At 38.9% G+C, this 144,179-nt stretch overlaps 2 protein-coding genes across 13 annotated transcripts in view; one reads left to right on the forward strand and one right to left on the reverse strand.

Annotated features, from left to right (window-relative positions):
• The first annotated feature begins 6,769 nt into the window (after positions 1–6,769).
• PLCL2 (phospholipase C like 2) lies at positions 6,770–105,465 on the forward strand. Of its 2 annotated transcripts, none has more exons than XM_064704587.1 (6): positions 6,770–7,084; positions 60,174–62,660; positions 66,037–66,240; positions 81,427–81,502; positions 95,440–95,549; positions 104,167–105,465. In XM_064704587.1, exons 1-6 carry the CDS (start codon positions 6,770–6,772, stop codon positions 104,344–104,346), a joined length of 3,372 nt encoding a protein of 1,123 aa, XP_064560657.1. In that variant the 3' UTR covers positions 104,347–105,465. The 2 variants fall into 2 exon arrangements, with proteins under 2 accessions (XP_064560657.1, XP_064560658.1); XM_064704588.1 differs by lacking the exon at positions 6,770–7,084 and adding an exon at positions 25,276–25,413.
• A 38,270-nt stretch (positions 105,466–143,735) lies between these two features.
• The window catches only part of TBC1D5 (TBC1 domain family member 5), a 315,243-nt gene continuing 314,799 nt past the window's right edge, over positions 143,736–144,179 (reverse strand). For all 11 annotated transcript variants that reach the window (XM_064704600.1, XM_064704597.1, XM_064704595.1 and 8 more), the window contains one exon: positions 143,736–144,179. This exon is cut by the window's right edge and continues 3,401 nt beyond it. The gene's annotated coding sequence lies outside the window, so the exon portion shown is untranslated.

Here is a 144,179-nt window from a genome sequence, read left to right on the forward strand (position 1 = left end):
TGGGATTAAGGAACTCCATTACAAGCTTTAGGACAGGATACAATCTCACTGGCTGTTGTCTTGCAGTCTACCAGTATCCATGTCAAATAGCATGAAAACTATGTTCCCCATGTGTTACCACACCTTTTTAAAACCTGCTTCAAATAATTTGTGTTGTGTGATTTTTCTCACATGACTGAAAAGAAATGCATTTATGTCTTGGAGTATAACAAGTTTAATCAACTCCTCTTTCAACTATACTAAGAATAATATGTGATTTCTTGTAATTCAGAAAACTTGCTAGGCTAAGGGAACTTATGTGAATTTTGACTGCCATTCAATAAAAGCACTTAATTCCTCTTTTATACATGTATATTCCACTTTCTGTGGTATTGTGTTGCAATGTTTCTGACAAGACAAGCTGACAACAGCACACAGTTAACTGTTTATCAGCAGAAGTGTGTATGTGTTAACTCTCCCATTAAACCCTCAAAGGTGAAGACATAACACACTGCAACTCCTACTTAGCACATGTAGATCCAGTGTTTACCCTCATGGACATGATAAAATGAAGACAATTATAGAAGGAACTCAGACTGTCAAAAAATCCTACTGATTTTATTTACCCATTCACCTATGATGGGAAAGAGTGAAAGCGTTTAATATTCTGCTATGATGAGAATTCACAAAGCATATAGTGCTGAAATTACAAATTAAAAGTTTTATGTCTTTCTCTTTGTGCAAATTTAATGAAAGCTTTTTATCACTATTAACATTTTTGTGGGCTATTTTATTGGCACGGTCCTGTAAAAATAGAGTCAGATGCTTTAAATGACAAAAACAGATGACATATGAAATTTCTTACATCTCACAAGTCAAATGTCTTACATCTCACTTCTGTATATACCCAGTACTTACAAACATGAGGAGGGAAAAAATGAAATCCAATCCTCTGCAGAATCCTGGCTTTCGTCTGGTTTTTGTAACTGTAACTTCTCCTTAGAGAGCAGAGTACAATGCCAGGAGATGGGAAACTGTGTGTATGTTCTTTTGAATGATGCACCAGAAACACTTCAAGAACAGGTTTGTTGTCCTGGTCGCTCTGATAAAATGCATGTGCCTCTGCTGAAATAGGCACTACACAAGTCTTTTACAGGGTGCCTGCCTTTCCTAGTAGAAGAAAATGCAAATTTTGCTCCACTGAAACTTTATCCAAAAATACCTCAAATAGTATTGCTGCAAAATAAGTTTTCCAAATGGTGATATTAAAGACAAACAAAGATTTGATTTTCAGCCTTTTCAGGAATGGCAAACTAACAGCATGATATTAGAATAAGATAAGCTGTAATTTCCTGTTACGATAACTCCAGGATTCCCAAAAGAATTACTCAGATTTAGTGCCTAGGTCAAGACTTTTTAAAAATACTTAATTTCTAGTATGCAAGCTGAGGCCTTAAGGGAGGCCTCTGATATTCAGAAAGTCCTTCCTGTCTGTTCTTTAACTTTCCCTCTAAGACATCTCTTTTAATGGTCAGGAAGGGAATACTCTCTTTCAGTTTTTAAAAACCTTGACCTTTTTTAAAACATATATACAAAGAGTCTCATTTTCATGGCAATGTGATTTAAAGCTATGCTGCAACCAACTAACCACTGCAGCGTGATAGTCTTAAAAACAGACAGTTTAAAGAAGAACTGTTGAATTATGTTGATTTCGAAAAGCATTCCTCCTGGATTCAAGAGTCTGTAGGGGAATAGTAGATTTACTGTTAAGCTCTTGTTAATTCTGAACCATCACATTGAGTAGGCTGGTAGCCAAACTAAAAGGCATTATAGGTAGGATAGAGAGCAAACATTCCTTAAGCTGTATTTAATAGGCTAAAGTGGTTGAGCTGCTTGATTAAAAAAAAAATCCACATACTTAGAGTTATAGAATCACAGCCTATCCTATGTTGGAAAGGGCCAACAAAGATCATCAAAGCCCAACTCCCAGCTGACTCCTATAGTCACTGTTAGTATAATGAACTTTCTAAAATTGCAAAAAAAATATTTTCATGTACACAATGTTAATAAATGCTCTGCAGTAGACAAATCTGTCAATTTATGTTTTTCTACCTCTTTTTGCTGCCTTTAGTACACATTGTACTGTTGGCACATTTTATGTGCATATTACACACCTGCACTTTACAGATGTTTTATACAATAATGCATTATTTATGGATAAACTTTGCTTTGGATTAATTATGAATCAGATTCTGACTGTAATGGGACTGCTTAAACATGTATACTTAATTATACAAGTACAACAAACAAGTATGTGCTAGACTGTGACCTGAACAATCAAGTCAAGCAATTTAAATTATCACCGGAATTGCAGAGATACTTACAATAATGAAAAAACGTATTTTAAGCAGAGGTGTCAGAAAAGCAACATTTAAACAAGATAATTCCTAATTAAAATTTTTCCTGTTTGGAATAAAAAGTATTTAGTGTATTAGCAATAATCTAGTATTTGGTTTCTTTAAACACTAGTGATTTAGTCACTGGTTAGGGGTTTAAACATATCCTGTTTCTTGGCATGTTTCTGATGCCACACTATTTGAGTTAGAAAAGTTCAATGGGTAATGTTAGCTTAGCTGTGGAACTCTGATATTTAATAGGATTTTATGAAAATACTAATATGTGCACATGGCAGCAAGTTCTCAGAGTTAAATATTGTCATAGAAGGGTCTTTTGATTCCATTATAATCCTTATTTCATTTAACAATTAAACAAATAGAGCCTGCTGAGGCCACTATTGAATAATGATAATGAAAAAGTTTCTTCACCTCTTGATCTTCAAAAAGTTCTGGCAAAAAAAGTATATAGTTCACATTAGTATCACATGAACTACTTTGGAAACCTGAGCTCACAGGGATAAACAAGGTCTCTATGAGTAGCTCAGTATTGGTGACCATTTCTGGGATTTGGTTTATCAGAAATGCCTCCTTTTGCATATGGAAGTATTTTTCAACTTTAAGCATTCAAAATGCATCTGAATAAACACTGGACTAATTTAGAGAAGTCCTGTAAAACAGAATAGTACAATAAGAGAAATCAGTGAATGGTCGTCAGAAGAAATCTCAGATTTGGAGAATTTTCTACCTCCATCTTGCTAGAACAACCTTTCTAGTTTAGTGTCTGATACAATGCTTTTATCAGTAATTAAATTTCAATATTTAGAATAATGAGTAATACTATTCTATTGATTATATATCAATATAATCAATATTGTATTGATACTATTGTATTGATTTGTGTGCATGTATCCTTAAGACTAGATTCAGAAGTTTTACTCTTTCCTTTGTATTGAATCATCACCTTCACAGTCAAAAGTCTGGCAATGTCTGCAGGTCTTGATATCCTTCATTACAGAACTGCCAAGGCTAAAGTTAAATGATTTCTTTTTCAGTGTTGTTATCTTGTTTCTATGCAGGTTGGACAGATAAGCAGAGTTGAAAAGGGTTTTTTAAATCCTTTTTTCTCTGAGATAGGACTGATCAAATTCTGCTAAAGGCCTTAAAACTGGTATTCTGCTATGTGCATCTTAAGCAGCAAGATGACAGAAAGCACTCATCTTCCTCACCAGTTTACTGGCAAGGCTCTGTGACAAATGGTTCTAATAACATTTTGTACCTGTTTTGTATAAATTTCATTCTTCAGAAGAAACAGTGGCGCTCCTAATGACAAAGTGTCTCCTGTAGGGATGGTTTGTGATGTCCACATGTGTAGATACAATACTGGATAATATTTAATATTCAAGGCTGACTTTTCCTAGTTAAATGGTGAGGCAAGATGTTCAGCCAGGAGATGTCCATATAAGGGCAAATGGTAAAATCACTGTATTACCAGCTAATGAAAACCACAAACTTTGGCTATTTCAGATCTTAAGTTTAATATTAATGTCCCTAGTGTTTACAGTCTAAATCCTGCAAATGTGCATGTTTTCATTTAACCTTAAGCTTTGTTAATAGTTAGATTAAATTGGGACCATATATGAGTCACGCAGCAGTGTCAGGTTCTGAACTTTCTTGACCCACTAGAAATGATACTGAATAAGTAATATTCTCCAAAGAGCTTCATACTTTCCTCCAATCTGCATCACACCTTATGGTTCCTTTTCTGCTGCAGTGACAAGCAGCATTGTCCAGATTGCAGACAGAATATCGAAGAAAACGCTCTCACCACCACCGGCCTGTAAGTTGGTGGCTGCTTAATGACCGTGGGGACACAGACATCAATCTCTTCAGGAAGAGGAGATTGAAATGAGGGCTCTCATGCTCCAAGTGATCTAAACAGTAAAAACAGACAGAAGATATCATCCCTGTAGCTCTATGTTTTGGAGGAGTGAGATGTCCCTTGGTGTTCTGAAGAAAAAGGTGGAGGTGCCTTCTTTTGGAGACTGCTCAGAGCATTGGGCCGCCACAAAGGTACAATGGCACTGCTCTGCAGTCCGTGGTAAAGCCCTGGAGCTGGGGAACAGGACTGAAAATACACCCTTCAATCCAGTGTTTTCAGCACCAGTATGCTGAAGGGGGATATTTGCGCTGCCTTATTCAAGCTATTTAGGATAGGTATCTGATCTCTGTGCCAGCGGTTCCAGGCACAGCCAGTGATCTCCCGAGGGCAACTGAGGGAACCTAAATTAAAAGTGTAGTGCTTTCATTCGACTATAATCTGAGTCAAGCTCCTGCATTAAGCACTTCAGCCAAATGCTGAAGGTCAGATGGTGTGGGCCGTCTTAGGTGTCTGTTTGCTCAGTGTGACTCTTTGCACTCTTATTTCTGCGATTTCCAATTTTGCTCATGTTCTCAATGTATTGTCTCCTGAACTGACTCAATTTTTGAATTTCAAGCAAAGGGCCAAGTGCCTCAACTATGGCATTTCATTTCCCTTTATTCAACTTAATCGTGAAATATCAAGCTCTTGCAACATGCAGCTGTGTTAAGATGTAAAAATAAATATGCGGCTCTCTGAATTACTGCTCTTCCACCAAGTGCGTCCTGTTTGTCTCATAGCAAACCTAAACCAGCGTGTATGGGGTATGTGAGGGCATGCCGGCCGAGCATGCTGTATTGTGGACACGCTTGAAGGCAACCATCAAGTTGCAGTTTCCGTTAAGCTTTTAATATTCCAGCACTCCATCACATTCGTTCCTTTAATAATTAACGGCTCTAATTGGACTAATTGGGCTGTCAGCGCCCAGTCGGGCCGTTCCAGCCATTCCACCGCGGCCCCCCGCCCTTCCTGCGCGCTCGGGCGGCCGCAGCCCCTCGGGTGGGCAGGGCGGGTGAAGGGCCCGGGGCGCCCACGGGAGGGGCGGGAGGAGCCGCCGTCCGGGCGGAGGGGAGCAGAGGATGCGGCCGGGAGCGGGGGGCCGGGCACGGGCTCTTTTGTGTGGGCCCGGAGCCCGGCCGAGAAGCGCGGGGCGGGAGGTGCGGAGGAATGCTCCGGTGAGCGCGGGGCGCGGGAAGGGGCGGGCGGCTCTGCCCTCGGGCGGAGCGCCCCCGAGCTGCCGGAGGGGGTGCTGGCGGCGGGGCCGCCAATCCGCGCGGGGCCGGCCCTGTGACTGGCGGCGGCGGCGCCAGGGGGGCGAGCCCGATCGCTCGCTCAGCCTTCCCCCGAGAGTTTCCTCGCGGGGGCGGTCGGGGCTGCCTCTCCCTTCGGCGCTGCCGGCGTTTCCCCCCACGGGGCTGCAGCCGAGCATTGGGCCGGGGAAGGCGGCGGCGGCAGCGGAGAGCGAGGGAAGCAGCCACATGAATCAGTTTCTCTCTGTATCCGGCTCCGGGCAGAGGCGGCGACCATAGCGGGGAGGAGGGGAGAGGGGAAAAGCGGCTCCTGCAGCAGCGACAGCCGGGGTTCCGCTCGCCGCCGAGGTGGGTAGCGGGGCCGCAGCGTGAGGGCGGGGGGCGGCTGCGGGCGAGGCTGCCCCAGCCGGGCTGTCTCCGCTCTAGAGCGGCTGGATGTCGGCAGGCAGCGGGAAGGGAGAAAAGTTGCCGAGGGCGCCCGGGGCTGCCCCGCGGGGCGGCGGCGGCGAGCCTGCTCGTGTTCCGCCGCTTCTGGCCGCCGGTCGTGGCCGGAGAGGGGTTGCGGCGGATGGTCCCCGCCGTGCTTGGGACGGGCTTTCCCCCGGGCCGGGGCCGGAGGCTTTGGGGCGTGTTGTTCTGCAAGTTCTCTTTTCGCTCCCGCTTCGTTGCTTCAGCGATTGTGGGTGTCGCCGTATCAGGGTGAGAAAATACCGCCATCAACGCCTCTCATTTTTCCCGGCTGAGCAGCCCCAAAAGCTCCGTTCCTTCGGTCCCCTCCAGCATCCCGCGCCCCGTGGCGGGCCGGTCCCCGTCCCCGCGGCGGGGCTGCGCTCATTGCCCCGCTCGGTGTCCCCGGCGGGTCGCGGGTGTGCGGGCGGGCACCCCGGGCAGCCCCTCTCCTCCCACGCGTGTCCGTGTGTGCGCGCAGGGCAGCGCGCCGCGGTGCGACGCACCCCCGCCTCGTGTGAGGAGCGGTTGTCACGTTTCGTCTCCTTTTCCCTCCCCAGGTGCTGCGGGACTGGTGCTCGCCGAGCCGCCACCGACACGTTTTCGTCCGTCCCCCCTCCCCTCTTGGAGCTACGCGGCCTCGGCTGCCAAATGCGCGGGGGGGAGAGACTTAGACTCAAAATCCCCCGATCGTAAATAGAGAGAAAGCGGAAGGAGAGGCACCGCGGGAGGAGGGGAGGGGGGCAGCGGCGGTGCTTCTGCCGTAGCCAGGGAGGCTGATGGCGGAGTTTGGCAGCGGTGGCGGCACCGGCGGCGGGGGGCTGCCCTCCTCCCCGGGGCCGGTCCAAGGCAAGGTGGCGTTCAAGGCAGGAGATGGGGAAGGAGGAGGAGGAGGAGGCGGCGGCGGGAGATCCCGCTTTGACAGTGCCGGCAGCCGGGTCTCCAACGGGGACTGTGCCCAGCCGGGAGCCGGTGAGGAGCCGGGATCAGCTCCTCCTGCAAGCCCGGAGAGCAGCAGCAAAGAAAGAGGATTTTCCGCCAGTCAACAACGAGAAGGCAAACCCGGCATCCCCCGGAGGAGCAGCATAATTAAGGTAAGAGCTCCTGCTCCTCCCCATCGGGGTCTTTTTCTCTGTGACAGAGGCAGGGAGATGCGGGCGATACACTGGGCTCACAGAGCCTTGGCTCTGGATGTAAGGACAGGCAGCTTTTTTCTTTCTCTTTTTTTCCTCCCCCCTGTGGTGAGGGGACTTGATTTTTCCTTTGTCAGAAGTGGACAACAGTGAGAGGATGGCTTTGTATACATCCACGCTTGGGGGTAGCAGGGCGTCGTGTTTTGAGGTTTATTAAAGTAGAAGGGTCTAACTCCTGTTAGGGAAGGTGAGGGAAACTAGCTGGCTTGTGACAAGACAACATGGGCCTGGCAGGGGAAGACGTGAATTGCACAGTATGCTTGTTATTTGGGATGCACCTGTGCAGAGCAATTTAGTGTCTCCATTGGCTTGTGTGTGTGACAGGCACACAGCAGGCGGTGAGAGATTCAGGCTCTCATTGGGCTGGGGGTGGGAGAAGGTACATAATAGGGAACATTCTTCTTGTTAAAAATGACAGCTCGTTTAGCAGTAGGCTGAGTTATACTTCACCTATAGAAACATCTTTATATGTAGCTCTGCATATTCTGAACGCTGATGTTTCAGCTTGAAAAGCAGGGGGAGCCTCAGTGGTAGAATGTAGCTTGGGCAAAAAGGAATGGGATTTTTAAAATAATACAAAGACGATTATTTTGGTTTCTTAAATCCACGGTTCCTGAGATATATGTTGGGTTAGCTTTCCCAACTCCAATGAAAATGTTGAGAGAACACAGAGTAATTGCTCCAATGGTATAACAGCTGTGAAATGAGGCACAACTTCAAGTACTTAAGATCTGAGTTTAATCAAGATCAGCTAGATCTAAATTAAGCTAGATGTGTTGTCTTCTTAGATATTTATATGCTTCCAAAATCAGCTGTGGTAGGCTGACCTTGGCTGGATTCCAGACACCCACCAAAGCCACTCTATCACTCCCCTCCTCAGCTGGACAGGGAGGAGGAGGTAGAATGAAAGGCTCATGGGTTGAGGTAAGGACAGGGAGAGATCTCTCAGAAATTACTGTCAAGGAAAAAACATGACAGTAATTTGTTAATTACAGTTAATATGGGGAAACTAATTTATTACTAGTCAAATCAGTATAGGATAATAAGAAATAAAACCAAATTAAGGTGCCTAAAAGCACCTTCCCTTCATTCTACCCCTCTCCTGTGGTGCAGGGGGTTGTGGAATGAGGGTTGTGGTCAGCTCATCACATATTTCTGCAGTTCCTTCCTCCTCAAGGGAGGACTCCTCACACTTTTACCCTACTCCAGCATTGTCTCCTCCCATGGGAGGGACCATGAACTTCTGTAGCCTGAGTCTTACCCACAGAGTGTAGTTCTTCATGAGCTGCTCCAGTGTGGGTCCCACATGGGGTCACAAATCCTTCCAGGAGCCCTCTCCAGGTTGGGTTTCCCACAGGGCTGCAGCCCTCTTCAGGCATCCAGCTCCAGTGCCATGGGCTGCTAGGGGACAGCCTGTCTCACCCTGCTCTTCTCTGGGGGCTGCAGGGAAATCTCAGCTCTGGCACCTGGAGCACCTCCTCCCCCGCCTTCACTGACCTTGGTGTGTGCAGTGTTGTTTCACTTGTCTGTTGTCCCCCCTTTCTCTGGCTGCAGTCACTTCTGAGCAGTGTTTTTTCCCTCCCCTGTTAACCCTGTTATCCCAGGGGCGCTGCCACAGCCGCTGGTGGGGCTGGCTTGGCCATCTGGGAGCTGGCTGGTGTTGCTTGTGTCGGTCATAGGTGAAGCCACTGGCAGCCTCTCACAGAAGCCACCCTTGGAGACCCCCTGCTACCTAAATCTTGTCATGCAAACCCAAGAGATATGCCAGCCCTTATCACTAGAATCCACATCCATCATGGGATCTTCACAAATGTCAGTCGCATCAACAGAAAAGAATTCCCCACGCCAAAGTCAAAACCAACACCATCACAACACCAAACAGAACACAGACAATTCACCACCGTTAGAACATAAATTTCATTCAATCAGTCCGTGTTTTACCCATTATCTCTGTTGTTCTGTTGCTTGGAGAGAAAAATGTGCAGAATATCAAGAAAACCAATGCACAATAGTGTATTGAAAGTTGTGTTACTGTCTCCTGGGCCTTGCTGTACAAACCAAGGGGAGAGCAAGGGCAGTGAGCAGTGAACACATTTGACAGGCTGTACCCACCCTTCCTGTTTGAGCAGTGATGCTGGGCGTGTGTATGTGTGTGCTAAAGAAATCATAACAATGGATAGGGGGCAGCTGAGCTCAATATTGGAATAATTTCATATTTGCTGGATTTATTAGTGATTTTTTTACAGGTCTTTTACTTCTTAACAGTTTCTTTTTTCTTCTGTGGTAGCCCAAGAAAGACAGTAGTGTTGTTTGCAGTGTGTACCATGCTGTTCTACTACTTTGTAGTGTATGATTTAATTATGCTGCAACCTTCTGCCTCTCTGGGGACCAAGCAAGGTCACAGTACCTAGGGATTTGTGATATATTAAGATCAAGAAGCATGAGATAAGGAAATAGGTTTTGAATTACATTTCAGGGATACCCAAGTCAAGGTTCTTAGTTTCTACAGCAATGATAGCACTTTGGAATACGAAATTATTCAACTTTCTGCTATTATTGCTGCTGAATACCATTTTGCAGATGTGAGCAGTAATCTGTGTAGCAGCCAAGAACTGATTACTAAAACTTTCTGTTATTATTTGAATAATTATTTCAGGTAGAGAAATGTGGCAACACTACATTTAAAGTTATGTGGTCCATATTTATTTTAGATATGACTGTTTTAATACTTCTGGGAAAAATCACTTGTCTAAATATATTCTGATTATGATTTTGCCTGCTTAATTCAGCAGTTCAGGTTGTTTGAGTCCAGGTGTATTGGTGCCTGGTTTTCACTATGAAACCTTATGGAATATCTGGCATGGGTAGTAAACCTGAGGATGCTTCTTGCCTGCTCTTGTAGAGCAGAAGTCTGTAAAGAATGGGAAAAGTAAGATGTAATATGCTTTTGGAAAGTGTTCCTGGAATTTTAATAGCTTATATCTGCTCTTAAAGAAGATACAAAGTAACCTTAAGGAACAGGTCTGTTCCTTGCAGATGTAGTTTTCATACATTCATGCAAAACATGAAAAAATTGATTGCCTTTGTTGAACCAAATCTGAGGTCCAGGGACTACATTCATGCAAAACATGACTTTGTAGTTGATCTGTAAAATACACCTTTATGGAATATCTAATACTTAAATGTTGTGTCTGTCAATTGCTGTGTAGGTGCTTGGGTCACAAACTGAGAATTGACATTTGAATAATAGTTCTAGTTCAGATTAAATTCTTTAGAACCACATGTTTGTGCATGAAAATCAGGAGCGCAGATCCGTGTTTTATTTTGGTTTCAGTCTGTGCTTCCATTGGCTGTCTATTTTCATAACTCTGAGAAGAGCAGTTGCTGCCTTTTTCCCTTTCCTTTCTTACTTGCAGTATCTGTTCCCTTTTTCCAGTAGCTCCATATTTTTTCCGTCTTATTTCTTTTGTGCACCTGCTAATTTTGACTTTTTCTTTCTCGTTTGGTATAAGATGATTTACCCTTTGAGGCTGAGGTGTCACCTAGGGTGATGATAGGTGCTGCAGCTGCTATTACTGGAAAAAGTAACGCAGTCTTTATACATAGTAGTTTACTTGGCCTTTCATTCTCATGTATCAGCTCTGTTTAGGCTGAAAGGATTAAATTGAATTTGTAGCAATTTTTATGATATCACCTATTTTATTGATTGCCTTTGTTGAACCAAATTTGAGAGCCAGGGACTATATGCATGTGTTTATAGAGACTGTTTCACTCTCTTATTCTCTGCATTTATGGGATTCTGATTTTTCAAGAGGCTATAGTGATGATACATTGTGTGTCCATGGGATTAAGGCTCTTGGATACCTGACTTGTGAACTAATTTATATACCACTTGTTTGTATGTAGCGGGTTTTGGAGTGACTGTTTTGTTTTTCCATAATATTTTCCTTGGTGCAGCTAGCTGTGGTTTCCTATTATGTAATTTCCTATAATGTTCTGTGAAATTAATTTACATCCCTTAGTTCAAAGTGGGTTTAAGCATCCTGTGAACTTTTCTTAGCTTCTCTGACAGTTGGCAGTGAGCTTGCTTTATTTTAGTGTGAGGTTCCTCCACGCCTCTCTTAAAGAGGCTTTGAGGTGGTAGGCGTTTGAGAATCTTTCAGGCAGCAAGTGACTTGTGGTGGATGGATATGTTTCCTCAGAGCTGCCTGCTTCCAGGGGTGTCCAATAAATGCTTACAGAACCTCATGGTTTCCCAAAGCCATAGACCTAGACAGGAAGAGATCCATGGGGATAAATATGTCTTTATTAGGAGACAGGTTGCAGTAATAAAATGAGAAGAGATGCACTTAGGAGAGACTGCAGTTATTTAGGAAGGCAGCAGTGCAAAAAATTTGGAGAAAGGTGGCTTTAGCATTCTGTGAGCAGGAGTGTTTTTATCAACATGTGTGTAGAAGCAAAGTTCAGGGTGGTTGTTTTGCATATACCAATACTGATCTCAGTATTGGTGTATGCAATAAATTTCTTGGCTGATAACTTAAACAAATTTGCATCTTTCCTTTTTGCTTATGTGTCTAAACTCAAGCTTTCATTCTGAAAAGTCGTGTACTTGCTGAGCATTGTAAACTTCTATCTTTCAAAGCCTGTAAGAAGAGAGGAACCAAATTTAGCAGGTAGATACTCTGGGGTATAATTTTCAGCAGAGCTTTGCTTTGAAACTAAACATATCCATGTCTTTCTATGACAGGGGATTTAGACAGCATGTACATCAAGATCTTCTTTCTTGTTAGAGTGCCAAAATATGTTGCTAACTTGTTCAGTCTTCTGTGATCTCTAGTTCATACTGTAAACCCATTTGTATCAGGTGTAAAAAATATGAAATATGGAAAATGTTGTACAGTGTTTTCTACAACTATGATTGTTTTAAAGGCTTTAATATAAACTGTTTTGCATTCATGGTAAGCTCCAGTGTAGCATTTTCAGTGGACCAGGTTCTTTGCAGTCCTAAATTATCATAGCCACAATGTTTGCAAGGCTTCATGGAGGCCCAGGAATAGGTCATACATATTTGGCTTCCATCTGAAAGAATATCAAGGAATTAGGTTGCTGGACATTTTAAAGTATATGAAATTATCTGATTTTCAATAATTTTTCATATTGCAAAGAAACCAGTGTAATGATGCAAGTAAATTTGATTAGGCCCAAAGATGCTAAGATTCCTTAATTTCAAAGAAAACTGCCCTGGAGAGGAAAGAAGGAAACAACATATTTGGTTTACTGGTGCCCTTCCCCTTGGAAACAAAATGTGACAGTATCAGCTGAATTCCTTCTGGTTACAGAAGATCTTTGAAAGAAGGACATGGATGTCCCAGCAGTAAAAGATATTTTGCCTAGAGCACATGTACTAATTGACACCAAAACTGACAGCACAATGAAAAAAGGCATATATTTAGGAAAGAAGGCTGTGATAGTTGAGCTCCCCCTTCATCTTACCCTGGACAGCCATTCAACTATGCAGCCAAAGTGTCAGCTTCTCTGAGAGGCGATTTCTGGATTTGTTTTTGTTTGCTTCTCAGCTTTTTCTTTTTGTTTTAATGCAGATCTGTCCTGTCTCTCTGGTTTGTCAGTATGAGAGACCTGGATAGCTGCTTGCAGCTCCATGAGTCCTGCAGCTGTCCTTTAGAAGGTGCTGTCTCTGTGATTTGTTGGACTCACAGCTAGATTACAGAACATTACCAGCACCTATCCATATTTGTATTCTTTCTCCGTCCTCTACTACTGATTTTGTACTGGCTTCCTATTTTTTAAAAAAATTGAATATTTTTGAAAGAATATTTAACACCATAAAGAGCATATCCTCTGTGATGCTAAAGATGTATACCTTAAGTATTTGCATAGAGTATCATATATACATTAGACCTATGTATCAGGCAGTTTCCTACTTGTTAACTGTGACACTTTGTGTCACAGCCACTGAGTGAGTATGTTGTGCAATGTATTTTACTTACATTAGTAGTTTCTGTAGACCACAGTAATCAAAATTTTATTTGGAGATATGTAATGCATAAAAATAAGTTGTTTGTAGAAATGTATACATGAGGATACTGCCTTTATGTGGTTTAATTAGTTTATATACTATAGTGTATGAAGAGAAGTACTTTTTCCAAAAGCTGACTTGAAGCAGGCTCTTAATTTGGATGAATTTAGCTTCTCTGACTTTTCTTCTGGAAGAGCTTATCTGTCTGTTTCTCTTGACTGAGTAAAGAGCTTGGCTAGTGTGAATAATAACAACTCCTCTCTGCCCACAGAACCTTAGACTATCCACAAAACATGTTCAGCCTGTTCAGTGGTGAAAAATTAATTAATGGAATTAAAAATCATTATGAATACCTGATGAGATTTTTACTTATGCCTATTATCAGGCTTGATCAGTGACACGACTAGTTTAGCCTATTTTCAAACTAGGAATTAGAGCAGTGCTGTCCTGCCCGTGGCTCACAAATGATACACTCTGCTCCCATGATTTGACTACATTCATGGAAGATTAAAAGAATTTAAACAGAGACTGACAGGACAAATTAATAGTGTAGTTTCCCAGCCTTTGCTGGTCCATGGATGACATTACCATCAATCCTTGTATTATTTGCACTTACTCTGTTAGGAAAAAACCCTTATATAAAATTCACCAATTATCAGTCTCTAAGGGCCAAATTAATTTGGAAGACATATTATAATATTAGTACATGGATTCTAAATTATTTATGTTTTCACTCAAGCATGGGATTATGTTCAAAATTTATATGTGTAAATGTAAACAGATCAGCAGGTTAGTTTTGAGGGAGGAAAGGTATATACTTATTTATGTGTAATATACATGGAGAAGAGGAAATTATAAAAATGTGATAAAAATCAGCAATACATGTAATACAAAAACATGTATATGTATTGAAGAAGGTTTAAAAATCGGGCTGGAAGAGACCTCAAGAGGTCAGTCTACTCTGCTCCACTACTCTGTTGCAGGATCAACTGTTAATAAATTTCAGTATGATGCCTTTGTCTTTTAATCACCTTTTCATTATGATCCTTCTATGCAGGCTGCTGCCTGATTGTTCCTCTTTGTAATGGGCAAAAGCAATCATCTGCAGAAAGCTTGTACTTGTCCTACTAACTGCATTCTAATTATTTCAGATTATACCTTCAATTTGCCAGGCTCTTTCTAGTTTTAACTTACCTTCTAACATACATGCAGCTTTTCCACCTTCAGGTAAACATCCTATTTTAATGATGCTCTCATTTTATCATACGTGGTATGTGATTTTTTTTTTTTGCTGTTGTTGTTAAGTGATTATAAACTTTGGTACAAGATCAAATTATATATTCCATGGTTAACATAAAAATAGGTTATGTGTATTCTTTACCACCTTTATATAGAGCAATATGATGTTGCAGAATCTAGTTCAAAAATACAATTTATGAGAAAATATTTTTCCCGTCTAAATATATTAAAATAATTGTTGGTAAGTACAAATTGATGATATTATTATTATTACTGGATTGCAGCACTGGCACAAGAAGGGCTCTTTGGAAGGGGCTGGTTTGTTTGTCTTTAAGGAGAGTAAGTAGCAAGTGGCCTCTTTCCCTGTTTAGCAGCTGTGTTTATGAAGAGTATTGTTACTGTTTTACAGTGGATCTTCACATGTGGTGTGCCTTTGAAACAGGGGGCAGTGCCATGCTGCACTTGCTTTTCCCTGTTGTAGAGGACTGTGCATGAAGCTGTCCTTTGAAAGGATTGTTTCCCGTCCTCTTGACTGTAATACATCTCTTAATATCTGCTTGAATTGCTTCTTTTCCAGAACTGGGTGTACAGACTCACCTGTCCCTTGTTTCTGAAGAGGAACATCCCTGATTCACTCACCTGTTCTTCCCTCCTAGACCACAAAACATGAAGGGTCAAAACTCTGAAGGGTGCACACACATTATAGTGAGTGACTGGAAATTGACAGTACTGAGGCTCACAGTGTTACCTGGTGCAGCCCTGGAAAAGTGTGATTCATTTCTGCCTCTCTTGGGATTCCTTTTAATGTAATTTGGCCTTTTGGAGTAAGTAATAAAATATCCCTGAGTACTTCAGATTGTATACCATGCTCAGGGATCTTTTCAGATACTAAATATTCTCATTCTGGAAATAAGTGCAGGCAGACAGGAAGTATCTTTAAACAAACAAACCAACTCCTTTTCAGAATAGCAGCTGACAGTTTTATCAAATGAACAATAAAAAATAGCAAGATATTAAGCGGGATTTCAAAATTAACTCTCAAAATCTTTAACGAAAGAAACTTATATAGGTGTTTCACTTTGGTATAAGAAATGGGTACCTTACAAGTATATAGCAGATAATTGATATTATGCCTATTAGTGTAATGACTGTCCTAATGCCTTTGCTAGAATTGATTAAAATGGTTTGATATTTCCTTTAAATTATGAGATAATCAGTATTGCAGAATACTGCTGCTTTTTTTTTGGTAAAAAACACATCCACAGAATTTTCAAGATACTTTTATGGCTGAGTTTCTGGGATTTTAACTTTTCCCCTTTATTTTCTTATACTAGTTTTTTTCTTTTTACCAGCATTATTATTTTGCTTATGCTAAAAAAACCCAGAGCATTTTACAGTTCTGTGTGTACTTTGATGTTTTAGCATCTGTGAATGTATCCCCATCCTTTACTGCCCTTTTTACTGTAGGATGGGAGAGGAAGAATGATTGTGAAATTCTGCAGCAGCAGAATGGTCTGCATGGGTTTTGTTTTGTGAAGTACCTCTCATGATGGAAAACCCAGGATGCTTGATATATTTAATTACCTGGTTCCTTGTGCTGCAAGAGTTTCATGTGTCCAAATGTTTGCTCTAGCTATGTTCCATAAAATTAAGTGTAAATGGCTGCTTATTTAGAAAAATATAATTTCATTGCTTTGTATTACCAAAGTGTAGTTTGGACTAAAAGGACAGGAATCCAGCTTGTGTTGAAGGTTTTGTTAAGAATGTTTTATTTCCTGTTGTTGGGGGTTTTAGGATAGGCTATTTATTGATTTTAAGTAACTCCTGTGAACAGTACAGGAACACAAAAAAAGAAGGCAAGACAGTGACTTTGTATATTCTACTGTGATTCTTTGTTTAGTAAATTTAAAGCAGAATGAAGTCTTTCATGTGCCTATTGTAGCAAATGTTAGTTTCTGGGTTGCTGAAATAATACTTACATTATTGCAATATTCACACTTACAACATAAATACTTACATTTTTGCTACATAGGGCAGGAAAAACTCAATAATAGTTGGAAATAAATCACTTCAGGAAATGGTTTGAATCAATTGAAATGTATTATGTTGTTTACAGAGAATGGCCCCTAAATAATGATTTTTTTGAGATATGTTGGTGGCAGTTTGTTGCAAAAAGCCAGGGTTATTCTAGAGTTCAAGGCTAATATTTATGTGAAATGAGAATGTATTTACGCATGGCACATTACTACCACATAGTGGAGAAAGCTGGATCAGACATGAGTAGTTTGAGTCCCTGTAGTAATAGGATTCCTTGGTTTTGAAGACCACCCCCCAAGAACTTTACATGGCTTTTTGGATGTACTACATTTGTTAAACCCAAGTGTCCTTTAACTTCTCGTTGCTCTTCCCAGTTGCAGTAGTAGCAGAGATGTTTCACAAGCATTGTTTGAGGTTAGCACTTTTCAGCTTAAATAATGTGTTCCATGTGCCTCATGCTTGGTCCTTCTTCAGGGAGCAGCCAGCCTGGTGTGGAAACTGCTCTGAGAGTGGTGGTGTAGTGGGAAAGTGCTGAATGCTTTCAGTTGTTATGAGAATTACCTTGTGATATTTTGTAGGTTTAGAAGGATACTGTGGAATTGATAGCATTGGTCTTTGGCACCAAATGCTTTCAGTTGTTATAAGAATTATCTTGTGGTGTTTTGTAGATTTAGAAAGATGCTGTGGAATTGATAGCACTGGTCTTTCAGTAGCCTGCTTGGCCTGGATGTGGTTTGTGTCTGTCACCTCATCTGTTGTGTCACCCTGCCTGCTTGTCCCTCCTCTTCTTGGCTCTCTGCATCCTTCATACAGCTTGGCCTTCCTGCTTCAGCAGTAACAGCCTGGCCACACTCTGCTTTTTGTCTGAAACAGCTGCTGGAGAACCTTTTATTGCCAGCAAAGGGCTGGAGCAGAGCAGAACTCGGTGTGCTCTGTGCAGTGCTCGGTGTCTGCCTGTGAGTCCCAGCAAAGGAGTGATGAAAGGGGAGGGCAGAGCCCAGGGCAGGCTGCTCAGCCTTCACACTGGCTTGGAGCCCCACAGGCTTTGGGGCTTGAACCTGTGTGTGATGAAAGCTGGCTGCACAGCTTGGGCTAAATGCATCTCTTCCCCCCAGCCTTCAAAAGCTCTCCCAGCCCTTGTGAGTTTTAAGGATGGCTGCCTGGGTCAGGCTGAAAAGTCCATTTGGCTCGTGATGTTGCCTCCAACAGGAAGAATGGAAAAAGCCTCCTTTCCTGACATCTGCTTCCAGCCTTGAGTGATCTGGAGCTAAGGCACATTTAATCCTTACAGGTGGCTTTTTCCCCCCCATTAATTGTCAAAGGCCAGTTTGACTTTTGGCAGCTTTTAACATCCTATGGCAGTTTCTTAACTAAATGTTGTGTGGAGAAGTCCTCTTTTCCCCCTCTCTTTGTTTTTTCTTTGCATGGTTTTACTAGGCAGCTTTTTACTTGTTTACCTGGTATCCCCTGGTTCTTATGTTAGAACAACACTTTCTATTTTCCATAAATGAGCTGAGAGGTGTTCCTCACATTTGCCTCATGTAATTTCTTTTTCTGGACTAAAAAATCTTGATGTTCCACCTATTGAAGCTTTTTTATGCTTTTTTTATTCTGGTGCTCTTTTATATATATGTTTTCCTTCTATTTTATTCATTTTTTGCAGTGCAGGACTAAAATGATACTCCAAATGTGTGCCAGTCAAATGTGTAGATCCACTGTAACATAATGAAAGTTTAGCAATATTGTGATACTAAATTGGACTTTAATTTATTTATTTTTAGTGTTGTCATCATCAAATATTTAAATGGTATCACTGCTGCTAATTGGCAGTGGGAGAGTGCTGTTAAAACCTTTTGCTAAATATTTAAAACCTTCTTTTTAAAGAACTGTGTAAGAAGGGCAATGCTGCTGCTGCTACTTCTGTTGGAAGTGGCTGCCGTTCACATCTTTGCAGGAGACAGCTGTTCTGTTAGAAGTCTTTTAAAGTGTTACAAAGTCTTTTCGTGGTGCTGGTGACAGCATTGCTGATTAGCACATTGAGCTTCTGGCTGTGGTTGACTTTCAAGGTTCATGTCCAGCACTCACGTTAATGGATTTTTTTTATTCAAGCTTTTTTTTCTTTTGCTTTATGATGTCTGAGGCTCTTCAGAATGCCTGTGTCGGAGTCCAGAAGAGTCAAGAAGGCATTTTTATTCCTTAGAAAACTCACACAAAGTACAACAATGAGATCTGATAGCTTGCTGATAATAGAGCATATAAAGTTTCACTTCAGAGAATTATTCAACTGAGGATTAAAAAGTTTATTAAATACAGTAAGCAACGAAGGACAAAGATAGCTAGAAGTTTGTGTCCCACAAGATTGATACAACAACATTATCTTGGAAGGAAATCCCAACACTGTTGCTTGTCTTTTTCCTTTGAGGAGGGAAACTGGTTTTTCTTTTAGTTCTTTACTTTCTCATTACTGACAAGGAAAGTAATCCCTATTAGCCTGCTCCTTCTCAGCTGGGCTGCTCTGTTGACACATGCCTTGGTTACTCCTGAATTCCTGCAGATTTTTGAATCCTCATGCTTTTGTGTGACCATTTTGTGACAGGAGTCCAGTGTTTGACTCATAATTTCTGAGCATCCCTGTCAGCAGCATTATCTTGATGCAATTAAGTCTCACAGCTTCAGGTAATTCTCCTGCTTGTTCTAAAATGTCTCATTGTGTGCGATTTTTCTTCTGTGTGTAAGTGACATGCACTCAGTTGGAGTAGAAATGGATTTTCATTTTTTTACATGTGGAAATTAATATTTCTTTCCATAAATATTGAACTTAACCTCCAAAAAATAGTAATTTAGGAGTTCTTGCCCTGTTGGGAGAAATTTCACCATTTTTTGTCCTGAGAATTGCCGATGAATTTTTATATTAGTTGGAAATCATAGCTCAAGTATATACTTTCAGTGGGTTCAGCTGCAGAAAATATTTTTTTCTTCTACATCTAATACCAAAATTCAACTCAGTCCTTAGTGGCTATATGAAGTTCACTATAATAATTTGAGTGCCTTGTAATTAAAACTTTGGCCAATAAAAATGATTTACAAGATTAACCACCTGACATATACCTAAGAATCTTGAATTAATTTTATTTAAAAAAAAGATTCTAATGTTTAGATTTATAATATGGTCTGCAAACTGTTTCTTCATGTATTGGAAGTATTCTGAAGTGAATTTATTGAATTACTGAATTCATTTCAGGTCTTTCTCAGTTTTTCTGGTGAATTTAATAAAATTACATTAAGGGATGCCATCAACTAAATGCATCTTTTGCTGGGAAAAACCTGTCACCTGGTGATTTAACCTAGTGCCTGATTATCCACCATCACAGAGGCTTTATTTAAATCTGTTCAGTGTACTTCATCAAATGGTGCCTTTGGCTGAGGTGATGGAGAAAGATTTTTCTGATGCATTCTTTTAAAATGCAGCATAGCTGATAAATGTTTAAGAAGTTTTTATGTGAAATAAATACAAATGAAACTTTTTTTAGTATAAAAGACAAATGAAGAGCACTATTATAGTTTCCCTGTTTGGTTCAGAGCCTTACTCCTAGCTGCCATGTCGCTGCATTTTGGAAGAATCAAAATTAATCGTGGTAAAAGCTACTCCCTGCCTTTTTTTTCTCTTACTATTTAAAATATTTAGAATACAGTTCTGTATTCTAGAAATGTGCACCTTACATCCCTTTCTGATTGTAACTGTCTCATCTGCTCTACTTACAATAGTTAGTGGGAATAAGTCATGGGCTCCTGCTGAAAACTTCTGGCGGCTGCTTTTATCATAAGCCAGGTGGGCTTTTGTGTTTGCTTCTCTATTCCAGGATTTTTCAAAAATATAATACAGACTGAACTCTAGGTCCAAGAAATCTTATGTAATTGTTAACAATGTAGTTCCATAAACCTTCCTCTTTTTACTTGCTTAGGAGACTTTGGTAACAAACTTCTGGGAGTCCTTGCAGGACAGTGTAAACTGTATTGGTCTTGCACTGATCAGGGGCTTCTACAGTTAAAGATTCTTAAAATGCTGTTGTTGACAGACAAAACTTCAGAAAAAAGAGCAAGGCCTCAATTCAAAGCTCTCAATTTGTTATACTAGAAAGGATGAAAAAAGCTCTGTGTTATTTCAGGCCAACAACTTGGCAGGAATTTAAATCTGAGTCCAAGGTTCCTGAAACCAAAGGCATGAGAATGCAAGCAGGTTGCAGGGGAAGGAAATACAATGATTTCAGAGACAGCTGAGGTATCAATCATAGTCACAATGTTTAAAGGAGTTACTTGGAAAATGTAATATTCCATATGATAACAAACAGAAAGAGGTACATTAGGTGTGGAATATGTTCCTTGTTGCTAAGTAGGGCAGTTTTTGAAAGCTGGTGAAAAAAAGAATGGATTTTTGGTTGTAGGTCAGGATGGGTTTTTATGCAAAGAATAACATGACTGAAGAAGGAAAAATATTTTCGAGTCCTTTTCCTACAACTTTGGTAGCTCATAGTTTTCACAGATTTCAGCATTGTACTGCTTACATTTACTAGAAAGTATTTTGCAGCGGTGGGGTTTTTTTTAAATTTTTCTTTGTGGAATATCAGTTAATTTCTTGCTGGAAAATGTCTTGGGAGATCTTATTGTGAAAGGTATACTGTTGAGCAGCAGCAAAATCCCTCTGTGGCTTGTCAAATCATCTTGCAGCACTACAGTGTATGAAATGAATGTGGCATTTCTTAACCCTCTTTCTGGAAATATGGTTCTTTTAATGACAGTTCTTAGTTTATAAGATTTCTTTTTTAATATTGACAGAATAAAATTTGTGTCTAATATTGTTGTTTTGTTACTACCCTGTTTTTAATAAATGTTATGGTCATCTCAGGGAGCAGACTTCTTCCAGTGAGAAAACAAAACAAGACTGCCATTCTTGCACCTGCTGTTTTGAGGGAAGGGAGAGAGGCAGCACTTTAGAGAAAATAAAAAATGTTTGAACTTGTCTTGCATTATACTACTGCTAAGAAATGTTCTCACCCAGCTGTGTTGAGATCATAGAGGAGAACTCTCTTCACTATGTCTGTGGTCATTCTGTGCCTTACATTAGCTGCAGTTCTGTGAGGCACAAATTGTGCTGCTTAAAACTTCATTTCCATCTCTGTTGTCTTTGTAGCTTGCCAAACTCATTACTTGTTTTAAATAAGCAATGAAAAGCCATTTCTTCTTGCCTTCAGGAAATCTTTGTTTTAATGTAATTTGTTACTGTAAAACACAATAAGAAATGTACTAAAACTCTAGGAGACTTTGAACCAAACTGTTACTGAAAATTGTACTTATTTCACATTATGCCTTTTCTTTCAGTATTCACAATAGATGACTGGGAGAAGGTGACACCTGCTAGAATTTTATAACACTGTTTTGCTTATGTGCAGAAATTTAGAACCACTCCCTCCCTCCTCCCCAAAACAGAACCCCCACATTTTAAACTGTAACTTGAAAAATTTTAGAGTTTATGGCCACCTTTTCTTTTCTCCTTTCCTTGCCCAAATTATTTTGGAATTCCTTACTGAGGATACTTGTTATACTTAGCTGCCATAACCTGTTTTACTTCAGTTATTGCAAAGCTTCTCAGGTCTGAGACATTTGTTTTCCACTTGCATATCATAGAGAAACAAGATGTCAGAAATCTATGTAAGGGGCAAAAGTGTCATTAAGAAAAATCTTTCCTAACAAATGCTTCAGGAAGAAATGTGGCAGTTTTCCAAACAGAGGAAATAAGCAAATGATGCAGAAAGCTGACTTTTAAGGTGGCATAATGTAAATCCTTCACTTCTATTTCTGTCCATGTTTCCCTTTTGGGTTTTTATTTTTGTGATTTTTGGGGTTTTATGTTTTTGGGGTTTTTTGGGTGTGTGACACTGGAAGGTCTCTTGTTTGTGAGTGTTATGTGAGTTCTCGCAGTTGACCTATGTTGGTAGTGAAGAACAACAAAAAAAAGAATAGAGTAATTTTATTTATCTCTACTACAGCATTATTTTATTATATGTGGTTCTTGATTTTGTAGCATGTATATTCACTGTGTATCAATGTTTTTGAAACATTTTCTTTTTTCTTTAAAGGTAGTTGCATAAGGTGGTGTTATTTTCTTGGGTCAAACTTGTAAGCTTATTCTATTTAGTGTGATGTGCAGGATTAGTTAAATAGATTAGTTTTAGTTTGGTGGATATATATTTATAGGTATGTAAAGGGGAAGATGAATTTACCAGTAAGACAAAATACTCAGTTTAGTATGAATTAATCAGAATTGTAGTTTTCATTATATTTTTTCCTGATTCATAGGAATGTTCTTGCTTCATAGAGTTCATTGGAAGAGCCAGATGTGGGAATAGAACAGAATTCTCTTGCATTTAAAATTGCTTACAAGCAGAGATATTTAAACTATTCCTTATTTTATTTGAGACTTATTAAAATAGTTACTTTTGGGGTTTATTTCATGGCTTGGGGCATATTAAGTACACAGGAAGAGAATATTGTATTGCTGTGGTGTTCCTAATGGGCCAAGCAGCATTGGGTCCATTGTGATACCAGTTTGCTGTTCCAATAAGTTTGTATTGTTAAGAAACCATGCAACAAAGCAGGTCACAGCCTTAAGGGAGAGTGCTTATTTAAAGGAAAGAGAGAAAGTTACAGAATACTGAAATTTCACATCTTTTGTGCTCAAGCTCTTTAACATTTCATTTTCCTTTATGCTTTCAAACAGCCAAGGATAAAGGAAATGGAAAGTATCTCAAAACTACCATTGAGCTACAAGGGGGAGTGGTTTTAAGCTAAAAAGAAAAGAGATGTAGATAAGATGCTAGAAAAAAATTCTTTATTCTGAAGGTGGTGAGGCATTGGAATGGGTTTCCCAGAGAAGTTGTGGATGCCCCATCTCCAGAAGTGTTCAGGGCCAGTCTGGAGGGGTCTTTGAGCAACCTGGTCTAGTGAGTGGCATCCCTGCCCATAATGGGGAAAGGGAGGATTGGAACTAGGTGGTCTTTAGGGTCCCTTCCATTGTCAGCCATTCTGTGGTTATATTCCTCCTGGGGTCATCCACAAAGGTGGTATTAGGATTGTTGACATGATTTGCTGCAAAGGCTGTCTATGCAAATTCCTCAGTAAAACACTTCCATCCAGCTTGTGTTACTCTTGGAAAACAAAAGGTGGGTGTTGGAAGTTCCTAAACTGGTAGTCATGAGCTGCTCTGTTCATTGGTGTGCTGCAAAGCAGGCATGCGGGTGCAACAATCTCCATAGCCTGAAATGGATCAGAGAATAAACTAAAAACTGGAATATAAATTAAAGTCAAACACATAAATAAACAAATTCCTAAATACACATATTTTCATAAGCTGTGTGAAGTCTTCTGTTAAGAATGGCCTTTTCACATCTAGCCCACCATCCTCTCTCCAGTGGGCCTGCAGAGGAGTGCTTGAATGCGGGCTCTGAAGCATGCAAGGAGGGCAAAGCTGAGGGCTGTCTAGGCAAAGGATAAGCAAGAAGACAGAATCAACAGATGTGTGTGCCCACTAAATAGATACTAGATGGGGAAACTCTGCTCAGAAGAGTATAGGGAATGCAGATTCATGGTTTGGTAAAGGCCAAATTCTCAATAACTGAGAAAGATAACTCAGTGCTGAATGTCCAGGCTTCAGTGTCCCTGATCCACAAGCACTGGCTGGATTCTAGCACTGGGAAGGACAAGGTAACAAAATACCACGTTGGGGTCCCTCTGGCAACCCAGGTGCTTCCCAGTGGGGTCCCCTGGAGGATGTGGTGACGCTGGGGCCGGTGCAGCGGTCCCTCAGTGCTGCCTTTGCCTCCTGGAGCTGTTGGCAGCACAGGGGTGCTGGCTGAGAGCTGCTCCAGGCAGCCAAGCATCCCCCTGTGCAGCCCCAGCACCTTTGTGGGGTGAGAGGCCTCAGGGAGGTGCCCAGGGCTGGAACAGCCCATCAAGCTCAGCCGTGTGTGGAACAAGGACAGCAGCCCCCGTTGTCTCAGAAGCCTCAGAGTGCACAAAGCAGGAGACAGGCAGTGAAGTGCTTTGACTTTTCATTATTGAAGTTCATTGCTTCCCCCTGCCCTGCTTTTTGCAGAAGTGAAAGGATGAACTAACCTGTATTTTTGTCCCTCAATACTGACCTAGTAGTTTTCAGTGACCTATTGCTCAAGGGTTCTTGGAGTGAGCAATGGTATTCTCATATTTAGTATCTAATTTAAAGGATAGATTTTGCTCCCATTTTTTTCACCAGTTTCTTTTTCGGCCCTGTACACTTTGGCATCTGTAGCACAACCTGTGGCTCAGTTTTGTATCTTGGATGTCCTGGTGAGGAATAGGTACCCACCCTTCTTTATTTTGAATCTGCCACCTGCTAATTTCATTTGATGTGTCTTTATTCTCTTTATAGGGTGAGATGGTGAGAAAGTATCCCTTACTCTTATTTGTTTTGCTTTGTATTCTGATGTTATGTTTGCTCTCCTATAAAGTACTCAGGTGTAATATATAGATTAAAAGATTTCTTAGGACTTTGGCATCTTATTTGAAGTGTAACAGCTGTCCCATCTACTTGGAAAGAATCGAAGTATTTTATTAATAATGTGCTGTGTCCCTCAGCCTCTTTTTCCTCAGTATGTGAAAGTAGATTGGTCGCACCTGAAGTCTCAATGCATATGGATCTTGTGATGTTTTGATAGAGTTAGTTTATCTGATTTAACTGTAAGGCAGCTCTCATGGATAGCAGAACCCTCTATGCTAACAATTTATTTTGACTTGATGAACTTTTGTGCTGGCAGTAATTTCCCAGTGATGGTCTTCATTAGCTGGAGTTTCTGAAACATCTGTCACATCAGCGTCCTCGTTTAAGGTTTGGCATTCCCGTTTCTCCATCTTGTTTTTCTGCATTATTTAAATGTCTCTGTTCTGTTATATCCTCTGTCTCTATTGAAGTCTAGTCACTTTCTATCCTCTCTCTTATTTGAGTATATAGTGTTAGTGTGGTTATTCCACAAAGGATTCATAAACTGTGAGCTGTTGAATCCTTCACAGCTTTTCTCAGGTATTAAAATTTTAAAGGTCACAAGAAAGTATTGAATTAAATCACTGACACTGTTCTTTTTTGGTTTAGAGGAAGCCTTTTTCTAGCATGTTCTCACTCTCTTTTTTCCAATTTCTGCAAATCTACTTGGAATTATTCTTCCCAGAACTGGCCTCTCTCAGGAGATAGTATATTATTCTCCTCCCCTTCCATTCACCTCTTTCACCCATATAGGAAAAAAGCCCTTAGCTCTGAAAATGATTGGAACGATTTGATGACTTGTGTGTGTGGGAGAGAGGAAAGTTATTTTCTTCATTCTTGATGCTTTTTTCTCTTTCTGAGGAGTTCAGACTGGCCTTTTGTTAACAGAAATTGCTTGCTGCTTGAATCCATTAGCAAAATTCTTGCATTGAACTTGAGATACCTGTGGCAATCTCATGGTGGTACTGAAATTATTCCTTCACACTCAGCAGAAGTGGGAATTGTGGTGGGTACAAGAGAGGAAAATGAGCAGAAAATCTTTGCTTGTTGTCCATAGTGTTTAGTAATAACTGATGGGAATTGATTAAATCCAGTTGATCTGGAGAGTCCTTAGTAGGTCAATATGAATTATTTGGAACTGAAGAATATTCTGCAGAGGTGACAGTCCTCAGTGTTTATCCCTAAAAACTGAGGCTGCAAGAGAAGTTTTCTTCCACAACTCCTGATTAGGATTCAGGCTGTATTGCTGCCATTTATTTGTTATTGATTGAACAAAAGAGATAAGAGCTATTTATGGTATTTTTGTGCTTTTTTAAAACCAGTATTTTTTATTTTTAATTGTGAATTTAAGTTAAAACACAGAATTAAACACAAACCCCAGAATTGTAAGTAAGATGACCTTGTCAGTCTGGTTGCTTATAATGACAGTTTCTGCCGGGAGGATTCTTAGGAGTTACAGTTTTGTTTTCAAGTGAGAATTTTTGTGTTACTTTTGATACCAGTTGGATGCTTTGAGTCCCAGTCTATGTCAAGAACTTTGGGAAAGCCCTCCTTATCTCCCAGAGATACAGAGAAATGTAATGGAGAAATTTCTCCAGAAATACAGAGAATGAATAGTTCATCAGAAGATTGTTGGACATGTTTTCTGCCTAGAGTACTAGAAACCAGAGATAAATTGGAAGTAAGATCTAGAAAAAACAATCTGTACTGTGACTGGTTAGATTAAACAAATGGTAGTTTCTGTGGTACTGAGAAAAAAAAATGGAAATGCTTTGGCAACACAGCTGTTGAGCGACGTGGTAAAATGACTCCTAACTTAAGGATCTAAAATGATTTCCCTGACTTATAGAAATATATAAAGGTTTAGTATCAAAGTAATGAGAAGAAATTGAAAGAATCTGAGTTGGGGAGTTTTCTTAGTCAGATACCCATGTTGTTATTTCTCTGCAGCATTTTTCTTGGCTGTTTTTTCTCCATGTTTTTTTCCCCCTCTATATGTTGGTATTTTAAATACAAGAGGAGAGTGTTATTAATCCCAAGAAGATGCCAGTGATGATCTTTTTAGCAGAAGACAAGGTTGGAAAGGATCTTAAACTTGCCACGTGTAGTGGGTTGGTTGACCTTGGAGGGCAGCCAAGCACCCACACAGTTGCTCACTTGCCTGCCTGTCCCATGGCTACAAAAGCAAAAAAACCTGCTGGTTTAAGATAAAGACAGTGTAACAAATGAAAAAAAGAGGAAGGAAAAACAAGTGATGCAAAGGAAATTACTTTTTACCTTCCACAGGCATCTTGGTGGCTCTCAGCAGTCAGACCTTTCTTTTCTGCTGCTTGAATTTGGTGCCTGAGCATGGGAAGTGTGTGTAATACTCCTTTGACCAGCTCAGGTCATTTCTTCTGACTCTTTTCCCTCCCAGTTTCTTGTCCACCCCAGCCCATTTGCTGGAATGGGGCCAGAGTGAGGGGGTGAAAAAGGAGCCCTAACTCTGTGTAGGCACTGTCCAGCAGCAGCCAAGGCATTGCCCTTACCCACACCCTGTGAAACACAGGGCCAAAACACAGCTCCATACAGGCTCTGCAGAAAATCAACACTGTCAGCCAGACCGTGGGCTTCCCATGTGCCAGGGTGGAATCATCAGAGTAAAACAAGTCACTAAAATAAATAAATGATTGCATGGTCTGGAGTTTTTCTCTGTATATTTCAATTTGGTACACTGATGTCTTTTAAATAAATCTCTTCTGGTGGTTTGATGTTGATGAGTGCAAGGAGTATGATAGATTTGTGATCAGAAACCTTTGTATGGCTACTATGGCTTGGAAAAGTGGTTGCATGGAAATGCTCAACAGCTCCTCAGAGTACTTAATTTTTTAAGTATTACATACATTAATTAAAATTTTTAACTCAATCTGTCATAGAGATTGAATCATTGCAAAGCTGGCACAGTGTTCAGGCCATCAAGCCTGGCTTTATAATGCTCTGTCCTCAAACTTCCCTGGCTGCTGCTAATGCCATTTGCTGTCTCTTCTACAGTCCTAGATGCATCTCCCTGTCATTTTGCCAGTTCAGGATAGAGGTATATTCATAAAAAAATATTGAGTCTGTCATGTATTTTCAGCCTTAACAAGAAATAAAATCCAGATGTTGGTCATTGGGAAAGGGGTAATTTCACTACTCTCCATGCCAGAGAGCTAAAATCTTCATGCATTTTCAAAGCATTAATTTTAATAATAGTAACAAGAGAAGACTTTGATCAGTTCTACGTTTCATTTCACAATCTATCCAGTTCATCAAACTTCCTTATAACTTCAGAAATCATACATCAGTTTTTAAGAATGTAGGTCAAAAAGTCTGATAAGATAATATTTTAATAACATTGTAAAACAATTACTTCTGAACTATAAAAAATTGTCTTGGATTCTTAAGAGGAAGTGCTATGCCTTGTAATCAAAAGTACTTATATTTGGGAAAAATAAGCTTATCTTCTACCTAAAGACTGTTACACAGAAACTGTAGAGAAATGATCATAGTTATTGTTTCATTGTTCAGGCTAATTTATATCCTGTGTTATTGTTATACAGCTTAGCAGGAGTTGGAGAAATAGGTCCTGGATTTTGTATCTCCTATTCTTCTTTTTCTGTGTGTAGATATTTACAGCAGAACCTTAACCTGACAAAGGTACTGAATGCCTTTGTGTATTTTAGTTTGCATAAAAGTTTGGTTTAGATGGTTGACTTGATATAACCTATAGTTAAAACTGAAAGTTATCTTTGTGTAAAAACAGCTAATGATTTCTGATTCTCTTAGTTATTCTTCAGCCTATATAGGTTTTTAGAAAAGTATGATATGCTTAGAGAAAATGCAAAGCTTGACTTGAAGTCTTTTCCTGTAACCTAACTACATTGGCACAAATAGGTGCGATTGTATACGTGAATTGTTTTGAATTAAATGAGAGATACACCAAGTGCTAAATTAGCATTCATTGAATTGGCATACATCTATTACTACTTTCTGTAGCCATCAGAATATTGCCAGCTAAAGTGCTCTTTGGTTGACATGTGAGTGCTTATTGTACGCTCTCTGCTTAATGTTTCTTTGACTATTTTGCAAAACAAGGCAGTGCTAATTTCACCTCTGTTTTGTTACAGAGCTCAGTGTGTGAGTGCCCTTAGCATCTCAGGCTCTTCTTGTGGTTTTGTGCAACACAAATGGAGGAATGGGAATGCCCTTTTGCCTGACCTTGCACTTTGGTTTGCTGTGCAGAGCCCTGGCTGTGCTGGATGGGTGAGGATGCTGAAACAGCTCACTGGGAGGCTGGAGAAGGCAGCTGGACACTGAGCTGTTACTGACGGAAAAGTGCATTCCTGAGCCTGGCACAGCCCAAGATATCTCTGAATGCTCTGTCTGAAACATTAGGGAGGAAAGGTTAGAAAGAAGCACAGTAATAATACTGGAAGGAGGAGAAAGCAGTGCCGAGACAGTGCTGGATTTATCCCCTGTCCAGTTTTCTACAGTCGTGGTAGGAGGACAGGGTGTGAGGTGCACACTGGGTTTCATTCACACCACACAGAAGCTGCAGAGAGAGGAGTGCTGAGCTATCACACAAATTTTGATCAGCTGTCTCTAAAATGAGAGATAGTTGGGTTTTTTGTATGTTCATTGTTAGGAAAAGTTCTTTTCTCCTACTAAGGCATGCTGGTTCTGTTAAATTTGGTATCTTCAAACTGGAAAACAGATACTGCTCTTGTTTAAAGATTTGGAAACAGAGCAATATTGTGAATGCTGGAACCAAGGACATTACACTGTTAAAAACAATACTTTGAAGTTGCTATTTTTATCATGTATTTCCTTGGCATTTTTACACTCACTCCTTAGTTGTTGTAATTTAACATATAAAACTTGCCAAAGTTAAAGGCTGTGGGAAAAGCATGGTTTCTTAATTAGCATCCATTTAGAAGTTAGGGAACAGTGGGACGGGGGGGAAATTCACTTTGCAGAATCTAATATTTCTTCTGGGTTCTTATACTGTGTGTTACTATGTTCTTAGTCTTTGAAGTATAAAATCGTGTTCAGTTTCTTTAAAATGCTTGGAAGCTTAAAAATAGAAAAAGATTACATTTAATAGATGAAGTTAGAAAGAATTTGTGAGATGTTGTTGCATATTACACAGCCAGCTGTGGGTTTTTTTGGTGGAGTGCTGTAATGAAGACAAGCCTTACTTATATTGCACTTTGCACTCACTAAAGCAAAAGTAAGCAGCTGTTATATGGCTCAGTGTTAAACATATTAGTGCAAGGGTCATACCAGTAAAAGCAAAAAATTAACTTCTGGTGTGGTGTACGAGAATTTTTGTTCGTGCTGTTCTGAAAATAAGATCTGACCTGAAAGGTAGTGTTTGCTAATTTTAAACAGTGAGATAATCATCACGCTTTTCTGCATTGTCCCCAAAGGTGTGACTGTGAGTAGCTGGCTCCCTCCTACTTCATTAAGCCTACCCGCGGAAGGAACCTTTTCTCTAGATTCTGAGGTCAGCTCAACAGCACTGCTTTTTTGACTTGTAGTCAGAAACAATAAAAAAATTGCAGATAAGCTTCAGTACTTTGTTTAAAAAAAATGCATGAAAACCATTTCTCTGAGTTGTAGGAGTATATAGTTTGAAGACACCTGAAATTAAAAATATAACTTTTCCATTTCTTTTCAACTTTTATCAGACTTGTAGTATTTAGACAAGGAGCAGTATGCTATAACACAGTAAAATGATAGCAAAATCATACAAGCTTGAAAATAGATAGTTGATTCTTAGGTTGCTTGGATATAATTAATAAAGACAAGATTGGAGAAATACACAAATGGAATGACCATTTTCAGAATCTTTTGGTATAAAGATTTGTACTCCTGCAGAGATAGTAGCAGGCCACAGCAGCCTAATTTGGTCTGCCTATTATTTTCTGGTCTTGGTCACAGTATAACTACACCTTTTGAAAGGAGTAAGAAAGGAGGCTTTAGTTGGAGATGTACTCAGTTAAGATGCAGATGTTTAAAACTACTGATTATTAATGATAATGTTTTTTTAATGCTATCAATAATAGTTTATATCCTTATTCCAAGGAGTAAGAATGAAAATAGTTCTGTATTGTCATGTCTAAATGTGCCTGCACACCATTCTGAGGCTGGTGCATTTACCTTGCAAGGGACTTGTGTGCTGGGGAAGGAGTATTATCTCTGTCCTGAGAACATAGTTTCTTGGGTTTGAGTTTTCTTTCCACTGCTGCTGTGTTTTTCAGTGGAAAGTGGCCCAAAGGTGATAGGTTAGTCACCATGTGAAACATTGCTCACAAGTCACCACTTCCTTTTCTCCTTACCCTCTTTTCCTTGTGAGGCTTCTTCAGACTGCCTTTGCCTTTTCCTTGAGTTCCATGATCGTGTGGATCAAGCAGAACTTTCCAGTCTTTATCAACTGGCACAAAATCCAGTCTTAATTTCTTAAAATCAGTCAAACAAAGACCATACAGAAGTTATGTGGATTTTGCCTTCTTCACCAGTGCTGATTGTTTTCCTCTGGTTGCCCTCATTCTGCTACTTTCTATAGTGATACAATACCTTGTTGCTTCCCTTGCTCCTCTGTGCATCATTTTCCTTTTATTTGTGCTTTCTTTAGGTTCTGCCTGGTGTTATCCTAGTTCCCTAGTTTTATCCCAGTGGGACACCCTCAAGGACTCTTACCTTGCTAATTGCAAATGCTGACTTACTCCCTCTGTGCTGTTCATTCTGCATGCCGTGTCAGCAGTGAAAGGCAGTGTACCTGTACATGATTTAATACTGAAGGAGCTGGTAGCTCAGTGTATGAAAAAATTCCTGATCTTTTAATGACGCATTCAGCCTTGTTGTTTAGCAGTTTATAGACTGCAGAGCAAAACCTCTGGACTCTTGATTTATTTCTGTAAAAAATAAAGCTGGCAGTGTCAAATAACTATATTCAGGTGCCTTTCCTAACTGTGCCTCCGGGCATTATCACAACATACTGTAGTAATTGTTTAACTGACACAGTTTTGCATCTACTTCTGTTCAAACTTTGGAGGTCAGTGTAGAGGTTATGTCTCTTCCTACTGCTGGCCTTCAGGAATTAGTGAAATGTGTGCAAACATTTGTAATCTCTCACCCAAGAGCAGAATAAATTTCCTGGGATAAGTCTGTAGTTAGTATGCTTGCAGTAGCTGTGAGTGTTTGCTTAGATTTTATGGCATGGCAGCTGAAAATGTGAGTATGCAACCAACAGAAATTAGTTAATTACAAAGCAGCAGCTTCTACCAGTTGTAAATAATGATATGTGTAGAGTGCAGCACTGACATTAGCAGCCTGTTTTTGTGACATGTATACATAACTACACTGTCCAGGTTTTTAAAATTTAGTAAAGCTTAAAAATATTTGTTTGCCCTACTGACATCACAGTTTCCTGGTATTTATTTCAGTGTGGTTTAAACAGAAGTTCAAGTGAGATAATGGGTAAGACAGTGTTTTGAAAGCTTCTCCTGCTGTTCATATAGAATGTCCCTTTTCACTGAGGACTTTGTAGGTAGAGAATGCCAGCGTTATAGATCACAAGGTAATAGTAATAAGGGCTTGAGTTTGGCAAGGTTATATACAGTGTGATGACAGAAAAAGGGATAAGATACTGACTTTCAAGTTTCCAGGTATAATGAACAAAGGTAAATCAATGTTGTCCATTGTTATTAAGGTCTGTGGTAGCAAACTTCCAAATCAATACAGGTATTTAAATAGCTTAATTAGAAATAGAACTTGAAAATTATTTGTGACTAGTGTTGACATTTTAAGGTAATCTGGGGTACACCTAACCATTTATATCATGTTGTGACATATACTTAGTAAATGCAGAGTTCAGGCACATTCCTCACTGCTTTATTGAGAAGCAGGAAGATTTTTTTTTGGTGTGTTTGATTGTCAGTGGTCACAGGAAGTAACCCTCCCAGCCTAAGCAATTCCACACTTGGTGTTGAAAGTTGCCTGAATTGCCCCAATATCTGAAAGACTTGTTTCATGCAGAATAATTTTTTGTTTATCAGATCATTATGATCTATATCATTAGAAAAAGCATAATTGTTTTCATACATTGATTGTGCCTACAATCCTTGTGTCACTGTGAATAGGAGATGTAATACTGAAAGTGAAGTGTGTGAAGTGCTGATTGCTTAATAAACATTATTACTTCAATTACTTGTATTTATTTGGGTACTTGACTGTGCTGCTGATGCAATCAGAACTTTCATAATAGCTAAATCTGTTGACATTCTGTGTAGACAAATATGTGTTTTGAGAAGAGATCTTTGAGAAACGTTATATAAATTAATTGCTAATGCAGATGTTATTAAAATTGCTATAAAATCTGTGGAAGTTAAGGGTGTCATATTAGGGTTCACTGGGTTCTAAAGTCTTTCAGAGATATTCTGAAGTATTTCACATGATTGCCCTGGTAGGGATTACATTCTGCTGCAACATTCAAATCTTGATGGACTGGGTTGCCTGAGGAATATTTTTTTGCAAATGTAAACATACGCCAGAAGATGAGTCTGCATTTTCTTTACGTTCAAGTAATAGGGTTCCTGCTAACCAGAAATCTTGATGCTGATGTGGTTCTGAATTGGTGAACTTTTATAGCCTCAGGTAAAGACGAAAATAAAGTTTCATTTTGACCATGCAGCCAAGGAAAACCCAAACCTTGCAACTTGTTGCAAGAAGAGGTAACAACACCTGTTGACTTTGCCACATTCAGGAAGTAATTGAAAATAACTCTTTTGCTACATTTTTAGAACATTATATTCTCATTGGCAAATAATAGTTAAAGGAAAGAAATAAATATTACTTTTTGATTTTTGGAAAGTAAGGTTGAAAGAATTTCAAAGTGGTGTGATGTGTGGTTTAGGTTCCATTTTTTAGAAGCACTGGATATGTATGAAATTTCTATACATTTATATGTGCATGGGAAGACACAGAAATTAGTAGAAAACATGTAAAAGCTATAGTCAGTATAATGACTATTTTTATATTTGGACTCAGCGTATACCCACTCCTTATTTCCCTGACTGAGATTAAAGTCAGGATTCTTTAAGGGACTCATGCTGAATTGTTCTTGAAGATGTCTTGTTTTTAATATATCTCATTACCTACCAACAGTGATCAAACCTCAGGTATACCATTTTCTGCTTTGAATAAGTAGCACTAGCTTTTAAAAGTATAGAGCTAATTTATTCTGAAAACCAAATTAGGTCATCAGTTTTCATTATTTTTATTCTTAGCTGACTGCAATTCTGTAAAACTCAAAATATGCCCATAATAGCTGTAGTAAGACAAAAGATGCTTTAAAAACTGCATTAGTAAATTGAGAAATTCTAGTTTAAAATTGCAACTGCATAAGCTACAAATGAATCAGACATTTTTCTAAACTGCATTAACTTTGTAATAAGAATACTTCACTCCAAAAATATGAGATATAAGCTTTGGCAGCATCGTATCTTTCTGAGCATTCTGTAATCCAAAGAAACTTCTGATGTTCCATAAGCAGTTGTACAGCCCAGGGGAAAGGGGTTTGCCTTATTTGTAGGATGATATACCATGAGGATATTCTGGGGCTGATGAGAGATTTCTGATTACCATCTGCTGCAACTACTCAAGTTTCAGCATGGATTAACTGTGTGTACCAAGACCTTAAGATCTCAAATCCAGCTGTAGGCTGTTCATCAGTAGTGGTAGACTATGTAAAATCTCCTTGAGTAGAGTGTCTGAGCCCTTGTCTACAGCACAAGAAGCTTGAATTTTGGAAATCAGTGTTAGTGAAGCAGTTTTTCAGTCAAAACTCATTATTTCTTGAATGCCACTTTTCCATTTTGGAGAAGATGAAACGTAATGGAAATGTAATCACTTGGGTCTAAAGGTGAGACACTGGCCAAAATGACATTGTAGGAGTTTGCCCAATCAGCAGCTACAGTTTTGCTGTCTAAAGAAGCTGAAAATAAGTGCAGGATATGCCTTTGTTTGAAATTCTAAGACATCTGATTCAGTGCAGTGCTTGAGATTCTTGAATGCTTGTGCATCTTGCTGTTTGGGAACACAGGTGTTTTACAGTTAGTTGAAAAAATGAGGCTTTGCAAAAATAATTGTAAAGTTTGGTATATATCTTCAGGAAACTGAGAACTTTATGAACATGATGGTGAAGTTCTCGTGTTAAGCCCCATTTTTGAAGAGGCAGCTGTATAGGTAGATATAGATTGGCCAGTTGGGTGATGGCTTTTCATGGGCATCTTAATTTTGCCCACTTTTTCTCCCTCTTTCTTGCACCAACTTTTAGGAAAACCACTGCAATAAAATAATGTTGGGATATCTGTTTCCATTTTCAGATTTCTTTAACATAGGCTAATGCATTTAAAAGCTCTAGTAGGGGGGTACAAAAGGAGGAGACAGCTAGGTGAACATTTAAAGTATTTACTGATGATCTGTGTGTTCTTAGAGAAAGTTAGTTTAAAATATAGACTTAATGTGTCTGAAGCAAGACAGTTAATTGCATCAATAAGGATAAAAACCCCTTTGTTTGGAAGAATGCCAAGACCTTATGTGACTTCTCTTGCACTTCAGTTGTCAGTCTGTCATAAACGTCCTGCCTGACGTTCTTCTGTAGGAATTGGCTTTCTTTTTAGGAGAGCTTTTCGCTATTGATATGTGATTGTAATATGAGTCTGTTACTTCTCATGCTGTAGAATTTTTTAATGTACTGTAGTTTGTAACTGTAGCCTGGCTGAAGAAGCTTCCTAGTTGAATACATTTTGCATTCCTTCAATCTGCTGCATCCTCTCTAACTCCCGATGCCAGGTTACTCTGTTATTTGAACCCTACAGCATGAAAGGGGGGCAGGGGAGGTTTTTAATTATTCCTATAACAGCTGCAGCAGGAAAGAGAATAAACTGTACCTAAACTCTTTTTGGCCCAGTGCTTGACCAAGCTAATTTTAGTAAACATGTTTTGTAGAACCTATAAAATTAGAATATGTGTTTCAAGCGCTTTTTTTTAATTTTTATTTTTCTTTTTTGTGTGTGGGTTGATTTTTCTTTTATTTTTTTTATTGCAGTGGTTGATTAATTAATGTTTGTGGTACAGTCAGTGGCCTTATGAGCGGTAGTTAGAGGATCTTGTGGTTGGGGACTTGGCAAATAATTCTAAATGAAAAACACTTGCTAGTTTTTGCAAAATGGGTGGTAATCTTTCTGGCAATCTAAAGTAGCATTATCAGATGAAAAAGCACATTTTTTTGCTGTTAACTAAAGAATTTGCTTTCTAACTTTATGTTATCACTGGATTAATACAAAATTGGTTTCACCCTTACTTGTCTTTTTAGCTGCCTAGGAACCATTGGTTTACAATACTGAAAAGTACAAAATTGTGGCATTTCACAAAACACACAGTACCATGTTTAGGAAATGATGAGTAATTTTGACTTTCTCTATCATGATTATTGTTGTTGGAATGCATGCTGTGAACATTTTTGTAGCGTCTGCAAGGGAAAAAACCCACACATGAACTAAAACTTGTGTATGCTAGAATAAATTTCTTACTAAGTTATATAAAGAAGTCATTGGAGTCTGTGAACAATAGGATCACCAGTTATGTTCTAAAAATGTCCAGAACAAGCTAGTTCTAATGTAATTTTAAGGCTGTTGAGTCAAGTTCTGCTTAGTTGCACTGAACTGCAAAACCAGAATACTTGATTTTAACATTTGGTCTAAAAGCAGATCAATAAGGGGAAATCTGTTTGCTATTCTGCAAGTAGTAGTTAGAGAGTGCCTGAGCTGAGAAGGTTTCTCTTGGGGAAATTAGAGACAGGGTCATCAATTTTGGAACAGAAAATTCTTATTTAAAATAGCATTACATTTTTCTTCTCTTGTTTTCTAATTTCTCTTGAATTTTTTCAGTTTTTGACTGAAATTTTTTATAACATTGTTCCCTGTGCTTTTCAGCAACTCCTGGAAGGCCTCCATCATGTTTTCATTTTGCAAATTGCTAGGATTGACTGAAGAAATTCAGTTGAAGGCAAATAATTCATGTAGTAAGAAGGGAAGAGACCATTGCTTGAGTCATATAAAAATGTGATAGTATATTTCAAGTGAAACCTTTATTTTTTGCCTTATAAGTGGTAATTTTTGTCTTATAAGAATGAAAGTTTCTTACTCCCCTGTATTTTCTGATAATTTGTGGATGTTGACTTTACAGGTTTAGAATCAATTGCAAGGATGGGTTGCAGAGCAGACATGATCTTCATTCACTGGTACTGTCTGCTTTGTCTGAACTGGATAAACTTAGTTTTAGTCATCTCTAAGTTTTCAGTTTTGCCTGTTTTTACACACAGAGTTCATTCAGGTTAAATCTATGGAGTCATGTGTTACCCAAGCAGGCATAAACAATTCAAAAATTATGTGTATCACAGAAGTTCCAGATCAGTCCCTTATGTATGTGTTTGTGTATATGGTCTGGCTTTCTAAATGCAGATGTTTCTAGAGGAGATTAGAAAACAATTGTGATTCAGAAGTACATGGATCAAAAGATTCTTCCCTCTTTCCAGTCAGAATATGTAGCTAATACCCTTCAAAAGGTTTGTTCTGAAAGCACAGGACATTCCTTTGGGAGTAACTCGCTACTCGCTTGATAATAATTGAAAATGTCTTAAAACATTTGCATTTAAATATTTGCATTGAAATTGAGTGAAGGGCTAGCACTCTCTGGGGGGAATTTCAAGACTTAGAAAATGTTGAGAATGTCACTTTTTTTGCAACAGCAAAGGAACTTCTGCTTCCTTCTGCTATAGGTATGATCACTTGATTGGTTATTTAGAAGTAAGGAAATGCCTGGAAAAGTTTTCTGACTCTTATTCCTGAGAACAATATTGCATATTTTCTTTGTTATAAAATGTACTTTACAGATGTGAAGACGTAGAGAGTATGTTTGGGCAATAGTTGGAGACCAATCTAAATAAACATTTATAATTCTGTTTTCATTTTCATTCCTTTTTGGTACATTTCACTGAGCTTTCAGAATGAATACCAGCTATTGTTTTCTCTTTCCCACTTACATAGTGTGTGCAATATTTTATGCATCATTTGGGCCTCAGATGTTGTGGGTGACCCTTCTAATTCAAATAGGATTTTTCATTGGAAGGAAAGCATATTGTTTCTAGAAACTCTTGTAAACAGTTTTTTCCAGTGCTTATCTATATAATTTATTGAATGCACTCCCCCATAATTTATGGATCTGGATAATTCTTACTAATTTTAAAGCATTGAAAAATCAGGTTGAACTGTGTTGTTTAATTATGTTTTGAAAGCTTGTTGCTCTGAAATTGGGGCACTTCTGCCTATGACAAATGGTATAGAAACATTCTGATTCAATCAAAGCACATAGGACAGAATATGTGTAGGTAGCAAAATTCCATGGAATGTGGGGCCTTGTGCTTCTTTTCAAAGCAGTAACTATATGGGACTGGAAGATGGCTGTTCCCCCATTCTATTTGACTTTTTTTGTTTACATGTATTTATATGTACACACCCAGTATCCCCTAAATTTCTCTCCCCTTCCAGGTAGAATCACTGCTGTTTCATTACACTTGTACATTCATTTATTAGAGCATGTAATGTGCAATGCTTGGGAATCATGCCTTGGTTCCACTGAAAAAACAAATCTTTTTTCAGAAATTTGAACTTTACTGTGAAGTGTTTTTAACTCCAGAAAATAAGATGTATATAAGACATTATTTTAATATTGAAAATAAAATGTATAAGAAAGCCAAAATAGTTTGTCGTCTTATTTTTTGACTTCTGAAAAGCACATTGCTTTTTCTTTTTGGAACAAATGAAAAAATTCTGAGAATCTTCAAAATTTTTGTATTGGTTTTTAATTCTTAATATATTGTGGAGTTTGGTTGTTATGGGGTTTTTTTGTTTGTTTCTTTGTTTTTTTATTTTAGTATCAGGTTTGGAGTGTGTGCTGATCAGTTTTTCCTCTGTTACCAGTGTGCTGAAGAGGAATAGGGACAGCTGTTTTGAAAGTGGTTCAGAGCTGTGCTTCATTTTGTCTGGAGTCCTGAGCTTGGAGAATGATGCCAAAACTCTTACTGATCATGTGAATGTGTTTTGTTGAAAGAATCTGTAGATAATGAAAGTCCACTGGCTTTTTTACTGACTGATGGCCTCTTCTACAAATGAGCTTTTTTTTTTATGCTACAGGCTGGCTTGTCTACTCTCCTTCCAAAACCAGAACATAATAAAGAGCAGATACTCTTCTATATTGCTGATTAAAAATTGTAGCAAAATTTTTATAAATTTAATGAAAAGCTGTGATTTTTCAGACAATAGTGCAAAGTAGTTTAAAATGTGAGAGTGGCTATAGTAAAGTAAACAGATTAGAAAGTTCTGTGTGACAGCATGACTTACTGTGTGTGAAAGGAAACATTTTTGATAAATGAGAAAACACCCAGGTTTTACTGTGTTTTCTCCAAGTCTTCAGTCTTTTCTCTTCTATAAAAGATATCTGGTTTTTGTAAAGCCAGCAGGAGACAGATCTTTTGCATGTGCTTCCTGTCTGAAGTGCTCAGACAATATGTTTGCCATATAATGTGTTTTCCCTTTAATGATCCAGAGATTCAGACAGATCTCTGTACTTAGCTGGGAAAAAAAACAAAAGCCAAAAGAAGCAGTATTTCTTTTTCATGGCAGTAACTTGGGGAAAGTGCAGTGACTGTTCTGTTGGCATTGAGTTTCTGAGCAGGTGCCAGCTCGGCATTGCCAGGCCCTCCAGCCCAGGTGTTGTTCCAGTTGAGCTGCACCACGTGCTGTCTCTAGGCTGTCCTGCAAGCCATGCCGGCAAAGGACAGCATCAGGATTTGCATGAGCTTGGTTAGGAGCACTGCTGGAGTTGGGAGGGGACCATACAAGATGGGAAGGGGTTGGAGGAGAGGAGTGAGAATGCTTGGGAAAATGAGGAATGCGATCGAACGCGAGGCTTAGTGTGACATGAGAGCATTGTGGAACCTGGTGATGTGAGAGGATGTGGCTCAGGCAGTGCTCAGGTGTGTTGAGGCTGAGAATTACTGTTTTCCTCCCCATGTTCCCCTCTGTCACTTTGCTGACAGGAATTCTCCCTGAAGCACCCTTTTGGCTGTCCTGTAGGGCTGCAGCAGCTGCATGGGTTCGATGCGGTGCAGTGGGTTGCAGTCATGCATGGTACATATCAATTTTAACATAAATTGGAGTCTCTTGAAACTTCTGTAATTTACAGTAGCTCGTGTGACCTCAGAGGTTGCCCTGGTAACTGGTGTCCCTGGAGCCTCTGGAAATACACTTGAAAAATGTCTCAAAGTCTACATGCCAATGTAATGTCTAAAAATATTGAGTAATTATGTTTATATTTAAAACTGGTTATCAAGGTGTCTTTGGTAGCAGACTTCCCCAAAAATAAAGTAAGAAAGATTGCATGCACTTCAAAATTATGTGGCTTTAAAATTCCAAAAAAGGCATCATGAGCACTCTCCCAAATGATGAACCATTATTTGATGATGCCTTCTACTTTAGTAACACAACTAAAAAATTGAATTCATGTAGTATTCATTAGAAGAATGAATTCTGCCTTCATCTGACATAAAAGGGAGATGTGTGGATTAAAGTACTTTAATACTGTTTGTCTCTAAAAGGAGGAAGCCAAGAGGATACAAATTTTTAACTGGGAGACAAAAATAATGCTGCCCTAAGCGCTGCTTTTATAAAAGCTTCAGTAGAAAACAGTTATGCAATGGTGGAATGTTCAAACTCTCTTCCTCTTAAAGAATAAATCTCATAATTTTCAGCATTTCTTCCCTTTCTTTACCTCCCACTCTCTTAGTTGAAGACCTGGAGCATAAACTGACTTAGCAGTGTTGGCACCTTGCATTTGTTTATGCAGTTCAGAGGAAGATTGAGCTGTGTTAGTATCAGCTTTTAGTCGGAAGGTGCACAGTATTGGCTAAGTCATAGAATGCCTGCTCTCTCAGAGTCACCTTGGCTCTAAAATGCTTTTTCTTTTTTTTTTCTTTTTTTTTTTCTTTTTTTTTTTTTTTTTTTTTTTTTTTTTTCTTTTTTTTTTCTTTTTTTTTTTTTTTTTTGGTGGTTTTTCATGATGAGCTATAAATAAAAATGGTAGAAAGAAGTCTAGTTTGTTCCATGTAAGAAAATGTGGGACTTCTGGATCCTTACTTAAATCTTGACATGTGGTGAGGTTTTAAATTTAGTCACTGTACAGCTTGGTTTCAAAACATACCTCAATGGAATTTCCTAAGTAAAACAAGAATTTAGACTAGTTCTACTGTAATCTCAATAAAATAAGAAAACCAGAAAAGTATGCATTGCTGACAATTATTGGATGGTGAATAAAAGAATTGAAAAACAGTGTTAAAATATCAAAGGGTGTGAAAGTGTATGCAACTGACATGTGTTTGCATTTTGTAGTAACGTGACTGTGGTCCACTCCTGAAGGAAGTGCTGATTTATTTTTCAAAGGGAATCAATGTGATATTCTTTAAACCAGTTTGTGGTTACAGAAGCAATTTATACTAAATACTGTCTTTAAATAAATAAAAAAGCTTACCAGGTGAATGTTATGACTATATCAAACAAGTTTCACAAAGTTACTGATTCTATAAATACCTGCCTGCTGGGACAACATGGAAATAAACCAAAGAAAAACATATACAAAAGTACTATTCATCTCTGTTGCTATATATTAGGGAGATGACTGTGAGGTAAAAAAATATTTGATCAAACCCCTTGTCTTTCATGTTCCTGGATCTTTGTCTTATCTCTATATTTTTCATCTTATTTGTCATTCTTTGTCTGATACAAGTGACCCTGTCCATTTGCCTTAGACTTTGGCTATATTTGTTACATATAAAGTTAGTCAAAACAAGTGAATCTTACACAGTGAGGCAGAGATGCATTGAATTTGGAACATTTTCCTGAAACTGGTTAAAATCTTAGGATGAGAATCATCCAAAAGGTTTGGTGTTGTTTAGCCTTCGTGTTCAGCTGTTGGGTTTGTTTCTGGAATCAGCCAGCGGATGTGTGTGCAGTCTCACCAGCAGCACTTGCTGCCTTCCAGTCACACATTTTTATGAGTTTTCCACACACTGCTGGATCCAGAGCTGTGACAAGTCTGCCAGTTTTTCTTGAGGAGTCTTGCATTGCTAATGTGTGTGTTGTTTAGTTATGTCCACGGCAAAATGATACGTATGGCAGACTTGCTATTCAAAAAGTAATGTTTATACCTGGAGTGTGGTTTTGGATACAGTAATTTACTTCTAATCTCAGGCAGAATTGCAGTCCTATTACCATACAACATAGAATTTTAGGAAGGTTGCCTGTGTAAACATTTCTTGTTAGCCACCAGTGTCTTATAAATCAGTGAATAATATACTTGCATGCATCCATAAAATGTATCTATTTTCTCTGCATAACATTTGTTCAATCTGGCATATGGGAACAAAACTAGAGTGATAATTCTGTAGCTGTGATGCATTCACACAAAGTGCAGTGAACAGCTAAATGGAGGAGAAAATTTTTGGATATGTTTTCATGCATCTTGAAACATAATACTGTTGGTGTAATGTTACTTCACCAACTATTAGTCAATTAGGAACTGAAAAAGGATTACAGCTCTGTAAGATTTGCTTGAAGTTGAACATGCATAAACTGTTGATGATGTTGGACTGTTCACTTTGGGGTTCCTTAAAAGAGCGGGTGATTATTGCTAGGGGTCAGGAAAATGGATGACTTAAAAAGATTTGCTGGAAGAGCTGAAAGTTGAACTCCAAAAATAAATAGCTGTTCCAGAAAGTTTGGATCTATGTAATAACAATAACATTTCTGAACATTCTCATGGGTTTTTAAGTGTATTTTAGTCTTGTCTAGTTTATAGACATCCAGAGTTACCTAGTAGTGTTATACTAGGGAAAGTTTCTAATGTCCTGCTTGCTTTTTATTTTCTGTATTGCTTAGAAATTAACCAGAAACTCTGGGAAAAGCATAAACTGTAAGTCATAAGTCTTGAAGAACGTAGAAGATATTATCTTGAAATTTTCAGAATGTTTATAATCATCATTAACAAGCTAATCAGTAAACTGTGTTATGTATAATATGGCTTTTAAAGATTTTTTAACACTGTGGCTTTTGGTGTTTTCTAATTAACCAGCTGGTAGGCTGTGTGCTCAAATGGTATCTTTTCTCTCCAATATACAGAATATAGACAAAAATGTGAGTTAATTGGTCATTGGACAGGTCTGAAGGGTGGTGATGAGTGGAATTATATCCATCTGGTGGTTGGTCTCAAGTGCCGTTGCCCAGGGCAGAGTGTTGGGCCAGCGCTGTTTAATAATTTTATCAATGATCTGGATGGGGGATGGAGTGCACCCTCAATAAGTTTGCAGGTGATGCCAAGTTAGGCAGGAGTGTTGACCTTCTGGAAGGTGGGAAGGCTCTGCAGGGGGATCTGGACAGGCTGGATCAATGGGCTGAGGACAATCATGAGAGGTTCTACAAGGCCAAGTGCCAGGTCCTGCACTATGGGTCCCATCATCCCCAGGCAGTGCTACAGGCTGGGGCAGAGTGCCTGGAAAGCTGCCCAACAGAAAAGGACCTGGGGATGCTGGTTTACAGCAGCTGAACATGAGCCAGGAGCAATCCCAGGTAACCAAATAGGCCAAAGGTGTCCTAGCCTGTATCAGCAGTAGTGTGGCCAGCAGGAGCAGGGCAGTGATTTTCCTCCTGCACTCAGTGCTGGTGAGGCTGATCATGGTTAGGGAAACAAGTGATTAAATAATAAGCAAAGGGGTTCCTAACAATAGATAAAGAAACTGTGGCCAGCATTGGCACTTTGTTGAGAACACAAGCAACTGCTAAATTATACTGAAATTATAATAGGTTGCAGCCAATATGAACCCTCTTCACAATGGATTTTCATTCAGTTTATGTCACTGAGCACACTATCTTTAGGACCAAACCTCCTAAAATGGACTGTGTTTAAAACAAACAAATTACACATAAATGGTTCTAAGTTGTGGTAAAAATAACCAATGGTACATGTATCACTAGCATATTAACTTTTTCTTATTGACAGTCCTTTAGCCATTTTTAAGACCTATCTATGAAAATTGTTCATATTTTACTGAGCAGGACCTTAGCTAAGGCCCTGCTAGATGAGAATCTGACACTTGGTCAATAATTCATCCTTGCAGCAAAGAGGGCCAGCAGTATCCTGTATGTGTTGGGTAGAGTGCTGTCAGCAGGTCAAGGGGAGATGTCAGCTTAATTTATCAATTACTAAGTGTTCTTTGTATATTTGAGGCAAAAATTGCACAGGATTATCTATCCACGTGCAAAGAGCTCTCCAGTTACTGTTATCCTGTGAACAGATGTGTACTGAATTGTCTTAACAGTTATCAGTAAAAGTGATTCTGAGTATCCTGAGGTCCCTGACCTGTGTGTGGGAGGCTCAAAGCCCCCTGCCCCTGAGGAGCAATGTCTGCAGAAGGCTGCTCCTGTCACCCTTGTACAAAGCTCTGATCTCCCTGAAGAAAAGAAATCATTTGAGATTAGGGTAATCTGAGGAGGAGTAATTTCTGAAATTTTACAGTGTAATTTAGGTGTTCCAACACAGATGAAAATGTGTTCATACAAGGAAGTTTTGTTACTTTCTTGTGTGTATCTGTCACCTGTCAATATCTGCTAAGGGCACTGGGATGGCTGGTTTTGGTCAGATGCAGTTTGCAACTCTCTCTTGGTAGAAAAAGAAGGTGAAGAGTACAGTGCTGGTTTTAAGCACTTCAGGCAATACATGAATTTCCTACATTGAAAAAACCACTGTTTACTACAGTGGGGATTTTGACACAGGTTAAGAGCTCTTCTGAAACCTTTCCTGTTTTCTTTCAAAATTGCTGGGAACTTCTGTGGGAAGACAGCAGGTCATGCTCTGATGAGATAAGCCTCTCTGGTGTCTTGCCTAGGAGAGATAAGGAATCTGAGTCTGTGTAGTAGCAGAGATTGTTGTCTTTAAAGAGGCAGGTACTGTACACCTTGCCCTCCTTGGAGCAGGGTTTGATTGATAACATTAAACAACAAGCTTTTGTTTTTCTTATCCAGCCCTCTGGAGTTCTCGGCTGTGCTGTAATGTCTGCTGAGGAAATCTCAGGGAGAGGCAGTAAGGAATTCAGATGTTTAGATCTCAGCATTGTAGATCTGTTCCATTTAAGTGAAGCCAGAATGAAAAAAAAACAAATGAAGGGAAAAGATTTTCTTTGGGCTAAAATTTTATATCATGGAAAGCATCAGGTGACACACCAGCTCCAGTGGGATTGTGTCTTGGGGGTTGACTTGGGGATTGAAGGAGGTGTGAACTTTTAATCTGTGCTTCTTTAAATAATCTGAATTTTGCTGATTCTTTTTTTATTCCCAACTGCCTGGTTTTGGCAAGCCTATGGACTTTCGATCATCTTTAGATCTCCTCTTTTATCAGATTTATTTAAAATAAAGAAATAAATTTTTAAAGTTAGGAGAATGTGTGTCTCTTATGCATTCTTAGATGATGTGATCCCTAGGATTATTTTCCTAGGAAACCATCTAAAACATAATATATGGTTCATTGGTAGCCCTGGAAACAGTCTGCTTCTGTCTCAATGGCTTTTATCATCACGAAGCTTACTCTGCCATGATTTCCTTCCTTCTCATAAATCTTCTAAGAAATAGTTTTATTATAGCTAAATGCCATTGTGAGAAGTATGCAAATACTGTGGTAGGGAAAAGATTCTGTATAAACTGGGACATTTCTGCTGTATTTGAGAACAGATCATTTAACAGAGGAATCTGAAGGTTCAGTTCCTTAACCTTCTGGAATGCTGGATGAGCACTGGCAGAAGATGATGGGTATTTAAAAGAAGGGTATTTATAATAAATTACTGAGGCCAAAAATTATTCTTTATTATGTAATGTGTGCAACTAGAACTGTTCTTAAAAAATGTTAAAGTAAATAATCCAGTGTAACAGGCTGGGACCAAATTGTTGTTGATTTTCTAAATTTGTAAAATTTGTTTCCCATTTCTACGGGTTTAAATAGCTAATTTACACTTGGTTGGAAGATTGAGATAGAGTTGCAGTATAAGAGAAGGTGCTGAAATAAGCATTCAACATATATTGAATGAGAAGTTATCAAATGTCAGTGTGAAATAGTTATACCACTTATTGTTTGTTCTTTTCTACTGCACTAGATTGACAGTTAAAATCCAGTGATAAAGAGAAATTGGCCAGCAACAAGTTGCTACAAACATGAATAGACAGTACTGTTAATATTGCCAGAATATTTTTGCTGGGTTCAGTTAACTATGTGTCTCAGAGAATTGGTTGATTTATAGGATTTTCAATGGTAATGTGACTATTTGACTATTTTTAGTTCAGGATTCAAAGTGGGAAATAGACACTGAATTATATATATATATATATATATATATGTCTATGTATACAAAATGCAGTATTGAAATAATTAATATTTTGGTTAACTTTTCAATTAGCCATTGCATCAAGTTAGTCCAGCAAATGATTTTCCTTTGGATGCATTCTTTCTGTTCTTAGTACAAAAATCTAAGTCTTCCAAAGCAGCTTTCCTTTAATGGCACATCTGCTTCTTCTCACTTCTCATGCTTCCCTTTAGCCCCTCTGTCATTTTAAACTTCAGTTCTGCCGAGTCCAACGGGGCATGTCATGTTGCAGTATGAATTTACAGAAACATGTGGAAATTTGTTGAAGACACACTTTTAAAATGTTTTGTATACAGTCTATTTCTAAAGAAAGAAATTAAACCCCATAAGTTTTGAATGTTAGTGACAGTGCTTTTCATTGCTTTTTTGTTTTTGTTTGGTTTTTTCTTTTTTTTTTTTTAATCTAATAATCTCTCTGGTTTTGTAAGAAGTTAAGGATTTATTATTTTAGTTTTTGTATCCATTAAACTATTCTGAGAGTTCTTAGATGTATAAAATGTTGCTCCTTCGGATTTCATTATGGCATTTGAATGCTTACTTTCATTTTCAGGGTTCAAGTGTAAGTACTAATACTGAAGGCTTGTCTGCATCTGAGTAGATTTATTGGTGCAGGTGACACGAGGGCCAGCTCCATTTTTAGGGACCACACAAATTCTAACAGCAGGCTTTTTTCCTGCCATAATTCAACTACTGGGAGGAGTGAGGCAGGTAACCAAAAGACACATTTGCAGATATAACTGTGTCCATTCTAGTACTTTTCCTGCTACACTGGTGTCCACTGTACAGGCAAACTTTCAAGTACAATCTAAATATACTCTCCACCACATCTTGATTAAACTATCAGCATACTTTTAGGTACACAAGTGGCTCCTGTGATACATTTTCAGTTCTGACTAACAGTTTTAGGAGAAGAAAACAGTTTTTTCACAAGGGTTTCTCTGTTGAAGATGAGTGTTCAAATAATTTTAAAACAAGAAAATATGAACTATTAAAATAATATGTTTGGAAGTGTTGTTTAACCAGTAGTTATAACAAAAGAGAAGTTGGAAGTAGGAAGCTGGGAGAGTGAAGGTGTTGACTGTAAGGGACCAGTTCTAGTTTCTCTCTTTCTCTTGCTTTGAACAAGAATAAAATTTTCCCCATGAAATCATTTAATAACTGTGAGTTTTCATGGTGGGTGGCTATAATGTTGAGATAAGGAAAATTAGTTTCTAAGGATTATCTAAACTTTCCTTCTTCAGCCTTTTCTTGCCCATCCCAGGCATGCACATTTTTTCCTGTTGGTTTAGGCAGAGGAGCCTTCATGGTGGGACCCTGAGCTGATTTCAGAGGACAGGGATAGCTGTCAGCAGAATCAGTGGAGGCCTTCGGTTTCAGAGTGAGCAGAAAGTAAGTTTGAAGAAAATAGATGAGAACATTGTTTTGCTTCTGTGATTTGGTTTTAGTTTTGGATATCATGGGAGTTAATTTTTTGTGCTCTACACCGTGACTTCTTGAGTATTTGTCGTGCGTAAGAAATTTAGAAAGCTGCAAACAGGGTACTGAGATATGGTATGTGAACATAGTAATGAAAGATTAATGATATTTCCCTTGTATGACTTAGTGGTTTAAAAAAGGAGTCTTGTATTCCTAGTAATTTTTTTCCTCCACAGAAGACAGTTATAGTATTAACATATTTTCATTATTGCTTGTACCAAGTATTGAGTACAGTGAGTTCTGAAAATTAAAAGTTGGAACTTTTTTGCCTGCTGTATTATACTGAAGTTTGAGTGCACACTGTTTCCTTAGCCTTCCTCCACAACTAGAAGGGTTATAAACTGTATTTGACAATATTTTAAAGTTCTTTCATACTTCTTTACCACCCCAACTGCTATAATTCTAATTTATATTGGGAATTTCTCAGCAGCTACTTGCTAAGATGCCACTGTTGTAGATGAGTATTTAAAAATTGTCTTCAGTGTATTTGCTCTTGACTCTTGCATCCTTTAATATCTTGGAACTGTAATGTCCTGTGGTGATACTTCTTCAGCATTCCTCACAAGAAACTTGTAGCATGCAATCAAAATAGACCTCTATAAAATACTAAAAGTCTGAAGAAACTGGTATACCTGCCAGTTTTTATTTGTTTAGTTGTAATTATTTGGTAAAGCATGCTGATGTCTTATTAGGTTTGGTTTGTCAAAGCTATGAACATTTATATAAAGATCGCCTGCCTTGCTTTTTATTTTTCTTAGGATAAACAAATACTTTATTTGATTTTTGTAGTCTCTCTCATGTCTTTCTGTTACAGGCATCTCGTATTAAATATTTATAGTTCACTGTTCTTTCCTAAGTGCCTGTAACTGCTATGAATAATTAAAGAAGTGAGTTAAGGGGGGAGAGGGGCATTGATGTAGCATTCAGCATGAGAATTTCCTGTAATTTTTGGATAACTCTAAATTACATACATCTGAAAATCAACAAGGAAAATAAGTTAGAAACAGCTTTATGTGGTTAGCAAAGGTACTTGGGTATTCATATCTTGTCTGCCCATGTGATAACCTAGTAAGTATTTTGGATCTATATCATAAGAATTGTCCTTAAAAATTAACAGCTAGTTATCACTGTTTAATTATACCACTGCCACCGAAGTAATAAGGCAGAAATAGCAACTCAAGAATTTGCAAGATAATATTTGTTTAGCAAGCTGTAAGTTTCTGAAAGTTCTAATTTTGTATTTAATTTAATACTGAATTGTTTACATGAACTCTTTGTAGCAGTGAAGAGTTAATATTGGTAATAGTCACTCTCTTAACTGACAAAAAGGAACTTCTCTCAAACCACACACGGAGAACAACTCAGTCTGTGAAGTTCTGTTTCTTTCTTTAAAGTTATCTTGTGAAATTTGCTAGACCAATTAAAATTAGTCCAGAAGCAAATCTTTAGACACCATTCATCAATCACTAGAGTGAAGAAAATCAGTTGATGAATTGAAAGCTGCAGGGCAGTGGTAATGATAGTTTTTAGAATGAAAAAAATATTACACTTTAATACTCTGTAGCCTGAATGTCTGACTTGGAATAAATAGCATATATGTGATAGTTTTAATTCTGTGTTCCCTGGAAAACACTCAGTGACAGGAAAGGACACAAAAACACCAGAGCTTTCCAAGAGAACAGATGACATTTGGATTGAAATTTGGACAAAATACACAAATTGACAGCACAGGTGGAACTGAACCTTTTTCCACATCAGGGAAAGTAAAAGTGCATGATTTAGTTATAACATTGACCTGTAAGGATGTGTGAAAAAGCCGTTCCTGTAAATCAGATAACAGATTTGTGGTCAATCTGTTGTATATTTTTTGTGAGCAGCAGATGCTGACAGTTAAGGGAATGTCACGTAGACTTCCTCTTGCAGTAAAGGAGAGAGATGAGGTACTTTTCTGCTATCTGACTGAATTTGTCAATCATAACAAACCCAATTATTTTCATTTGTTGGCTGCATATGCAGCATTGAAAATAAGAACCTTTTCTGCACGGAGTAGGGCATTGTTTTCCATATTAGTAGTTAAATGTATGTAATTTCATGGAGTACATTCCTGTAGTGGCATCCTAAGATGCACACTCTACAAGCTTGTTTTTCTCAGGTGGTTTGTCCTGGTTTGTTTTGAGTCAGGTAGGAGAGATTCTCAGCCTGCTATGCAGGAAAGTTGGTTAACAAACAAGTAAACCAAAGCCAACATTTTTGTCTGTGGGAAGATCTGGAAAAGCTGCTGAAAGGCTTTCCCAAGAGTAGAAAAGGGTTGGGAGTTTTGAGCCAGTGCTCAGTCTCACCTCTTGTTGGTGATGCTGTTGGCTTCTCTTCCCCGATAACACTGAAGGGCAGCAGCAGAGAGAGAGGTGAAGCTGCTTTCTGCAGAGCCTGCATCTGAAATGACAGAAATCTTAAACATAGTTACTCTGTTATATTTCAGAGTCACCCACATGCTGTACTTTTGCTTTAAAGGCTGACAGCTGTGCTATGTATTTTGCCAGTTCTATTAAATTGCTGTTTATGACTGAAACAAAAAAGGGAAAAAAGCCATGCTTTCCACCAGTGGAACTAACATGCAGCTACGAATTCTTGAAGGCAATCTGATACTCAACTTCAGACTCCTGCATATTAAATCTTGTAGATATGTCTTGATTAGAATGCCCCTTGATTAGAATGTGTATCTTAGCTATAATGCTTGGGTACTTAAAATGTTATTGAAGACCTGAAAATGAAAATACTCAGGGTTTGAATAGGTGTGCATGTGTGCAGAAAGAGCATCTTGGTGGTCTTAGGGATAACTGTGAAAACTCAGAGCCTTCTTCCTTCCTGAGCTGTGCTGAGACCTGTTGAACCGTTTTGTTGAGCCAATTTCAAATCCTTCAGTACCTTTACGTGCAGCATCAGCTTTGACATCTTCAGTTGTTATTCAAGCTAAAAGCATCTGTACCTTCTATCACTTTTTCTGATAATTGATGGCAGAAAAAATAAGCGGTTATAATAAACCTAAGTTTCTCTGCAGTAATTAAAATTATCTGGTTTTACCATAGTTTAGGTATGATTTCTTAGTATGTGAGGAATTAGAAATCTAAAAAACTCTCCACTCACTTACCTAGGGTTAAAATTCTTCATGCCATCACACATTTTTTAACAGCTTTTTGTCAGTGCAGTTTCCTCAGTGTAAGACTCAGGACTTAGTAACTGCTGTTTTTCATAAGTAATTATTGCAGTTTATGTGGATTTGGTTAAGATGTTGGTTTTTTGGATCTGAAGTATGCATGTTTTGCTTTTATCAAGTTTGTGAAAATGGGATACCTCTTTTGCTCTGTTGGAAATGCTCCCCAGAAGGCTGAACTGTAACCAGTTACCGACTCAGTAACACTGAGAGCTGAGACACTCATGCCAAGCATAACTCAGCCTTTGGCTCTCTCAGAGCTCACAGCAGTCTGGAGAGTTTCCTTAAATGCTTCTTATTTATTTTCTCTTCAGATCAGACTTTTTTTCCCCTTTCCCCTACTAATCTGTATTGGAAATTAACCCCTGAATCCAAATGACCCTTCATTTTAATTTCATAAATATGCAGATGAACTCATACAACAAAAGAATGCCTCAATGGTGTTTGAAGTTTGGTTTTGCTACTGTGTTTTAATGTTCAAATATAATATTATTTGCGTAATATAACAATGTATTATAGAATTATAATATCATACATAGTACAATATAATTAAATTATAAAATTATGTTATAAAATGACAGAATCCTAGAATGGTGTATCCTAGTAATTGCTGCGAGAATGCAAACATAATGGCATCATGGAACTGCAGAATGGGGAAGTCTTAACTGCCACAGACTTTTTAAAGTTTAGGTCAAAGTCAAACATAGTAAAAGTAGCTCCAACTCCTTTATTTTCAGCAGAGTAGGCAATATCAGATTGTTTTGTTTCTCTTCAAAAGAATATGGAGTGGATTTATGTTAGAGCTGAGTGAAAAGGGAGCAACAGCATCATGTCTGTGGATCTCTTTGGAATATTTGTGGAAAAAGTGTCTGCCTTGGACTTGATGATCTTTGTGTGTCCCTTCCAACACAGAATATTCTGTGAATCTGTATCTGTGCCAGGGAGCACAGGGAAAGCTCCCCTGTGACATCCTGTGAGAGCACTTGAATAATGAAAAACCTGAGGATACTTGAGACAGCAACATAAAAAACGTATTAAAAGATGGTTTCTTTATTCTTGGTAAGCTGATCAAATGACTAAATAAGCTCTTCTGTAGGAAGTTTTGCAGAGAAAGCCTTTGGTCTAGACTCTATTTGCAAAACCATATCCTGTTATTTCCTGGCTTGTCACAGTCTTTTGAGTTAAATTGCTGCTATAACAGCAACAAGGCCAGCACAGGCTACTGTTTTTCTCTGCTCTTTCTAACAGATAGTGTGAAAATGATCTCTCTCATGTCATTGAATCATAAATTTTCTGGAGTCCTGTTTTCTTGAAATGAGGCAGAACAAAATGAGTCCAAGTGCCTGAGAACCTCAATTCTGTTATTTTATGATGTTGGGAGTTCTTTCTTATAGCTTGCCTTTATATTTTATGTATTTGTGAAATTGTGGCTGTACTCTGTGAGGTGGACCAAGATGAGAGATTTTGTTTTCCCTAATAGAATTATGTTGGAAAAGGCCTTTAAGGTTATTGAGTTCCCCGCAGAACCTAATGACATAAAGCTCTACTGTCAGTTCATGTAGGATCAGATTTCAATGGAAGAGATTCAACTACATTGATTTTAATTGAATTAATTTCTTGATAAAAGTGAGTGATTCTGTTCTTTCCTCCCATTTTTAATCAGTTCCTTGCTTCTAGTGGTTAATTTGAACCAGCTCTGATACTTAGTTGGTCACATGGACAATCGTTTCAGCTCACTAAAATTGCAGAAAACTAATTTGGAAGAAAATAGATTTTTTGTTTCCTGAGGTAGTGAGGTAAATTAACTTACTGTGTGTTAGACAGCTGCTAATGAGTGCCTGAGGAGCTGAACTGGGGAGAAGGGAGAATGCAACTGGGCAGGAGGAGGAAGAGACAGGACAGAAAATTAATGTTTGGAAGAGGGGCTGAAGAGAGAATTTTTACTCTATCATGAACCATGCATTTTGCTCATCTGAAATAATATAGGTCATTTTTGTTTGAATATTGAGCACCTGTGTCCATATTCCTTTAATCACGGAATTTGTTTACTAAAAAAACCACAAACCCAAAATAAACCAAACAAAAAAATTCCCAAAAAAAGCCAACCAAACAAAAAACCTCTCAACCAAACAAAAAAAAACAACAACAAAATCAGCCCAGAATTGTTACTTATTCAACTAATCATAATTTTGTTCCTCATTGTTATTTATAGCGTGGTGTAACTGGGTCTGGCCGGGGTCAATCCAGCACACATAAGATAAATATATTCCTCTTCAAAGATTTCTGCAAACAGCAGATATGCCATGAGTACTGGCTTTTGGGGAAATATTTAAATGCTGAGCACAAACACAGTGATTCACAACAAGTGGGAGGACTTGTGTTTTCCCAATAGCTGATGTTTTGTCTCTCCTCAGCTAGCTGTTGTTTCATTTGAGGACTGTGCTTTGTTTTACATACAACTGCTGGGCGCTGTGTGCAGTCAGGCAGTGGCTGCTGAGTCTGTTGGACACAGGCTGCTTTAACAGGTGCCATTTCTGAAGTGTTTGGGATCCTGTCAGCTGAGCTGCTGATTGCTTGGAGAGTTCTTTCTTGTTCTGGTTTCCACATGCTCTGGAAGCTTTGGGCAGCTGTGGAACAGCATTGAAAGGGACGTGCCTTCTGCTGCATCCGGGTCACTGGGTTAGTGAGAATCTCCTGGTAATGGCAAATGGAAAGGAAGAGAGGATGCTTGGCTGGAATAGAGGGGCTGAGTGGTGGCTGTCAGCAGATTCTTTTGCTGAGTTGTTGATTTTAGGAGAATTAGGCTGAGAGAGGGGGCATCGAGGACAAGGATGGTGAAGTGCCTTTTCTGCACCACCACCTCCTCCCAGCTCTTTTCTCCCTTTTTCCCCACACTCTTCCAAAGAAGATTCCCACTCTGCCTTTTAACTGCATGTAACTTTTGAAATCAGTGCTAAATTTGGTTACCTGATATTTTCCTTCCTTTTTTTCCTACTAGCTCTTTTACACAAAAACTTGCTTGGCTTCTTTTATAATGCGGATTCTATGTTGTAGAATGAGTTGGCAGCTGTGCATAGTTAAACTGTACATAATATGATTTATTTCTTTGTATGTGTTGCCAAAAACAAATGGTCCTCTTCATCACTGCTGTTTCAGTTACAGGTGTTTTTTTCCAAAGAAAACCTTAAAAATTTTTGTGCTAATAATATTTATAAAGATGATATGATATTGACATTGCTTTTGTAGCTCATTTGCTCATGTACACTAGCATTTATATTTCTAAAACCACAGGTGGAACCTTGGAAAAGAACAAGTTAAAGAACAAGTTACTGATATTATAATACTTTTAACAAAATGCATTATTTTTAAAGTACTAACTTAAAGATGTGGGGTTTTTTTCTTTGAGTAGACTTAATTATGTATAGACCTGCTTCATTAAGTATGAAGAAAACCTATAAATTTCAAGGTTTTGAAGAAAAATGTTTAAGAATCTTAATTAAATAAACAAAGCATCAATTGTGGTTTTTTTAACTTACCACTTCCTGAAATGGGCTTGTTATACATTATGTCTTCAAGCAAGGTGATTTCGTAATTACTGCTGAATTGCACCTGATGAAAACAGGCAGGTCTTGTACTCAAATTGGCTACAGAAGTATCACATCTACTACAAAAAAAAGTCATCAATGAGTTGCATAGTGTCAGAAGAGTAGTGCACTCTGTGTTCATTATGTAGATCATCAGGCTGCCTGTTCTCATCATAAAGAATTGAGTTTTACTGAAACTGTTGGCTACAGATGTAGATTCAATTGCATCTAAAATAGCTTTCACGCTGTATGATATGAAATAATGGTGTAATTTGATAAGAATTGAAATTACCAAACTTAGGTCTGGCCTTTCTTCTCACCTACTCACCTGTAATTGCTCAGAGTATTGGCACACCATTAGTCTTCAGGTTCACAAGCATGCCACTCAATTCAGAACTTGTATGCAAAAAAAAAAAAAAAGAAAGCTCTTGAGATGCTGTACATGATTGCAGCCTTATTACCACACTTCTGTGCAGACCTTTCTAGGCTGAATGGTTCACATTGATCTTGTTTCTAAGCCTGCTTGGGATGAACTAAGTAGGCATTCTTGGGGCTGTGGCTTCTACAGACTGTGTACCGTCATTGCCTCAAGGTGTGTGAGTTTTCTCAGAGGCTGTCAAAACTCAGCCCTTGGCAATCCAAAGCCCTGCAGTGAGGTGCTGCACTTCACGGGATGTGTTTTGTGCTCTTGTTTTGTGTTCTTGTTTCTTACCTAATCTCTTGGCTGGCAGAGCACTCAGCTGCTGGTGGAGGGGCTGGGCTCTGTTCCCTCTGCCTGGGCATCTTGGAGTGCTCAGCCACGTGCTCTCAAAATGAGCATGGAGCTGCCTTCCATGCTTTGGTGAACCTCTGGTATACAAAAAGGAATGGAAATTCTTTATGGTTAGAGCATAAACAAGTAGCAGCAGGACCTGTCACGTGGGGAGGTGTATACTGAGAGGAGAAAATCCAGTGTTCAGGTCCTTGCTATGTGGACTAAATTTTGCACTCAGGGTTACCAAGTGAAATGTATGTTTTGTGACATCAGGGACTTTCACTTCCCAGAGGAGTGCTCTGAAAATCTGTCATTGTGTCACTTCCTCTTGTTATTGTTGTCTCGTCTGTTTGAAGTGCTCTGTTCTGAAAAGAGCAGTGTCTTTAGTTGTGGAGAGAGGCAGGATCACAGGCACCCATCTCCAAAGTTTGCATGGGCCAGTGTGAGGAGTGTTCTGCATTGGCAGGTGGAAGGAGTGTTCTGCATTGTGCTGCAGCCCCACACTTGCCACTTTGAGGGGGCTGGCAAGCCCCTGCCTTGGGTGGTGTTCTTAATTCCACTGGACCAAGTGGTACCTAAATATCTTGGCAACTTGGTGTTTAAGTATTTTTTAAGTACTGCTTCTGGGGCAAGATTCATTTGGGCATTTACAGGTCATAAAGTTCTCTTTCTGTTTCCTTTCCTCTGGGAGATATTTACAAACCATACACTACTCATCATTTCCTCTATCATCCCGATCTGTTACATTATCAAATCTCTGTTTGAACTCTGCCCCTATCAGTACCAGTGGTTATTGGAGCAGCCTTTTAAGTAATTTTATCATAAAGTTGCATAAATTAAAAGCACTGCAGTTCAGGAATGATGTGAATGATGTGAATGTCTCAATCTCTCTCAATGTCTGATTCAAGATCCTCTTTTGTCTCCAGAATTCTATTTTGTAGCAAGTGCTGTCTTAGTCACACAGCTAATTCTTTGTTGGTACCTTGAGAGGAATAAAAGAAAGTTATCATGGATATGTTCTTCCCTCCTTGTGCTTTTAATCCATTTTCTCCAGCTGTCTCTGTCTCTTGAGTGCCACAGGTGACAGCTGGGATTATTTCTGTTTTTTAAATTGCTAGATGCCTTGCTTTCTGTTGCTAGGAACTTCTGGATAAACTAAATTCTTTGTGTAGTTGCTTGTAGTGGTTATGAGCAATGTTTCAAAACAGTTCTATCTGTGGTCTCTGTTCCTCAAAACATCTTGCAGGTGACCTTGGCTGGGGCATGAATAGTATTAGGAGATGTGTTGGTGAGGTGGTTGTTCTGGTTTCAGTGATGAAGTCATATGAAGCACAGGCAGTCTTTAGGGGAAATCCTGTAATGATGACAGAACATGCTATTAACTGTAGATAGGCACGGTTCTTCATTGTGTGAGAGATCCTAGAAAGACAAAGTTGTTTCAGCACAAAAAATGTAGCTGCTGCCTTGGACTGAATTATGCATCTGCACTGTAGACTCAGTGTCACTTCCAGCATGTTGAACAGCAAGAACCCTGTAAGTCTTATGAATGCCAAGAAATCACTCCTGTGTTTGTTCAGATGCAGTTTTCTGATGTGCCATTCTTTTTGATTCAAGGCAGACCTAAGGCTGTGAGAGTCCTGACCCAGTTCATGAATGCCACCTCACTTTTGGGGTGAAATCCTCCACATCTTAGGGCAGAATAAATGTGTTTCCTCCATGCCAGACTATATTGCCGAGGCTCACAAATGAGTTTCACACAGTTTGAGCATGCTCTATGCAATTGCATGCTCAGCTTGTGGAGTGAGTTTCTTTTCTGTGTCTTTTCAGACAGGTGGGTAATTCAGACAGGTGAATTCTTTTCAACAGTGTCTTTGATAAAATATCCTTGAAGTTTTTCTGATCATGCCAAGATTGATCATGACTTCCATGCCTGTCAGGATGGGGACTTGCACAGGCAGTCTGGTAGTTCAGAATTATTGATTTCTGGAGAAGCAAAAACTTATGAAAGGTGTTCTGGAGCTCAGAATGTTTTCACAGCAATTCACACTGTGGTGCTGGCTTTATATAAATAATCTGAGTGGCTAGACTCCTTTACCTTACAAAAATGAGGAGTACTGCTGAACTGGCTGCGAATTCATCTGGCAGGGAGGCAAAATAATTTTGCAGGTGATATATTACATTGCTCCTCTGATCCACATGCATGAACTCCAATTCAAGCTTTCAGTAACCAGAGCTGGCAATTGAACTGCCTGGAGATGGGCTCCTTTACATGAGATGGCATCAAGAAATAGGAAATATTTTTTTTCCTTTGTGGTTCAGTGACTTGGATCAGATACAGTCTGATCATAGAGAAAGGTGTAGACGTTTCCTCTGATCATGGTCAGGTAAGGTAATACTTGCCAACAGTATTCCTCTCCCAGGTCTGTGACTGAGGAATCTGGAGCATTAAGGAGTTTCAAAATGCTTAATTCCAAGCCCTGAAGTATCAGGCAGGAATGTCATTGCTCACTTATGTGGGACTGTCCTTTGTCACTTTTTCAGTTTAGGAGAAATAAATAGGTAGACAAACAAGCTAGGCTTAAAATAGAACAAAAATCTCTGTAAACAAAAATCACATTTGATTTCTTTTATTTCTCTTATTTTTTAAGTTAAGGAAATTGGCATTTGTTTGGAAACAGTCCTTATGCCTAAACTACATGTAATGAGATTCTGAGAGTCAACCCTGTGCAGTATCCATTGCAGGTGTCTGATCTGCAGTTGGAAATAAAGCAGTCCTCTGCACTTTTGCTGGTCTCTTGAGAGCTTGAACAAAGCAAATTCTGCTGTCATTAAAGGTGCAAGAATAGTATGGTTGATTAATTTTCTCAAACACAGAACATCAAATATTAAGGCTGCTCACTTTACTAATCATTGTTTTCAGTGAAAGACTTTTCAGATGCTTATAAATTAAATTACAAAATCAGGACTCTGTATTTTTAATTGAATGAAATTCAACATACAGCACATGTGTATTGAGCTGGAAATGTATTTTGTAATGGATGGTTTTTATTTGAACATCTGTTCAGCATAGCAATCGTTAAAAGTTTTCTTTCACTTTCCTTTCTGCCATTTAAGCAATGCTGATTTGCACTGGAACATACTTCAAATGGAAAACTGTTTCACAGAATATAATTTTTTTTTTTTGTAAAGTTGGAAAAGTAATTTTTTGCACTGTGCTAGTTTATAAGAAGAACACTTCTAATTAAGGTATCTAATATAAAAATATTTTAGTGCAAGTGTTATTTCAGACTAAAAGTTAGCTCCTCAAGACACACTGCTTTCAAAAGAAAAATCCTAGCATTTTTCAGTCTCAGAAAATGCAGATAATGAAAGCACACAAGTTTCTAAAATTCAGTTCTTATGAATTGATTGTACTTAAGTCATGTGTTGCTGACTTATTTCCACTTGCTTTAATACAAATAGGTACAATAAAGGTAGCTAAATTACTTTCCCCCCTTTTTTTATGCTTGTATATCCTTATATGCCCAAGCTTTCGCTAGTAAAGTAAGATCTCTCGTTTATCTAATTGCTTTAAGAGCAATGGTGAATCACTTTTGCTTTCCTTCCTGACCAGGTCATCTATTTAAGTTCTTTCTAATGACATGAAGGTTCTTTGGAAGCAGTTAAATTAAACCGTCTCAGAAGTTCCCTTCTGAGTCACTGCTGTATTTTCTGAAGCTCAGAAACTGCAGAGCTGCATCTGCATCTGCTCCAGTCTGGTTCCTTGTGTTTCAGTGCAGCTTCTTTAGACTGTTGTGGGTATTTTCCTGCTAAGGGGAGGGATGTGTAAATGCTGTGGGCAGTCTGGGGGAAGAACATGGGTGGGTGCTCTAGGGAAGGGAGCTTTGCATGAAGAAGTGCTTCCTAAGTATGCTTAGATTAGGGCCATGTCCTATGGATTTTATGTAAATAGGACTGTGTCCTATGGATTTTATGTAGTTGATTGTGTATTAATGTTTCTGTGGTCCAAGGACCCTGTCAGCATGGTATTAAAGCATTAGATTCTGTACTGACAAGTTTGGCAAGTATCTATAGGACTGCATAAGGACTCAGAGAAAAGCTTGCTTCCTACTGCCTTGACTTTAGAATCTATTCTCTCTCTAAGTAGGGTACAACTCATAAAATAAAATGCACATACATGTATGCAATGATACAGCATTATTATTTTGTTAGCATTCAAAACTCATTTTTTAAAATTTTGTGTCCATCAAAAGTACTAAAAATTAACCCTGGAAGATTACTTATAGAAGCAAGAGCAACCATTAAGGCATTATTAGTATTCTGCGATGGTGCCAGTAAGAATTTCCATCTTACTGGTCATTGCACAGACTTTATTGAACTGCTTGATGAACTTTCAGCTTTAAGTTGAAAGCTCTTTCAATGTTGAGCAAAATCACACTGACACATGATTTTTTTTCTCCCCCCCACCCCCTTGTTCACCAGGATGGTACGAAGCAGAAGCGAGAAAGGAAGAAGACTGTGTCGTTCAGCAGCATGCCCACGGAGAAGAAGATCAGCAGCGCCAGCGACTGCATCAACGCCATGGTGGAAGGCTCCGAGCTCAAGAAGGTCCGGTCCAACTCCAGGGTGTACCACCGCTACTTCCTCCTGGATGCTGACATGCAGTCTCTGCGCTGGGAGCCTTCCAAAAAGGATTCTGAGAAAGCAAAGATTGATATCAAGTCAATCAAAGAAGTGAGAACAGGAAAAAATACGGATATCTTTCGCAGCAATGGAATATATGACCAGATATCGGAAGATTGTGCATTTTCAATTATATATGGAGAGAATTATGAGTCACTAGATCTGGTTGCTAACTCGGCAGACGTTGCAAATATTTGGGTTACTGGCTTAAGATACCTGATTTCTTATGGAAAACATACTCTAGATATGTTAGGAACTAGTCAAGATAATATGCGGACTTCGTGGCTTTCACAAATGTTCAGTGAATCAGATGTAGATAATTTGGGACATATACCCCTATGTAATGCTGTGCAATTTATAAAAGACTTAAACCCTGGTTTAAAAACTAATAAAATTGAATTAAAATTCAAAGAGTTACACAGATCCAGGGAGAAAGCTGGTACTGAAGTAACAAAAGAAGAATTTATTGAAGTTTTTCATGAGCTTTGTACCAGACCTGAAATCTATTTCCTGTTAGTTCAGTTTTCAAGCAATAAAGAATTTCTAGATACCAAGGACCTCATGATGTTTTTGGAAGCAGAGCAGGGTATGGCACAGGTCACAGAAGAAATAAGCCTTGAAATTATTCAGAAATACGAGCCAGCCAAAGAGGGCCAGGAAAAGGGTTGTCTTTCTATAGATGGGTTTACGAATTACCTTACTTCACCAGACTGCCACATATTTGATCCAGAGCATAAAAAAGTGTGTCAAGATATGAAACAACCTTTATCTCATTACTTTATAAATTCATCTCATAATACATACTTGATAGAGGATCAGTTTCGAGGGCCTTCTGACATCACGGGTTACATTCGTGCTCTAAAAATGGGTTGTCGAAGTGTTGAGCTGGACGTATGGGATGGTCCAGATAATGAGCCCGTGATTTACACAGGGCATACAATGACATCACAAATTGTCTTCCGTAGTGTCATTGACATTATTAACAAGTATGCCTTTTTTGCTTCAGAATACCCTCTTATTTTGTGTTTAGAAAATCATTGTTCTATTAAGCAGCAGAAAGTGATGGTACAGCACATGAAGAAAATTTTGGGGGACAAGCTGCATACGCAGTCTCCAAACATTGAAGAGTCTTATCTACCATCACCAGAATCACTTAAAGGGAAAATACTAATTAAAGCAAAGAAGCTTTCTGCTAATTGTTCTGGACTAGAGGGAGATGTTACAGATGAAGATGAAGGAGCAGAAATGTCACAGAGAGTGGCGAAAGAGGGGGTAGAACATCAAAACTCAATGACAGGGAAACGATTCCAGCTCTGCAAAGATCTCTCTGAGCTGGTAAGCATATGTAAATCAGTTCAGTTCAAAGAGTTTCAAGTTTCATTTCAGCTCCAGAAGTACTGGGAAGTGTGCTCTTTTAATGAAGTGCTTGCTAGCAAGTATGCCAACGAAAACCCAGGAGACTTTGTAAATTATAACAAACGTTTTCTCGCAAGGGTTTTCCCCAGTCCTATGAGGATTGACTCTAGTAATATGAATCCCCAGGACTTTTGGAAATGTGGTTGTCAGATAGTAGCAATGAACTTTCAAACCCCTGGCCTAATGATGGACCTGAACATTGGTTGGTTTCGACAGAATGGAAACTGTGGCTATGTCCTTCGTCCTGCTATCATGAGAGAAGAAGTTTCCTTCTTTAGCGCGAATACAAAAGACACCGTGCCTGGAGTTTCACCTCAGCTGCTTCATATTAAAATCATTAGTGGGCAAAACTTCCCTAAACCCAAAGGATCAGGTGCCAAAGGTGATGTTGTGGATCCTTATGTCTATGTTGAAATACATGGAATCCCTGCTGACTGTGCTGAGCAAAGGACGAAAACTATGCATCAGAACGGGGATAATCCAATTTTTGATGAAAGCTTTGAATTTCAAATAAATTTACCAGAGCTAGCTATGGTGCGTTTTGTAGTGCTGGATGATGATTACATTGGGGACGAGTTTATTGGGCAGTACACTATTCCCTTTGAGTGTCTCCAGACTGGTTATCGGCACGTTCCTCTGCAGTCGTTGACTGGTGAAAGTTTAGCTCATGCTTCCTTGTTTGTGCATGTGGCCATTACTAATCGAAGGGGTGGTGGGAAACCTCATAAGAGGGGCCTCTCTGTGAGGAAGGGCAAGAAATCAAGGGAATATGCTTCTATGAGGACATTATGGATTAAAACAATAGATGAAGTATTCAAGAATGCCCTCCAACCTATTCGGGATGCTACGGATTTGAGAGAAAATATGCAGGTACAGTTTTATAATAATTTATTGGTTCATGTGTGTACCTTTGTATTTTGATGCATATGGAATACCTGCTTTTTAAAGTGTCTTGTGTGTTGAACTATTTCAGTCTAATTCTGAAAAGTTCTAAGAATGGATCATGTCAGAGGAGCATTTAAGGTGAACTCTCCACTGATGCAACTTTGAATGCACATGTGTATTTTTGTGAATGTGAAGTGGAAATATGACTCCAGAACTCAACCCTCATCCTATATGGTTGAAGGAATATTAGAAATACATTAAAAGAAAGTATGGCAATAGTTTTGTTTTAAAAAAATTAAGTAGAAATGTGGGAAGAATATACAACAGGTAGAAAAGGGAAACTTTAATGCTTATGAGAGATGTTATTTCTATGTCCAAGAATGTTTAGTATAGTTTCACCTATGTTATGTTTTTCCTTTAGTCCCAAATAGAATGCAGTACTTTCAAGGAAGATCCGTTTGCTTTCCATAATTCTTCCTACTTATGTTAGCAATACGTGACATTAGCACTGAGGTGTTAGAAGGCATCTTCTAGAAGAAGTTGTCCTACTTTAGATGTCATATTAGTAAACAAATTGAGTTTAGAGAAAAAGTGGAGTCTGAAGTGCTTTGTTTTGTGGAAGCCAAGAGATGTCACTTAAAAACATGTGTCACTTGGAGATTCCAGGTACATAACCCATTTTAGAAATGTATTAAAATTGAGTTTTAAAGTTCCATTTAATTTAATAAAACTTTATTTTTTAACTTCTGATGGAATACTAGTATTGATCAACAAAATTAAGAGTCATCGTTTCAAATGGACTGACTTATCAAATCCTCTTGGTCTTATACAGTGTTAAAGGAAAAGAGATTAAAGGAAATGTCTGAATTTTAAAGGCACATCAGTGTATATAAATTTCCTTCATTAATAATCTTATATTAAAAATATTCTAATAGTAATATAATTTTAAAGCTATTTTATATGAAAGAAGAAATTAGTTCATCATTATGCAGCTCTCCCATTCCACTTGGTATATAAATTTGCTCTTTTAAAAGATAATTTAAAAAATACAGGGATGATACTTTGACTCATAAATGTTTCAAATTACAGGCTGCATGTAAAATTAACTTTACCTGTAGTTAACCTACTGAAGGTTAGAATTCTGTAGAATGAAGAGAAGTATTTTAGATACTTTTCAAGGAAGACCTGAGTTGAGGAAGCAGTGAAAACATAGAATTTTGTGTAGCTACATTAAACTCTTGAATGTGCATGCTGCAGTATGCACAGTATAATGATATAATTGAAAACAGACTCTACAGTGGGATTTCTTTGAACATGAGATATTAAAAGGTATTTTATGTATTTTATTCTGTCAGTTTGAAAGATGTGCTATCAACTAAATTTATCATTATCTCAAAATGCTATCAAGAAGCTATTTTAAGCATGAGGGAAGATTAATTTTCCTTAACTTTGCTAACAGATTATATAATGTGCACCATTTAAACTCTGTGTAACTAAGTTTTTACAGCTAATAAAAGCAAATAAACCACTCAATTAAAATAAGTATCAATTTATGCCAGGGAATGTGAGATTTATTTAGTTTTTGTATTACTGAAATTTTGTGTTATAAATTGTAATGGTTTTTATGACCAATATATCCTCAGAAGCCAGATTATAAAGGGCAAAGTTGGTTTGAATTTTTAAATATAAGATGCAATAAGAGGAGAAAAAGAAAATGTGCAGCAGCGAGTTTAATAGTTTCTCTAAATTTGTATAAGAATAGATTTTCTTGTTTCTTTTTGTTCCTATATTACCATGACAAAAACTGATGTCATAACTTCTTACATATTAATCACTGATAAAAGTATAACATGGATGATTGAACTGGATGTGATGTTACATGTTTAAGTTACTAAACAGTATAAGAAACAGTCTCTGGATATAGAATTGGAAGTCCAAAGGCAGGAGTTACTGTAGTAGTACATATTAGTCCTGTCCTCCTGTCATTAATGAATATATACAATCCCTGGGTCCTCGTTAACCTCTCTGTAAAATGGTTGTTCTTAATGGCTTATCTCAAGCCAAAAAGCCATGTACTTATCTTGAGCAAAATCTGTTTGAATGGATTTCCCAGTGTCTGTCTCTTGAGCTGTGTAATTATTGTGTCATTGAAGTGTACATCAGTTGATAAAAGACATTTCTGTTTCCTGGACATTTACTAAAAGTACACTCTAAGTGACTGGGTAGGTGCAATTTCGTGTTCACAGAATTTTGCATGAATATGCTATGCATACATACTTGCAAGTCTGCTTTGGTATTTTGTCTGATAAAGGGAGAGCAAAATATTTTACATTTGATTCCTGTTTGAGTTAAGGTTGGCATTATGTCTTTCATAATGTCTTTCATGGAGACATGTCCACAAGAGTCTTACCATGCCAGCAAGATGGAAAGATAGTTTGGATTAAAGTGAAAATTTGTACCAGATACTCTGCCTGGGTGCAACATGAGAGAAAGGAGCACTGAGCACATTTGTAACTTAAATATACCATATTTCCATTTTTATTTCCTACAGGAACACAAACTCCAGACCTGCCATAGATCACCAGTTCCCAATTGGTACAAAAATCCTGAATTCTGTACAGTGCTGACAATATTCCCATCATAGAATGTCAGTGGCTACTTGGAGTCACACTGTATTTCCAATGCTGTAAACTTTCTTCAAGTTTAAACTTATGACATTATATTCTACCATACTGGATATAAAATATGACTTAAAAAGTCTTAGGGAAAGGTACAGAATCAGTATTTAAGTTAAGGTACCTTAAAAAATTCACTTAAGTGTGGCTCTGTGATAGGAATACTTCAATAGTGGAGTGCTGGGTTTGTGAATTGCACCAAATGGGAGCCTGCAGATCCACAGCATGTCTGGGCTGTAGTTCAGGTATGTTTAAAGTTACAAATGTGCTGAATTCCTCCTTCTGCTTCACTTTGCTTAATTGGGACATTCAGCATCTAATATTTTTTTCACTTGGTAGCATTTAAAAAATGTCTTGAAAATTTTCAAAATATATAACCACTATGTTTTAGAATCTGTTTATTTCCACAGTTAATGTTAGCCATGATAGAAAGGAGATATGCTTGTTCTAAATAGATGTTTTTTTTCTGTAGCATGTACTGCATTCCTTGAAATTTTAACATTTTTGTAAAATGTATGTGTAATATTGGTTGGTTTCAAAAATGCCAGTTCTTCAGGCAAAAGCTGTGGTAATTGTAGCACAACCATTGTAGCTCAAGTATAACAGTGAAATATTTTATCCTGAAATAACAAGACTTTAAATTTCATATTTAACTGTAAAGGAAACTCTTTCTTTCCTTTTTGCAGAATGCAGTAGTTTCATTCAAAGAATTATGTGGCCTCTCTCCTGTAGCAAATCTTATGCAGTGCATTTTGGCAGTGTCTATGCACTTGGTTGGGCCTGATAATACACCCTTGGTAGTAGTGAATCTCAATGATCAGTATCCAACTATGGAGCTCCAAGGGATCGTTCCAGAGGTCTTGAAAAAGATTGTAACAGCATATGAAATGGTGAGTAGTTTTTTGTGGTTGTCTTATATTGTCTGTTTGAAAGACTTTAAATGCATATTTAATATACTGTACCATGCTTGTTTTAAAACCTGTGACTTCCTATTTTAACTTGTAACTTCCTATTTTGTGCTTCGTTACTTGTGCTTGAGTTATTCCCATGAATGTACAGCAATTGGAAGTGTTTTTATACAGAGTAAAACATAGATATTATTGATATACTGCGTGCAAACCTGTGCTTGTACTCCTCAGAAGGTAAAGTGGTTATTGTCAAGAGGATTTAACATGAAGAAGAGGATCTATTGATTTACCTGTTTTTCAGTAGTTTGAAACTTACTTTGTATCTATAAACCTCTTACTACTTTACATCTTCCACTTGGGGGACCTTGGTTTATTTTGGCTTTGGATCAACATCGAATACAAAAACGTCAGGCACTGCTTTTAGGCATTGTAGTTTTATAAGCACCTTGGCATATAAAATTCTACACATGCTCTTTTATTTTTCTTTTCTCTATCTTTCTTACATATGTCATTTGATTAGCCATTTTTACACATGTAAGCAGCTGTAACATTAACTTCAGACATTATGTTTCAGTAAATACATAAATTGTGTCTTTAGAGACTGGAAATTAAACATGTTGCAGTTAAAAAAGAAGGAATAACTAACACACCAATAAATACTGATTTACATCTGCTTTGCATTAATTTGAAATGTGGAAAAAAGATCAAGAAAAGTTTGATTTGAAATGTCCTCCTTACTGCCACTGAAGTAATGTGGCAGAGTATAATTGATTATTTATTAATTTATTTAATGTTTTCTTTCATGTGATGATGATTTTGCAATAATTTTGTGTGCTAAAATGAGAAACCTTACCTGGCAGCATTGGGTCACTTGCCTGAAAAAAAATGGAGAAAAATTAACCAGTATCCTGTTTCATATACAGCTTGTAAACTGCTTTCAAAGGAAAAGGTAGCTTTAGAATTATGCTATACCAAAGTGAAAAAACCATTCATTGATAATTAGCAACGTAGGCAGAGTTTGTGTAGTTCAGTGGTGTCGTAGATATGACAAAATCTGGTTGCAGTGATAGCAGAGCTACAAGAAGATGGTGCATATCCTCTTAGTGGTGGCTTACAGGATATCGCTGTCACTAGGATGTAAACAAGCTTGGCTGTTGGGATTACAGCTGCAACAAGTAAAGTTCTGTTTCCTTGCTGGAGATGTCTACCTGCAGCTTGTTCTGATGTGGTGGTGCTGATTGTTAGTGACTCAGCTATTCTAGGTCCTTAAAGTCTTAGTTCTAAATCTGGAATACATTTTTTCTTTGAATATCACTTAGACAAAGGTGACTTGTGACTCCAGAAATCTTTACAATCTAAGTTTGCTTTGCTCTTTGCCTCTCACATATGTTTTTTCCCACACACATATTATACTCTATACATGATTTGAATATTTCTGTACTTGAGAAATCTATACTTCACTTATACATGTAAAAGTAGTAGAACATTTATTTACTGGCAAAAAAAGCATTTTTCCATCTTCTTGTCCCTAAAATATAAATACTCAATTTCAAAGAAAGAGTATGATAGTGCTTCTAGCTCTAAATGGTATTGAAGATAAGTAAACTTAAGGTTATTTTAATAAAATATAAGTTATAAGTTAAAATAATGAGATGCATTTAAATTTGTGGCATTTGGCTTTTGCCAATACTCTATTCAGTTTGACATAAGATTTTAGGGAATTAAAATCTGTAGGGTATGCTGGAAAAGGAAGTCAGCCATGGGAGACATATTCCTGTGCTCTTATTTCTGAAAGCACATTGTGAAATACTGGGAGACATCTGTATCGTCCTTTTCTCAAAGAGAGAAGAAGAAATGTGATGGTGTTTAGTTCATAGATGGGTATTTGCTGTAGTGGCAGATGATCAGAATCTGACAGTTTTATGGTTTGGAGGGGGTGGGTTGTATGATTTTGGTTTGTGTTTATATAATGAGCCCTCAAAAGGACAATCTTACCTCATTAGTTTAGACTTGGGATATTTTTGTCACGATTCATTAATACGTGGGTGTAAAATTCCACTTAATAATGAGAGTTCATGCCGAATTGAGAAAGGGCAGATGTACTGACAAAGTAATGATTACCTACTTGTCTTACTTTCTGCTGGCTTAGGCCTCAGTACAGGTCAGAATGATGTAACTCTGTGCTTCCAGGGTGTCAGGTACTCTATGAAATCATGAGGATAAACAAAATAGATTTCAATGTTTATGAAACAAACCTGGATTGGTATATCATAAATGCATGCGTAGGCTGTCACTACCTTGTGTGCCCTCTCAATGTGGCACGTGTAATGGCATTCTCAAGTGTGATTGTTTCAGGTTTATGAATTTTTTTAGTTAATGAAGGGATTCTTATGTGTCAGAAATACTCCTTTTCTATAAAATGATAATAAACATTGAAGATAATATTTAAGATTTTAATTATTCAGAATTTGTTTACACTGGGAGTGCATGAAGAGCTCATTGTTGCTCTGTCAAGTGGGAAAGAATGCAAGACCTTAACAGCAGGACAGTCAGTCCACCTTGATAATTGCAAATAAGTGCAATACGGCAGGGGCAATGGAAAGGAAAAAGTATCTTCGGTGTAACACAGGTTTTTTGAAAGAAACAGTGAGGTAAATGATAATAAAATAATGTGTCAGTAGATATTTGGGGATTTTATCTTTAAACAAATAGCACATAGTGCTTTCTTAAATTATCTGCATTCACTTAATGGAGGAGCTGTTAAGTGATCAAGGCTAGTACTAGTCATGGGTTGAAAAACCCATGTTATAGGAACTGAAGTATCATTTCTGGATAATAAAAACCAAATATATCTAGAAATTTTTGAGAAAGGGAAAAACTGCAGGTGTATTTTTCTTTAACTTCTCCATGCTCCTGAGTATTTTTCGCCCTACCATCTTTTCACTGTTTAACAATGTTTTATTTTTCCCTCTTGTTCATGAACTTCAGCTTCCTTTATGTGATACTTCAGCATGCACTCTGTTGGTGTCATCACACCCATCACTGATCAGTGCTGCAGACTGAAGCTTGGAGTTAAGGCAAGTGCCTCTTCCACACCATTGCATGTTTTTAAAAATGTCTTATAACCTTTAAGATAAAAAGTAAGTAAACCTTAAAAGTTATACTATGGCAAGAGAAAAAAAAATTATCTCACCCTCAGTCTGCAGCATTATTCAGTGATGATATAAGAGCACTTCAGAGGTATCCTAGAGTAGCATACAAATAAAGCCAGATACTGTTGAGAACTTGGCTCTCCGTTTGCCCTTAGTGGTGGATGAAGTGTCCCATTTGCTGAGGATAGGGTTTTCTGGACTTTGCAAGCAGGCATTTACTTCTAGGAGAAAAACTAACAAGGAACAGGCAGATAACTGTACCTGTGTGAAAAATCAGTAGTGCTGCTACAGTAATTAGCATTTGATGTTATTAAATCCTAATTAGATAATGCTGCTAGTTCCATAGTTTTCAGTTTATGGAGTGATTTTCAATTTTTTTTTTTAGATTTTGAGGTGATTTTGTAATTCAGAATGTCTACAGAATTGGGGTATAAGTCTGTACTTGATTTAAAAGAAATCAAACAAGATGAATAGATTTTGTATATACACCCTAGGGAAGGACATGAAAGCAGGTTGTGTTTATTGGTGGTGAGGGTTGTGAGATAATGAAAATGAGAGGTGTTAGAAGAGAGTGACACTGTTAAATTGGAAAACACCATATCATTGGGGATAAGCAGTGCTGTAGTAAGCTTAAATCCGGTTACCTTATTTTTGGCTCTTTCCAGCTACTGACTCAATAGAGCAGATTGCAGGTGCAGTCATGCAGAAGTTAACTTCATCTTACAGAGCTGGAAATTTCAGCAATGACATCAACTAAATAAGATAGGCTATATTTTGAACTTGAACTGGAAAGCAGATAATTTGACACTATACCTGGTAGAGTTACAGACTGGACTGATACTAATAGGGCTATTAAAAGCCTATCTGAAAAGCACTGATTGTCAAGATTTGGTGAAATATTAGTAATCCTCTCAAACTTCAGCTACTGCTCAAAATTTTAAATATTCTTCACTTTTAAAACTCATCTTGATATTAATATAGATTAATTGAGCAGAGTTTTATTGGGCATGTTGGATTGAACTCCATAATTCTGAAGGAAGCAAAGGGTATATCCATTGCCTCTTTCACAGGGCCTAAGGAAGAGTGATTAGCAGATCTGTTTTGATATACATTTAGTTCATAAAATCTGTATTAGTTTCCTGTTGTTGATGTGGGTCCTTGGTTATGGTTACTGTGCAAATACAGTAAGGAGGATTACAGTTATGCTGTGATTATATATTTGTATCTTGAGAAACAAATAGAGCAAGACTTCTATTTCAACTCAGCCTGCTAATGTGTCAGGGCCATTCAGCTGAGAAGCCTTTGTTCCCCGAATTACCCTTTGAGGTTGCAAACTTCTGGGCAACCAAAAATGCTGGATGCAGTGCTGGTAATTCTCTCCTAAAACTGAGTGAATATGTTGCTTCAACTTGTGCAAAGGCCTAATACTCAGTTTCTGGTTGTGTCAGAGGAGGCTGAGTTCAGTAGCACCAATCTCCTGTAGCAGAACCCAGTCTTTGGATATCACATGGTTTTAAATCACATGCTTAATCACCTGCTTACCACTTGCATTGTGCACTTGAAGAAAATTCAGATTTATCCATATAGTGCCTTTCCTGAGGAGTGTGTGACTGGCATAGACCATGATAGCTGTGGTCTAAGCCCAGCTGGTTCAGAATGTTGTCCTTGAGCCCATGACTTTGAAGTCAAGCTCCATGAGTTTTCCATGTTACAATTTACCTCTTAGCATTTTCTGGATTATGAAGAAGAGAATTTAATGCTTTGTGCAAAAGGTTGAAAAGCTATTATTCCTTGCTTTTATACTTGAGAGCATAACTACATAAAACAAAACAAAAAGATAAAAGAAGTAGTCAAAAGAACAGACATCACAGACACTAAAGATACCGCCTGGGGAGTTTGAAGTAAATATGTACCACATATCAAAAAACACTTGAGGAGACCAACATGGAGGAGGTTCTCATGAAAATAAGGCATCTTCCAAATAGCTGAAGTCATGTGCAAATGGGGAAGATAGGATTCATATTTAACCCTGCCATGGTTAAGTAAGAAATAAAAGAGAACTGACAGTGAAGAATTAAAAAAATGATCTGCATAGATTTAAAAATAACAGTAACCTCTTTTCTGAAAAAGCAGAAACAGAAGTCAGTCAAAGATTATGCAAGTTCACTAGCTGATCAATGTTTAAAAGAAAGCCCCAGCTAAAGAGGCAAAGCCACAACACTTAATTAGTTTTTGCATCCATATACCTGTGGAGATCAAGGTTTCACATGAAACGCTTCTTTATGAAAGACTAATTGCAGAATTCATCTGTAAGTGAAATGCTAACAGAAGATATTACATAGGAGAGGCAAAAGACTGGTAAAATAATACACCAGAAAGAGGAGATACTAATTTACGAGTTCTGAAAGACCTCAAGAGTTGATGTATCAAAACTGCTAATTGTGTGTATTCTCTCACTTGAAACTGACTATCAAAGTTGTTAGTGTGATACCAGTGTTTTAAGATATTTCCAGGGAAGATGATGAAATTACAGATCAGACAGGCTGACATCTGTACTGTGAAAATGGGTAGAAACTGTTTTGAAGAGGAAAATTAGAGGAAACATGGAGAAATGTGTCATGTTGAGGAAGAGTCAGTACAGCTTTTATAAAATGAAGGGCTCATTAATCCCTTGGAGTTCTTTGATGTCAAAAAGCATGTAGACACAGCAGATCAGTCTGGTTAGATTTTCAAAAGCATTTGACAAAGTTTCCTTTCAAATGCTCATATTAAAATAAAGTTACCATTAAATTTTTAGACTTTTAAAGTTATTAGATCTTTTCTGATAGCTAAAGTGAATGTTGGACTCAACCTGGTGCTCCAGCAGTAAAAGAGCTGTTAAAGACAGTTGCTTGTGTTGATTTTTGCATTAAGGGTGTGTTTTTCCAGTAAGTGGATTAGAGATAGTAGGTATATCTCCTGCTTCTTTGATCCAGCTCAAGTAGCTAAGCACTCTGGAAGCTGTATGAATTAATGCTGCCCCCAGATTTGCAAAGATCATCGAGGTGTGAGGTATGTAGCTTAGACTTCCAACAACTTTCTCAATCTTAGTGGTAGATTATTATAATGTGTGTTAAAACAGTGAGTTTCAGAGTTGGCAACACAAATGCAGTATTTAAATTGTGATAACACACAGTGTCTCGCTGTTTCCATTATTGCCTCTGACTTTCTACAGTATTGCTTACTTTCATTATCAGTCTCTGCAGAATAGAACTGTCTTTATTTAAGTAATAAATGGATATAGTTTGATGGTGAAGAGATCTAAGGAAAAACATCCATCATTCATTGCAATTTAATATTGCAAATAGCCCAGGTAATGGTTTTTACCATGTTTAATAAATTATAGTAATTGTAGATCCTGGTTTTTGAGATTAATTGAAATAGTTACTGATTGTGTGGCTGTTAGCCTGTCATAAAAACTGAAAACAAAGCATTCATGGAAAATATAGTGAATTGCTTGGACACTTTCTTCAGAAAGAGTTGTGCTGCTTATTATCAGTTTTTATTTTCCTGTTTTATAACAACATGAAGGTTGTAATTATGCTTCCAAAAACAGAGCTGCAGATGATAACCTTAGCTTATGCTGGGCTTTTTCAGTCCACAAAGCAAATGTCTAATTTTGGGTACTCAAGGCTCCAGTGCCAAATGTTGTAAAGTATGAGCTGCTTTGCATTGATTGAAAAGCTCTGATAATGACAATGTAATGCTTCTGTGAAGTCAAGATTTCTGCATTTCTTTTTGAGAGCATGGATGGTGAAGCTTTTTGTATCCTCTCACTAATCCCATTATGTCTAATGGCTGACTCACAGAATTCATAAGAGCATAAAATAATACGGCTACTCAGGAAGAGGAGAGCGTGTTGCTTTCTGGCCTGCTTTAATGTAGTCCAATGAAATGTTTATGGAAGAGCATAAAAATAGGTCAGATGCAGAGCAACTTCTCATATGTATTACATATTTCCAATAGGAGTTCTCTTTCTCAATAAATTTTAAATTTGATGTTTGTCTTTTTGATTCCATCTCTGTGAAAAAGAAATTGTGGCTATGAGAGCTGCTACTGATAGTTCTCATTTCAGAAATAACCTGTGAACTACCTATGAATTTTTTTACACAGATGCTAGATTTTGCTTCTTATACAGATAGAGGATATTTGAATTTCATATACATGTCCTTATTTATTGTCCACTTTTCACATGGTTTTTCATTCTATCAGCTTTAGTTTTAAAATTATGAAAATAATTTTGCTACAAAACCCAGATTGTCAGGAAAGTGAAAAGCAGTGACTATTGTATTTAAAAAGGGCTTATTGTCCTTGGGTACATAGTTCAGAAGAGAGCTGCTGATTATTATATTTACTCTTATCTTCAACCTAGTCTTTCTCATAGACTTGACTCATGAGGAATTAAGAGCAAATAGTTCTCTTTAATGGAGGACTTGTGGACTGTTTGTTCCTTTGGTAGATTTTCTTAAACTGGGGGAAATGAATTAATTTTGGAATGCCGCAGAGTTAAGAACAGATTATGTCCTATTTTTTCTCAGGCCTACAAGAATTAGTTTTGGTAAGTGGATTTCATATCTTATATCTTTTGATCCTGCAAAGTATTATGGCATAATCTTGTCTTGCTTCTTTCTGAAGAAAGAAATAATTTTCCATGTATGTGTTTTCTAGAATATAAAACATTTCAAAAAGAGATGAGAGAGGAAAGGTAGGCTGAAAAGTTAGACTATGAAACTATGAGTCTGTTCCTATGTTTTTTCCACTTAAATGGATAAACTGCCACTGTCAGGTACAGCATTACATTTTTATCATAATATGCCAATGAATTCAGTAAGCATAAGGGAAATTTCATCTGCTTTTTTGTTTTTGGCTTTTTTTTTTTTTTTTGGAAGAAGGCAGTGGTTTTAAAGTCTAAATAGAAACATAATACCTGATTATATCATAACATGAGTTATTCTTGAGGGGAGATGACCCTTCCCCTCTGTTCAGTGCTGCTGAGGGCACACCTGCAGTGCTGTGTCCTGTCCTGGGTTCCCCAGCACGAGGGAGGCATGGATGTGCTGAAGAGTCCAACAGAGGGCCACTAAGCTGATGGAGCATCTCCTACACAGAAAGGCTGGGAGAGCTGGGACTATTTAGTCTGGGGAAAAGAAGGCTGAGGGGGATCTTATCAATGTGTATGAATGCCTGAGGAGAGGGTGCAGAGGCCAGAGAGAGGCCACTTCCATTGGTGCCCAGTGACAGGAGAAAAGGCATGAAATGAAAACCAGGGGGCTCTGTCAGAACATCAGGTTACACTTTTTGACTGTAAGGGTGACTGAACACTGGAACAGGTTGCCCAGAGAGATTGTGGAGTCTCCAGCTTTGGAGATACTCAAAAGCCATCTGGACATGGCCCTGGGCAGCCAGCCATGGTAAGTGGCCCTGCATGAGCAGGGGGATTTGGACCAGATGACCTTCTGAGGTCCCTTCTAACTTTAAATCTCTCTGCTTCTCTGCTGAATTTATTTTCTTGTACAGCTGAAGAAATATTTTCTAACTTAGACAATAAATTTGCTAAAAACCTTACTGCTTTGAAGGAAATTTGATTTGATATGATGAATCCTCTGTGTGTAGAGAAGTATCAGTTAGCAGCTTGATTTTCTTACCTTGGTACTTTGGACTGTATTTGGATAGGAGAAAGATTACCTTTGGTTTGTAGAGCTGTGAACTTTCTGTGCAAAACCACACCTGATTTTTATCTATAAAGATGTTATTATTGATTGCTGTTTTGAGCCAGAAAGTTCAGTTCTTTTGACTGGAGATGTCAACTTTACTATAATTCTTTTTTACATAGGGTCGTTTAGGTTGGAAGGCACCTCTGGAGATCATCTAACCCCACCCCCTGCTCCAAGCAGGATCAGACAGAGCAGGACTGTGTCAGGTTGGCTGTTGAATATCACCAAGGGTGGAGACTCCACAGTCAATCTGGGAAACCTCTTGCAGTGTTTGACCACCTAAGATTCCCCCTGAGCCTTCTCTGCTCCAGGATGACCAGTCCCAGCCCTCTTAGCCTCTCCTCATATAAAAGATACTCCCAGGTCCTTAAATCTCTGTGAGTTTGTGCTGGGCAGTACTCCATATATTTCTTGTACTGAAAAACCCCAAACTGGGATGAATGCTGCAGCCGTGGCCTCACAAGAAAGAGATGGGATAAACTCAGCATGGGTTTACAAAAGGGAAATAAGGCTTAGCCAATGTGTGGCCTTCTACAATGTGGTGACAGGCTTGGCAGAGCAGAGGAAAGCTGTGAATGGTTTTTCTTCGTAAAGTCGACTTCTCTTGTTTATGGTGGTCCTGTCAGAAGTTGGATGTTTCAGAATTCTTTCAGTGTGATGTCCACACTTAGGAACAGCTAGAACACAATTAATTTGAGTTGTGAGGTTTGCAATGGGATTTTATAGCGATTTCCTTTCTTACTTGCTATAACACCATTCTTCTCCAGCAGCACATACAGTTTAAAACAACTCCTAATGCAGCTGCAAGGCAAGCTGACCATGGCAGTTGTCTAAGAACACTTCTTCTGCTTGTTCCAGTGCCCCAACAAAGATACCTTTTGGTGCACTGACATTGAATGCTGGACTGCTTGGGTACAATTTTTACAGGCATTCAAGTAGAGCTGACCATGAGGTCCTGGTACCTATGATGGTTCTTGGGGGCAAAGAGTTTATAAGGAGTCCCTACCAGAGTTCCTTTCCTTGATGTTACTGCTTGGGGCAATGGTAGCAGCTTCTGATCCTCACTGTGTAACACTTCTTTTGAAGTGGTGCAGATGCTGTTAGCAGTTTGGAATGCCTTGTGTTTGGTTTCCTATTTTTGTGAAGTGCTGTTTGATAATGGTGCTATTTGTACAATCTTGGGCTTAATAAAATGTCTGGAAAATGCAAATTACATGTTTATTACTGCTGTTAAGAGCTCCAGTTTGGCTTCTGAATACTAAAGATACATACATTTATTAGAAATGGTGTAGTTTGTGATTTCAGAAATATATCTAATATGTAGAGGTTTGGATGAAAATAGAATGTGAGTGCCATTTTAATGAAGATTTGATTTATACCTACTGTAAGTATGGTTTCAGGTTTGCTGTTGGAATATAGGTTTAGCAGTATTGGCAACACATTTACAGATGTTGAAATTTAAATGTGTGGTGTGCTTTTCTTGCTAAAAATAACATTCATCCTTGGTATTGCAATTGTGTCAGTGAAGGTGTTTTCTCTCACTGTTTCATCAGCCAGACACAGTTTATAATTGGTTGATTTTTCCATTTTAAAATACAGCTGATGTCTTGTGTGCTACCAACCAGTTCCACACTGGAAGATTGGGTAAATCCTGGGGGTTTTGAAAGATTTCTTTCCCAAGGCCTATGTTAAATGTGATATTTAAAATATTTACAGTTGAGTTCATTTACATATTTTCCACAAGTTGGGGGTATAAACAGAATGTTTTATCTTCTACCAGAAGACCTGTCTGTGTGAGCCTGGTAGAAGTAGATCTTCTTCAAATTAGCTGAAATTAAAGAAATGGTTTCAAATACATGCATATGTACATACATGTGAGCACTTGCATTGACCTACGTAGTGTTAGTTCATAGCACTTAACTCTTTCATAAAGCAATAAATAAGACAACAAACTTTGAAACATACCTAAAGGATAGTCTAGACATTTATATATATAATTTTAAGTAACCATCTTAATGGGAGAGTTCTGTTTTGCTGAGAAGGAGGATAGATTTTTTTCAGTAAATGAGTTTTTCATTTGGTTTGTGAGGACAGCATCACATAAGGTATGAACTGTTAACAATGCAGTTCCATCTGTTTGAAGCAACAATTGTGATTTCTAACCATCATCATTGGCTTTTTAAGGTAGCAGCAATGTATATAATTATACAGGTCTCCAATCCTCATTGAGAATTCTGGACTAATCATATAGTGCTTACTTCTGAACAACAACAATAATAATAACTACTTAATTTTTAAAACATCTTTCTTGACATTCATCCATTTGTTAGAATAACTAGGTAAAATGCTTGCATGATTTAACCAATAGAGTTTGAAGAATATAACAAATAGATCAAACTATTAACTTGGCCTCTGCAAAAGTGTGATGACTTCAAGGCTATAAAGCATACAATTCTGCATTTCCTGTTTTCCACTGACCAACAAAAAGAGTAGGATAGTCCAGTCTGAAATGAGCACCTGAGAAGTTCTCTGGTCATGCTGAGGTTGGACTGTGGTGGTGGGGTGGGAGTTGAAAGGGGAGTTGAAGCAATTTCAGCATTATATAAGTTCTATATTTAAAATAAATTTTTGGATATTTTGAATCTTTGCTTCCAGAAAAAAGGCAACATAGGTTAGAATTGAATCAGTATTGTAAGAGGCTTGCTAGAAAATACAGCTTACTAAACTTCATGTAGCATGTGTTCTTTTCTTGAATATGCATGGGGAATTTGCAATACATTTTTAATGATCAGGTGGCAACTGGTTCTTCCCTATTTGTTTCCATTTCTCTTTCCAGATTTGTCACTGGTAATATTCTAGAAGTTAGATGTGGTTAGAAAATAGCTGCTTATTGATTGCCTTGTTCAATATTGACTAGTTCAGTGTAGAGCAGATTTTACCTGGTCTTTCTACTCAATTTCCATGACTAATTTGCGTTGAGATTTCCATGTCTTACTCTGCTGCAGACATCGTGGTTTTCACACTGAAGCTCCTCCTCACTCATCATTTTCTATTTCATTTTTATATCGATCACACATATACATACCAGTATATTTAGATTAATTTTCTGTTTAAATATAGGCATTTATACATAGTTGTTCCATATGCTGTGTCTGCCAGAAGTCTTTCAGTCTCTGTGAATGTCTACATAAGTGCTTTCATGAGGTTAAAACTTTGGCTTGAACACTAGAAAGAATTCATATGTTCAAACACTCCATAGGAGTAATTTAACAAATAGCTGAATCCATACTAAAATATGACTGTGTGGTGTAGAGCAATGTAAGAATAAAATTATAATGAACTAATAGTATTAGTTTATTAATCAAGCACAGCTAGAAGGTGACACCTACTCATGCACACAGCATACTGCTCCATTATTTTCTTAGGGAGGGACATTTGAAAATTGGGGTGTTCCATAACAGTGATTGAATGGTAGTGGCAGTCAACCCCTGAATTATTGCTAGCTCAGCCAGTTTTGCTCTGCAGTGCTGTTAATCTTAAATACAGCTTTGTATGTATTTTAGAGACCAAAGATAATGAAAGTAACTGTTACTAGTCTTGATAATCTAAAAGTGGATATTAGAATAATTTCTGCCACATGAAATGCATTGCCATTCTTCTTCAGAAGTTGCAAAGAGGGTATTCCTTTTGATCATAGGGTATTTACTAGCTTTCCATACTGGAACTGTGAAATATGAAATTGGCATGTTATTATAAATTCTCCAGTGTTAGCCTGACCATGATGAAAGAGCACTAATACAGTGATTAGTTTTTTTCCTTTCATCTGCAGAATCAGTAAAACTTTCTTCTTTTGTCAATACAGAAAGTAAACAAAAAAGCAGTAATGTAAGCATTTTTATTCATCTTAGAATTCTCTTATTTCTGAAAATCAGTGCAGCATCTCAAAGTAAGTTTTCTAATCAGCTGAGACTTGTTCTCCACTGCTTTTAAATTATCTGATATTCATGTAGGCCATACAAAGGAAGCAGAGCAGGTAGATATGCTCTGTGTCTGGAATAGGACCTAACTGAGATAACTTAGAAATTATGTTATTAAACACATGGGGTCAGGAAAACAGTGTAGGACAGTTGTAATATTTCTTACAATTCCTTCAAAACAAACACCTTGAACAGGCAGCATAGTTGTTCTCTTTGTTTATGAACTCCAATCAAAAGAGTGCTCAGGTGAAAGGACTCATATTGATAGGGAGTCCCTCTCTAGTCCTTAGTATTGTGTATTAGCACCCCAGAAAAGCCCAAGAGTCATATGTGCTCAGCGTTTCATTTTTCAAGGTGATTGTCAATTCAGAAAAACCTGCTTTACGGTTTTCTTTCAGCCAGTTAGCAAAATAACATCAGCTATTGGAAGTATACAGCTGACATCAGCTGTGTTTTGGTTCTCCCCATTTAAGTTCATTGCAGAAACAAATGTGTTATGTGACATATGTATTGAAACAGGTAAATCCTTGCCTGTCAAGCAAATTTACTGTGATCTTATTTCAATTTGTGAGTTCTGTTTTAGAGACTGAATAGTAATGAAACAAAGTGAAATGGGGCTTTCTCCTTGACTGATTAAGAATAGTCAGTTTGCAGTGCTCCCTATGTGGGTGAAATATAGTATTCTCTTACTTAAATTGTCTTCAATTTGTTACACTTAAATAGTAATCAGCATAATTCTATTTATAGGTAGTTTTTGCTTGAGTGAAAATTGATATTTATATTCAAAGAACAATCCAGTTTAAACTGTGGTAAGCTAAAGTTTTTCATTTGCAGCTTAGCAACCTGATCACATTATTTTTGCTTCATATATTCTAATTTACATCTATTTAAAGCAACCCCGACAACAGACATAATAAGTAGATACTTTAAAAAGAGATAAATTGGGATGTGAGGATTAAATTAAATTATCCAGTATGATGACCTCCATGTACTCTAAAGTTGCTTTTTCACATGCTGTTGGTGTGTAGCAAGTAAAAATTCATGGTTTGCATCATTTTCTTTATTGGCTCAAACCGAAATAATAGAAATAGAACTAGAATTATTTTTAAATGCTTTGTCATTTGTTTAAACCAGATTTTTGTGCAGCTGACAGTTACAGAAGCCTGTAGAGTAGTTTGTCTGTGCAGGTGTTTTTCCTCCTCACTTGCTTGCACACTTGTCACGATCAAAAATCTGAGACTTGCTTGCCTGCTTCTCAAAATTGATTTCTGCCTTACTTGGAGAAATGTTCAGAAAAACAGCCCCAATGTCATTCAGCTGGAGAAGGCTCCTTCTAATATGTGTGAGGGAGTCATGCCTCTTACAGTAATTTTTCTCTGAGGAGCAGTGTTAGAGAGGTTTGGGCTTTTTTCCCCTGTAACATTCCTTTTTTCCTGTAGCATGCTTTTATGAGGAGGATTGTTCCTTCTCATAAAAGCAAATGGTGGTCTCCTAAGGAAAAGCAAGTTCCACATGAACACCCACATAAGTAACATGTCAAAAATGTAGTCATTGTTTTAGTGGAGAGAAAATTGTCTGCTTGAGTGGAAAGCAGAGACGTCAGTGGGGAAGGTGAGAAGCAAAGTTGTTACTTCTCAGTACATACCCTAGGCTGAAAATTCTGCATGGTTCCATCTTAGTGCATTCAGCTGGGATTCCCTGAAAGGCTTTTTGTTTAGAAAGATCAGCTCAAAGAATAATTTATTTTTCCTATCCTCCACTACCAGCCTCAAGTGATTTGTTTTCTTCCATAAAGCATTGTCTCATACATGAGTGCAGGTCTAGCCACAAAAGGGAAAATGTAGAGGAAAAAAATCTGGAAAAGCAGTGGAATGATGCCTAGGAAAAAGGATGCACTGGGTAATGAGTGATCATCATCCTGAATGTTGGAGGGAATGAGGAAGAGGAAAATTGCATCCATGTTATCTCAACCAAGCCACCAAAAGTGAATTGCTGGTTGCATCATTTCCAGTTGCTTTGATAGGCAGTGAACTGTGGAGTAGATGTTTTGCTTCAGTATTCACAGATCCCAGCCCAAAATCATTGTAATTTTTATGCCTTTATTCTATGTCTAGGGCACTGTGCTACCTCATTATAACCAGAAAAAGAAGTGCATTCATTATATTAACAATAAGTATTAGTTAATCAATTTGAGTTCAATTTTAGGCACCATTTACAGATAAAAAAATTTAAGTAAAATTTCAATTTTACTGATATTCTGTATATTTCCATTTATTTTCTCTATAGATGATTCACACCATCAGGACTCTGGTTGAAAATACAGATAGCTTATATGAGAAGATCGTGCAGTGTCAGAAAGCAGGTAAGTACAAGCTGCTTTTAAAAATATTATACAGAACTTGCTGCAATTTTTGTATTTTCCAAAACTTAAAATCAATATTTAACTATAGCAAAAAACCTCCCCCAACAAGCAAAACCGAACAAACAAACAACAAAAAAGCAAAAATACAAAACAAAGATTAGTGTAATACAGGCACATCCATTAAGAGTGGAAAGACATTTCAAATCATAGAAAGCAAAGATTCATAGAATTGCATCTTGAATTTAGAAATTACAAGTGTTTTATACATGGACAGTAGCTTGTCATTATAGTCATTTCCACAAATGAAAACACAAGGTTACAGGAAGCAAAGAGAATGATCTTTCTTCACACTGAAATTTTTTAACCATTTGTTCCTCTTTCTCTATGTGAGAACTTTTCTTCTTTTGATGTGGTAGCTCAGTGTCTTCAAGAGCCTTGGTGAAACTTGAATTGTCAGGAGAACATTGCCTTCTGATAGTTGTGTAACAGTAATTCAGATGTTTGGTTCCTGTATTTCTTTAGATCTGTTGGGTGGATGCCCTTTGGTTCTGTGTTGCTCCCACAAGTTCTCTGAAAAGTTTCCCGTGTCTGATATATATTTGAAATAGATGGTATAAGTACTTCTTGACCCCTTCACAAACTGACCCCTTTTTAATGTGATATTTTGTAACAGTTTTGTCATTGGGGCACAACTGAGTTTTGAAGGTTTCCTGCTTGTTTTGATAGCATGCCTGACCTTGTTGTTTAAACATGCTTGTTTTCTTTTGAACTTTCAACTGTTTTATAAATAATGTTACAAATTTGCTCAAAGTGATGCATCACATTTTGCATCAGAAACAGGAATTCTGCCAAAGACTCTGCCAAAGCATTTACAGAAATATTTTGCGTGACTCAATTGGAACAAAAGCTTTTTATATAAAATACATTTTTATCTGCCTGATATTTAGCATCTTGTAGCTCCCATTATCTTCCATAATTTTGTTCCATTCTTTGATTTGCTTCTCTGCTCTCCTACAAATTCCAGTCCCTTTGTTTTGTTCCTTTTTTCCAAAAAGAAAGAAAGAATGCTCTTGCACCCTCAGCCTTCCTTTACAAACTCCCTCCTGTTAACAGTGCAGCAAGAAAGGCTTACCCACTTGGAATTTGTAGATCTCCTCTTGATTCACAGCATATACTCCTCAGACACTGTGAACTTCAGTCAAACCAAAGGACTGTCAAAATACCTGAAAGTTTTAAGTTGCCCTATTTACTTGAAATTGTCAAACATAAATACCAAACATAAATACCATGAGTGAAAAATATTACTTCACATATCTTATTGATAGATGCAAAGATTTATCAAAAATACTGTGGTGGTTTTGGCTGGGACAGTTTTTTCTTCCTAGTAGCAGGTGTGGGACTGTGTTACAGAGTGCTTTAAAATGGGGCTGATGATGCAGAGATGTTTTTTGTTGCTGCTGAGCAGTGCTCACACAGGATGATGTTTTGCTTTGCTTACGTGCACGGCCTTTGCTTTACCCATTAAAGTGTCTTTATCTCAACCCACAAGTTTTCTCACTTTTACTCTTCTGATTCTCTCCCATCCACCCAGCAGGAGTGAGCAAATGTGCAGCACTTGGTTGCTGGCTGGGGTGAAACCACAGCAGTACCAAACACAGAATGTATTGTGCTGTTGTAAGGATGTTGTTGTATGGTAGACATGTGTGCTTGCTTCTTAAATCATCTCCCAGTTATGTGGTGATAATGTGCTTAAATTTTTTAGTGTCACCAGTGTCTTAAGCAGTTTAGATCCTTGGTTGGAGACAAGGCAAAAGCCAGTTGCCTAAATTTTTTTATTTTATAATTGGTGCTCTTCAGAAAAGGTTGCTTTCTACTACCTTATATGGATTCCTGTAAACTTCCATATATCTTTCTTGAGTCTTACTGCCTTATTTTACATGAAGGACAGTTGGGCCCAGGAATCCTTTGCTTAAGATGCTAAAGACTTAAAGCCTGTGCTAAATAGTGGAGATTTTGATCTCCTTCAAATGAGAACCCTCCAGTGTGATGACATAAGCCTAAGTATGGATTATGTAATAGATCCTGCTATTTAGGGCAGCTTTAGCCCTGCAGGGTCAAGGCATTTTTTTAAGATGAATTAACTTTTAGTATCAATGGGTTTGGAAGATTATCTTATTGATCTCATGATCTCAGCAGATGCTGTTTGAATTACGAGTAAAAGATTATACATTTTCTCATGTAGTTTCTGGATAAGGAGAAAACAAAATCATGCCTTTGTCTGGCCTTTTTTCGTTCTAGGGCTCAAACAGTGTAAAGGCTGCTAAAATAAGAAGTAGACAAGCTGCCAATAAGCAGTAAATTTTTGTTGTCATAACGAGGCTTATAAGAGAATTTTGTTAAAAAGGCAAAGTAGATTCACTCTGTTGAACTGTTTTCTATCTTAAGTTTAATAATAGGACTTTTGGCCTCCTATAGAATTCAGACCTAGTTTGGAAATAAATGCAGTATTATTTCCTTGGTTGATAGCCTTTTGGATAAGTAAAGATACAATTATTGAGATGGCTATTTTCAGAATTCAGGGTTTTTTCTATTAATATTCTCTGAGCACATTTAACTATAAACATCTCTCCTCACTTTGGTTCTTTAAAATGAAATAATATTAAAAACCTCTCTGTTTTATCCATATCAGCATATTAATTTCAGCTCAATACATTGTTATTAGTTAAGTAGTTATTGAAAGTATTTTAGGTACATGAATAATGAAAATATATGGGAACATGATACTGCTTTGCTTCCCTGTGTACTTTTATTCTTTTCAGAGTTACAAAAAATCCACATAACTTCAAGATGATTGTATTGCCATTTATTTTGTTGCTATTAAGCCAGTTAAAGATGCTACAAGAAAATAGAAGCTATGTGCTAAAGGGAATTTCAAGATAATCTGATTCATTCACTGAATCTCTTACAGTGCTAAAATGCTCCTGTATTTCTGCTAGAGTAAAAGTTTGAATGTCCAGGTCACCCTACCCCATTTATAGCCTCCTTTGTACTCAAATCACATAATTCCTGAACTCCTCATTTGAATCTTCCGTTGCATTTTTTGCTTTATAATTCAAATACTGTCTGAGCTCATCCCTGGTTAAATGAGAGAACCATGACTTAGGAATTCATTTTGGTGTTCAGCATTGGAAGCTCAGAAGAATATTCCAAATATTCATTAAATTATGGGGAGCAATAATTACTAAGCACAGCTTGCTGGTGACAAAGAACTACTGAACTTAATTAAAGGTAGATATGACTGGAGTGTTTTTGAGTAACCTGGTGTGATGGAAGGTGTTCCTTCACTTGGCAGAGGGTTTGGATGTAGATGATCTTTAAGGTCCCTTTGAACCTCAAACCATTCTATGATTCTATAATCTTGGGAAATATAAAATCAGTAAGGGTAAATTTATGTGTGTCAGGGAAAATATTGCCTTGACAAAACCTGCAAGGAATGGTCTCTGAGGTTTCTGTTCTAATTCAGAAAATGAAGTTTTTGTATGGAGTTCTAGCTGTGTCAGTTTAGTGTTAATATGATGCATAAATGTGTATTTCAGCACTGTTTACTCAAACTGAGGATGAATTCATTTTTAAGAATTCAGATTCATAAAAAACATACATATTTCTTTCCATATGTTTTTTTTTTTATAGGCATAGCCTTCCCTAGGCATCTGTGCAGCCAGAATTCTTTTTCAGATTCTTATTTTCTGGGCCCTCAGCTACACTATTCTGTCTCTCCATTTGACCATCCTAGTTTTGCCTTATGCACGTCATTTTCCTGGCTGTCGTTTTGATGATGTCTGTCCCTGGATGGATTTTTAGTTTTTTTTCCTCATTGTGCGTCAGGATTGAGCCGCTTTCACTTCTCTTGTGTTTGCTCATTTAGTAGCAAGAGTTTCCAGTGCCTGCTGGATTTTCAGTCCTTGTCATGTTGTCCCACAGGCTCTCTGTAAACATCTACCAGGCTACTTCCTTTGAATTTGTTTTTAAAATTATCCCACAAATACAGCTAGATTGACACATGTCCTCCTACCACCTTAACCAAAATAGCTTTTCATTGTACTCCCCACTCTTCCTGTATCCATCTGTTCTCTTTCTTCCTCACACTTGGATTCGGAGTTGTTGGAGCAGAGTCTGTCTTATTTATCCCATCTGTACAGTGACTGACTTTATTTAATAATGCAAGTAATGAATGACAGAGAAGGAGTATATTTTCTAACATGTACTTCAAAGCAAGGTATGGTTTCAGGAAAGGAAGTATCCAGCCATTCTGGATGCCTTAAAGATAAACACAGTACACAGTATCTAGTGGAAAATGGTTAATCTGAGCTGCATGCAGAAGAATACTAGGATGATAGCCATACAAACACTTCAAATGCTTCTGGTAGTTGAAAACTAAAGGAATAAAATCAATTTTGTTCGAATAGTTGGAACTCTTACTTCCCCACTATTACTACTTAAGCTTTCCAGCAAAATGACACTTCCACTGAGCTAGTGAGCTTTTTTTCCCTTACTGTTTGTAATAATTTTTGACTCAGGTTCACCAAAATAAAACATATAAGGAAATGTAATATTCTGGCAGATTAGATAATCCACTAACAGAGCAAAAGAAATTTACATACTTAACTACTGAGGAGCACTTTTGACTTGGTATATAGGTGGGCAATTGAGTTTTTATTTACAGTGTGAGAGGCAATGACTAGGTTCCCAATATTTCTGCAGTTATCCCTGACTTGAAAGAGAATTTATGTTTTTTATGGTTTGGGTACTGTGGAGTTCAGCAGAACATGTTATTCCATGCCTTCTGAAATACTGCCTCTCATCAGCAGGTCTTGGCTCTTGGTTAGAAACCATTGCATTTGAACTACTGTTTTGTAACTAGGGAGTGAAGGAATGCTGCTCTATTATCATTGGACTTTGCATCTGAAAATATTTCATTTTTTTGACTGCCATCAGTAGGACATGCTGATCTTCAAGTTACATCTTAGAATTGGATCCATTGCTGTATTTTTCATGAGCTTCACTGTCAAAAGAAAGCCATCTATAATATTTCTCACCACCACGTAAGCTCCAACGTCACCTGCTATAGCTTAAACAGTGCTTGGAGGCCCCTCTCAGCCAGTCTGCATGCTTTTGAAATACCTGCTCTTCCTTGTTTTCTCTATGTTCCCATTTTAATAAGCCAGGTATCAAATTGTTTTAACTCCTTTCTCTACACTTGTCACAACATAATTTTCACTGTTTATTAGCACAATAGATTTTTGCTGATAGTTAAGGGGAAAAAAAGGGTGTATTCAAGTTATTCCCTTTATTTATGTTTCTAATTTTTCTGTATTCTGTCTATCATTTTTACCTATTTTTTTTGTCTTGTTTGCTCTTTGTCCTGTCTACTCCTTTTTTTTTCTGCATCTTTTTCTTCCTGTTTGTCCTTCCTCCTCAAGTAACTCCACTAAGCCTCTCTCCAGGTACAGCTCACAGCAGCCCAGATTGTACTGTCATTGCCTGTACTCCCTGTAAACCTGTTCTTCTCCTGTGCCTTGAATATTCTGGAAACCACATTCTACTGGGGAGGAGGGGAAGTGAAGAATTGCACTTAGATCAACTTAAATAGTATTAGTGAATAGGTGATGAGTCATTTTTCTTTATGCTCACATGTTTGTCACCATACCTTCATACACCACATTTTTCCTGTATTACTTCTCATACATAGTTCCCTGTAATACCTTGGATGGTATTGGGGTTTTTTTGTGAATCTGATATATTTTGCTAATGGGTGGATGATTCCTAGGAGACATCTCATATACTTCTTCATGACCTCACTCATTGGTACTAGGGCAAATACTTGACCAGCACAGACTTTTGCATTACTCTCTTGAGTTTGCCCCTTCACATGAAGCCTTGTTTTCCCCTCCCGTTAAAGTAATGCCAGAAAAGAAAGAAGTTAGATTTCTGTGGAAGTGTAAGAGATTGATTGACTATTGCCCGTGAACCAATGTGGGCTCAGCCAGATCTGAACACTGGGAAAAATTACAGTGTGCCATAAATCAGTATCTTTATTAAGTCTTCATTCTAACATTCAATAAAATCAGAAACTTTTCAATAAAATCTCATTGGTCTCTCTTGAGTATCAAGACTGATAAACAAGAGATGGAAACAGCAGTCTGTGGAAAAAAAAAAATCCTCTCCTTTGTACCTCTCTTGTGTTTATGCCCTTTATTGACAGTCTTAATTCATTCTCATACATGTAGTGGCTGAACTTGACCCCCATTCAGAAATGTGGTCTGTCTTCACAGAGGAGTGTATTTGTGGAATAAAGTTTTCTGTACATTGGGGGTGGAATACCATGAGTCAGTTTTCCAGAACAACTGTTTTATTATGGCAGGATCTGTTTCTCTGTGAATTTTGTAAAAGCGTTGTTTTGGAGGAACAGAAAGTGTTGTTGTGGGTTTTATGAGTTTTGTCAGTTGATATTCTTTTTGTTGACTTTGGTATCTAGAAGGGTAATTTTACATAGGATTGTTCCTGAAAGTGTTTGGACGGGTGGAGCTGGTTACTTAACCCTTGGAAATAACAATGTCGTGGCATAATGTGACACATTTCCTCTTTTCAGCTTCATAATAGTGTAAGCTTAGTACTGCAACTACTATAGATCTCTTCTGATGGTGTTTCTTAAGGAATTTAGTGAGCATTTGAATTCCCCAGTGGCTCCCCAGCATTAAAGAAAGTCTCTTGTATGGAGAACTGGATTACTGTGATTGCACATGGGGCTGTGTGAGTCTGGACTAGAAGACTGAATACTGATTTAGAGGAAAGGATGGTTCTCAGCAGGCTGTGATGCCATTGTTGTTTGGGATGCTGGAATAAGAAAGTTCTCTTAAGTATTCAATTTGTCTTTACTGTTTTTCAAGAATAATAGGGCACTGGGCACCAAAACAGTTTTTAGCCACCTAAGTAGAGCAGCACCTACGTGTCTGTCTGTGTCTGAGGAACATTTCCACTTACTACAGAGATAGTGCCAAAAAGGTCAAAGTAATTAAAAAATGCTGAACAACTAATTAAGGTATTGTATTCTTTTGTCAAATAATTATCTGAATATATTGAATGCAAATAATTAATTCCTTGAGCATCTTAAATCTCAGCAAAATATTCTTTGAACCTGCCAAGAAATTCTGATTCTCTAGTTGTGGCGTAACATTTTTTCAGTGTCTTCAGTGAAAAAAAAGTGTTTGGAAGTACTTCAGCATCTAATCTTTGTTCCTGCTAAGACTCCATTTTTGCAGTTAGTAATGACTTTTTAAAAATACAGAGATATACTAAGCATTAGTTTATGAAGGTTCATTTTAAATCTTTGTGTGAAGAGTGTTTTGTAAGCAAGATATATGAGAATTTACAAGTATGGTGACTTCTACTGCTTCTCTAACATGATGGATTTGATTTATTGTTGATATGGTCTGGTAGCCAGACTCTTTCCCAATCTCTTTTTCTGATAAAATTAATTTTGAGAGGAAATTGTTTGTGAGGCTGAAATAGCTGACTGTTTAAGGAATGTAATCTAAAATGAAAATATTAAGAAACATATTTAATGCTGTAAAAAATTGAAGCTGTCACTTTCAAAGATGTGGCCAAGAGTAGCAGCTGTATAAGCAAATTAAATATTTATATGTGGAAATGAATACTTACAGCCTAAATACTTTCCTAGAATTTTCCATTTCCTTTATTACCCTTTAACCTACACAGTGGAGGAAGAAATATTTGAATATATAAACTGATTTCTTGGATTTTTATTCTTGTAAAGAAAAAATTTGTGTATGCAAATTATTCACAGCATCTTTGTAATTATTTGAGTTGAATCTGCGTCGTGGTAGACCTGCAAGGTGTGGTAACCTAAAACCTGTGAGGTAATCCAAAGCTGTGAGGTATTTTCTTTACATTTAAAAATTATTAATGTTTATTTAATTTTATTTTGTATTTATAACTATTTTCAAAAGTATTTAATTTGATTTTAAATCAAAGAGCTCTACCAGAAATTAAATAAACTATATTTGGCTTGACTGAATTTAAGTGCTTCATACCTGCAGTATTACCAGTGTTTACTTCATATCGACATAGTCAAATTTTGTTTGTTACTCATTTCACGTTAGGCATACTCAGTATATGCATTTATTGCCAGAGTTTCATCACTGTGCTGTTTCACTGATCAAGTTCTTTGTTAAGAGAAAAAACATAGCAGGAGGAGCCCACCTGCTGTGTAGTCATGTCTCAGCTAGGTTGTAAATCATCTCTTGGCAAGAAAGCTTTCATCAAAGAAAACAAATGAGCATGTCAGGGGAAGATTTGGCTTTAGAAATACAGCTGAGCAAGTGTTGTGCCGGCTGTTTTGCTAAAAATTCCTTGAAAAATTAGTATCTTGGTTCTCAGTTAAGGAAAAGGTGTGAATTTTTTTGCTGTAAACTGAGATTGTATGCCAGGGCTTTGTGATAGGAGCACTTACAAAAGCAAACAAATCTCAGAGTTCCAAATGTTCCTGTACTTGTACCACACAGGTATGTTCTCCAGTTTTCCATTTTTCAGTTTCTTTTCACTTCTTCATTTTAATACATGTGTAATTATCATCACACTGTTCAAACAAATATGCATATATTGTATGTAAAACCATAATTACATGCAGCTCAGTGACCTAAGGCCACTTTCCTTTTTAATATATGCTTTTTAACTAGTTTAAAACTAGCAGAATTACTTATGCTGCTTTATATAGCACATTTTAATTAATATCTTAAATATGGTGCTTTGGAACTATAGTGAGAGCCCAGTAGTGGGAGGAATTGCTAACCAGCTTCCAACAGGTGTCATTTCTAGTTAGTAATTAAAGACAATAAATTTTATATGAAGTAGCTTCATTTTAAAGAAAAGAAGAAACTATTTTTTCCATCTAAATACAGTTGAAGATGAGTGGCTTTTATTAGTACCAAAAATGTTGCTTTTGAGGTATATCACCAAATAATATTTTTTTATGAAAATAAAGTGTTGGGATTACAACAATATACAGGGCATCTTTGTTCTAGCATTTCAAGCATCAGTAGAACAATAACCATATTTTTAGCTTATATGAATGTTCTTAGTTCTGAATGGTTTTGTATCTACTGAACATATTTGTGAAAAATTAAACACTAAGAATCCAGGACATAAAGCAAAGCTGAAGTCCAATCTGGAAGCTATTCTGACAGGGGATGACTCAAAATTATCATCCTGTCAAGACAACTATATTGCCTTGTATGCTTTATTTAGGAAAACTTCTTGTAATTAAAGTATGTCATAGCAGTAAGACACATTGCTCTCTCTACTGTCATTTAGTCCTTGTTGAGATTATAAACATGAATGTTCCACCAGAATATGGCAAGCATAAGTTAATGCAGGTGTGACATCCTATGCATGTAACACTGTAGGTCATCCTGCAGCTGGCTGAGGAAACACAGGACTGTAGGTGCTTCACTCTGCTTCCCAGTGCACCTCTTGAAAATGGATCGTGTTGAACTGTATTTTACAATGAATATGAGTTTTTGATCTGTGTAATTTTCTCATTTTAAAACTGATCACAGACACACATCTACAATGGTAATAAATTTTACTTAAGTTCTGATTTTGCTAGTGGACATCCATCCTAATATTGTCCTTTAGCTGCAGTGATCCTTTGAGGTCCAAGGTCTTACCTGACTGGTGTAGAGTATCTAGAGAGCAATTGCTCCTCTTTTGGTTTTCTTTTTGCTAGACTAGCCAAGCAAATTTTTGTTAATCTCCTCAATGATACATAGTTCCTACTGCATCAAGTGGCCTTATAGTGTTTCTCTTTTCTTCATGCCATTTAAGTTATTAAAAATTGGAGAGGATTGTGGGTAAAATTTCAGAGTAGCATCTTGGATGTAAGGTATTCCTGGTGAATGAAGAAGGGTTAAAGCCATCTAATGCATTCCAGGGCTGTGGGAACGGGTCTGAGGGAGAGGGAAAAGCTGAGACAATCATGAAATTCAAACTAACCAGCATTCACTGAGGAACCAGAAAGAGATTCAGCACGGATGGGGAAAATATTATTTGGAAATACTGAAGGATTCCTTATGAGAATGCTTTAGAATAAGCAAGTGTACTGCAGAGGAGAAGAATATGCTGTGAAATCTCTGGTTATGGTTAGGAAAATTTGTCAGCAGTATTTTGTTCACTGTACAAACCTGCTGTTGACTCATGCTATTGCTGTTTTGCTACATATATTACAGTGTACTTACATGCCTTGCAATAGCTGGGGTGAATGTTTTACAGAAAAGCTGCTCTTTTTAATGTGAAATACTTGAATCCATTTTCAATTTGCAAATGCTTAGGAAATTGTATGGCTTCTGTCAGCTCACCCTTACTTATGCAGTGATGACCTTCTTAATGCAGGTTATGCAAACTAAGAGCCCTTAGTACCCTCATGCAGAAACTCAGAAGGGGACCAAATAATGATGTTTGAAACCTCATCACACTGTTACAAGCAGAAGGCAAACAAGTCAAAGAAAGCTAGAAAGTAGGACTAAGCCAGTCAGCCTCACCTCAGTCCCACAAAAGAGGGAATATCCTTGGTGATATTGAACAGCCACCTCACACAGTCCTGCGCCACCTGTTCTCTCTGATCCTGGTTTTGAGCAATGGGGTTGGTCCAGAGCTGTCTTTCAACCTCAGTGATTCTGTGCAAATAAGGATTTTAGTAAAGAGTTTCCAGTCAAAAGAGCTTTTTAGGTTTGAGCTTTCTGGTTCAAGGCAACAATCAGTAATAATTTTGTTGTAGATAAATACATTTGTGCAGTGGGCAAAAATTAAAACACAGAAAATACCATCCAAACAGAAGAGCATACATCCTATATATTCTTCGTGGACACTCAGAAAGTTGTGAATTATATCTTCCTTAACATCTGCCACAATAAATGAAAAATATAACTAACTTGTGCTTTCTTTGATTGAGGTGGTATATGCAAAAATATAATGGGTGATACATCAGGTTAATGGTATGCCTGTTACCATTCAAGAGCTCTCAGGCAGTTCAAAATTACTAATTGACTAATAAATCTAGAAGTAATTAAGCCTCATAAAAAGTGACTTGTTTATTATATGTTAATGAGAGTGAGAGCTGAATTTTTATTTGCAAAGAGACAGAAAATTGTTTATATTAAAAAGTAATTTAACCTTGAGTTTTCTTTGTAAACATATCCTAAAGGCACGTTTACATGGGTTTATATGAACATGTAAATTATTTTATTAATTTAGCTGTAAATGAGAATGTCTTTCCTTTTTTTTTCCTTTTTCTGTTATCTTCTAATATGTTTAATTTTGGAATTTAACACTTGTGTTATTCCTTTGCCATAGTTAAAGCATGAAATAATTCCAAGGCAAAGTGCAACAAAACCAAGTGAGAACATACGAGATGAATGCCAAGAGAGGCATAGTCAACAGTTAAATGTTGTACTGCATTCATGCTCTAAAATTTAATTGTCCATATATTGTGTACCAAATACAAGTCATTCCTTTCAGCAGATGGAAATACTGAGACAAAGAGATGAAATAATTCGTTTCAATTAATCAGGCAAGAGCTAGTAATGGAAGTGGAAATAAAATTCAAATCTGCTTGTTCCTGCTTGTGTGTTTAGGTTTAGTGTAGCATGATGATGAGGAGTTGGCCAGTCTGTGAGAGATGTTGAGGATGCTCCTGATATCAGTATCAGTATCAATATTAGTGGTGTTTAAGCAGGAGGCACCTGTCAGCTGGGGGTTTACGTGTGTGCGCCCTGTTGGGATGATCTGACTGCTTCGTTTTCCCAAGAAGGGTGATGAGATGTTCCTGCCAACTTCCAAGTGTACTTAGCTGCGGTGGAATGGCTTTGGCAGGACAGAAATGTGTCATAGCATGAGTGTAGACTGGAAGGAGCATCACCACAGAAGGTTGTTGGTGAGCATAAAGGAGTTTTTCTGGCTGGCAGAATACACAGTCACCATTGTGTTCATGTCTGTGATATCAGGAATTTTGTATACATCAAAATAATCTGAAATCTACAAAGCACTAATCCCACTTTTAACATGCAGGTGGTCAGCATTATTCTTAATGTCTTTCTTCTTTAGTTCAAGTTATTATCGATTGCTGCTGTCCACTGACTTAAAAAGCAATAATTGTTAAGATGGAAATGAGGTGCAGAACTTCAGAAGTTTGCCAGTATGTTTCAGAATTCATTGTACAGATCAGAAAATCTGTACTGTTGTGATGGCTCTAGAAGTGTAATATTGTAAATAGGGATCTGTGTATAATCTTTCCTTTCCATAATCATATTGGGAATTTATTATTTTGGTTGATATGAATGAGAAATGGATACCTAGAACAATGATGGGTTTATAAACTTTATTTTCTCACCTGCTTAGAAATTTGTTTTGGGGAAATATAAGATGAACATTATATTTGAGACGGCAGAGGGAGAGCTGTAGAGGAGTGATTGAAATAAAAATTATACACTATGTTAATTCAGGGAAAATATTTGCCATTTATTTTTCTTGTAGCAAAATTTAAAATAGTAAGAAAGGGTAGAAAGAACAATTTTGCCTTTCAAATGAATCTATGAATACTTTTTAAAATATATGTGTGTGTGTATGTGGGAGTAAGGTAAGGGAGTGTACGATGGAAACATTCAGTCATCTCTCTTTCTTTTAATGAGACATGAGTGTAGGTTAAAGAGATTACGAAGAAGAGATAATGTCCTTAAAAGTCAGTCTTCTGTCAGATTGACAGCCAACCCAAGTTTATGTGCTTATTCGTGGTAATAAAGTACATGTAAATTTTGAAGTACGTGTACTCACTGAGCAAATAACATAGTTAAAAGTATAATTTGTGCTTTAACTATTATGTTCATAGGTGTATGTCAGAGCCACTTGCCAACTTTTGACCTCAAAATACCCTGTACATTATTAGAAGGGGATCTTGAGAGCACAACTGAGCTATGACCTTTATGGGAGAGTAGCTGTAATCCATGTTAGTTGCTCTGTGTACCCATGGAAGGACATTTGACTTCTCGTGTGTGAAAGAAACAGTTTAAAATTTATTTTTACATGGCTTGTAACAGCAGCATGGAAAGGAAATTATGTCTCTGCTATCTGTGCAGTGTTAAAACAACTTCATTTGGTCTGCTCAGTGCTTAGATCAAACTAATCTAAATGTTACCAAAAATTTTTGATTTGGAGTTTGTCAGATACATTTTGTGGACACAGTAGTTTACATGGTGCAGTAAAATATTGTTGGCATTCCTTGACAAGTTCACTTGGCATTCCTCCTTCACAGTTACTCATTTATCCTCTGGGATAAGGTAAAGTGTTTATTTTCTGAGCAGACTCCATGATATAAATTGTAAGCTGGACAACTGTGATGTAAATGCATAAAAGAGTAAGGCACAAAAGAAATTTATTGGGCCAGAGTAGTTAATGAAATTACTGTTTCCATCCTATAGCAACTACAAAAAGGTTTTTACATGTGGTACAGCACATTCAGTTGTACTTAGAGATTATATTTCTATGGGAAATAATTGCTGGGCTCCATCTTTGTATACCAATGACCTAACAGGTGCTTCCATGGATTTTGGCTTAGAGAGATTTGTATATATTGGCATGTTGTATAACATTGAATCTTACTACATCAGATAGATTTGTGCTTGAAGAATAAAATTTCTGAGGCTTTTTCACTGTCATTTTGCCTTATTAGTTTCAAGTTGCTATCTCTATGATGACAAAAATGCTAAAATAGATACTAAAATAGATACTATATTTCTCTATATTATGTTGCTAAAATAGATATTCTACTATATTCTATACTATATTTCTCCCTCTTTTATTCTCTACAGCAATGGAGTTTCATGAAAACCTGCACAATATAGGAGCAAGAGAGGGCCTAAAAGAAAGAAAACTGCAAAAATCGGTCGAAAGTTTTACGTGGAACATTACAATTTTAAAGGTAATGTGTCTTCCTTTGGTTAGTTACTGTGTTTTTCTGTTCAAAACTGTCATTCTGATATTGTTACTGGTCATTGCTCTGTGTCACAGTTCAACTGGCTTTATTCACTTCCATAATCATAGTCAGTTTGGTTTATATAACCTGAAACACAGCAGAGTCTCAATGTGACTTTTTATTCTCATGTAGTGTTATGGAAGCTTATTTCATTTAGTTTGTCTGACATTTTCTTCGTGCAATCTTTTAACACTGGCAGGATCCTTTAATGCCTGGCTGAAACAATGGCTCTTGGCTTCTGCAAAGTGGCTCAGGCTGGAAGGCAGCTATGCCGTTGTTTAAACCCTGCTTTGTGATTTGAAGGGGAATAAGTGTTAAGGTTAATGCAGTTACTGAAAAACAAAAGGGAAGCTGTTACTGCTGCCTGCAGTCGATGATGAATGGTGGTTAATGGTAGAAGCAAACTGTGTTCATAATCCAGGCTGGGATAAATTGAGTGTATGAGCTGGAGACTGTCTTTACATTTTATCGAGCACATTTGCTTACATTTTGACAGAAGACTAAATGGTGAAGTATAAGAAAAGCTTTCAGCCAGAGACCCTCAGGAAACTAGAATGTGGAACAGTTCAGGTTTCCTATCGGTGATCTTTGATCTCAGCAGAGTATATAAAAATTTGTAGAGATAGCAAAACTGCCTCCCTTAATTTATTCCCTTGACTCTAGCTCATATTATTCAAGTTTGGTGTTTACGTCCACTAATGAGTTCTTCTCTCCCACTCAATCAAATACTTCTTCACTACATTAAACTATAAAGTCTGTTTTAATTATAAAGAAAATTATTTTCTCCCACCTAGTTTTTATTTTTAGTTCTTCTTGAAAATACGGTTTCATACCGCCTCTTCTTACAGTGAACTATGACAGAAAAGCAGTAATGCATATGTATTTCTCCATGCTGGTTTGAACTGTTAAGCTTTTCATGGGGTCACTTGGTGCTCCAATCCCTCTTGTGTTACACTGCACAAATCTAACGCGGAGGAGAATCAAAAACTGGTGAAATTTGCTACAGCATGTACAGTTAATGCATTCTAAAAATATTCATGCAGGTTCTGCTTATAGGTAAAGGACCAGAATATCACTTTTCCAGTATCAGAACAGAGTTTCCTGAAGACAGTGTATGGGATGTGTAATGTATCAGTCCTGTGCTTCCGAGAGCATAGAGAAGAGTTAGTTCAGTGGCGTTGGGTGAATGTCAAAGAAATAAATTCCTATCCCTTTTTTTCTGTCAAAGGTGTCAGATACCAGCTTGGATAGGCAAATCTATTTTAATGCTTCCTGAAACAGCAGTACCTTTGCTTCATCTCTGCTTTACATTCTGAACATAACGGTTGGTGGGGGGGAGGTTTGCAGTTGGTGAGTGACTGAAATGTGAAGTCGTGATTCCTGCGTTCGCCAGGAATTGGAGGCGCCACATGGCAGCTCTGGCTCCGAGGAGCACTGAAGGGCTTATGTACATGTCCTTAGGATTATAACATAGTTATGAAGTTAGAAGGCCTTCCCTTTGAAGAGATTATTGAGAAAATATCTTCAACATTGATTGGGTGCTATTTTTCTAGTCAGAGATTAAGATCCTTTCTTTTGGAAGGTGCAATTTGTCACGTAATTAATACTTCAGTTAAAAAGAAAAGGTGAGATTTTAATCAGCTTCTTGTTGAAACTTTAACAGGAGACATTACAGAACATCTTTAAAGTTATTTTACAGATACTGCAGTTCAGGCATCTGCTAAGTGCTGTTGCTCACATTTAGATATACAGAAAGTTAAAAGTGAGATTTGTTTGAAGTGACACACTGAGGTTTTCCACTCCAAACACTTTAACTGTGGGCTTTAACCATACTTTCGTATCATATAATTAAACAGAATTTAAACAGTTTCTAAGACACATTTCCTGTCTGGAGAAAAAGATCTGCAATCATAATTTCGATCTCACTGTCTTTCCATTGCCGTGTTCCCAGTTCTCAAAAAACTCTGAGAGAACAGGGATGAAAAGTGGACATCCACATTTGAGTAGAAATTGAGCAGAAGAACAACAATCTGAACCACTTTAAGGATTTCTTTTATGTGTTGAATTCTCTTCCTTCTTCAAATGAACTTCCTTCTCAAATAGTACAAAAATGAATGTGGAAATACACAATAAAGATGTGGATTCTTAGCTATGATATATATAGGAGTTATTGTGGGGCTCTGAACAGCCTTACTAAATAATCCTACGTGAGTGCCATCCTCAGCTCCTGCACAGAGGACTCATGGCATGCTCACATGGTGTGTTTAATGTATTTTCCAAACTGATCAAGCTGCATTTTACCCTCGAGGTACATATTGATTGTTCTCTTTCAGTTGGGACATTTTGACTGCAGTTGATGCAATGGAAAGTTTGATAAAATAGCAAAATTGACAGCTTAATTCTAGGGAAACTTTGTTTAGAACATCTGATGCAGTTATTAAGTATATCTATGTGTTTTGCATGCACATGCATTACAGTTACTGCTTTAAATGATTTAATTTTTCTTAATTTGAAGCCATGTGGCCAAATTTATTAGTAGCATAGTATGTTTGAATTCAGCTGAAATTCCATCTAATTTGTGTATGTGTATATGCACACATGCCCATTCTTATTCACCCCATATATGTACACAGAGATATTTAACTTCACAATATCATTTGGAGTAAATTTGGTCTGTTGCCTGATTCAGGGATTGTAAACTGCTAGAATATTAATCTCTTACAAATAGACAGTTATTTGCTAGTAATTTATTTATTGTTACTACTCAGGCTGATAGAATTCATATTTTCTAAACATAGATAATCACATTTTCTGCCAACAGTACACTGTTGAAGAAGGAAAAACACTCTTAAGTGCTGTTGCAGCAGACCCCTACAACCTATTGTAAAAATTTATGGACTTGTCTGACATAGAAAAACTTGGAGAAAAACCCTCTATAAGGCTCAGAATTTGAGATGCCCATAGGAAGAACATAGCAGCAACTGTAAATTAGTCTTGGCAATGAAGAGCTAAAGAGCTTTGTTCTAAAGACAAAGGGAGGAGTCAATGGAAATATTTGGAATGAAGGTGGGACTCCTAACTCTTCAGCATTTGTTAGATGTTTCTTGTTGGCTATGAGCTTTTAGGCATGTCACATTATATGATATTAATTACTTTCTCTTGCAAGGCATGCAGTCCATGGCATCTGTTATCTCTTTAATAGCATTAGTTCTGCATCTACACTATTTTAAAAAAATGTGTTTATAAATGGAACATTCAAGGCACTTCCAGGACTGCAGCTTCTTACTTCTTTTTAAATAATCTGAACTTTTTCAACCAAACCTCCAAGTGAATTCTGGCAGCCATGGAGCATTCATAAAGCCTCTGATAATTGCTGCCTGGTAGGTCCTCAGAAGATATCCCGGTTCAATTTAAATATCTGGAGCTACTAGTCTCTTATGATGCTGGACTGATGGGATTTTGTCTCCTAATTAATCCCTTATTTAGAAGTTGGGAAGTTAAGGCCTTTTGTTCTGATTCCAAAACTTCCCTCAGAGCGTGTCAGCTGGTCGTGGAACACTGTAATGTGTCACAGAATAATAGAGTGGCTGGGGTTGGAAAGAACCTTAGAGATCACCAGTTTCAACCCCACTGCCATTGGCAGGGACACCTCCCACTCCACCAGGTTGCTCAAAGCAATGTTCTCTTGTACTCTGAGGAACTCAAAGCAATGTTCTGTTGTACTCTGAGGAGCTCAAAGCAATGCTCTGTTGTACTCTGAGGAGCTCAAAGCAATGTTCTGTTGTGCTCTAAGGAGCACTTTGAGAAAGGGATAGTGGCTTCTTGCATTTCCCGATAGGAGCTTTGGGTTCCAGATCCTGAGCTAAAGACCAGTCATTAACGATAGAGTTTCTTGGGATTTTTTGGGGAAAGAATGCTCATGCAGTTATTTTTAATGTCCTCTGTACAATTTTACTTTCAGTTTCAAGAACTAGTTAATTGAATATCATGAGTGAATACATAACAGCTTATGAAGGTAGCTGTGCTGATGCATTCTAGTTGATTCCATATCTGACTGACTCTGAAATGGTACCTCATTTTGGATGTACAAGAGCTGAAAGGAACCATTTTGGGTTTGTTTTCAGTTGCTGTTATGGAGTTCAGTTACTGCTTATGATATAAGACACTGCCTCTTAGTCAAAAGTTTCAAAACAAACAGAATTTTAACATTGATTTAAGAAAAAATAAACCAGACTAGATGACATGGGCATATTGGGCCAGAGAGGTTTAAAGGGTACTGAATTTGGCTTCCAAATTAATCCATATTCTTTATTGCTGCTGTTTACTAAAAGCTTTTGAATGAATATCAGTTTTGTTCTTTGACTTCTTTAAGGTCTTTTTTCACGTCTGCCTAGAAAACAACTTTTTCTGAAGCCTGTAAACATGAATTATTCAAGTTACAGAGTGCTCAGTTCAGTAAGTGAATTTTAACCATGGTGAAGGAAAGGGAGCAGTGGTTGCTGTGTGCTGCTGTTGTGAGAGCGCTCTCCCAGTGCTCTGCAAGACCCAGATCCATCCTGCTCCCAGTTGGGAATTACCACAAGCTGCCTGTTAACCACAGTGCTGGAAGTCAATTCAAGTTTTTTGGTGTGCTTGCCAGACAACACTGAGGACTAAATTAATTTACATTTTGACTTAATCTGAGATGAAAGCCTGGTGAAGACAGCCCTTCCACACAGCAAGAAACACTCTGGTTTGCTTCTACAACTGCTTCAGATCCCAGCATTGAGTTCTCTGTGCAAACCAGCTTATTTCTTGGAATGTGGTTTTTTTGGGACTCCCTTAAGATAAATCTGCTTGCCTAAAGTTTCAGCTATTTGTAAGTCTCTTGTATTGACTTCACAATATGCATTTTGTCAGAGCAAGTTGCCATGGTCATTTGGGTCTGCTAAGAATGTGAAAGACCCCTGAGTAGTCCATAGGTCTGAGAGATTCCCATTGCTCCAGCTTGCAGTCAGCTGACTCTGCTATTAAGTCAACAGCACCTACTGTGAAAATCAGGATGCATAAAATAAAAAGATTTGAAACTGAACCTTGAGAGCCCTTGGAGAAGAGACATTTGATACCTTACTAGAAAGAAAGTCTTTGTGATTATTTAATTGAGAGTGTGATGGCAGTTTTTTTCCAGATCCAGGTGACTTTTAAAATTTTCTGCCTTTCTAATGCATTGTATTACTTTTCAGTGGTGTTCACTGTGACTACAGCTTGAATCTTTGAGGTGCATGCTGTTTCATTTCCCCAGCATACATCTTCATGATGGTGTATCAACAGAAATCGGCACTTCACACAAATTGTGCAGAGCTCTCTCTCTCTTGAGCTCATGGTTGGCTCTTTTATCTTGAGATCAGGACATACCGGCAGATAATGGCAACACAGTTGGTTTCACAAACATTTTTCTGAGTTCAATGGCATTCAGAAATAAATTCTGAGCGTTGGAGAGGAGAGTAATGAGCACTGATGCATTTTTCTATTTCACCGTGGTCTGAACCTGATACCACTTGGTCAAATGTATTTAGTCTGGACACCTTGTCTGCAAATAATCCAGGCTTTATCCTAGATCCTCTTTTGTCTTCGAAGTTCATCTGCCCTTATTGGAATTGTCCAGACACTCACAAATTCCCTTCTGCAAACAGGAGCCATTCCTGCTAACGCCTAATATTTTCTTCTTCCTCCATGCCACCTCTAGAGATCCTTACCAATGAGTGTTAATTTTCATTTTCTCATCACCTTACCCAATTTATTGCATTCAGCAGCCTTCTCCCTGCTCAGTGTTTTTGTTTTTCTTTCTCACCAGCTTTTATTCTCATTACCAATCTCTCACTCTTTTTGCGTTGTTAGTTCTTCTCTTTGTATATGATTTTCAGGCTACTTCTAATGTGGTGGATTTTATTGATCTGTTTTCTTTCTGTATTCCACTCCCAAATGTTGCCGTAGTCTTTCCCTTTCTCTGCTCACCTGTCAGATCCAAAGTTATTGTTGTTGCACTGTGTTTGTGTTTCACCATCTCCTCTTGCAGAAAGATTTAGCATCCACCTTGTTTAATGCAGTCCAGCTTCCCTTTCAGCAGCCCTAGGCTTCTTGCTGGGTCAGTCCCAGAGATTGCTCTTGCACCCTCCTTTTCCCCATCTACCTCTTCTCCACAGTCTGTCCCAGGCTCTTCCTTCCTCCCCTCTAGTCTGGCTTTTGTCCTGATTGCCTTGGCAACCCAATGTTGGTGGCTTGGAGAAGCCATCCAGGAAAAAACCCAACTTTTTTCCTAATGCGCATTCGTTATTCTGTGGAAATGGAATACACATTCTCTTACCACATTGCTGGAGCTGTCAAGAGATGAAGGATGATCAAGAGTGGAATCCTCAGTGGTTGTACTAACCACATTCAAAATCTGATTTTTGTTTATTAAAAGCTCATGACTTGGATCTACTGCCCTGTAGTCATTCCAATTACAAGTCCCTACCCCAAGTGAGAGTAGGGAAGGAAGTATAGAAGGTTGTTAATAAACTTCTGATGGCATTTCCCCATCTTTATTCTCAGAAGTGAATGAACCATATGGATGAGGTTAAAGAACTATATTAAACAGAAATAATAATAAAATCTGCCAATGGCAAAAATCCTGCATAGAAAGTATCAGCTAAAGTAGTTTAAGTTTGGCAAGCATGTAAGTAACTGAAAGCAGGGGTGTTTTTTTAACTGAGAAGTTTTGGGCAACCTTATTAATAGACTGCTTGCTAGCAGCTCTGCCTATAATAAACAACTTGATTAAAATTCCAGAACTATATTCTACTAATCCATGTAAAACAGAACTTGGGCTAGAAACAGATGCACTCCAGATATGACTCATTTAGTGTGCTGGAGTGTTTTAAATTAGCTTTTAGTTGTTTGTTAGTTTGGAAAAAAGTATGTGATTTTTATAAAAAGTAGCCCTTTAGAAGAAAATATTACTGAATCTTGTGCTATGATTGATGACATTCTAGAATTTTTCTTCTCTGGTGATCAGAAAAAAAGACTTTGGCTATTATCTTCTTGGGTGAGGGGAGGGGGGACGTTTTTTCTTTGAAGAAAGTAGAATTTGTTTTCAATTTGTGAGTCCCAAAGACATAAGTCTGCTCACTTCATTGGGTAGTATTTATGTTCTGAGTTGCTAAAGAAGCACCAGAAGTATCACACCATGAGTGCACATGTTTTTGTCTGACTGCTATTCTATCTCAACTCCTGCATTTTTAAAATCAAGAGGTAAAGATGCATTTCAACCCTATTTGGCAGAGGAGAGGTAACGTATTGTCTTTGGAAGAGATGCTAGCATGTCTTCGAGAGAAATGTCTGTCAGGAGACAGAATTTACCCAGGATGGACAGACGTGACAGGAGAGGTGCAGTCAGTGTTCATACCTCATTGGACATTGGTACTGGCAGTCTCAAGGAACGAAAGTACCTGGATTTTGTGTGTGTGTGTGTATGTGTGTGTGTGCGTTTCCCCCCTTCAGGTATGAATTTGTCTCCTTCAGGTATTTTCCTGTGAGCTGTGGAGCAGTTCTCTCTCAGGAATGTGGACACAGCATAATCAGTGTGGCCCTTGCAGACTTGCTGCTCTTGTTTTTGACCTTCTCTGTGCCCACCAGTCAGACAGACGTGCTCACCGTGTGCTGCAGCCTTGCTCATTTGCTGCAAGTGGGCAGGGTAGGCAGATACCAGCTGCTGTCCACAGCCTCCCAGTGAGGGCTGTTGCTGTTAGAGGGCTTTGATCAATACAGAGAGATGGAGGACTGTAGAACAAGAGCCAAATGACCTAAGCCTGGGACAATTTCTCTTACAGCTTGGCTTATAACTTAATTGCCATGAAGAGGAAGATTGATGTGGCTCTTAAGGACATGGTTTAGTGGTGGACTTGGCAGTGTTAGGTTAATTTTTGGACCTGGTGGTCTTAAAGGGCTTTTTCAACATAAGTGATTCTGTAATTCTGCAGAAGGATAGTGATAGTGCTGAACTGCAGACAGCCCTGTGAAGTCTTTGTCATCACTGTCCTTTTTATTTGCTGCTCTCCAGTCTGTGTTTTCATATTTCATGCATCGACAAGCACTGGTCCTTTACCATCCTGCTATTGAGTGAATCACATTGCTAAGGAAAAAAAAATCCCTAGGAACCATAAAACCAGGAAAGCTTTAAATGGCTCCCTGAGGTATTAAAAACAATCATCACAGTTTTCGTTATGCAGAAACGTTTATGGTCCCCATGGATTAAAAATACATGAAAAATGTTAGGCAGAAATTACCCCTACCCCATTGCTGATGCCACTGATTGGCTTCAGAGAAAGCAGAGAGCTTGATTCTTTTTAACACTAAATAATTTGTATTTGAATTTTGTTTTGGTTTTTGGGGAGTTTTTGTTTGTTTCACTGGTTGGTTTGGATTTTGGTCTTTTTTTTTTTTTAAGCTGGACAACTATACTTTTAATCTGAAACAAGCAGAAGGGTAACAGATAAGAGAATGCTGTTATCAAACATGCATTCTAACTGCATTTTTTTCCATACAGGGACAAGCTGATCTTCTCAAATATGCTAAAAATGAAGCACTGGAGAATCTGAAGCAAATCCATTATGCCACTCTTTCATGTGGACTTAATAAGCCAGGCACTGAAAATTCAGAAATCTCAAAGCCTCGTCGAAGTCTGGAGGTCATACCTGAGAAAGCAGGTGATGAAAACGGAGAATGAGAGAAGGCTCTTCTCGTAATTTTGGAGTTTATAACTCTGTGACCAATTGTAGCTGCATAGGACATTTGCTTTGCACTTACTGTTGGAAAATATTCGGAATTTTTAAAGCACAACTGGAGAAGCTAATTACAATCTATTGAAACTGTGAATGTATGTAGCAACTCTGCTTGTGAAGGCAATGATTTTGTGTAACATGGAAATTACATTATTGGCCTAAATATAGCATATATATGTAAAAGATACTGTAATTCAGTAATCGCGTGCTGAAAAGTTCATTGTAGTGCCATCAGGAAATGAACATTTTTAAAATGAGATGTAACTAGCAGGAAATCAGTTGATAGAATTTGGCAAGATGCCTTGATTTTCAAACCAATTTGATGCAAAGGTTGTTTCTTTCTTTGCACAGTTTGTTAATTGTGCTAGTGAGATATATCATTCTTTTGAAAATCAGGTCTAAAAAGGTGGAATCCACATGTTTCACACTATATGTAGTTCAGCCGCTTGGATATTTGGGTTTGAAGTGGTATTGATTTTATTGTTGAGCCATAAATTAAAATGAGAATGTAATTAGACAGTGATCACTGACTTCAGTGCACTATAGGAGAGCCATTATGTAAAAGGAAAATGTGCAATCAATCTGATAGCCTATGTCAGAAGAAGATACATACTATTTTGCCTAAGATCTTCTGCAAATGTGTGTAGATAATGTGACCAAACCGCAAGCAAAACGGTGTAAATAGTTTTTCATTTTGTGAAGTGAAGTGCTCATATTAAAAAAAGTTTTATGAGATTGCTCCCAAACAAGTAAAGCTTTTAACTAAATTTTAACTTTTTTATTTTTTGAGTATTTTCTTCCTTACAGAATAGGTGATATCTCAATAAGCAGGTTTGTCAAAAAAAAAAATCAATTGCTGTTCTGATCTTTTTTGGTTTTCTGACAACATTAGGTATTGTAGCTGATATGCTCATTGTAAAATGACTATACCAACCTAGAGTGTTCTCTTACTGTTTCTGATTTAACAATAAAATGGACTATATAATTACAGAAGCTAATAAATTTGAAGAAAAACAAGTGAAATCCTCCAGAGATCAAAATGTGCTTTTTTGTTCAATTGTGGGGAAAAACAGAAGATGAGGATGGTTGTTGAAAAGCATTGTTTTAAGTAGAAGTCTTCAAGACTTGCATTCTACATGGATTTTTGTTTTAACCAGTTCAAGATGCTCTTTCTGCATTGAGGGTAATGAAATCTACCTATGTATAACATCCTGTAAAAGTCAATAGGGCTCTGAACAAAAACACCGTTACACTTGCACTTCATTGAGTTATTGGGGACTTAATTTATTTTCTAGGCATTATAAAATTAAAGTGGGGATGGGGTGGGATGAAAACAGTTTGCATAGTAAATGTCACATCTTGAGCTTGCACTTTTAAATGTCAAACCGTATGGGTTAGGATCAGTTTTAGAAGGTGCTAAGCTCTTTCAGTGTCTAGTTACAGGCTGTGTGCCCTAATGTTAGGATCTTGCTAGGAGTGAGTTCTATTCTGTGTAGTACAAAATGAAGCATTTAAGGTGCGGTAAACATCTGTGAGTGTTGCTTTTTAGGCAGTCCTTTTCTGTGTCGGCGGCTGAAAGTCTTCTGATGGAACCTGAAGTTGATGGGAAGCAACTTGAAATTCATGTTGTTAACTGTATCCTAAGCCACTATGAAATTAGTCTTCCAGGGCCAAATCTATCCCATTTAAAACTGATCTAGAGTTGGATTTAAATTTATCTACAGCAAAACAACTGCGTTAGATCAAGATCCATCTGCCCCATAAATATGCAAGGTCAGGTTCACTTTTATCAGAAATCCCAAAACCTAGACTGCTGGAATTCAGTCCTGCCCCAACACTGTTTGTATGGCATTTACAGAACAACATAATTTATATCACAAATGAAGCATTTCTGTAAAGTCTTTTCCTCCAGCCAGGTTATCAGAACTGATGTCTTGGGCATTCTTAGTGTTTATGTATTTCTGTTTAGCACATTACAACCTGAACAGAGGTGAGAGAACATTGAAAGGGTTTGATGGTTTTTCCTTTCTTTTAAGACAAAAAATAGTAAGTGAAATTTGATTATCGCATAGACAAGGCCTGAGAGATTTTGCATGTTTCACTCTTACAATATATGGAATTATTGATCTGTTCTACTTTGTTAAAAAGGAAGATAATACTTTTTGAGTAATATAGATACATAATATATCTTTTTAAAAAGTTAAAATACATGCATTTAGCTAACAGACACTTTAAATATGTTAGCATCTGATTTTAGTGCTGATTCCTTAAAATGGAAGTCACTTTTGTGCATTATTCATGCTCAGTCCAAAACTGTATGTACCATAAAGTCTTAAAATAAGCTGAGTCATCATCTTTCACTCTGAAAGATGATGTGTAGCTAAAAGTGCTTCAGGAAGTTCACATGTTGCATGTTAAAAGAGTTGAGGATAACCACTTGCAAGCAAAGTATCTGGCTCTATTGATAGCCCAGTGATGATGATTTCAACACCAAATATATTAGTCTGTTTTTTCAGTTGTATTTTTTTAAAGCATTCTTTGCCTCCATATTATGAGTCCATTTTCTTACAATGTTTATTTTAGGTTATATAGAAAGATGCAACCAAGACCCAGAAAAATATTCAAAATAAAATTAATCACAGGTTGACTTTGCACTTCTTTGGGGCCTTTATTTTCTTAAATGTGCTGTAATGCAGTTGAACTGCTTATGTAGTCTTTAACTGTGGAAGATTGATCCAAAATATGAGTGACTATTTATCTGACTGCCTTTTTAGCTTTTGTTTGGCTCCAATAATAATTGAGTGGGTACAGGTATATGTCAATATATTGCTCAATTTAAAATTAAAGGGTAATTGGGAAAGAAAAAGTTCACATATGGATTAACCATATAGACACTAACAGTTAATTCTTTTCTTGAAGACAAGAAAACGTTTAAACAGTGCCTGTTTGAAAAACTGTTTTTAGCACCTCCAAACCTTATCTGCATTCTTCCTCCCTTCCTCATTGGTTTTGCTTGGTTTGGTACATAGCACCCACTGGATATTTAACTACAGAGCCAGGACCATGCCTTCCATCCTCTGGATGCAGCAGCCGGCTCTAGCAGACAGCTCTGTTCTCCAGGAATTCCCCCAGCAGCAGTGACCAAGGGACACTCCTGAGCCTCGTGAAGCCACCAAAACAGCAAAAGCCTTCAAAGCAGAGGTGAGGGCAGGCTATACTCTTGAAGCTGTGGCCTTTATGATGTCAATGGTAGTCTACTACTCAGGTCACTAGGACTGGGATTTAAGTGCAGTGTTGCAAATGTCCCCTTTTTCTCTGGTCCTTTCTTTTTATACCTTCATGTTGTTCTGTTGCTGCAGCAAGGAATGCTAGAATGGTGCTCTGCACAATTTCACAAGCTGGCCCATGCAGGCATAGTGAAGATGCTGTATGAGTCAACCATTTTTTCAGCTACTTTGTACAGCACAAGAATAATTTAATAAGACTCCATGGCCAGTTACTGTATTCACTTTTTCCTGTTTTGAAGTTGAAACAGCAGAGAGAGATGATTCAGAGCTGCCAGCGTGAAAAATGGAAGTGAGTTTCAAAAATTTTAACGCTGGTCTACTAATCAAATAAACTAATCTGAAAGGACCCAGTCCTTTGCTCTTTCAGTGCTTGAGTATCCCTTCCATTTGTATGATTTCCTGATATAGTTTTGTCTGGCATGGATTTTACAAGTAATGTTGATTTCTTCTTGCTATGTTCATTTGCTGCACAGATCCAGGAAGCTCCTGAATGTCCTGTGCATGGTGTAATAATATTTGAATAAGCTTTAGCCTACCTAGGTTTGCATTTGTGTTAATTGAAGGTTAAAGATTAATACAAAGAATGATATTTGCAAGAAGGGTAATCATACAGCCATAATCATGGCACAGTGTGCCTTTGCAAAGGCATGTTCTTCACTGTGAAATCATTTTATGCTTATATAGCTATGAGTTGTAGTGCTGCTGCTGAAGGGTGATGGGCCCATGGGGTTTTGAGCAGAATTCCTTAACTGGTGATGTCCCCAGTTGGCTTCTTTTGACTGTAATGGGTGTAGACTTTACCACATTTTTTCTCTATTCACACCTACTCATTCTGACCAATTAAACTTTCTAAATGCAGTATCTAACAACTTGGTTTAAAGATTGATAGATCTGCATGTATCCTATAAGGACCTTCAGTCTTTTGAGCTCCTGTAAATACTGCAATCAAACCCTCCACCATTCTGAACACTCCCTGATTCCTGTTGCTCTCAGTATTATGAAAGCAGCTTATGTGGGACAGATCAGACTGATAGTTTTCAAAACTAATCTGTGTGATGTTCTTTAGTCATTACAACTTGTTTGTTCTCAATAAGAAAGAGGCAGTAAACTGCCTAAGTAAAGCTCCTGAGGTTTTCTTGTTATTTCTGTTTTAGGACCCGATTAAACTTCCCTTTCTGACTCATCACCTCTTCTGTGGGTGGCTGAGGAAACACAGGGTAGCAAAAAGGAGCACAGCAGAAAGATTAGAAATAGAACTTAGTATACAAGAAAACAAGTCCTCACAGGCTTGGGGGAGCATCCATTGTAGCCAACCAAGCTGAACAGCACTGAAGAGTTGAAAAGCAGTGCTGAGGAAGAGAAAGACAAGCAGAATTGGATGTTAAAAAAAAAAATTAGTCCAGAAGTGTGGGTAGCCAGAGGATGATGTGGTCCCAGTGCCATCCTGACAGATCCCTAATGTTTCCCATTGGTTACTGGTACTTTGGGACAATAATAGTGTTTCTTCCTTCTACAAAATCATCTAGTGTGGTAAAGAGAGCAGTGCTGCTGGGAGAGTGGTCAGGTACAAACACCAAAGTGTTTTTTTGGGCCTAGATGCGTGCACTGCTTTGAGGCTCATACTTTTGCCATTTGAGCTCATAGGGCTTTCACTTTCACTAAGTGCCACTGTGGCCCAGCAGAGTTGAGAGGAAGGAGGATGTGTGTGTCCGTGATCAGGAGGAGAGTGTTCAAGAGGTGGCGTGGGAGGGTGGTACGAAAGGAGGCAGCTTGAGCTGGAGGGGGAGCAGCACAAGCAAGCAGTGATTCAGCTGTCATGAACCCCTCCTGCTTGTCAAGAGCAATCCGGCCTCGTTAAGCTATCTGCAGTGTGTGGAAGAGCTTTCTGAGTAAGCTTGAGTGTTTAATTAGTTGCCTCTTTTCCATGGAGATGATTGTGGGGGAGCAGAGGCCCTTCTTGGCTGGCTGCAGCCTTGGCCCTGTGCGTTGGGGACTGTTTGGGAGAGGGAAGCAGCACGGCCAGGAAGCAGAGCGGGAAATTGAAGCCCTGTGCTTTGTTCTCTGGCCCTCAGCTTCCTCCATCGGTAAATTGGAGGAAATGACATCTACCACTTTTTAAGGTAGCAGGAGAAACATACTGTGTAACAGCAGAAAAAACCCAGCCCCCTCAGGAGGTGGCTGGGAGTGGTGGAGAAATAAACTGGCATGTAAATGAGTGCTTTGAGGAAAGGCAGCACTCTGTGTGTAAATGCCGTGTACATCAGGTTTTGCTGGATCCTGGTTTACAGAGGGCACTGATGCCTACACAGCTGTTCCATGGCATGTACTTAGCAGGCATTCTTAAACGTGCTACTGATTGGTGAGGAGGGTTTTGAAATACAAATCCTATCAGCTGATTACAAGCTAAGCATGTCTGTGTGGGGTCTCGGGGCCTGGAGAGTTCCAATATTTTTCCTGTCTAATAAGAGTGTAAAAACAAATTTGTTATACTCTTATAATACAGACTTTATGCTGTGGCTCACGGCATGAGCACTTCTTTTATTCTCAGATGTGTTATTCTCCAGATAAAAAAACCCAAAACCTTACAAAAATCTTAGAAAAAGCCTTAGGATTCAGCTGTCTCTTTCTCTGTTCTGAATTTGAGAACTGCTGATAACTGCTGTGATTTGGGTATGCTTTCAGCCAAATAATGATTAAATTTTAACTATTAATATTTAACAAAATAGTAAAATTTTTTTTAATATTACTGATGGTGTCACTGTGCCAGGATTACTGAAAAAAAGCAATTTTGTTGGATGGAGAAATAAAGATCCCATCTTAGACCAGGAATCTGTAATTGTGGAGGTGAGTAGAAAATTTCCCAGGAGAGTGATGGCTGCTGCTGCAGTTCAGAGCCCCGTGGCTCTGTCAGGGAGCAGTCAGCAAGCAGGACTGGAAACAGCATTTCACAAACATCATTCTCTAGAGTACAATATTTTGTGCTTACATTTATTGGCACACAGTTGAACAGAAGCATACACCTCACTTTTTTTTTTTTTTTTTTTTTTTTGAGCCTGGGTTCGTAACCAGTATTCAAAGTTTATTTGCTTGAAGAATGTTGGATTGATACTGGTGATGTCAATGCTGTGACAACACATAATTCTGGACTGAAAAATATGATGTGAGCACAGTCTAATGCTCAGGGAGGCTGCACTGGAGATAGTATTAACTGAGGAGACCTGCTTAGCTCATGAAGGGGAGGTGGCAGCTGTATGAGATTAGGAGAGAACTGGGTATGAGAGATGTGTTCAGTCCTGGAAAAGGAATCAGCTACTAAATTCAGCTCCTTCCACTACCCCATGTCACAGCCAAGGCTTCTCAGACACGACAGTTCAAGATAAAAACTCAATTTTGTATTGGAGATAATTCTCTGTAAGTGATGATCTGTCACATGTGATGGAGCACTCTGACAGCATCTCCCCAGAAGAATTCTAGCAAAAGAAAAATGGCATTTTCTACCTACATAAAAGATATGCCACAGCTCAAAGCCCAGAGGAAAACTACAAGAACAATGATTAAATATGAACAGAGTGTTTCAAGCTAATCAGTGATGTACTTTGCCTACCATAGCTACATTACCAAAAGTAGAATGATCCAAGAGTAGGACCCTAAAAAGACAACTTGCACCTATAATGGTGGAGATGCACCTGATGGGTGGGAGCACTAGATACTCTAAAATTCATCACCTCCACAGTTTCCAGCAGTGCTATATTTGCCATGTACTTACTTCCTTGTATAGACAAAAACTAGAAAATACTTAATAAATAACACTGTAATAAGAAAACTGGAATTGCAGCTTTTGTAAATTGCCTAAGTGTATAACATGCAAATGACATTGGTGCAATTTCCCCAAGTGCTGAATCTCTGAAAATTAGACCCTCACATTTAAGATTCTGTTCACAAACTATTCATTAGGGGAGCCAGATTAAAATTATCTTATGTACTGTGCTACAAGTAATAGTATCTATAACGCTGTAAGAATTGCTGCGTTTGATATTCAATATTGCTGTTTCATAGGTTCTACTGAGCTGTTTCAGATACAGATAAAGTAAGTAAATGGTGAAACATGTTAATGAAATAAAAGGCTGCAAAACACTGAAATCCATAAAGGATTTCTCCATAGTAACTAGTAGTCACAATCACAGGATTTCATTGAGGCTTAGCAAGCTCAACAAGGATACCACGCAATTTATACAGAATAACAGAGTTATAGGGTATTGCACTAAATAAAGAATGATTAGATGTCATGCACCAGGGCCTTAAATAGTCTCTATTTCATCATATTTGAGAGAACTTTAGGCTATCTACTGAATCAACTGGTACAAGTCAAGAGTCAAAGCCAGCCAGATCCCCTGCTGCAGGAGATCTTCTGTTTTCTGTATGGATGTTTCTGTGTCACATTTAGTGCACATAACTTGCAATTAGAGTTATTGTACCATAAACATGTTGAAAACAAGGCTCCTTCCCCCAGCATTAGTGACAGTAGGTGAGACTTCCCACAGATTTCAGATGTTTTCAGAAGCACATGATCACACTCAGTCCCACCAGCCCTGCCTGTACTCTGTACACGTTGTGTATCTAAATGAGTTTCCCAGTGGTGTAGCAAAGCATCCATGAAGCACCTGACATCAAGAGACATCTTTAGCTTAGTAGGGCTGCTGATGGCTGCTGTGTGCTTTACAGACTCTTCTCAGGGAGCTCAGAAACACAACTTGGTCACATTCTTTTTTTCCCCAGTGCCAGCAGCTTCCAAAACTGCTGTTTCTATTGTGGTTACTGTTTTTTCCTCCAACAACTATCACTGACCTGGCTCAAAACACCCTGCAGAGCAGTTTTGAAGCAGGCTAGAGCAGTTTTTGAGTTGCAGAGATGAACTACAGTTTTCATAAGCTGCTGCTGAACTGCAGGGTCCAGAACTGCATGTTTATCCCAAGGTCCTGGAGGCAAGAGAGAAAATCTGGGGAAAGGAAGACTTTTCCTTGGTTGAGGAGGATTGGGTTAGAGATCATTTAGGCAAACCTGATCTCACAAATCCATGGGGCCCTGATGGGATGCACACATGAGTGCTAAGAAAGCTAGATGTTGTTGTTAAACCACTGTCCATCACCTTTGAGGGGTTGTGGAGAACTGGAGAAATGCCCGAGGGATGGAGGAAAAGCAATGTCAGCCCAGTCTTCAAGAAGAGTAAGAAGGACCCAGGAAACTACAGGCCAGTCACTTCACCTAATCCCTGGAAAGATGATGGAGCTGCCTGTCCTGAATGTCATCTCTTTGCAGTGGTTCCTGTGATAGGACAAGGCACAAGGGGCACAAACTGGAACACAGAAGTTCCACCTGAACATAAGGAAAGATTTCTTTCCTGTGAAGGTGACAGTGCACTGGGACAGGCTGCCCATAGAGGCTGTGGAATCTCCTTCTCTGGAGGTATTCAAAAGCCATCTCAACATGATCCTGTCCAAGGTGCCCTAGGTGAACCTGCTTTAGCAGGGGTGTTGGACTAGACGACCTCCAGAGGTCCCATTCAACCCCAAAGATTCTGTGATCAGCTGCAGGATGGACTGTTCTGCTAGATCTGAGAAAGAAAGGGGCTGGGCACTGACTGTGGAAGCACTTCTGAGACAGGAGTGCAGTGTTAGGGAGCAGAGGGTCAGAGAGAAAGGCATGTGTAATCCAGTGCTATTCAGATGCCCTTCTGAACCTTTCTTCTCAGTGTCAGTCTACAGTATGTATTGAGTGGCTTGTAATATCTTTGTTTAGTCTGGAGGGAAAAGTAATAACTTTTGAATAATCAGTACAGAAGGAAAACAAGTGATGTTTGGCAATGCCAAAACAAGATAAAAATACTTTTATATATAATCATATTTATATTGATGATGTACCTATAAAGATATAATAAAAAAAACCAGAAAGAGATGACAGCAATCCTACATACAAATCATACATTTGCAGTGTGACGTGGCACATTCATAGCTTGGACTTAACTATGGCTTGGCGAGAGACACACCGTAAACAGAACTTTATCATGTTCTGGTTTTCCAGGCAAAATCAATAGCTAGAAACAGATAAGCATGTTTTGTCAAAATCAGGCAACAACTTTGGCCTGGGTAATTTCTAGCTCTTTTCGACTGAGCATGGAGAAAATAACGAATCCTATTGCAGTAATTGGTTCTGCTACTGTACTTATCCCCAATTTTCTGAACTGTCAAGCCTCATTTCTTCTGTTATGTGGATTGACAGTCCTCCATATAGTAATTCTCATTATGGTTTGAAGGACATCATGGCCTACTTTTCTGGGGTAAGCACTGACCAAGGGAAATGTAGCCTGCCATTACATTGCCCGTGGTGTTCTATAATGCTGGTAGTGATATTTGGTTCCTTCTCATATGCTGGCAATTTGCTAAACAGGATGATTCACAGAGCTATAATTCATCAACCAAAGGCTTGGGTGTAATAGACTGTGGCAAGGTGACAAGTGTCCCAGTGCAGATAATTCGAGCTGAAAAAACAGGGGGATTTCAAAGGTGCAGCTGCTGTTTTAATGTATTTTGATGCAGACATTTTGAATAATAATTCGCTCAGGATTACAAAGGGAGAAGATGAGCTGCTGAAGAGAGAGGAGGAACTTCCACTAAACCATGTGGTAGAAAACAGCATTTTCTCTGGGTTTGTCAGTCTCGTCTGAAATAATATCCTTCATAGAGTTCTATGAATTCATTACCAATTCGATATGAAAAAGGTTATGTTTCCAGCAAGCCTTTTATTCTTTAATTAGATTTTTCTGTTATTGATGGCCTCATAATAAAGGTTATATTTGAATGGAATTTATACACTTACATGACATTTGAAACTTCATAGAAACAGCGTGTGAAGTCATTGCACGCAAAAGTGCTATTAACTGCATGTCAGCATCCAATAAACTCTCTTTTTATCCTTTTTTAAGATCTTGAAGTTTATCTGATGTAGTGACATTTTATGGCATTTAAATGTCTCATCAGTAGGACTTTGCTCTTCTCCTCATGCTCACACCTCTTCTAGGACTCAAAGAGTAAAACACATTGCAGACAAAGCAGGGAAGATGACAAAATAGGATGGATTGCCAACTGTTTCTCATGTAAATTGTTGTAGTCAGCTGAGCTGCAAACATAAGCTGAAAGCTCAGGCTCTTCCAGAGGTTTGAAGCATGCTGAGGTGATCTGGAGTTGGAAGGATGCTTATGCTGAAAACTAAGTTAAATTTACATTCAGCTGGAAGGCCTAAAGGGCAGAAATACCGCACTGGTCTTGGTACCACAAAGCCACATTACCACATATGCTATGATCCATTGTGAAACTGTTCTCAAAAGCTTCAAACTGCCAACTGGTTTCAGGCACAACATGAGGGGTTTGTGAAACGAAACCTGACACATATGAAAATAGTTTAAATGACTGAGAAACAGAATGAACTGGTTTTATTAACTGCTTTCCCTGCAGTGCTTCAAACTCTAATGTCACAGCAGTGGGCAGGTGAGCAAGGAGCCCAAACCCCAGCCTCAGCACAGCAGCTGCCTCTGCATCCAACACACACAGAGTGAGTGAAGAGCAGGGCAGGAGAGCGGTCAGGTCTTTCCCCTTAGGTTGGGGAAAAGGATTGGGCACATTGCAAGTCACTGTTTTCTCACTGGCTCCACACGTTAGGTGTGAACACACTCCCCACCAACACCACGATTTTTGGCTCAGTGCTGTCAGCAGCTCACACTTTTGGCCTGTCCTCCACCCGGCCTCATAGGTTTTTAGGTAGGGAGGACTGTGCCCAACCACCTCATCCATCCTGTGCTGCACCTCGACCTTGCAGCCATACAGAGAGGACTCAGTAAAGGAGGAGCAGTTAATAGAAAGTGCAATGAATTCAAAAGAGTCACAGAAGCTGTTGCCTTTGTTGTTTGGGTGCTTTCCTTGGGTTTGCTCTGCCAAGTTGGATGCTGGCATGCAGCACTGATGAAAGAGAGGATGTTGAGTCTTGATGGAGCATTAGAGAGGCCTGCCCCTAATTGAAGAAGCTTCTAAGACATAAATATGTGCAAATACCTAAGAATATGAGATGGATATTGCCTGTTCTCAGCTTCTTTTTCTTGCCTCTGTCAAGGTCAGGATTGAAGGCACTTGAGATGGTTATTTTGCATTCAGGCTTAGATGTTTATTATTTCTTATCTATATTACAAGTTATGAGTTCTACAACATTCTACTAACAAGTTACAAAATGGCTATCTTTCTCTCCAAGGCCTTTTAAGGCTAAACTGTCCAATTAAGAAATGACACCTAAATTATTTTCCGTTTTAACCCAATAACTAATCCCTTGAAGTCCGCAATGTGGACTTTTCTGTCCAATTGCAAAATACCACCCAAACTCATGAAGAAGAAGGTGAAGAAGAACAACCAGCCACCACCCTAAAACCTCCATCTTGCCCCATATATATTGCTATATTCTAAAACCTTAAACTTAGAGTTTAAGATCCAACCTGTGATATTACACACTCCTAATCAAATGATACACCCATTATCCCAGTGCTATCAATCAATTTTGGAAGCCTTTTCCACAGCCTCAAGTCAAATGCAATGCTCTCCTTGGAGTCAGAGTCTGTGAGCACAGAAAGTCTAAAATTCTCAGCATCCAGAACTCCAACAGGGTGTGAGCAGACCTTGTGCATGGATCTTGCACATATCATGTGCATCAGAGACATTTTGAGGTGAAATCCACTATGGGCCCTTCCTAATTTCCATGTCTGCCAGCTCATTGCAGAGCTGTCTGTCTCCAGAGACCTTCAAATGCTTTCACTGGTTTATTGCTTGTCCTGTTACAGAGCCAGGAAAACTCTGAAATGAAATGGCTTTGTCTCATAAAGAGTGGCTAACACCCTTCTAAGAAACAGAATTTCATCTTTTTCCAAGTAGCATAAATTTTGTGCTTGCCGAGCTCAGCCTCCAAATTGCTTCCCTGAGGAAGGCAGTTGCACGTAGAGAAAGAGTTGTTTAGTGCCTGTAATTGAGAGGAGAAATGAGATCTCAGGGGTGTTTGGAGACTGAGCTGAGGCTGGGTATGGCCAGGAATATTTTGAGAAAGAGATATATTTTTGTAGACCTCAAACCATGCTATGTTGTTGAGCCCAGCTGAACACATGACTGAGTGTCTGTGGACTGAATATAGGTGTGCTGGCATCCTGGGATGTGGCAGGAAGGCTCTGTATGATTTATGTGCAACATCTTTCTTGGGGTCCACCACAATCTATTTATGGCTGCCCTGTGGCAGAGCTGTGGATTGTCTCCCTGAGAACACTTAACAAAACTAAACAACTTCCTCACTCACTGAGGGATCTCATGTGCTATTTAGAAGGAACTCAGCTCTAGGTGAGCAAAAGCTGGGCCAGATGGATGTCATCACTGCTGTTGGGAATGGCTATACGCAGACCAAAAATTATCAAAATGGAGAAGCATCCCTGAAAATCAGGGTATGTGGGGCTACACTTCTGGGACCTCATCTTTGAAATTGTCAAGTCATGATTCAAATAGCCATCAGATGTCCTCCCTGGGGTGCTTCACTCATGTAAAACATCCTGACTTTAGCCGCTGACAGCTATTTATATTCCAATTTTACCACACATTTTGTGTAAATATTAGTCTGTAGTCCAGGCTGAGGTTGTTTCTAACTTTATCTCAGTTGGTTTGCCTGCCCCTATTTATAACACTCTTGCCTCCTTTCCTAAAAGTTGCCACACAGCTAAATTTATGATCTGACCAGCCACTGTTTACTCTGCACCTCTGCAGAAAAGGAAAGAAAACATCACAGCTCCATCTCCTCAGCATGAGGGATGCCACTGTGCAGGCTGAAGTTGGTCTCAGATTCACTTTACTGAAAATTTCTGGCAAATATCCTTTCAATACGTGAGAAAAAGAGGTATTCAGAAATTAAGGTTGAAACACTTCAGGTAATTTAGTCTGCCTAATGCCACTTATAAAGGCCTGTTTTCACCTAGCTCTCCTGTTCGCCTAGATTCTTCACCTGCAGCAGTTTTTAAAATCTATATCCCTTCCTTGCTCAGAGCTCCGAAGTGATGAAAATTAAAAACTAAAGAATTTTTGCAGGTTGTGTTTCTCAAAGGCCAGTTTTTCTCATGGTAGAACTTGCACTTTGAGATTGAGTTTTTCTGCCTTGAGCTTTCACTCATCCATCAATATCACACATCCCCTGTAATCCGAAATCTTTCCTGTAGCCTAACCATGATGGAACACGTATTGTGTATCAGATTGAATTACCTCACTGAAGTGCATTGTCAATGCCTCAAGTCACTCTTTTGCTTTCATTATTTATCATTTTTGATCTCTCAGCATAAATGTTGGCATTGACACTTTGAAAATGTTTTCGGGAATGACAGAGACATGATCCCTGCTAGTGATCTCACATGAGCTTCCATTATTGGTCACAAGGTTTTTCCTTTTGTAGACATGTTTAGTGATGTCATGTAGTCAAGTGATGCAAATCCATCTGTACAAATTATTTCACCTCACTTTCATTTACACTTATTTACACAGTTATATGTGTTTTCTGTAAATTGGATATTTGATTATACTGTTTTTTCAGATCAGTATAAAGAAACTGAAACCATCAGGTACTACCACTCCTGGGTGGTGTCTAGCCATTTGAAGTTAACTACATATCAGTATCATTAAACTAATTTCAGATAGTTATTATTTTAAAATTGAAGATATCAGGCATGTCATGGAGCATAGTACAAAATGACCAAGTTAAAATTGTATCAAAGAAGAAGGAAAGCTTACTTGACATTTTGCTTGGTAAAAAAACTTTAATTGAAATTGAGTAAGTTGTCGCACTTTGATTGTCCCTTTCTCCCCCTACCCAGCTGTCCAATGTAAATAACACATTATGTTTTTTCCATGAAGGTCCAGATAATGAAAATTTCTATGTTTACTCCTTTGGTGTACTACAGGTCTTCTGGCTTTTCTGTCCTGGGAACTTTCTCAGCTTACCACACTTACTCAGAAACAAAGTCAAATGATCGGAAAGTTTCTGAACAATTGTTTTAATATTTCTACATGAAGAAAGAGATCCAAACTCATCCTTCTTACTTAAAGGGTACCACTCCTTCAGTAATAAACATTTGGTTAAAGTAATGTTGTACGACTCGGAAACATCAATTGACACAGTAAGAGCAGATGGCATCTTCAGTGTGAAACAGGAGTTTATGCTCAATAAACAAAGCACAGACCAGGGCTTGGGTTTTGCTGCAGAACATCATGTGAGTGTTGATGCTCCCCAGCAGGAAATATGAAACATAACATTGACTCACTTTGGTGTGTACTGCAAACCCACAAAACATTATTCTTTGAGTCTCACACGTCTCAGGCTTGGCAAAGACCATCAATTTATGCACTTCTTTCATTTTTTGAAGTATGCTTTTTCTGAAGAAATTGGTAAAGCTTCTGCTGGCACAGGGCTATGATGCTGAGAAACCTGTCAGAGCCACCTCATTGCCTCATGCTACCTCCATTTATGGCACCTCTCTGCTTGTTTAAGGATGGAGTCATTGCTCTGAAACACTATCTTTGGAAGGACAGCAACAAGCAGTCCTAAGGTGCATTCATTGCAAGTATCCATCAAAAAAGGAGAAATTTTTAAAACTTATTTTTCTGATTTCAGAATAGACATGAAAACAAATTTTCAGTGACCAAACCACAGCAGTTACCATCTAGTATTAAATGAGTGACAGGTTTCATTCAGACTAATGTACACACCTTTTTTTGCCTTTTTTCCCCCTCCGTCCTTTCTGGCACTGAAATACAGAGCCAGACTCTTTATGATAACTCTATTTTGCTAATTAATCTAATTAAGTGCTGTGTGTAATTTTGCAGAGTAGAGCAAGCTATTCAAGATTGTCATCATTAGGTTAAAGAGCTGACAATTGATGGAGATAATTTTTTCTTAACAGGCTGTAACCTTTCTGCAGGCAACCCCCTCCCCCAGGGGAGTTCTTCAATTAAATCAATAATGCTTCTGGGGAGAAAGAGGAACTTTGCTTTTTAAGAATCATGTAAACAGATTTTCAGCAGCTTCTCATTGCTTTCCTTGAGAAGAGAAGCAGCAGCTGTTTATTAATACCTGCTGTGCTTTGACGAGTTTGCCTTTAAGAACAGCAGCTACTATCTAGGTATGGTGCAAGTTGAGAAGAAAAGGTTTTGAATGTGGTGTGTGGGGTCTGGAGAAACCTTGGCAAAATAAAACAGTTTCTGGATCGGGTAAATGTCAGGACTTGGAGTGGTTCCTAGGCAGGCTGGGGAAATGAGCTTTAAACTGCTGGCATATTTGTTATTGTTTGGATACAAGAAGGCCTGACAAGAAGATAAATGTCACTGAAGGAAGAGGTGGGGAAAGCTCATCGTGATGACTTTTGCCAGTGTTAAGGCTTTAATAAGCAGGATGTGGTTGAGGCTTTTTTGGTTTTTTTAAAGTACAATTCCCAAATGGCATTGTTTTGCCTGTGGAATACCCAGTGAGCTCAGAAGTCCTGGAGGACCGAGCATTCCTGTGTCCCTACAGGAAGGAGCCCTCAGTCCTCAGTGGTGAGGAAATGCTGATGTCCCTGATCTAAGCAAGCCCTAGGCGAGTTCAGTGGTAACTTCATGCAGTCAGGACAGAGCTGTGCCCATGGAGTGACCAAACCTACGTGTCCTTCTGATGTCCTCTGTAAATGGAGGCATCTGTAGCAGCCAGGAGATTTTCTTGTGCTTAGTCTAGTTAGGATGCCTGGTTATCTTCTCTAAGAAAAGGGTGTGTAACAGCTTGGTGTGGCAGGGTTTCACCTCTTTTCATTGGCTCAGCTGCTTTCCTCTACTGGCTCAGGGTGTCCTGAGGATGTGGCCACAGAGAGGCCTCTGTCTCCCTCTCTGCACAGCCTGACCTCACTGGTAGAAAGCTTATATTTGTTAGCTTCTGCTTTTGTAGGAAATATTCTCTTGCTTGTAGCAAGGATGGCTGCTTTCTCTGTTTTACTTCCCAGCCTGATCCTCTGACCATGGCAGTTCTCAGGCTGTCAGGCACTGGAGCAGTGTGTGCTGCAGAGCCCCTTCTCCTCAGTGGACAGGTGCCAGCTCTGCACAAGGATTTCACCAGTTTGGAGAAGTACATAGGGAAAAAACTCACATGAGGTAATAGGTAACGACAAAACTTGGGCTAAAACAAGAAGCAAGCCTGAAATATCACAGTAGCTTTGGGTTTGGGTGAATTTTGCACCGTGTTACAGATCACCCATAGCTTGTTTGAGGCAGGTGTCTGTCATCTCCACTTAATACTGTTCATTAAAAACTCCATGAAAATGATGTGGAGTACACCATGCTCTATAAAAGATCTCTGAGCATGGGCTGCCAATACTGAAAAAGGGAAGTTAAATGAAAGGTCAGTGCTAAAGCGATGTTCAGGGATCCCATTGGGTGACAAATATTTGGATGAAATTAATTTGGAGAATTTTCACTATGAATTCAGAGACTGTTTTCATTTGAATCCTTGTACCTGGGTCTATTGAACTATTTTCTAGCAAGTGCCTTGACTCAAAAGATTGGGCTTTATTTTTGTTTTTGCTATGTCTGCAAGCCTCAATGCTACAATATGTAATATACCAAAGCATACCATTGCTTCTTGTTTATTTGTTAAATGAGAATTTGACACTGTTAAGGACATTAAAAGTATTCCATTCCCTGTACCTTTAAAGTGATTTTTGTTTAATTTGGTTTCTGTCCTTGGCTGTTGGAGCTAGAAAGTTACTTTGTGTAATAAGGAAAGAGAATTACAGCTTTTATTAAAATGAGAAACCAGCTTTATAGGAGTTTTGAAGGTTTTATTCAAGTCCTTACTTTCATCACCTTCACAGTATTCAGCTAAATTTCTCTTACAGATGCACACAGCAGATTGGTCACAGGGGTGGTGTCCCCCCAAAGCTGACTGCCACCAAGAGAGGCAATGGCACAATGTGACTTCTATGTGACTTCTATGCTATGGCCCCAATGGAAAGCTTTCTGTTTGCACCAAAAAGAAAGCCTGGTTATAAAAATTAGGGGAAAACCCCCACCCACTTACTTTTCTGTTGCTTTTGTGTGTTCAGTATGGTTTTAGGGACACAGAAACTATCGACAAGACTCACAAGAGGTTCTTCATGTAGGAAATATGGTACCATTAGCCAAAAGAATGATACTGAAACTTAAAGTTTTTGGGACTGAAAAATGGGACTGCAAGTTGTGCACTGGACACTATTTCTCCTATGGGACATTTCCACTAACTACAACTGTATCTACGCTCAGCATTGCTTTCTTCTGAGGGATTGAATCATGTGCTTGTCAGAGCACAAGCGCTGCTGCAAGGCTGTTTTATGTATTTCCTTGTCTGTGACAGATGCACCCAAGGAAAGGGGCTGCTTTGATCTCAGGCAGCGGGGGCAGAGTGGTGCACACACGAGACCTGAGCTCCCTTCCTGGCGCTGTCATTCAGTGCCTCAAATTGCGCTGGGCAAATCAGCTTCCTCAGCTCCTGCCTCCAAAGTGAAACAGATGGGCTGTATCAGCTTCCTCCTTGTTACATGAGGATGAAGCACATACTGATGAAAACTCCCCCTGGGCAGATAACTTTGAGAGCTACAGGCTCCAAGGAGCACAAAAGGGTTAACCGTATAGAAGGATGATTTTTTTCTGTGTTGTGGTTTTAGTGAGAAGGGACATTTATTTTTAATAATTTTCCATTTAGATTTTGTCTTATACTAGTTTTTGAGGGTGGATCTACATGAATAGAATGTTCATCATGCTTACTGCACATGGCCACACAGAGAATTTTGCCTTTAGGAGGAGGCAGCACATAAATGGCAGCACACAGTGGACATTTCTTCTGTTGTACTGGTGTTATAAAAGTGAAAACAACCCATGCCTTTGCAGATGCTGTATGTGATTTAAGGGGAACTAGATGGACACCAGTTTTTTAAATCCACTTCTTTATAAAACATAATTTCAGTAAGAAAATAACATCCAATACAATCGGAAACCAATTCGAGTCAAAATTAATCAGAGATCTATACTACATAGTGATCTTCAAATGGACAAAGCAGCAGAGTAGGTTTATACATTCATGTATCTTGCTTAACACTCTTTACTTCCTCTAATGACTTCAGTTTACTCCATCAATTTTCCTCCGGCATGGCTTATGGCTGGAGGGTATTTTGGGCTTATTCAGGCATCTCAGAATACTTTACAAATAAAACAGAGGCAACTGACCATAAAACACATGATATTACCAGTGGTGTTATTAACATTTTCTCAACAGAAGTGATGGAGGAGAGAAAAGCCCACTCCCTCTTTGGGAATGAGAGCTGCATCTTGAGTTAGGGGGATCTAAGAAGGAAATTGGACTTGGCAATACTTGCCCTGCATGTTCATTACATTGACATTGCTTCTCAGGCCAAGACTGTGTTTTGGTAGAGTTACTGCAAGGCCAGCGTGAGCCTTCTCTGCATTCCCTGGAAATCATGCAGGGATGAGAGGGCTATGCTGTTTGTGATCACCTTGCCCACAGGGTGTTGTGCTAAGGGTGACCCAAAGAAGCTGCTTGCAGTGGAAACAGGATGGATTTCCTGTGCAGATAAATCTAGGACAGGGGATGGCTCTATTCAGTGTTGAACTGGCAAGGCAAAATAAGGAAAACAAAAAAAGGCAAACACATAACATGAACGAAAGAGGGAACTTATTCAAAGCAAGAACTAAGATTGCTGGAATCTTGTCTGTTTTTAAAAATAAAATCTCTGTCAGAGTAAGGGGAAAGAGTATATTTAGAGCCTGAGAAACAACTTGGTTTTCCTGGCTCTATTTACGCACAGTTTTGCCAGGCTCCAGCTAAAACCACCCAGTTTTTCCTCTCAGAAACAAACAACCCTGTTTGCTCCCAAAACTCAAAGAAAACTTAATTCGCTTTAAGCTGCTAAAAATCCTTCCTGCATCTTGGGTTAGCATTGTGTGCCAGGCTTCAGCATGCTGAGAAATGAAAAAGTGCTTTGTAATGGAAAAGCTAGCTCACTCCTCGCTATGTGGTGCCACAGCAATAAAAAAGAAGGTTGCAAACCTTTTGCTGGTAAAGAGGTCAGAAGGAACTGGGGATTAATTTAAAAAGTTCAGACTCAAGATCACTGTGATCAAAACTATAAGTTTCTGTCCATTCCCTGCCTCAGAGAATGCTGGTTTTCTTGGATATTTGGTAATTCAATGAATTGCATGATAGAAAAAGAAAGCTGCACTGTTATAGAGTGGGAGGTTAATGAAGTTCATTTAACAGACCAGTGGTGCAAGCCTGTTATCAGATGGCTTGTGCAGATCCCAGATGGCTTAAGTAAAGCTGAGAGCTTGAAACAGGTACTTCACATTTTGTCTTTGGATTACTAAAGCATCAAGACACAGCTCTTCTGCAGCAAGGTTAATGACTTTCCATAATTATGTGTTTTCACCAAGAAGGAACACGTTTCAGCACCTCTAAGTCATATTTTTTGTCAGATAATTGAATTATTTTTCTCCTGGCAGAACAGTACTGGAAAACCTCAGACCTTGTCCTCAATTGCTGCTTTGTGCACAAAGCAGGCACCATGCTGAGCATGAGCTACTCTTCATCCTTCCCTGCCAGCTGAGGAGCCACATCTGGCCATTGGAAGGAGAAACCAAGAAGTCCCACAGCCACTGCATCCCTGGCTGTGGTAACTGCAGAGCTGGACAGGACAAGACACTCACCCTAGCCAGGCAGTATGTAAGATGCAGAACTAGCTCAGTTTCCAGAAGTCTCTTGTCTCTTTAGTCACAGACACTGTGACTAAATTCCTCAGACTGTCATGTATCACTAATGCCCTGCCAGTTCAGTCTCTGCACCACCTAATGCTTGTAACACCAGCCTTCATACCTGAATATGTCATGTAGTCATGTTATTTTTTGTTTGTAAAGCAAACTGTATTGATTAATTCTGCTGGTGCTCAGTTGGCCACACCATTCAGGTAAACCAACAACTCTTCCTGGCAGTCTTGGATCCCCCCATCACAGCAGATATGCAGTGAACTACCATCACTGGCTGTCCTTTTGCATACAGCTTTCCCCATTCTCTTCTCCAGATCTGTAGGCAGTGTTTTGATAAAGCAGTTCTTCTAAGAGCTGAAAGGAAGGAAATCAAATGTTTTGTTTCCCACCTAGAAAAAAAAAAAAAATTCAAGGCAAGGTCTTGCAAGAGCAAGGTGTGGCTCTAGGTTCAGGCATGTGGTTGCTGTGACTATGAAGAGTTTGGTGGGGTGTAGACTGGGTGTATATATGTAGACACATGAATATACATCATCTTCACGGACATCCTCTTCATCCCCAGGGCTGTGTTTATTATAAACAGCTACAAAGCCCTGTTGGCTCCACGTTTGCCACTCAGCAGCTGAGTGCTGTGCTGTTTCAGGGCTGAGCACCGTGAACCACCACATCTGCACATGTGCTGCTTGATGAGATGCATGTGTGTCGAGGGCTGTGTGGAGGTGCCCCAGGAGCCACCTTCAGGTGGGACACCTGCCCCCAGCTCCTTTGACCAGCCAGCAAGAGCTCTCCTGCATAGACCCATGTCCTGCACTTACCTGGACACACTCCCTGAACTGTGGCCAGCACTGCTGCAGAGGAGATTGGGTTGGGAAGGCAAGAGCCCTGTGACAACAGTGCTTTCCCTGCCTCTCTTTGCAGGTTTTCTTGGCAGCCGCTGGAGCACAGAATGGCAGGCATCTACCCCATGTGCAGTTTAAGTGTTTGCAGATGTCTCTTCCTCCACACTGACCCCAGCAGGCTACGGTCACATCTTCCCTATGGCCAGGATAAGACTCTGTGCCTGCCCCTCCCTGGGGATCTTAGACAGCACACCCCTAAGGACGGAGATGGAGGCACTGGAGCAAGAACAGGAGGGTTGCTGGTGCTCAGGTCCTTCTTCAGGGCATCAAACAGCTAGGCTTGGTTTCTGGAGACATCAAGAAACATTGCCCCTGAGCCCACCCCAAGAGCAAAGCACGCACAGGGGTGTCAGCAGCACACTTTCCTGGCAGCTTCTGGGTGTGAGAGCAGCCCCTGGCACAGCCAGGGAGACAGGGAGGATAATAAAATCACACAACATATCACATAATAAATATAGGTAACCGTAGCATTAACTTTAATAATCTATTGCTTTCACGGGCCAAAACACAGCATTTTAGTTAAGACATTGCATTTCACTTGCATCTGGTGTTTACACAAGCCAGTGATTCAATGCCAGACAAATCGTGCATAATCTGTTTGGTAAGGAGCTGTTGAAATAGCTGCCCGCAGCGTTTCTTCTCTGTCATCTCACTAGAGGCAGTGCCTGGTTCTTTGGGCAAGAAAAAGCCAATGACGGTTCCAGCTTAATCAGTTCATTCACCTTTCAGGAGAAATGCCCCAAAATCAGCAACCATTTTATGTATCTTCAAAATTGGATGACTCGATAAAGTCATGTCTTCAAGGTGGCTCTCTAATCAGCTCTTTTATGCATATCAAGGATGATAACACAGGGCATCTATGAAAGAGGAGATTTAAAGCTATGAAAGGTGGCTTTAATCTTCTAGAAGAGTATAAAAGGATGCCTCAGCAAAGCTTTGTGGAGGTCACTCAAAGGACTCTTGTCAATGTTTCTTAAATAAGAGTAAACTCAGTTATTCATTCATTTTTAGTCCCTGTTTTCTTCAAGTTCCCTGTCAAAGATACCTTGATCTTTCTTCTTTTCTCTGTGCCTCATGGCTGAGCAAAATTAGTAATTTGGGGTTTGGGGATGTGGTGGGATAAGCTGTGTTACGAAAGCAGCTTCAGACTGCATTTCTATGGATCCCTTTTTTTTCCATTTAAGAAGAAGTGTATTCCATAAAGAGCAAGGTTGACTAGGTGCCTCCCTGCTCTTCTGAAAATAAAAATGTGAATATCAAAATAAAGGGAAGAAACAAAGACTCAAAATGAATTCCCAATACACTCACTCACTAATCCTCCTGGAAGTAAAATCCTTTTTGGAGATAAAACTACTCTTTTTCTGTGCCAATTTGTAAATGTAACTCAGCAGCTTCCTTTGCTGAGACACCCAAAGTTTGCTATTCAAGTGGAGCAAACACATGTTGATGAGGACAAGATTGGTGAATTAGGGTTAATACAGCCAATCATGTAAGAAAATTACTTAATGCAAACCATCCTATGTATCCAAAGATAATGCATGAGGAGAATGCAAGTGTTCAACAGAGGAACTCTCGAGGATAAGCTGACACTTATTTACTGCATTCCTGTGCAGGACCCACGATATACTGAGGGTCCTGAACAGCACAGCCACAAACATGGCTTAAATTGCTGCACATCTGCTGGGAGTGTGCTGCTTCCTGGTGCTCAGGTGGCAGTCTCAGGGATGTTTTTGGGAGAGAGGAGAAGCCAGCCCTGGTAATCATGTCCTGCTTCCAGCCATGGACACGATCTGTTTGGTGCAAGACTGGAAGGTCTCTGCTCTGCGCTGTGCTGTCCAGATGCACCCTCACCGCACAGCTTGAGTGGAAGCTCAAGCAATAAAACTATCTTTTAGGGACAATCAGCTCAGGCAGGGCAAAAGGGAGATGAAAGATAAAGTGACCACTGAAAGTTTATAATGAGTAATCCTGCCCAGTTTCATGTGGAAAGGCTTCTGTGCAGAAAATAAAAGGCATGAAAAAATGATCTAGCCTGTCATGACAGCAATTGTTGTAGGTGAATGAAGGAGAAAGATACAATGTCCTTGCTGTCCCCAGAGATACCACAAAGGGCTGGTAACACCCTGCAGCACCTACCTCTTCTGCCTAGCAGAGCATCTGAACTGTGCTTTTCCTCCTTAGGGCACAGATCAGGACCAGCCCTTTCCCAGTGGACTCCACAGGGCATCCTTTGGTGGAGGAAAGGGATGTCTTGTACTCTCTCTGCTGAAATGGGAAGCGCCAGCCATGCTGGCAGCTCCTTGCTTCTCTGTTCCAGCCATAACTATTTGGAAAGCAGCTCCTAAATTCTCTGTGGGATTCATCCCAGACTCTCTAGAAGTGCAGATGATGTGAACCACGATGCAGTAATTCCTGTTAGTAATACCTTTGTAGATTGGCATACATGAGATCAAAATTAATTACCCTGAAGAGGCACATCTTGCAGAGCTTTCTCAGCAAGCAGCACTATTCAAAAGCAGCAATATCCAGCAGATAAAAACCCTTTAAAGGATCATGGTAAAACAATGTAGTAGAATAAAAGAACAGGGGAAGGAAAAGTCTCTCTCCAGCTTCACATTAACCTACCCCCAAATGCCTTCATCATGTTAATGTTGTGTTTTACACGTGTTAGATTGACGGGGAGCACAGATGGCTGCACTCATGTGTGAGACTGCAGCCACCCACTGGGGCACCAGCAGCACCTCTGTCACTTCCCTGTAATGTGGGGAGGGGGCTCCTGCCAGCAAAGCAACAGGAGCAGGTCACTGAAGGTTAACAAGAGCAGTCAGCATGTAATTATCACTCCCCTGTTAGCCCCAGCCTCTCTGGAATAAATTAGAGGGACAAAGCAAGGAGGAACAGTGAGAGCATCAGAGTGGGCTGCACTTCATGCTACAGGAGGGAGGGCCACCATCCTGGATGTCCCTGCTTCAATTCACAGGGGTATTTTAGAGGCAGCTCCATCTATCTGAGGGGAACTACTTGCATTTGGATATTATAGGTAGCTACATTAATTTTCTTTAAACATTTAATATCTCTAAATACAAATCCAGAGAAAGCAAGTTTTCCTTCCTCCTTAATCCAGTGGCCATAGGCACATCTGTCACATGCATTGTTTTCACACATCTCTCCCCCAGTTCCTTAATCAATCTACATTACTCTGGGCTTGCAGTAAAAAGGACACTTTAAGATGATTAATAGTGCTCTTGAGACTACAGCTCCAGCATGCTGCTCTCATTTGCAACAAAGATGACAACAGCTCAATTAGCCATCTCTTTGCACACTTGTAAGCAATGAAGATGAGACTTTCTCTGTATCAAGTTAAAGAAGCAGATGAATTCCCAAGGTAGAGTGCTTGCAAGGCAGAGCTTGCAAGAGTCATGTTTGCAATTAACTTACTGCTAGTTGTTTCATCTCTGTGCTGTCAAACAATGCATGAAATAGCTTGGGCTAATGCACAGTCAGGAAACACTGGTCACAGCCCTAAAAGGTCACAAGTCACTATTCTGACTGACAGCACAGCAAAAAAACTAAGGGAGAACAAAAAGTTCACTTTTTAGGTGGAAGGCCGAGTGAAGTGACAAAAATAAAGTGTAAACCAGAGGTATTCTGCTTATTATGGGAGCCTTGAAAGTCAGAAAAATACCTCTCCTGGTGTCACTTCTGCACTTTCATTATTAAACACTGTCTTCCTTGTAGTTGTTTTCCCTTACACTGGTAACACATACAAACTCCTGAACAGCGTCAGATCAGAAACACTGAGGTGTTGCTGAGCCTTCTGTGTGTATGTCTGTCCTACTGTGGCACAGCTAACACCTGATGTCTGGGAAACCTGGCCTACTTAGAGCAGAGCAGAGCTGGCAAAGCCCTTCTAGGGCTGCATCTTCTCAGACTTCTCAAGGTAATGGGCATCTGGCCACAGGGACTGTCCAAGTGTGTCCTGGGTTTATTAGACAATTCTTATTATCATTATTATCCTCCTTTTCTCAAAAATAGATTTGTCTTGATGCCAGATACTAGTTCAAATTGTCACTATCCTTGGATGTTTATAGCTATTTTCCACTGGAACAAAGCTATAGACTGAAAGTCAGAAAGTGTTTATTGAATAAATAATTGAATTAGGCTCATGCTTCGCCTGTGTGGCTGAACAATTTTGTCAGCTCTCCCTGCAACGTTGTAGGGGCAGGAAAAGAAGTCATAGGATGACTTTGAGTCATTTGTTCAATGTTAGGAAGATACTGTGGCTGCAGAATGCCCTAAACGCCAAAAGACTGAATGTGATTCCAGCCTGCATTCTAGTTTGCCAGTTCAATTCCTTACACTGGAATTTACTTATCTTTATCTATCTGGGGGATGCTTACTCCTAAATGCCATTATCTAGGTTAAATATACAATGAAGTCATCTCTTTGAAGAAAACTTCTGTGGGGTTCATAACCCCACCACCTGCACACACCAGACTTCAAGGCTCCTGCTGCCCAGCTTCTGCCAGACCTGCTGCCTTTCCTGCATTGCACACAGAGGACATTTTCCTCATGAAAATTCCATGAGCTTTCCATAGATATAATATGTAGATTATACAGTAATATATCAGTGATCTTATGTACCTCTCATGTATGCATCCATGTAGTAAGACACTCAAAAGGTTTCTAAAGTCTAATCAAAACACCCCAAAGATCCAAAAAACTCAGGGAAATCATACCAGGCAGTAACCTCTTCAGCAGGTAGATATCAAACTGTATCTACAGATATGGGATCACTCCTCTGTAATGTTCAATATTCCACAAGTCATTGGAGCTGTTTCCTCAAGCCTCATGTGTTACCTGTAGTTTGTCTGCGTTTCCCCCCAACATTCTTGGCTTCCTCCCTTCAGGAAATTTTCTGGCAATAGAAAATTAGTAATTTCTGCTAAACAAACCAAGGCTTTAAAAATTTTATGTGTGTGTTGTCTTGCTAACAACAAAAAGGAAATGACAGACACAAAGTTAAACAAAGAAGGGAATGGGTTGAAGAGATCCCTCTGTGGCTGCAGATTCCCAGACCCTGATCCACAGACTCAACAAAAGGGTAGGAACCTTTATAACATCAGTGGAACAAAACCATTTCTGCCTTTGCACATCACCCTTTAAAATCACTTCTAAATCTCAGAATGACACAGCAACAAACATAATCTATAAAGTCATTGCCAGAAACTTCACAGGTCTCTCACTGAGGTGAATACAAATTCGTGTGTCACGTGTTCTCAACACTGAATACAAGATGTTCAAAACTTGTGCATTCAGGACTTCCTGCAAAAGCTGTTCTCTTATATAAGAAGCAATCACTTATCTGCAGGAATGTGCTTCTGCATGAGGCTGCCAATCATTTCTGTTAGAGACAATTCTGCCCAAAGAGATTTTTCTTTTCCCTTGAGAAAGCACTAAGAGAACATATTCTTCTGCACAGAACAATGAAAAAAACCCACAAACTCATGTACAGAGTATTCCTGCCTCTTTGTCTTGCTGCTTTTCCACATTTTCTGCAGTGAGCTGGTGTGTGGCTTTGCAAAGCTGAGCACCATTGACTCACCCCAATTTTGCCACCTGAACAATGACTGACTTTGGCAATGTCGCTGTTGTACAAAGAGACTCAGCTGAGACCATAAACTGCCTGGCATCTGGCCTTTGCTGTGCTGCATGTTTGCAAGAAAAGTGATTAAAACACCACCATGAGAGCAAAAACTCTACAGCATCCCCCTGTAATGCAGCTTTGTGGAGTGGTGGGATAATCGAGGCTTGTATTGCCTGCCAATTGACAAGATTTTGTTTGGGAAAGACACAAGAAACAATTAATGTGGGATCTCAGGATCTGAGTCGTGGGATGCCGGGCCCCCGAGACCACCCTTGGGGGGCCCGGGAGTCCTGGAATGTTGCCAGAAGTGTCTGGTGGCAGGACTTTGACCCTACACGGGAGACAACACCTTTATGAAGATAAGAGGACTTCACCGGGGTGAATGGCGAAAAGATTAGCTAATTAGAGGGTGAGAAACAGGGTTTAGGATTTATGTACAGGGGGGTTTAGAGGAGTAAGATGGAGGAATTGGGGTGTGTCCTGCCCTCCTTCTTCTTCCTCCTCTCCTCCATCTTCTTTGGCCACGGTGGCACCTTTGGATTGGTTATTACTGAGAGTACACCGAGTTATAAGAATAGATGGTATTGGGGAAAAATGATAAATATTGTATACGTAACAATGGGTATAAAGATACGTGGCGGTCCGGGGGACGGCACAGTGTGCCCATGGCTGACTGCTGAGCAGATCTCTGTTCGGCTGAAAGAACATCTTTTAGATAAACAATTAATAAACATAAAAACCGAAAGAAGAACTGAAGCCTCTTCTCGTCCTTCGATACGCGGGCTGCCCCAAGGCCACCCCGGGCCTTTTCAGGCCCCTCAAACAGCCGAGATAAACCGGACAAATTAACTCCTCAAGGACTACAGGAAAGTCTACACTAGAAATTCACTCACAGAGAAACAGCAGCTCCATGGTGTTAAATTTATTTCACCCATGGATTAACCAAAGAATTAAGATTTCAGGAAACTTAGGTGAGCACTTTTAACCACTGCAAAAGCATCCATCCCTCCCCTTCCTCTCTATTAAACAACCTAAAAATATCTCAGCAAGCACAGTTGTACAGCAATGTGACATTTTTACTGGCAGCTCCTTTCCTCTGATTACTCTTCCCTGTAGCTGCCCTATTTCAGAATAACTTCCCATGGCTTGTGCTCTGTGATGAGGGCCTGGTCTGCTTGAAAGGCTATATGAAGTAAGGCAGGATCAGTCTGGCACAGAGCTGCCTCCAGCCACTCCTGTTACCCTATTTTCATCAAGATGCACAAGGCTGAAGTGAAACACACCCCTTTTCAAGTTGTGCAGCTGCCTGCTGTGAAGATGCAGTGATGTCTGCGCTGAATAACTAAGTGATAATATAATAACTGTGAGTTTGAGCTCCATTAAGTGAGCTCCTGCTGGCTGCTTAATGAGCAAACAAACACCCAAACCCCATTAATATTATCCCTGTTGCATTAAATGTAAGAAAGAAGACTCAGGTCCTTAACAGTAATCAGCTGGGAGGCTTCTGAAAACACAGATCAAGATGGAGATCATGAATCACTTTGCCAAATTTTTGAAAGAACCAGAAATTCTTTTTCTTTCTGAAGGGTGAAGAATTAGATAACAAAACTGACAGAATTGCTGCTTCCTCTGCATGACATCTAAATCCTCTCTGGCAATAAGAGCCTTGATGGGTCTCCTCTTTCTGTGATAGTGCTGCAATGACGGTATCGCAGAGGCTGGGAAATGCAATTTGAGGAGAGTCTAGATGAAATATCCCTACTTATCAATAAAACACACAAGATCAACAAAAGATCTAAAAAAAAAAATATAAAAAAAAAATCAGTGATACAGACCTTGCTGCAATGTTTAGGAAGGAGAAAATCTAGAGTCAGTTTTCCAACTTTTTTCTCCTCCCAAGGCAGTGAGTTAGTGTAACACCTTTTAGTAAGGAGTTGGATGAGATATGGCCACTGAAAGGACACCTAGAGACCAGAGCAGCCTCAGGCAGCCAGAATCTCGAGTCACATAAAGTTTTTAATTTAAGTGTGCTGCTTTGAAAATAAAGCCATCATGGTTCAGAGATTAATCCGAGGTTTAGGCTTCACATGAACGGTGACAGTCTCAACACAACAGAGCAAGCGATAGCCTTTTTGCTTGTGTATGATCTGTGGAAAGACAGTAAAGCTTAGATTCCATTATTTTCCCCAGATGGTATTAAGGAAAAAACAGGATGTGAAGTTTACAGCTCAGTGCCCTAATTTCTGGAGGTCTGCAAGCTGAAATGGAGCTTCTAACAAAATATTTATATGCTCTTAGAAGTTTTCTCATAAAAAGGAAGAAGCATTATTTGCATTTTCACTGGTTTTATTTGAGGATCCTGGTTAACATAAATTATTCAATGTACAGAATTTATAATCAAAGCCTAGAGAAACAGGCATTCTTCCCACGTACCACAGAAGTGTGTAAGCCTAGTTTCAAGATTTGCTATGCTATTAAGGAGCTGAAACTTTGTACACAAATAACGTGAGCTACCTGCTATTTCAACCCATAACAACCTGCAGCACTCATCTGGGTGTACTCTTGTTTACTCCAACCAACACGCTGAGCCTTACAGGAAATACAGAAAGATAATGTGCAAGAATGACATCTCCCTGCTTCCTGAAGGACACTGTGAGCAGGTGACATTTTCTCCACTTGAAGTACCCTGATCTATGTTATTTATCATATGATCTGCAAGGCAAGGGCTTCATACTCTTAGTAATTACATTGGGTATTTTGTAAGAGACACTAATAGCAATAAAACCAATGAAAAAGTAAAAGAAAAGAATTGGGGAAAGCAGCATGTTAATTTTAATTCCATTTTTATAGTTCGGAGTTTCCTAACAGACATCTAAGGGTGAGGTAAACTCCAACCCTGATCCTCAAGGCATGTTTGCCAGTGATGCTCTTGGACACAGTTCTCTCCTCTAAGAACTACAGCAATGCTAGGAAAATTCCTCTCCATCATAAAAGATGTCTTCCCATTCCTTCCACTCCTCAAAAGAAGTGTAAATCAGTGCCAACAGAGTAATATTTGTGCCCAGTGCTGAGTTCTGTCTCTTACTGTAAGAAGACAGGTAAGAGGAGACTGGGAGGTCCATTAGGGATCTCACTCCCTAAGATGTTCAGATATGGAGGAAGATCATTGTAAAGGACCAGTTTGGAAATGTCAGCATTTTACAGTAAGTTCTTTGCTTCCTAAAACTTACTTTGCCAAAGGCACACTGAGGGGTTTGCATTTTAAAGCAAAACTTAAGGAACAGTTCCTCTCTATGACCATGGTGACTTTCAAATACCATGATAGCAGTATTTTATTTAAGGCCAGATAAACATTGCAAGCTTGTTATTTATTGTTTTAATGATGGTTTTCATTACATACAAAGGGAACAAGTTAAAATTCAGCAACGGCCAAAATGTTTCAAACCAATGTTTGGTTTTAGATCTCGGACAGGTCATCCTTGTCTGAAACTCCTTCATCCTTCCATAAAGGCCTGCTTATGCTCCCCAAAGATACTAGGTCCTCTGTTAATGTTAGAGCTTCCCAGATGAAGAAAGATTATTTAAAGTCATCCCATGTGTGAGAGTTCATTGGTATTCTTTCCCACACCTTCTAAAAGGAGAAGTCTTGGTTTCCAGATTCAAACAAGAAGCATACCATATTTGTTCTGCACAGACTTCTACAACTAATTTTTTTTTTCCAGGAACCTTCCTCTCCCACAAATTAAATGAACTAGCAAATTCAAATAAAGTTCAGCACTTTTATGTAAAAATTATAAACATCGTGAAATAATAAACCGCATAAACACAGATTTACTTCTGCCTTTTTTTCAGAATGGGTTGAATAGCAAATATCTGGAAATGTACTTTCTGAAAGACTCTGAGGAAAAGAACCTGCTCTAAATTCTTTCATTTTCTCATGCTGCAGAGAGATTGCACTACATGATATTGGCTAAATTGGCACGTAACAGTGCAGAGGCTGACGTATCCAACACCCTTTTTTGTCTGTGCTGGATTTATTCCTTAATGAAAGCATAAAGCTTGTCCAGTCTTTATTGTTGAAAACCACAAAGGTAACCTAGAGCATTAATTATTTTTCCAGTCATTGGCAAAGAATAGGCAGTGTCTGTATTTTTTACATTAGTACACATAGGCAAGTGATAATTCAGGAGAAGTCATGCATCTATCAGTCAATATTTCCATGCCCTGAGAGTTATTGAAGTCACAGAATGATTTTTTGGGGCGGCAACTTTCAGTGTAGCAAACACAGTCTCATCTGATTATTTCTGTTGCATGTACCTATTTGATCCAAGCTATTCTTCAAACGTGGCCTTAATCTTGAATTCCATAGAAAATCAAACCAGAGCGGATTCATGATGCTCTCAGCATCCAGGCCATTGCAGTTTTTCCTTTGCATTAATATAAACAGGTATGTGACATTAGTGATAGATCTACAGTACCTTTAGACTTAACCTCTGCAGCCAACTACTCTTCTTTCTTTTCTGAGTTTATAGTTCTCAGAAATGCTGTAATCAATAGACCTACTCCAATTATCAATGTGAAGTAAAACAGGGTCTTCCCATTACCTCAGCAGCAGAGAACACCATTTTTCATGTATTTATTACGCAACATTAGGGAAGAGCTGTATTTATACCCTCCAGAGCTTGGAAAAGGGCATACAGAACAGCTCAGACAAGACTTTAAAGCTGCTGGCACTATTTTCAGAAGCAGCAATGCTGTTCAGCTATTAATCCAAATATCCACTTCAGTGGTATTGAGGCAGCTAATTCATTCAAATGCTAACTCTGGTCCCACCTCAGCATCCTGTGCAGAGCCTGCTCTACCCTTGCAGATTACATGTGGTCATAATGACACCAAAACCAAAGCCAAACCAGCTCCTGCTCCTGCTTGGTGTGGCTCTGCCACTGTCTGTGAATTCAGACACCTGGTTTGCTGATGAGCTGTCACGTTGGTCTTCTCCAACAGCCAAGGAGAAGCATTTGACTCCTCAATGCTCTGAATGACCCTAGGGTAGCTGCAGGAACTTGGTGCAGCTGCGGTGGGAGCACAGCAAGTTCGCTCTTTCCATAATGACCATAGAGATGATGGCAGAGATGGCAGCATTACAATCTCAGACTCCCTGGCCACAGGTCGTCCACAGAAGGAAAACAGCATGGGCAAGTGTCCAAGGTGGGGCAGAAAAGGCAGCACTTTGCCTTGCACTGAGGCAATCACATCACCATTGGCAGCCTCCTTTAGTTATGAACAGAATCTCACTTCAACTCCCCATTTCTTGTCCTGTTCCTACCAAAAGTTCAGTGAAAATCAGAGCTCAGTGTAGGTTCTACTCTTGATTTTAATGGTGTCTATGAACTTACAACACATGAAGTTCAATCTGATAAAGCACAGATGCTCCCAGAGAATTTCTGACTTTCTCCAATTGATTGTTAATCCTGAAACAATGTTGGGTATCCTATTCTTGTCTCCCTTCCTAATGGACCTAAACACTGGACAAATTAAATCCAGAACATGTTATCAGACCCATCTTAGTGAATTACTTCTGAAGGACAGTGCTACAAGGCTGCTTTTCATAAACACTTCATTAAGTCCTAATGTGACTAATGCACTTGTTATTCATGTGTACTTAAATTTATTCTTTGAGCTGTTTGTAAATCTGTTTTGAGGCAGCTAGAAGTCAACAGCCTTCACACTGCTCTCACAGCCTCTCCTCATTATTATCATGGTACAGTTAGTTTCTTTTACTCTACAACACCTTTAGTTTGAAAAAATCATCTTTAATCTTTAGCTGAGAAGGTAGGTCACAAAATCACAAGACACTATGTAACATTTTTTAGAAAAAGTTCTTTTAATGAAATGTTCTAGTTACCAAGCCTTCCTAAAATTATCCTCCTAATCAATATTGCACAAGCATTTTCAGCTCAATCTCTTAGCCACTTTCATTAAGCTATATGAGATGTAAAATAAGGGAATTCAGGAAAACTCTGAATGCAACAGTAATTATGGTGCTAAAACATGGACTCCATAACAAAAGTCTAACCAGATGTTAGCTGCTTCTTTACTGTTTAAAAAAGCCTATTCAAATGCAAAAGTCAGCAGCAGCAATGAGCTCATGCTTTGCCTTTCCGCTCTCCCCAGTCTGTATCTCGGGATCTATTTTTAATGCTGTTTCAGGTCAGTGCAGATTCGTTGTGCTGTGGGGCACTGGCAGCCCACAGGGCACTGCCTGGCCCACGCATGGCGTGGCAGAGGACCCTCGGTGATGGGGTTCTTCACGCTCTGCTTATTGAAGAGCCTGGTTCACAGGGAAACATGGAGCCTGTGCTGCACAGCTCCCTGCTGACATAGGCTGTGGCACAGCTTGGGTTTTCAGGAGTGCATGGGATGGGCGAGGGCCATGGCTGTTCCTGCTCAGATGCACACTTCTCCCATCATCCTTGGTGATCCCTTGCTCTCTCTGGAACATGCTCAGCGGCCTGCTGGAGCCCTGTGACCATCACCCGTGGCACAGAGCAGCACTGGAGAGGCAGTGTGCTCATCCCCAGGAGGAAGGCCTATGCACATTTAAAAGAAGGAAAAAAGCCCCCAACACTTCCCTGACTCTGGAAAAGTGAAGAGCACCAACACCCTCCCTTCACCCCGCTGAGGGGTTCAAGTCCCAAGAAAAAGCTCTGTGAAGATTTTCAGCAGGAAGCCAATTAGAAGCAACAGGGGAATCTTTCTCCCCAGATGTAGCCAAACTGGAGGATGCATGGATGTATGAAAATTAGACTTCACCAGCCTGTATGAGGCTCAGTGCCCACTCACACCAAAAACCTTTGCAAACTTGCCACTACCTCCACAGCACCCCAGAACAGCCCACGTGATGCTGAGGGGCCAGGGAGCAGAGCATGGGGAGGGTGTCTGGCACAGGGTGTGCTGCAGGACGGGTGCCAAGTGCCCCACACAGCCCCAAAATCAGTGCAGCACTGGAGGGAGTGGGCAAGGGCCAGGCGCTGCTGTCCATACGCTGCTAGAGCTCAGTGCAAGCTGCTGGCAAGCGTCCCATCCCCACCCCAGTGCAGAGGCACTGGCTGGCCTGTGATTCCTCTTTGAGACTTCCCCTGAACTGAGGCGAGGACTTCCAAGAAGTGTGAGCGGCTGCCGCCCTCGCTGGGGTTTGCTACGTGATTCAGCAGCGGCTGCGGCTGGCGGAGCCTCTGTGGCGGCTGCTCCCAACAGAGTGCAGGACGCCTTCAGCACGGATGTTCTGTGTACAACAACCAGACCCACGAGTCCAAGTGTGATCAGTGTCTGGTATCTCTGAAGACCAAGGGGTATTTAGGGGCTGTGGCTGCACTGAGCATTTCCAGGGACCTTGGACAGGACAAAAATCTGTCATTTCTTATGGGTGTTTTAGAATGGCACACACCATCAGCAGAGATGAACAAGTGCTAGCAGAGAACTGTGGAGCAGGAAGGGCAGAAGAGGCTCTCCCCAGTGCCCAGGTTACCCAAGTTATCAGTGCAGCAATGTAGCTGATAAACAAAATGCTCTCAATAATCTTAGTCCTCTGTTAGTCTCACTAAGACTCTCAAATTTTAACAGATCCTCTTATCAAAAATAAACCAAAACTTCCCTGTGGTGCCTTTGTTTCTGGAGACCATTTGCATTCCCCTGACTTGCTGGCTTGCAGTGCCACCCCAAGCCCCGTGGTGAACCATTGATGCACATGGTTATCTAGGCCAGCAGAAGCATACCTTGATCTGAATAAGCTGCTGTGGCTCTGGGCATCAGTCAAAGTGTGCTGATTCACACTCAGGGTGATCTGATCCAAGCAGGTTGGGTCTGCACTGCAGGCTCTGGAAATGGGCATTTACCTCTCCCCATGGTGGCCCTGCAAGTGTGGTAAGGTTACAGAGAAGATTGTCCAGCACATTGCTGAAACTTTGGGTTAACCTACCTGTCTTTAATCCAAAATATGGTGAATGCCAATCATACAGCTAATGGTTTTGATATTGTACAGGATGTACAGAGAGAGATGGACAGACAGTTCCATCTGCCTCAGTGTATGAGCTGTCCCTGACAGCGCTGCTGACCAGCCCTCCTAGAGGAGTGAATTTTTCAGGTCAGCACCTACCTCCAGGAGCCAGCCCCATAAAATGCCAGTCCTGCCTTTGAGCATAAGCAGGAAAGTCCCAGTTTCTGTTTTGAGTATCTCTCAGTTTTAAACTTGCCTGGCTCTGTTCCCAAGGATCATCCTGCAGCACAGGCCCCCCTGCCTCATATAGATTTTATTTCTTATTAAACTCCCCTCCATCCAAAAACCAGTGAATTGATGAAGGAATTTTAAAATATCATGAATTAAAATACATTAGTTTGAAAAGTTTTGTGTATCTTTCACCTTTTGTACTTTCTGTAAAGGATTACATAAAGTTTCTAACTGAAATAATTTTGAACCAGAAGGTGCCTTTCTCTTAGATAGTATCAAAGTAGTATACCTGAAACTTTCACAGTTTCTTTCTGAAGGAATAACTTGCCTTGCTTCTACCTGATGGCTCTATTTGGTCTCATCAGCATTTTGCAGCAGAAACTGGAGTTCATATTTTTATCACCAGCCCCCAGCACGTGTCTTTATCTTGATCACGGTGCATCCACAGTGTGCATTGACAGGCTTATGAAATGTGAGAATTTCAGGCTGCTTCTCTGCGCTTGAGGTCTTTGCTGTGCATTTTATAAACTTCCTGAAGGTCAGGCTCATGTTTTCGGATTTTAAAGGTAAAGGATTCAGTTATTCTCAAATAATGGTACACTGCTCTATCATGCAGATTGCTTCCTACAAATGCTTCCCCTTCACAAGAGGCCAGGCTCAACAGCCCGAAACCTCTGGGTGTGCTTGTGGCTTTGCAAGGTCAGAGAACCAGTGAATGTTTGCTGGCAAGGTGTGACTTGCTCATTTGGGTCAGGCTGCAATTTGTATTGTAGCCTCACATCTCTTGGTGCAGTTTTCCCCAAATGATTTGCAACTGGATCTCTCCTAAATCCCAACCTGGGGAAGGGAAGGCAGAGATGGGGAGATGAGATGGGTCTGCAGGTTGTGTACAGGCCAGGGTGCAGACAAAAGACAGAGGATGGTGAGGAAGAAAAATAAACTCTTGACATATCTTATATTTCAACACAGCAAAAAGGTATTTTCAGAAATGAAGATTTTAGAAAACAATAAGAAATCTTATATGCAAAAGCAAGTGGTGATTTTCTTTCTCAAAAAACCACAAATCTGCAGAAGGCATATTCATCACATAACTTCCTCCAGTAAGGCCAGATGCAACTTAACAAGCACTGGCAAAACACACAGAGCTCACATAGATGAAAAATTGTACACACTTTTCTCTCTCCAGCATGTTTTAATAGACATTGGTTTTCTACTCAGTGCAAGCTACCAAGCATACTAACACCATCACATAAAAACTCAGCACTCAGATTACAAGAATTTTAAAGATGCTCTGTGTCTCTCTCTTTTCTTTGGCTTTCTTCAGAATGTCTGATACAGGGAGGAGAGAGAAGGAGGGAAGTTGCTGCGATCTCTATGTGGATATACACCAATAATAACAACATCTCTTTAAAAACCCATAATATTCACATACAGCAAAAATGTCAGAATATTAAAAAAGAGATTTTTATTTGCTCTTTATAAGCCCCTCTACAATGCAAAATTTGCATCTCACAGAAAGAAAACACTGAGGAAAGCACATTTCAGTGACTGCAATGCCAGCACAGTTAATGATGCTTGCAATTGCTTTCCCGTTTTTATTTCCTCTGAAGCTTAAAGATCCATGGAAGGTAAAACACACTAATTTTCATCTTCTGATCCTCCATCTGTCCAGCAACACTTCAGCCTGTGTTCCCTGCACAAGGATGGGTGTTCCTATACATGGGAACACATGCCAGCGTGGCATGGCCTTGGGTGCCCCACATTTCTTCCAAGCAAAACCATGGGCCACCTTCCCCTCTGCCCAGGAGCACCCTGCCCCAAACAGAGTTCTCCCTCTCCATGGTTTCATCAGGTGGGACAGAGAATTTTTTTTTTTAAGAAAATGGTAGTTTGGTAGAGCGCATTATTTGCCCTCCAGTGTGTTTACTAGAAGCTCATGTTTTCTAGAAATTGAAAACAGACACTATTCCTCTTCACAGTTTTTTTTTTTTTAAAGTTTATGCTTAACTCAAGCCCCTTTTATTATGAGAAAAAGTTTGGAGAAATCAACGTTTTGTTTCAGCATTTTTAAAGAGAACATATATCAGAACTTTACCCCACAAGCAGTATAAATACACATAGGCTGTTTTACAAGAAACAGAACCAAAAATTCTCAGCAAAGAGACTTTGCCAGTAGAGGCAGAAAAGAAAAAGCTAAGTATTTTTGAGTGAAGCCAAGATATTCTTCTGTTTTTTTCTTGATTGTAAGAATTACAACAGAAATATGGCTAGAGAAAATATTAGGCAATAAAACTTACAATAAAGTTTACCACAGGGAAGTCATGAGGACTGAATATGGGTACCACCTGCTGTAGAAGTATTGTGAGATTTTCATAAGATTTCAGATTTTACATGAGAACAAGAAGCACACTGGTTGGGCTGGTGGCCAGGCTGCAGGCACAGGGAATTAGAGTCCTGAGATGATTAACAGCTAACTTTGATCACAGGGACTGAGAATTCAGTTATTCAAGAAGATGAAACAGCTGAAGTTTTTATGGGTACCACAAAATTGTCAGATGGGCTTGACTGTGGGAAATGAGAACAAAAGAAGTTTGGAAAGAGGGTCTGCTGAGGAATTCCCCCATCATGACTTTTTGCAACTTAGTAAACATGTGCAATTCATTGCTTACATACTGGAATTAATGTTCTCCAGAATTTGAAAGTTTCAAGTCTGAAGCACAAGAAGTTCATTGCAGTCCAAAACTCCTATAGGTGCTTCTGTCAGTCACCCTGCGCTATAACCTGGAGTTCCATCAAACTTCTCTAAACTAAATGAAATTTTTTTGAGACCTGATAATTTTTGCAAGCCTAAATAATCTTTGTGTGTATTTATTTTGTATTTTAAAAATTGTTTTGGCATATTCTAATCCTTGAAGCTTTAAAAATGTTTTTATGAACAGGCTCACGCTCACTTACATTTTCTGCCACATGTTCCAGAATGTTGCAAGCCCCTCCATTTGTGGACAGAAATGATGCATGTTCCTGACTATTGCAGAGATATATATATTATCCAGAAAGCTATATGACACCACTGACAATGTGCCTTCTAATATCTGTTTGCTTGGTATACTCTTATTTGAAAGGGCAGTTTAATGATGCTCTGGAAATGCTGCTATATTCCCCATCCACTGAATTCAATTAACACAGCAGGTGGGCAATCAAGATATTTTGACAACTATTCCTCCATCTCAAAACCATGTAGCATTTATATTCCAAAAGGTCTCAAATACTGACATGATAATTTGTAAAATCTTCAAATGCATCTATGTATGAGTTAAAAATTCAGACAAACCTGGTTTTGCTACAGTCCCCAAAGCCCACAGTCAAAGGCAAAGCTGTGAAAAGTTTCTCAGCTCAAAGCTCTGCAACTGCATGTGATGCCTTAAGCAGTGGAGCTCCCATCAGGTCTCTGGAAATGATTACAAGGTTTTTCACGTTGTTACCTCGGCAGACAGTGAAAGTGTTAAATCAGCAGGATTTGAAGGATCAAATTCTTACCATTCACAGAAAATGGAACCACAATGTCTTCTCTCTGCAGCTGATATATTTTAATAGTTCCCACATTCTGGCATCAGCTAGGCTTTTACAAGTTAAAAACAAAGACAGGTTGGCACAAACCTACCTGGCATAGTCAAACAAGTTACATAAGTGCTATCTGAAGCACAGTTTGAAAAATACCTCTTGTAATTTGTATATATCTAGAAAGAAATAAGGGTTTTTTTTTTGTATTTGGCAATATTATAGTCCTGTTTGTGGTGAGAGGTTTCTTTGGTTTTAATTTATTTATTTAAACAACTGTTCCTCATCTGCACTTATTTCAGCAGTGTAGGACCAGATTCTGCTGCTCCCACAGCTATCATCTGAGTTACTGTTACTGGATTAAATCTAGTTTGCAGTTTAAAAGAGCAAAATGGGGTGAAATAATGAGTATATTATTATTATTGTTACTCTAATTTTGACAGTGTTTGTGTAGTACAACATCAGAGAAAAAGATGGTTCCTGCCCTAAAGAACCCACAGTTTCAGAGTCTCCAGCTGCAACTCTTCGAGCTCATTGTCTGTTTCTAGGGTTGTGCACTTTGCCTCTTGCAGATCCTCCCACACACCTAAAACTTCCCTTACCATTTCAGTGGTTAAGTAACTTGTGAGAAGCAGGAAAGCAAGTTGCCTGTGTGCATGCTTCAAGTTGCTGTTACTCTAACAACCTTTTTTCATGCTTTTTCATCTCTAAATTTAGCTACTAAAGCCAGAGTCTGGCAGACTGGGGGACACAGCAAACACTATGCACAGACTGTATATAATCACTCTCAAAAGAACAGCACAGATTACAAGACAGTGTAATTACTATTCTGTAGCCAAATGAAGTTTATTTTATGAAATTGCACCTTTTCAAGTCTAATAAATCATTAGAATAATTCATTCTAGACCAACACATGCAGCACAAAATGAAAAGTATTATTTAAGGGCTGACACCAAGAATTTGAAAATCTGTTCATGTTAGGATGTATTTGAACAGATGATGTTGCAGGCACAAGTCAGGCACAAGTACACCTTAAATCTGAAATGCAATCTTTAAAATAGTTGCCTCTATGCCATTTAATGAGAACATACTGGAGAACCATGAGTTAGGAATGCGAATTCAAGTATAGAGACTCAGAAATGTACTGTACAGATACTGGCACTGTCATTGAGACACAATGATGACACTATACTGAGCTTCATGAAATTACAGACAAGTTATGCCATGGTAAATACTGATTCATTTTCAGATACAGGAAATTTCATAAAACA

The sequence above is a fragment of the Zonotrichia leucophrys genome, chromosome 2, assembly GCF_028769735.1.
Source record: "Zonotrichia leucophrys gambelii isolate GWCS_2022_RI chromosome 2, RI_Zleu_2.0, whole genome shotgun sequence".
In the NCBI taxonomy this organism is placed as follows: Eukaryota; Metazoa; Chordata; class Aves; order Passeriformes; family Passerellidae; genus Zonotrichia; species Zonotrichia leucophrys.

Coding starts and splice junctions, on each gene's coding strand:
- PLCL2 (XM_064704587.1), top strand. CDS start 6,770: ATGGCGGAGTTTGGCAGCGGTGGCGGCACCGGCGGCGGGGGGCTGCCC. Junction 7,085..60,173: donor GGAGGAGCAGCATAATTAAG/GTAAGAGCTCCT, acceptor CTTGTTCACCAG/GATGGTACGAAGCAGAAGCG. Junction 62,661..66,036: donor ATTTGAGAGAAAATATGCAG/GTACAGTTTTAT, acceptor TCCTTTTTGCAG/AATGCAGTAGTTTCATTCAA.